The sequence below is a fragment of the Cinclus cinclus genome, chromosome 4 (assembly GCF_963662255.1).
Source record: "Cinclus cinclus chromosome 4, bCinCin1.1, whole genome shotgun sequence".
Classification (NCBI taxonomy): Eukaryota; Metazoa; Chordata; class Aves; order Passeriformes; family Cinclidae; genus Cinclus; species Cinclus cinclus.
Genome location: NC_085049.1, coordinates 19,750,380 through 19,894,558, shown reverse-complemented (window position 1 = coordinate 19,894,558; position 144,179 = coordinate 19,750,380). Strand labels below are relative to the sequence as shown.

General features: G+C 41.0%; 1 protein-coding gene across 1 annotated transcript; it reads right to left on the bottom strand.

Moving 5' to 3' along the window:
* Positions 1-38,544: 38,544 nt before the first annotated feature.
* On the bottom strand, positions 38,545-136,814 carry ST8SIA1 (ST8 alpha-N-acetyl-neuraminide alpha-2,8-sialyltransferase 1). Its single transcript, XM_062491568.1, has 5 exons — positions 136,570-136,814; positions 110,576-110,720; positions 79,653-79,762; positions 75,505-75,597; positions 38,545-39,031 (listed from the first exon to the last, which is right to left on the bottom strand). The coding sequence occupies exons 1-5, from the start codon at positions 136,812-136,814 to the stop codon at positions 38,545-38,547; spliced, it is 1,080 nt and encodes a 359-aa protein (XP_062347552.1).
* Between the last annotated feature and the right edge of the window lie 7,365 nt (positions 136,815-144,179).

Here is a 144,179-nt window from a genome sequence, read left to right as displayed (position 1 = left end):
AAAAGTGGTAATAAAGTAAATTAAAAATATTTTCCTTGTAAATTATATAACCCAATTATATTTTCCACCATGCAGGAAATATACAGAGGGACAACAAATGTTAAAAAAGAGTCATCATAACATTCATTTATCAAATAGATATAGAATTTAGCATCAGCTTGTTTAAGAAAATAACAGAATTTGGACAAAATAAACAAAGTTTATTGTGCCACAAGAAGGGAATTCATTGGGACAAGCTGCCATGCCAGCAAGTGGTAGGGATGTAAAACAGGTGCCCAATTCCCAGGAGAAATGAGCATCCCTAAATCAGCTGGCTTCCCATGGGAGAAAGATAGGGTGTCCATGCATGAGTGAACTGCACTGCTCCTTTCCTTTCCACGATTCTCCTTGCCTGAACTACATTAGCACCATCCGACTAATTGCCAAGCTAAATTAACTGCAAAATCCAGCAAGCATCAGCTCTGCTAACCAAGATGGAATATTTAATGTGTGGAAGAGCATCTTCTAATTCCCCTGCAGTGGACTTGGGTTTCTGGGCAGATGGGGAAAGCCTAATCCAGCAAAGTGCTGCTGGCTCATCCCCCAAGCCTTGTGCAGCCTCTCTTTGCAGGGACTCTGTGGAGAAAGCAGTGGCCTGGATCCATGGAAAGGTCAGGGAGAAGCCAAGTGGTGTTAGTTGGTAAAGAGCAGAGCTGACCTCTACCCAGGATAGCTCAAACAGGGCACAAAACCAATGTTTAGAGTACCAAAAGAATAATTTTGCTCTCCCATGCTTGCAGGACCCTGTTACTTCCTGGTTATCCCATTCTGCGCATCATTGCTGCAGTATTGGAGTTTGAAGTTCACGCCCCTGATTAATCTGAAACAGATATCAAATAATTTCTGAGGAGGCCCTTAGCCTCTAGCCTCAAGTGCAAGGATATCCTACATTCTTTCCTTTCATCTTTCTTTAATTTTTTATTTTAATTTTTAATTAATCTCTCTTTATTCTTCAAGCATTCTCCATTAAAATCCAAAAAGGGCAAATGCTGAGAGCTCAAGATTTTTTTTTTAGCAAAATTTATTCAGGATGCATTTAAATTCATGATCAGAATTCCTTGGAATTTCAGTGTTCCTAAGAGTATTCTATTTTTATTGATATTTAAATGTATACCATGTATCAGTTTTAATATAATGAGGGTCCTTAGGCTTTTATTAAAGCATATGGTTTATTAACCATAACATTTCATACTCATAAATGCATCATCAGGAAAGGAGTCCTGGCAAGTATTGATCTGAAGTAATCCACAAGATGTCTTGTGTTGCAGAAAGATCAGCTGTTCTGTCCAGCAGCAGCTGCCACAGGAGTCCAGACAATTATTCAGAAATAATGTGTTGTCTCAGAGAGAATGGCTAATCAGAAAAAGTTTCAAATCACAAATTAATGAGAAGACATAAACAGAAAACAATGACAGAAATTCATTCTCAGCAGCGATAGCTGACTGGTGAATCAGCTCTCAAATAAAATCTACAGAAACAGTTTGAGGGTCCTCCTCACAGACAGCTGATGACAAAATGACAATCAAGAATTTTCCACCTCTATTTGTATGCATCCCACATCCACGTATTTTTCTATTTTGTCTTCTTTCAGTGATGTTTGCAATACCCTTTTCACTTAGTCTGAGTAAATGGCTACAATAGAAAGATTAACTGCAGATGGTTTGAGTTTGGTGTCAACTCTGTAGCTTCACACATCATCAGTTGCAAATATCAGTATATTCATCATCTAAAAAGACTTTCTTGGGCTTCATGACACACTCCAGTTAGTTCTCTATGAATATAAAATCAGCACGTAAATGGCTTATCTCAAAAAGCAATAAAATCTACAGGTAGCGCCAGAAATTAAGATGATAAATAACTTTTTTATAAGTGATAATTTACTCAAACTACATAACAAACACACAATCTGTGTTGCCACAAATTTTAAAAACAACTGGGAACTAGAAAATTTTCTAAAGAGTATATTTTTCCAGGTCAGCATTAGCATTATTTATTAGAGTTACTGAAACCTCCTGTGGCATCTATAAAATATGCTTTCAGGATTTCAGAAATGTTATATAAAGCATCCATTAATATTATGCAACCTTTTCAGTGGTACAATGTGATGGAAAAAACCCTGGAAGCTCAATAATGAGGAGCTTACATCTCCAATAATTAAAAAAAAATCAGTAGCAGACAAACAAGGAGATATTTGTTTCCAATGCAAAACATCGAATAGTTTGGTGTTTTCATTAAAAGCAACAACAAGAAAACCCCCAAATTAAATAAAACCAACCAACCAACCAAAAAAAACCAACCGAACAAACAAAAAAAAAACCAACAACAACAAAAAAACACTCCACCAAACCAAACAAACTCCAAAAGAGAAAGAAAAACAAAAAAGCAGACCTGCACAGCTGCCACCTCAATGCTGTGGTAGGACCCAAATCCACATGTTTGCTCCCCTGCCTAACACATCAGGATTCCACGTGAGAGATGCTGTTGTCACACGGCACAGGGAAGACGAGGTTGGGCTGAGCCTGTTTTGGGGGAAGCAGAGCCCAGGGCCAGCTGCCATGGACCTGAAAATGGGGCCCACCCTCTCATTCTTCCCCACCAAAACCTGGCAGAGACCTTCTCTGACATGACATAAAAGCCATGATTCTCTTATTCCATTTCCCCCACTCTCAGGTTATACCTATATGAACCTCTTTAAATCAATCCTTTCCTGATATATTTTGTTGGTACGTTTGTCAATGCCACTTAAATCAAAAGAAAATAGAAACAGAAAGCAACAGAGATGTAGAATTCTTGGAGGTGAGAAGCCCTGCAACCTATGGAAAAGGAGGCACATTAAAATGTACAAGGAAGGAAGGGCATTGGGCACTTCTTTAAAACATCATGAATACTGGATGTTTTTTAATTCCCAGATCCCACTGGATGCTTTCTTTTTCAGGTCTGCGGTCTGAAGCAAAGCACTACAGATGGTAATAAAAAACCTTGCTAGTCTGTTAAAAGACTTACAGCTTACAGTTAAGAGGTTACTCACTGCTTTCTCATTGACTTCAAGGAAGAAAGATCAGACTCCCACTTTTGATTATAACACTGAATGCAAACAGCATTTCCCACCATCTTCTTTTAAAATCCTGTTTATCAGCCACTGCTAAATGTCAATGAACAGTTTCTGCAGTGTTTTCCCTCATCATGTAATGTCAGCATTAGTACAAAATGATCCATCATCAAAAGCCTGATGCTTTGAAAGATCCTAGGAAATAGTCACTTGGAACAAACAGCAAGACAGGATGTGCACAGGATGGATGTGTGTGTGGCTTGGTATTACAGATATTTCTTCTCTCCTTTCTCACAATTGTGTCTAAATGAAACTTGGGAAGCTGGATTTCCAGTTTTTTTCCTAACCCTGGTTTCCGGCATGTCAGGAAACCACAAGAACACAGATCTGGTTGTTCCCAGAGAAAATCTAGGAGACTTATGACAATTTAAGAAGGGGAGAAGGGCAGCCTGGGGGAAAGTGGGTTTTTTTTGGATGCAACATACTCGGAATCAGCTATACCTTGAACTTACCTGGAATGATCTCTCCAAAAGGTGTCAAAAGGCTTTGAAATTCAACAGATTGAAATGTTATCTAAAAAGACAGAAAAAATCAGAGCAAGCATGAAAGGCAGAGCAGCCCCAACCCACAGCCTTTTGGGGGCACACAGAGCACATAAATTAAGACAGTGTCACTGGTCAAAGGGATGTTTCAAAATCTGCTTCTGTTCAAAACATTTCCTGACTTCAGATTTTTAGCTGTGTCTCCACCCCATCCCTTTTCAATCTGGAACAGGGTTTGTTGCACTTTGTGCTCAAGTTATGGACATATTCCTATTTCTCAACCACTTAAGAAAGTCTCTTTTACTGTTGTTCCTGTTGATCCAGCCATAAAATGTAAAAAGTGTGGGATAAAAAATAAAACCACAGCGTTTTATTTTCTTCTTCCACATACACCAAGTTCCTACAGGTAACCTCAGTCCTTAAATAACTGCAAAACCAGCAAAAAATCTATGGTGAGGGAAACAAATAATCCTAAAGGCTGCTAAATTTTTACCAGCACTTGTTATCTACAGAACTCAGTGAGATTAATGTCACAATATTGATATTAGCTGTTCCTTCATCAGAAGCCCATTCCCAGATGGCAGTAGAAGGGGAATGTGGCTTCCCTGATGCCCTGTAGCAGGTTATTAGCAGAGCTGCAAATAGGAGCATATCTGAAGGGTCGTACTCCATGAAACCAGACACATTTGACTGCCCAGCAGAGCTAGGATTCATAATTCTGGTTTATCTGTTAAAAAACAGAAGCTTTGTCCCAGGATTGCCAAGCACTATGATAGTAATTAGGAGAGGAAGAATGTGAATTAGGCATCTGTTAGTTTGCAATAGATGCTAAACGCCTGATTGCTCTCTTTGCCCTTGCAAATCAACATTTAATATCACAAGATACTATAAATCTTAAACAGCATGATTAATGCATGTAATGTGAACCTAAAATGTGTAATGCACAAACAGGTACAGACATTGTCCAAAATCTTTGGTTTGTGTAAATATCTGAAGATAAAAGAAATGATGAGATGGAAACATGGCCCCCAGTGTGAATTTGCAAAACCTCTGTATTTTCATGCCACCTTACTCCCCAGAACAAAGCAAGGCTTTCCTAGTTGCAGCGTGTTCTAGTAATGGTATTGTGTGTCATGGCTCCTGTTTTTCCAGTTGGATGATGTTCACTGTACTAGCTGCTATAAATTTGCTCCAGATGCTCACCTCCTGTGTCTTTGTGATTTCTTCATGGAAAGGTTTGTCAAGCACTGGAAAGGGCTGCCCAGGGAAGTTTGCAGGTCATCATCCCTGGAGATGTTCAGGAATGAGTGGACAAGACAATCAATGCTCTTGTGTGGCTGGCAAGTTGGTGATTTACAGAAAGTTGGGTGAGATGATCTTGGAGGTCTTTTCCCGAGATTCTTCTTTTCTCTACCTTAATGGTTCCATGATTCTCCTGCCTGTTCTCCAAAGAGCCCCATGCCAGGTCCCCAGGACACTCCTGAGCCCAGTCAGACCATGCAGAGCAGCAGAGCTTGGGTTCTCACCCGCAGGTATTTCACCAGTGGAGACCATAGCTCCCTGTTTTTCATGTGATTAAAGACAATCTGATTCATGTCCTTGAGCATTGGACAAAATCTACAAATAATCAATACCCATGATTCAAAAAAATCATATATTAAGCATATTCTGGTCAGCAGGTGGCAAAATGTACCACAATAGGATTTCATTATCCCAGTGGATAACTATGGGCAGGTTAACAATGTCATACAAACACCCAAGGACTGTGTCCTGCAGAGTCCAAGGCAGGAGATATTTCTCCATGGCTCAGACTGGCTTCCATTCAGGAATACTGCCTTACAATCTGGGCACTTCGTTTAAAGAGAGACAAAGACTCCAGATAGAAAAACAAAGTACATGGAAAAGGCCCAGCAATGCCTATGATGGATGATTTTCAGCAGAGAAAGCATTAACAGTTTTCTAATGGACAAAAAGATGCTTTCAAGATAACCAGGATAAAAAAATGTTCTCATTAGCACTGAAGATAGAGGAAGCATTAATGCTTGCTTAATTAGCAGTCACAGAAATTTAGCTTAAACGAGGAGAATTTTTATAACCAGTAGAATAAGCAGCCAACTGAGGTTATGAAACCAGGAACCATGAAGGTGCTTAAAGCTAAATAAATATGCATAAATTAGAGAGCATTTACTGCCACTTTGCTCTGATTTTGCTGCTTTGCAATGCACTGGCAAAATAGAATTGATCTTCATTTACCAATGTGAGATCTTCTTCCATAAAAAGAAATGTGTTTATCTGTTATAGTGGTGATTCCTGGGATGGTTTTTACACAATTAATGGAGATTTTACTGGCATTGGCCTCACATGGCACATTTCAAAAAGAGGAGCCTGCTGGGGACATTGATGGCAGTTTCAGAATCCAGGCATCATTTGCCTTTGGAAGTCTCCAGAGCACTTATCCTCCCAAGGTGGGAAGAGGTCTGCAGCCTTGGAGAATTCTGCAGATGTTGGAAAAGTGCGGGGATCAAGAAACAAGTTCTCTGTGGGGTTTTACGCTTTTATTTTTTTTAAACTCTGATATACTCTATTAAATAGTTGCCCAATATTTTTGTTATTTTTGCTCTAACAAACTCTTTTGTTGCTGGATAATTGAAACTCACTGATAATAGAAGGGGAAGGTGCATCTCAGTAATTAAAATCTCCTGGGGATTGAACTCTGCCAATGAATATACCTTAAAATGCAGCATTATTCCAGGCAGGAATTTGCTTTTTTTGGACAAAGAAGAAATGACTGAAGGGAGCTGTAATGGCAGTGTTCAAACATACCGAAAAACCTTTTGGACTATGATTCTTCCTATCAGGCACAAAGAGGATTATTTACAGGCCTTGTGTTTCCATCACTGCACTCACAGAGAATCCATCGAAACAAGAACTAACCCAGGAACATAACATAGCATTTCTTCAAGGTGATAATTGAGTTATTACAGCTTTTCAAGGGGACAGGGAGCCAATGTTATTCCTGCCTTTGTCAGTCCCCAGCCATCACATTCCTACTCTTGTATCTTCCTGCCTGCCTCACTGCTGCTGGCATTGCCACCTTCCCTTATCCAGCTGTTACTGCTTGGGGACCCTCAACAGGCTCCATTCCCATCCTTGTCAATCACAGTTACAGAAGTACTGAAAAACCAGCAGGATAAGAGCTGGACTAAGTCATTAGGATGAAGTGTGATAACTGAAGAGGAAGCTTTGCTAGCCAGAGTGTGGGGTATCAGTTAGACAGGACCACAGGAACATATTCTGGAGTTTGATTTCTTAAATTGATACTGTATCAGAGGTGCCTCCTGGAAAAATGGTTGGAATGGGAGTGGATAAGGCTTGAAAGCAGCACCAAGTAGAGACTTACTGCTGATATGGCCCTTTGGGATGGTTGTTCTCATTGTACTCAGTGCTGTAGGTGTGTGTGTGTGGTAGTGCTTGCCCTGGAGCTGCTTCGGCTCTTGGGAAAGTGCAGTGCCTTTGCTGGAAGCACATTGGAGCTCCCTGAGAACTGGGAAAGAGCCAAAACACTATCTGATGACGTCTGTAATGACACCAAAACCTGACACACGCTTTTATTGCCCGGTAATGTGAACTAAAGCACTACAGGCATGTGTGAGTAGCACCAGGTGCTGTTGAGAACTGGGAGAGGGGCGATGTTGAAGACAGGACCAGAACAGGAAGAAGGATGAGAGGGGAAGGTACAGAAGAGTAGGCATTCAGGAGAGAGAATAAGTCCCATACAATGGGAAAGGAGCCATGAAAGAGCATAAAAATTTGCCATTTTGTTGGAGGGTGTGTTAGCCTCTGGGGACACACACTGGACTCAGGGGACTTGTTACAAATGAACAGTTTTCTTTTCCTTCGAAGGGAGGCTGTGTCTGGCCCATCCCTGGAAGTGTTCAAGGCCAGGCTGGATGGGGCTCTGAACAACCTGGTCCAGTGGAAGGTGTCCCTGCCTTCTGGGGTTGGAACAACATAATCTTTAAGGCTTCTTCAACTGTCAGGAAAATTAATCCACAAACACCAGAGGTTTATGTCCAAAAAAGGAGACAGAGGAGTCCTGCAACTTTATTCGAATAAGAGGAGAGGCTGTGGGGCATTTTCCATGGAGTCTCTCAGATTGTTAGAGGACTCAGCCTCCTTTTTATCCTAATTTCCTGGCCACATTTCCCTCTCTCTTTCCCCATTGGCTGAGCTACTTGAGAGGTACAGACTTCCAGAATCACCTAATACAGACCCCCTTTCCAATGTGTACCCCCCCCCCCCTTTTCATTTTCCTTGTGTCTCTGTTCTTTTTCTCTAAATCCAGGGATTTTACAAGGCCTTGGGTGAGTAACAGTCTGTGTCAATAAATGAAATTTCTATGGAACTTATGGTTCCACCCATTGCTTCTTTCACCCCTTGGTATCTAGCCTTATTTACCAAGGACCCACAGTCTGTTTATAAAGACACGTCCTTCTCATTCCTTTCATAACCAAGACCATTCTAGGATTTTATGATCAAATTTTAAAATTACCTGATGCAGTCATTATATTCCACCTGGTCTAAGTTTTAGGAACGTTTTTAAAAATAACAATAAATTTCTCACTGTGGCTCAAATCCCTATTGCTTAAGCTTGCATAATATAACATGGAATATTTTTTTTAGTTAAATCAAAATAATTAAAATTATGATAAAGCATAACTTTAATTTCACTGTAATATTAAATATGCTTTCCTTCAGTGAGAATGATTCATCTATTCTGTAATTTTTTGGCTTTTAATAGTTTGTTCTATCACTAAATTATACCTACAGCTTACTATAAGGCACTATAAGGCAAATCTGGGCTGTTGAAAGCAAGATTTAGATGCTTAATAATTAGGCATCTGTTCTTTAATTTGATTTAGGAGACAACTCATATTTTGGTGTCAGAGTAATTGAATCATTACTTCTATTTTAGAAAAAGCCAGTTCTTGCAAAGGAACACACTGATCATGAGGGTGGCACAGTATCTATCCAGGGGTTATTTTTACTTGCTAATTCCATATCCCAGTGCGGCTCTGCCTGTACACTAAGGACACATCAGCCACACGTGGATCCCACCTACTGCTATTTCATCTGTACTTCATCATGTATCACCTCACCTGTTCCTTCTCTTTTGGGCACCAAGAAGCCCCAGCCATACTGAAAATGGATCAGGTCTCCCAGTAAAAAATTAATTTGGCACACAGGTCCTACCACAGCTTGGTTTCAGCTGTGGCCAAATGAACAATGAAGTTGCCAAAAGAAAGTAGTGCGGGGATATGGGAGCAACGTGGAGATATTCTGCCAGAAAAACTTGCTGGGTCTCTAAATGTGGTTCATATGGACAGGAACAAATGAGGCAGGGAAAAAAACCCATCAGTCATATTTTTATAACAGTAAATTCCTTCCAGTTTCTAAAGAAAGAAGAAATTATCTCAGCTCTTGTGTTGCGGTTTAGGTTTTATCCCAACTGGCAACTATACCACACAGAGCTAGGTGTTCATTCCCCCATCAGCGGGGTCAGGGAAAAAGTGAGAAAATCTATGGGTTGAGATAAAGGCAGTTTAATGAGCAAAGCAAAAGCTGTGCACAGAAGCAAAGCAAAACAAGGAATTCATTCACTACTTCCCATGGGCAGGCAGGTGTGCAGTCATCCCCAGGAGAGCAGGGCTCCATACAAGCTGAATAACATTAGTAGGAAGAAGCACTATTGTGCTGAAATTATCTTTTAGGAGCACAGAAGCTCAGGAAAAGTGATACCAAAGACCATAAAACATATCTTCTAAGGGGAGGGTGTATGAGGGAACTCCTTAATGAGGTTTTCTTTGGATGGAAGTACTAAAGAGGTGGTGCAAGACCACACCATGCAGAGAAAAAGAGAAAAGGGAATGGGGAAGTAGTCATAGACAGGGTTTCTTCCTGATTTTTTTTAAACTGAAAACAATGTCACCAGATTATATTTCTATCCCCTGGCTTAGGTCCCCTGTTATTTGCCAATGAAGCATTCTGGATTTCTTATGATCCATGCCAGCCCATTCTTGCATACCTCTGTCTTGTTGCACTACAGCAGGTGTACATTTCATCTTCCCAAAATATTCAGCTACCAGAGATGCGAAAAGGACTTCTGGCAGTCAACTCTAATTTCCCCCCTAACTACCAGACCTTTGGTTTTGTTTATAATTGTGAAATCATGAGTGGTTAATTCTTGATGAATTTATGTTTGTCCATGAAAACAAAGAGTGGCTGGAGGTTGTCTACTGAATCAGCTGAGCTAAAATCACCTGAACCAACAGGTCTGTTTTCCTTCAGTCTTGTATGTTTTCCCCTGATATGTAAATTCATGAAATGCTGATGCTACACTCTCCCTAATGCAGAGCTTTCATAAGCATTTTTTTAATTTGGAAAATGAGATTGTAAAAGGCAATATTTTATTAGAATTAGAGTATATGCAGTGGGAATAACACCAAAATGAGGAATTGCAAGTTTGAGTGGTGTTAGTTAAATGTTTGATACGCTTCCCAAGAATGTCTTCCACTTGAAACGACAATTAATTTGTGGCTGTTGTTCACATGTGTTTGCTCGGCACAACAGCAAAGCATCTTCATTGCTCTAGGCCAAACTAATATGAATTACCAAAAGAATTGTAATTTACCCATTTGTGCCATTGCTTTATACAATTGCTGTCAATGGTTTGACAGCTGAAAAAGTTCCCTGGTTTTGATTATCCCAGTAGTCAATTTTGCCCAGCTGACTAATTGCTCCGTAAATTATGGGTTTTCCATGAAAGTTCACAGTGCATGGAAAAGAGGGCAACTGAATAGAGCTTGATTAGCCAAAAGGTAATAGCCAAGTGTTCCCCCATCAATTTAAGACAACCATTGAGACAATCAATTTAACTAAGTCAAAATGTCTTTTTGTTTCATCACTGATTATATGAATATACCTTGACTCTCTGTGTGTGAACATAGAAAATCTGGGTGCAGATTTCAGATACTGAAAGCATATAGAACTGCTTGTGCTGCTTTGAAAGGTGCAACTGCTGTGGCTTCACACACCAAATCTAAATTTAAATTGAAAGATAAACCTGCTCAGAGCAACAGTCTATCTTTTTGCTTAGTATCATGATGAAGTTTTAAGTCTAGGCTTAATCTGTGGAAAAATACTGTGCTCTAAGCATACCCATTACAGCTGATTTGACATATGAAATGTATAAGAATATTAGGCTATCAGCATATAAAAAAATAATTATAAACCATATGGAGAAGGAAATAAAAACTTCTTCCTGAATTCATGTAATTAAATTCTAGCCTTCTGTCAGGATAAAATGCAGACAGTGATTGTTCCTGCTCTATTAATTCTACATTAATACTGGTACAAATACTTTGGGAATATTACAAGCTGCTTTGCTGCCCACATTTCAAGAAAGTGAAAAAGTAGAAGACTGAGAAGAACAATCTGGGAGTTGTTAAAGTATTACAAACATTCTGCAGACAGTCTTGAGGAGCTTGCATTTAAATTTAGTGAGGCAGCAGGGGCACTATGACCGTAGGTTTACAGATACTTCTGTAAAGGAAAATTAGTGCAAATACAGCTTTCTTCAGCCTAGCAGGGAGGCACAAGAAGATCCAGGGACCTTTCTGAAGTCAGATGGTTTCAGAGTAGAAATGAGCTGCACACAGTAGTCTTTTTTGGAATCCTGTAGTTGCCAATATAAAAAATAAAACCATTTTACTCCATCTCTTCTTTCTGTGCATGGCTTTAGCCTATTTAGACAAACCTTTAGCCTACTCTTCATCACAGCTCAAACCCAGTATTCTCAGGAAGTGTGATCATGGCCACACAGCTCTGCTAACCCAGACTAGGGAAGGGTTTTGGTTCTGCTGGGAGAACATATTATTTTTGATGGTTCTGGGGGAGGTGGAGGAAAAGCTCCACATGATGAAGGATATTACAAACAACACAAAACAGGACTGTTCAGTGGCCATCACAAGAGTTTCTCTGATAGAGGTCCCGGATGCTTCAGCCCTGGAAAGACAGGGAACCATCTCATCAGAGGGTGCTAAGAACACTGAGGAGGCAACATGTAGGGGTTAAAAATCATTAAATTCATTTACCTCTCAGGCAGGCAGCAAATCAAGAACTCGAGGAGGGTGTGAACTGTGCTGCTGAGGGAAAGAGAGCACTGACCTGTTCTGTGAAGCCTCTACAAAGAGTCTGGCCTGCCAGTGAGAAAATTTAATTGATCTTTCTCCTCAAGCAGAGCCAAAATACTCACACATCCCCTCCACCTCAGGTGACACCACTAAAAACACTTGTACTCGTAGAATCACAGCTTCTCAAGATGAGGTGTGACACCATTTCTGTGACCCTGGAATAATTACTGAGTGAAATTACTTACAGGGGCTTTGCAGGGCAGCAGTCTTGCTGAGGAAGCAGCAGAGACCCCACAACCAGGTGATAATTTTGCTTTCAGCTGCTAAGGCAGCCAGTTCAACCCTGTTGAAGGTGTCTGTAAACCACTTGTTAATTTTTATCCCAGCACTGACCAAGGGCTTGGACAAAGCGAGAACATAATTTCCTCCACTGGGTAATTGTCTCTTTAGGAACACATTAGTAAGAATTGTTCTAATAAGGTTTGTGGGACTATTCCAAAGCATTCAGTCTTATCCTTGGGAAAACCCTCAAGCCCTCTTAAAATATTAAGAAAGAGTACACAGTATATAAAATATAGAGAGTAAGGCACCCTAGTTGTTAACTTGTCAGTTAATTGTGAAAATAAGTTATATTGATAGGCTGAGTTATATTGATACATATTGAGACAGAGCATACATAAGATTTTTTACAAGTAAACATCATTTCCAAGTCATCCTGTCACTGCAGTTATAAAAAAAGAAACATTTCTGCAAGCTTCCTTGTTGATCTACAACCCCATATTCTGCACACAGCCCTCTGCTTATTAGATTTCTGATTTAATTGAAATGTATTAGTTTAATATATTTTTCAGTATTACCTGATGACACTGGCAGGATTTACAACCTTAACTGTCATTCGTGCATTCAGAAATCCCCAGAGGAGAGAAATCCACTTCTGCTATTTACAGATATAGCAAAGAAACCCAAAAACTATAAAATGAACTATAACATTTTCTTTGCAGATTTCTGAGACTGGAAAATGTAATACTTTGCTAGATCCAAAATTCCCTCTGTTCAGGGAGTGCAGAAGGAGTCAGGAAGACTGGGACCACAAAGGGACCGGCTGGTGTAGCCACACAAGAATGTGGAGGCTGAGAGCAGCAGATTTTGGCACTGGCAGAGGGAAAATGGGAGACGTCACTTCCCTGTGGAACAAATTGAATGAGGCTGGAAAAATGTCACTTGGCATAACTATGGCAACTATTTATTAATTGCTATAAGGAGCAAAAAGGGAATCCAGACTTTATACATCTCAGCAAAACATTGACAGTAGAAATGGTGTAGGTCTGCTGGAGAAAATCCTCTATGCCAACACCTGAATTTCAGGATGAGAGTCAGGGGAGTGCCTTACGTTCCATCAGATTTCTTTGCAAACTGCACACAATGAACAAGAAGAAATTCAAGCACCTGCGTGGGAGATTGTCTTATCACACACGATCAAATGCATGTTTCAAATTAGCCTGGAAACTAAACCAACTCCTCTCCATCTTAGGTCTTGAGGCAGAAAAAGAAGTGAGGAATGGAGGGTGGGGGGGCATGGGTGGAGTGGGGGACCAGAGAGAAAAGAGATTAATGTCAAGGCTCTAGGGAGTTGTAAAAATTTACCCTCCTGAGAGTTGTCTCTTGGCTACAGAATACAGCATATGGAAGTAGGGCATGTAACCAGTAATATCTACCTGTTTGTTAGAAACTAAGAGCTAGGTGCTTCTCTCTGATCCTAGCAGTCCATGGCAGGGGTAGAGATGATCTTTAAGGTCCCTTTCCACCCAGGTCATTCCATGATTCTATGATTCTCTTTGTTTGTATGTTGTGCTTACCACACATGTACAACATGAGAAGGACACTGAATACCTTCCTGTTCATGGAAAGCCAACAAAACAACTCTCTTCAGAACGCTCCTCTACAGCCAGTGTCACATACTTAGAACCACTTTTAGGGGGGAGAGTAGAGAAAATGCTTCAGAAAGCTGTTGGTGTGTGGATTCTGTTCCACAGCTCCTGTGAGAGAGAGAAAATAGTCTCATCAGAGTAACCTTGCAACAGCCAACAATAACCAAAAGCAAGTTGTACCTGGGGGTAATTTTGTTTTCACTTCTCTATACTGAGGCTACACCAAAATAAAGCTGATGCCATTGTTTTCTCCCCTTCTGCCAGCCCAACATAACCAAGGAAGAAATCACAAAGGCTTAACTGCCCTTTTAAAGAACAAAACCCTGCCACTCACACACGTGCATGTTCCTTCAGAACAAAGGCAGATTGCTCCAATTCACCCTTTTCTGTGACTACCAAAGTCCCATGTGAGGTGTTTTTTTCTCCAGCAGAAGATGCTGATGCTAGCAAATACTCCCCTCAAAGCTCTGTTCACCCTGGCAAAGATCTCCAGTGCTCTGGTGTGGGAACAGGGTGGCTGACACATCCTGAGAGCTGTAACAGGGCTTGCCAGCTTGGAATAAAATCTGGACACTTTACACTCAATCTGTGCTTTAAACAGCTGAAAACAAATAAATAAATAAAAAGACCTGGCTGAGCACAACAACCCTGTTTGGCTTCAGATCAGCAAAACTCATCACATTTGCAACATGGGAGGGGCAGTATCTTCTTGGGAGCTGTTTCCCCATGGCAGCAGGGAAATCCAGCTGCAAATAACCTGGAGGTGAAGAGATAAGGAGATATTTTTATGCTAGGAACCATTTAACTTCATTTAAGGTGGCAATTGGTCACAAAATAAATCATCCAAGTACTATCCACAGCTGAACAGTCATGACATGGATGTTATGAGCAGGATAGCAGTGGCTGCCTTTGGACCATCACTCCAGGGCTGCTATCATGGCATTTTAACAGAAGAGAGAGGGGGGAAAATGTTACAAATATAAGCTGTGCCTGGAGTAGATAAAAAGAGGAAAAAAATTAAAGAAAAATATCTACATAAAAGGTAAGATGCAAAGTGTCAAACTAAATCAAAGATAGATAAAGACAGATCATCTTGGCTGCACAGCAGTGTGACTTTAGGAGAGGAAATGAGTGCAGAGAGTTTCCAGCTTTTCTTTCACTTTCTTAAAAGTTTGTTTAAATCAAGCAAAAAAATTTGCTTCCATTGATTTTCCCCTGATTTTCTCATGGGAATAGAACATTCTGCTACGTGTTCTACTCTGTTTTGCGAGAGGTATTTCAGAGGAACTCAAAGTTACGTGTTTTCAATGGTTTGACGTTTCCAAGCCACTGAGTAGGAAACAATTCCTGGTACAAGAGCTTTTCTGTCTTTGAGCCAGTCCCAAGCTGCAGCTCCTATCCTATCCTGTCTTGTCCTGGAGCTGGACTTTTAAAAGCTGCTAAAATCTCTTGTTTTCTCACATGGGTAAGAGGCAGGGGGATGTGGATAAACCCTGACTCTCCTCAAACTAAGTGAATCCAGGTGCTGTTCTTCATGCCCAGTCCTGGCTGCCCAAGGAAGAAGAGCAGGAAGCACTGAAGGATCTCTCCACCTTGTCTCTAATTTCCCTGGAACTACCAATGGGCTGATGTGCACAGAGGCAAGGGGGCTGAGCCTGCTGCAGTGCACCCAAGTCTCAGCAAAGCATCTTTATGCATTTTGTCAGCTCTAACTCTGCTATTGAGGGATCTGCCAAAAATGGGGTGACCTAATTGTGGCCTTCCAGCACCTGAAGGGAGCCTGCAAGAAAAATGGAGAGAGACTACTTCCAGGACTAGTGACAGGATAAGGGGAATGGCTTCAAAATGAAAGTAGGGTAAGACTGGATATAGAGAAGAAATTCTTCCTTGTGAGGGTGATGAGTCACTGGAATATGTTGCCCAGAGAAGTTGTGGATACCTCATCCCTGAAAATGTTCAAGGCCAGGTTGAATGGGGGTCTGAGCAACCCAGACTAGTGGAAGATATCCCTGCCTGTATCAGGGGGCTGGAACAAGATGATTTTTTATGTCACTTCCAACCCAACCTATTCTATGACTCTATGATTCTGTGATCCAATGACAGACCACATATCATAGTACCAATGGGTTTTTTGATTTGAGGTAGAAGATATAAAGAGATATTATTCATATTCTATAAAGAGAATGCCCATAAGCCATGAGAAGCCCATGCTTGTCAGTCTGAATTTTCACCTTTGCAAATCCTGAGTCAGGATTTATCACGTCTGGTAATTGAGGTGCTCTGCATTTTATGATGGAGATGTCAAAGGTCAATTTTAGAAACTAGAAATAAGAAAGTTCCAACCAATCTATTGCTTCTTCTTCCCACACAGACCCCAAATTCTTCACCTCATTTTATAAATGGCCCTGTTCCCACACCCAGATCCAGAAGACTATGAGAGTTCTGCAGATGACTTTGGTTCACTTTTGTCTGCCACAGATATTGACAACAAGTATCTTCACATTTGCAAACCTAAAGGTATTATCCATCTCCAAAACCTCCTTTCAACAGATGGACCCAGTGACTACACCTATACCAATAAATTATGCCCAGGATTCCCTTGAGCCAGTCTTGCCTACATGCATAATTAATAGAAACTTTTATCTAAAACAAGAGCCTGGCACACAAAGTGCTTTTGGGAATGGTCCCTGGATTATCACAACTTCTAAACTGTGCTTGGAAAACATTTGGGGACCCCCAGCTGACAAAGGCATGGGAACCATGCTGACAGCTTCCCTGTATAAATGGTTGTGTTTCTGTGCCTGGGAGCCAGGCTAGGCACTGAGGAGTTTACTGGAAGGGATGCAGCCATAAAGTCTCTGGCAGTGACAAATCGTGGATCATAACTCATCCTCACTTCTCCAGCATGGGAATCCACAGAGGACAACCCATAACACCAGGAGTATTACACTACACTTAGACTCATCTCCTCCTGCTGAAGTGCATGCTCTTACTGCTACAGTCAAATCATTATCAGACACAAAACAGCCTCACAGGTGATTAGACAAAAAGCTGTGTGCATGGCCCTCTGAGTGCTAGACAAACTCCCCCCTACCAGTACTGAGATGTCAGCCAGTGTCAATAGCTGTGAATGATGGTTCCATTAATCACTTCCATGGGATTTGCCCTCCTAGTGTTTGCTGGTTTACCCAACTCCTACAGAATAACTGGAGAGCTCTGCAAGGGATATTTGCTTTTTTCAGGAAATCAAAACAAAAAGTCATGTCCAGAGCCAGCTGTATCTTTAGTAAGTTTGCAAGAATTAATTTTTGCAAGTTTAAGAGTTTGTTCAAGACCAGCTCTGTTCTTAAACAGCATAAAGCAGATAACTGCTGAAAACCAGGATCCAGAAATGCCCCAGGCTGAATTCAGCTAAACTACCACTGGTTGCATTTGTAAATACAGACTGTAATCTTTGGTTGTCATAACAAAAAGTCAGGATTAGGTGTTTAGCATTCAGATTCCCACATCTGAAAAAGGAGATGTCTAGAGACTATCAGTAACTTCCAGCCCAAATCTCTCCTAAGGAATTATATTTCAGATGTGCTTCTCCAATGCTGCTCAGGTAGCACTTAAGCACAATTTAAGTTTTCTCTGGAAGTCTGTCTTTGAATGGGTGAATATATATTAACCCTTTATGAACAATAATCTGAGTATGACAGGAATTTTAAAGGCTTGGAGGGATGTTGATAATCCACAACAATTTTAACAAAAATGTGTATTACTAGCAAGAGATTTCAATATTTAATTCCAGGCAGTTTTAAGTTAAACTGAAATAGAGTTTCTTTCTCCTTGAGATTTTTAGTGAACTGAGCTTAAACTCACCTTACATATTTATTAATCCTGTGTAATTTTTCTGGAAATCCTGCTACTCTTGCCTTTAAATTCAGATCATCTACCCACAGGTTTCTTTAACATAGAATTGAACTTTTCCCCTTACAAATCTATCTGAAAACAGAAAAGTCTGGTTCATATTCTGTTTCATTAATTGCATGGCAAAAGGCTTATGAACTGTTGAAAATGGATTAAAACATGAACACATTCCTTGAAATCACATTATATCTTGAGACAGACTTCAACAATCATTTCTTAATGAGAAGCAGAGGGGAAGAGAAAATATTTCCTGGCAAGTTATGAAATAGTAAATGCCCTGCTCTGTAATCAAACTGGAAAAAGAGGAACCTATTCCTTCATTTGAGGAGCATTTCCACCAATGTAGCTGGTTGCATATTAGTCCATTTTAAAGGAAAAATATGTGTGTAAATCCACATATAGCAGGCAGGTTTGATATTTTTTAAAAGAGAGTAAAAAGAAAACAAAAAGAAGAAAAGAAACATGGATCTAAAGATCTTGCCTGAGTTGTTTTCATCCTGACAGAGCACAGCTGATGCTATGTCCACACAAGGCTCCTGCTCTGTGAAATGGACCAGTGATACCCAGCTTGCCCAAGCAAGCCCCATTACTGGTTAATCAGTTCTTCAACGACTGAAAAATAAATTATTACCTAGTTTGAACTTGAACCAAACACAGTATTCTAATCCCAAAAACCAGCCAGCTGACACACACACACAAAAAAAAGTCAACCAGCTTTAGTTAGTGGACTTGTAGAACACTTTCCTGTTTACATCCCCTCTGACTCAATTCTGTGTAGTGCAGATATCTTCCCAAACTTTACCTACTAATCATATATCTCCCACTATCAATTTCATGCTGGATCTTGGTGGAAAGCAAGCAAAAAAAGCCAGCAGGATGCTAAGCTGCATCAACAAGGACATGACCGCAGAGATATGAAAGTCATTGTCCCACCCAGTGTTTATCAGGTCGTGCCTGGAATACCATGTCCAGTTTTGGTTCCCACTCCACAGAAATTATATAGAGAGGGTCCAGAACAGGGCACAAAGATGATCAAAGGGCTGAGAAGCTGCTACATGAGGGAAAGCTGAGAAAAATGGATTTCTACACCCTTGAGAGAAGAATGTTAAGGGAGACCTTAGGACTGCATTCCAGTACTTAAAGGTCAGCTAAAAAGAAGGTGGAGGCTCCCTTTTCACAGGGAGTCACATGGAAAAGATGAGGGGCAATGAAGACAAGTTACATGTACAGAGATTCCTATTAGACACAAGAGAAAAGGTTTTCACAGTTAAATCAATCAGCCACTGAAGTTAGGTCTCCAGGGAAGTGGTGGATTCATCAACATTAAACATGTATAAGATTCACCAGTACAAGGGGTTGGACCATCTTGTCTAGGCCGTGCTTTTACCAAAAAAGACTGGACCAGATGATCTTTGACACATACCAGGTCAGAGACATCGCCTGTGATACCAAACAACAAAAAATTTAATTTTTACAAGGTTTCTTTTTCTGCACAGAGATTTTAGATCAGCAATCCCACCCTGTTCCACAGGTTTGTGTTGCTGTCAGTAAACCCTAGCATGGCCAGCCTGTGCCAGATATTTGTGGAAGAGCTTGCATAATATTTGTTTCCATTTTCTAGGTACATCTGTTCTGAGCCCTGCCTGGTGCCAGCAGAATTTACAGAATTAAACCACGGGGAACTATGAAGTCAGAATTGCACATGTTTTTGTAAAAAATTTCATAAAAGGTTTAGACAGTAGTAACACTCATCTGAATTATGGATGGATACCGTACTTGTCAAAAGGATGATGTTGACATCATCTTCAAAAGCACTTTTTCAACAGTATTGGTTTTCTGTACTCCTTTTCCTCTTTTGAACTTTTTTTTTTTTTTGCCAAACAGCAGGAATCTCTTTTTTTTTTTCCCACTGAATAAATAGTTATTTATACCTCTTTTTATATTCAGCATGATTGCCATGAGCTTTCTAGAGTTCAGACCATCAAAATACACACTGATGAAAAAGTGTATGCTTCCTCCAGGCTACTTTTGTGGAATTTTTCTCTACAACATCTGCCTCGAGTCTGTCAAATGTCTCAAATGTCTTTAATGTGGATCAACAGCTTTTGCAATGCCTTTAGGGATCTGAGTGGGAACTAGTTTGGGGCTTAGTGGACCCCCCAGTGTGGGGGGAGTGGTCAGGGAACATCCCAAACAGCAGGGCCCTAAAGGAAGTAGAAGTCTGGGGACTAGAAAAGGAGCAAAAGTTAGGAAATGAAATGGGAAAAAAGAAGAAATATGAAGTACTCAAAAAACTGGGAAAGGTGAAAGTGCTGAGAGGGCTTGGCGAGAGCAGGAAGAGATCTGGAAGGCAAAGGGAAACCAGCACTCACCCACCATAACCCAGTCCCACAGAAACAAGAAGGGACATGCTCCTGCTTCCCATTTTCAGCCACCCTCCCACCAGCTGAGGACATACACACCCTTAAGGCTGCCCGATTGTCCTCCTCAGTGTCAGTCAGAACATTTGGACTGCCAAGAGTGAAGTCCTTGGGCTCTTGAAAAGCCCCAGTGAAGAAACAGCAGCCAGTGACAAACAAGCTGTCAAGGCAATGGCATCAAAGGAAGTACTCATAGTTTGAAAAATCATTTCAGTTGGAAGGGACTTTTAGAGACCATCTGGCCCAACCCCAGCACCAGATATAGCATTCCAGATGCTGATCCAACTACTCGATCACACAGGAAAATTCCCTGTCTCAGCCTCCTGGCCACACCACGTGGTTACTGGCCATGACTAGTCCATATAATTGACTTGACACCTGCTTTGCTGCCCTCCCAAGCCCTCTTGCCACAAGCACCATGCCTCATGAAAAACATTGCACTTGCCATTTTCCTATTAGGCATGAGCTGTGAGGACACCTGATAACTCTAATAATTATCCATCCCAACAGTTGATAATCCCAAGAGCTAAACCACAACTGGCCATGTACAATCTGAGCCAAAACTGTCATGTCATTTAATGGACCTAAGGCCACTGTGCTGTCACATGTGACTTCCTTTCGATGTCATGTTCTTGTCACATTTTCCCAGACATGTCTGGTGTGCCACCGAAGCTGGTTTCTCTCATTTATCATTTGTTAACAGCCAGCTGGTCTCCCAATGGCAATGAATGGTGGATTTGGAGCTGGGGAGTGTGAGGAAAGTAAAGCACTTGACCTGCCATGGATGGATTATAGAGTTTGTGAAGTTGCTTTTCTGAACTGTTGAAACCTTCAAACGAAGTCTTTGTTTTAATAACTTGAGTGAAACAACTTCTGGCAGATTTTTCTAAAAGAGGGACTCTGGAAAACATATTAAGTCAAGATGAAAATGCTCCATTATGGCACAGGTTTGTTACAAGAGAATGCAACTGAACTATTTTGAACTTCGCCTTCTCTTACACGTGCATATTTTCAATTTCATCTCCTTACTGGAAAATCTCACACTCGCTTGATTTTCAAATTATTTTTTAAAAAATAATTTTAAGTTAAATATCTTTAAATTAAATATTTTCAAATTATTTTTAAGTTTAACTACAGAGTCTGATAGTAACTCGGTATACACAGTTGTATTTTATTTTTAGTATCATGGCAGATACTTTTTAAAACAGGGATTCCAAACAGCTTTTCCTTATAATCTATATTTTTTTTTTTAGTAAGTCTGCATAAAACAGTATAAAAAAACATTCCCTTTTTTGGAAAGTACTCTATGTCTTATGAAATGTTTTTGCATAATAACATGGATATGGATTAATTTCAAAAGGTAGATCTCCAAGCACCATCACTTGGAATTTTAAATAGTGAATACAAAGCTCCAAGAAATTGATGCATAAATCCTGCCTGAAAATTATATAGATTTTCTTTTTAATGGTATTGACTTTTTCTTTGGCAGTATATCCAGGCACTTTTTTTTTTAAAAAAACATTTTTTGAGATCTCTGCACTCCTGGTAGTGGTTAAGAAAAACCCTGTTTTTTTGCTGTTATGGGTACATAAGAGAAGCACTAAGTGGATGGGCTGACATCAAAATATCATTAATACTCCAGTGATCTTTTTGAGATCTGGATCAAAATTTTTGAGACAAGGACAGCATCTAAATTACATTCTTATTTCTGGTATATACCTACAAAATAAAAGGAGCCAGTAGCAGAGCGGACCAGAGCAAATGATTCCACCTCCCAGTCTTTCAAGATAATCAAATTAGTTCTTTTTGCTCTGTTCAAAAGGGACCCATAATAATGGTTTGAAAGTAAAACCAGTGAAAGACTCCAAGTCAGAAATACAATTTAATGAGAAAAAAAAGCAAAAACTAAAACACGTGCAATGGCACAAAAGAAAAACCACTGACAGAATCAGAATACAACCTGGCACCCCACTAGTTAGGGTGGTGGTATCAGTCCAGATGAATTGGCCTTGTTGATGTAGTGAACCTGTAGAAAGATCTGGTAGCTCTTGTCCTCCATAAACCAGTAGGTCAGGACTGCCTTGGTGTTCCAAATCTCAGGTTATATCTAGGTAGGAAATGCTTGGTTCCTCGCCCTGGGTGGAGCATCTCCCAATGGGATGATGTAATTTTATCAGTCATGCAGTGGGACTCAGTGGCTCATTAACAGCTGATATCTTCCTGGAGGAGGATGTGGAAAAGATAAAGAACACTGCCCCACCTGTTTTTTAACAGATGGCCCATTAGCAGAGGATATCTCCCACAGAGATAAGAATCACTGCCCCACCTGGTTTCAGCAGATGGTGATAGAATACATACTTTTGGGCACATCTTTACATTGTAACCTAGGACATCCATGCAGACCTTTTCATGGAAAGTAGTTGAGTCCTAACATTCTTTCTTAAAAACCTCCAGCTATCCAAAGGAGTTGCATTTAAGTTCCTCCTCAGTCAGAAGTCTACTTTAGATATCTGAAGCCTTCTTACCAAACCCCAGAATATATGTATGTGTACATATATATATATACACACACATATATATATACAGAAATTACATAGAAATATTAGATTAAAGAAAATGCAAAAATATTCTACTTTTAAATTTTAATTTCAGCTGCTTAGCCCACCAGACTTGCAGATCTTGAGATTCTCAGGGTAGAGTCTAAAAGCTGGAGATGAATAAGGCCTGATTTGACAACCACTGAAAACAGTGAAAAGAAACCTTGTAATTGAGATTCCATGGAATTCTAAGCCTTTTATCTCAGAAAGAAATAGGACCAGAAAAGACTGCAGGGAGGAGCAAAGAGTAACAGGGATAATAACCACAGCTGCTGGATGGTTTTCATCAAAAGCAGTGAGAGGGAGTCCTGTCTGCAGGAGAGAAGACTCCAGTGCTTTGTATTGATAGATGGAGGAAAAGCCACATTACATGACAGGAAGCTTAATTACCCATCTGACTAGACAATACAGGAGGATATTTTATGAAGTAGCAGTTTAATGGAGATGGACATAATGCAGTACCTCATGGCTGTGGCACACTTAAAATATTCTCTAAGCAGATATAGCAACACAAATGGGCAGTGCAGCTTGTTTCTTTTGAGTCTCCAATTCTCTTCACCAGAATTTTTGAAGTATGTTAAGAATATTTTACCTTAATATCTGAGGGACTGCAAAGAATTGGTCCTTGTCGACAAACAGCAGCAACTTGACACAAAGTGGTTGATCAATTTGAGGAGGTAAGGAGGAAATTGCAGCAGAAATCACAAATTAAGGTTTTTGTCTGAAGTCCCACATGTCTTCTCCTGAAAATCTTCTTGAAGTTGTTCCTCATGTTACATACTATTTCTGTGGTCATTAGGAAGACAACACGTGCTACCTAGAGGCTGAGATCTCACTGTTGCTGGACAGGCTCAAGCAAAATGTCCCAGCCAGCTAATAGATTCTGGTGTGCCTGATGCATCAACTCCACAAAACACAGAGTTTGGCAAAATTGCACCAGATGGGAATATCTCCATTAACTCATCCTCACCAACAGCACTGCAGCTGTGCCAGGTGATCTTTGCATTTAGGAGTGTATTTTCTACCAGACACCCAGGTCAAACCATAGAAGATGTGCAACATTTCTGCTAAAATGCCATGAAGGGATGAATGGAAAAGCACACTGGTGAAACAGATACTTAGAAGCCAAAAAAATAACAGCCACACCCGGCTGTCCCAGCAGGGTATGTCATTGTGGGCTGGAAATCTGGGTGGAAGAGGATTTGAAGTGAGATACCAAGAGAATTTTCTGCATTGGATGTGCTTCTCTTGTCCTTCCCTGGGATATTCAAGCATCTCCTGTCAAAGCTAGACAGAAGGAATTCTAAGGCCCTGATACTGACAATATTTTGCCTTTTCACAGTATATTTTCATACAAGGAATGAATATCAGTGTATCAGGGTTGAAGGGTTAGGAAGAAGAGGCACACGGCTAAACAAAAATCCCTGGGATCAGTGGTGTAACTAAAGAAGGATTCCTTTCCAGAAAGAAAAAATTGCAAGATATTACTTTCAAATAGCACTTCACCAGCTCAAAGTGTAATGTACCTACAAGGACTTGGATATTTGACCAGGTTTCCCACAATCCAAAGCAATTTTGCCTTCACAAGGAAGCACCCACAGAGAGATCCTGCTCAGAAGTTTCCACCCACAGAGCGCTCCCCTGGCAGAAGATGTCAGAGGCAGGGAGTTCTCATTTTCTGAGCCCTCACTGACATCTGATCCTCCTTGCAACAGTAAATAATCTAGACAGTGACCTTGATGGAGATGGTATTTTAAAAAAAAATAAAAGAAAAAGAAATATTAACTGAGAAGACTGAGGAACTCTCATTTAATCACTATGTAGGAACATGCATTTAGAGAAAGGAAATCAGTGTGTGAGGAAGCCAAGAAAAATTATGGCATAATCTGAGGATTTCAATCGTAATCATAATCACTGGGATATTATCCTTGCTGGCTTCAGCAATTTATATCTGCCCACACCTGAGTAAACTGGAAGGTAAATGGTCTCTAATTCATCTTGAAACATAGGGTTTTGATAAAGAGCCAACATGGCTAAAGGAAAGGGAACATCTGTCTTACCCTCTTACCTCACCAGAGACCATGTTTGCTATGGATAATCCTTCCAATAAAATTAAAACAGAGATGTTTCCTTTTTGGTACTTGCTGGGCTGAGGAACCCTGCTCCAGCTGTTCCTGGAGTGGCCAGGATATCTAGCCCTTTATCCTCACTGGTTTTAATGGGGGCTAAGGTGGGGAAGTTTAAAATGTAAAGAGGAACAGGAAATTGTCTTGATTGTTTGGACATACTGGGTTAGAGAGTGAAGAACAGAGAAGGAAAAGAAGCCCCAAAAATACTCTCTTCATTTCTTAAAATCGCGATATTTATTTTTAAGATAATTAATTTCAAATAACGAATAACATAATTGTTTACTTTGAAAAACTTCATCAAAATTAAATGAAACTATGAGCCTGTCCCTTCTGATCATGCTCATTAAGAGTCTGCAGCTATGAAAAAAGGCATGGGCTACTATAAAATCATTATTTGTTTCCATCCACTTGCACAAACATTATAAATATTACTTTCCTTATAAAAAACACATAAGATGCTTGTGGCACAGTTTGTAAAATGCAACTAGAAAAAGACAAGACACTGTTAATAAATAATACATTCAATAACAAAGCAATTTTTGCTATTGAGAGACATCTAGACATTTTGGGGTACAGTCACCATGAAACCACCTGAAAAAGGGACATTCTTCAAAGAAGCACTGCATACTACTTGAAAAATGAAAAATTCTACTGACATAATCATAGAAAATACATTATTGCAGGGCAAAGAAAGAGATTGATTCCCTTAGTCCTTGTAATAGTGTTGGCTGACAGCAAACATTTGCTACATTGGAGAGTGAATTAGATCAAAGCCTTAATCACAAGACTGAGAACAATACCAAGCTTTTGGATGCTCAACACACTCCACACAAGTACCTTTGCCCCCGAATGTGCCAAAAAACCATTGACTTGAGATGTTCACCCAAGTGCTCCTGTCATTTAGACATGACATCCAGCCTGTAAAACTCACACACATCAGAAATGAGACAATAAATATTACATGCAGGGCACTGGAGGTAAAACAAATTCATGGACTTACACAATCTCAGAGGCATAGTGGTTTGCTTATCTATGTTAAAATCACCTCATGACATCGAACTACCACATTACCATCACATTTTTTTCAATAAACAGGGCAAGAGAAGAAGGAATGCAAATAAATATACCCGAATTTAACAGCTAACACTGACATCCCACACCACATGGCTCCTTTGGGAATATTGTGTGAGAGCAAAAATGGCAACTGTGTTCAGTCCCTAAAGAGCCAGGAGAAACCTTGTGTCTGTCCTGCCAGGGCTCTGCATACCAGCATTCCTGTAAACCAGACTGATTCCGGATCAGCTTGTTTTATCCAAACACTGAGCTCCTTCCCAACACCCGTTTAAGTTTTGGTACCACCACTCACCCAAGCACCACTTCCTTGAGCACTGCCTTGCCCCTTCTCACAGCCAGAGTCAGCTACAAAGCAGGAGGTCTGAGATGTGCAGAAGGTAGGTCAGGGAAGGTGACAGCTAGGACCCTGTAACTACAGGGAGAAGCAAACAGAAGGTTTCAAGCAGTGATTCCTGGGCTGCTTGCCTTTGATAACGTAGTTTGTTCCCAAAGTAAAACACCAGGGAGTTGGGGTAACCCCAGTTATATTCCCTGGTCACCTGGCGGGGCAGATATTCAGGATGGCAGCAACTCCAACAATTATTGGTGCCCTGTGAAATCACTGATTTCTTGTAAATACTCAGTGAGGCAAATGCATAATTAACAATTTTGAAAACCTTTGCCTGGTCCATTTCTGCTCTGGCCAAGCACACGGCTTCCCCAAGTTGTAGCTGTACCCACAAGAAATGGGAGGGAATTCACAGAGTTTTAGTTTGCACTTCAGCTTCTAGCCATAAGCAGCAAAATGTAACAAACCACAGTCACTTGTCTCCTGGCACAGGCACAGATGATTGGACACAGGATGTGGGATGTGGGCAGGAAACACGTGGCGTGGCATGGCATCACCAGTGAGCCTTACTGATCTCCCAGCCAGTGCAGCCCCCTGTGAGCCCATGCCTGGGAATAAATCAAATATGCTGGAAATACAGATTGTCCCTTACAGTGCTGGAAAGAAGCAGATTTGACTTCAGGAACAGTTTGTTTATTACTAGCCTAATGGTAAGGGCCATGTTACCAAATCCAAGTCTGAGAAGGAGGAATAGTCAAAAGGGGATGTGGTTCACTGCAAAACCTGCTAGAAGTATCTTCTTTCCATTTCTCTTCCCTTTTCTTTGCAGTATTTTTACACTACAGAGCTCATACTAATAATCCATCTCAGGGACACAACATTCAAATAAAAACACGTGCATGTTTTTACATTCATCTTCATCCACATGCTACATTTCACAGTTCATTACCAGAGTAATGTACCACTCTAGAAAAACATCATAGCAAGGCACCTTTCATTTCCTTGGTGTCTTTGTTTGTTTGCTTTTCTCTGGAGCTTTCAGAAATAGCCAGATGGAAACAGCATTAGCACAGGTTAAAGCAAAGTGTCTGCTATGTATAAAAAACAAAAAAAGTTCAGGCATCCTTGTAACTTCTATGAGACATAAAATTAAAATAAAAAATACTTGTATTGATGCTGACTTTTTTTAATGATTTGGGGTTAGGGTTAGGGGTTAGGATTAGCTTTAAGTTCCGCTCTGCAGAAGGTCCAGAGGTTCACCATGTTACCCAGACCAAACAGGACTGGACACATCTGCCCATCTTTTCCAGTCTGGAGACTGGGTCTATGTTAAATGGTAGCACAGTCACTCTTGCAAACTATGTGGAGAGGACCGTTCAAAGTCCTGACTGTTCTCACTCAAGCCAGGGCTGCTGCCAGGGAACCCTGAATTCACTGCTCCCAGGTTAAGAGACCTTTCTCCTGAAACATCTGGAAAACAGAGACTGATAGAAATCAGGATTATGTGATTTAAATGGTTCTTTCATGTCTGTTATATGCACAGTTGGTAACTATGGTGCAGATTTGGTCCCAAAATTTGCACGTGGTTTTAGTCCAAAATGCATCCAAAAGCTCTTCATAAGAACAACTTGTCAGGGTGGTACTGAATATGTGAAAATGAGGTCTGGTAAGTTTTGACCTTAGATAAAGATTGGGCCTGTGCCCATGGGGCTGTAACTCCAAACTTAGTATTTGATCACAGTAAGGATTATTGAACACATTGAAAAGCAAATTTCAGATGCAATTTCAGCCTTACAGGAAGAAGCCTATGATTTCTCTGATATAGTTTTACAAAACAGAATGACTCTCAATTTCCTACTAGCTGCAAAATCATTAACTGTAGCTGTTGTTCTTATGTAGATGAAAGAATTATTAAGGATTTGGTTGGAACTTGAAAGCAAACTCAAATTCTACGTCAGGTAATTTTCAGAAGGCCCATTGATCTTTGAATATATCTTTGACAATCTCACCTCATGGTTATGGAACTGGGCCTGGACAAAAGGAACTGTTCATACTACTTACATCTGTAGTTGCTCTTTAAATAATAGGTGGCTGTATGATACAATGGTGTGGTTAAATATGGAGTAGAGATTAGACAAGGTAGAGTCTTGTTAGCCTCTAAAAATGGGGGGAAATGATGCCAAATTGATTTTTGCCTTTCCCCTTTCATATATATTCTCTGTATTCTCCACATATCTGTTTGTGGTTCTGCAGCCTATTACTGTATTCTAGCTAGTTTCCCCAGTACTTTTCCCTGCCCCGATAGGCAGAAAGACAAAACACACTCCAAGGCCCCTATCCTATCTTGGTTCTCTGTAGGAACCAAAGTTGAGACCACTTCTTTGAGATGCATTTTTATAAACAAAGTTTAGTTTCCATCTAAGGGAGGGGGAGCAGGATTCAAAGAAGGTTGAACTAGGGGAAATTGCCTCACCATTTATGTCTCTAATTGGTGATTCTTGTCTATTATGTTAATTTGCTAAACTTATAAAACTGTATTCACCCAATGTGGGGGTGAGCATTTTGTGGACATTTTCCATGCCTGCCCGTGGATGCCTCCAATAAAGACCAGCCTTTATATTACCTCCTATACTAACATTATCTCAAAAGTGTGCTGTTTTCTTTCTAGGTTCTTTAGCCCTCACTATCACCATGGCAGTTACAGACCCTTATTAAGGAGAAAACTCTTTGCTTTTAACTGAAGTTGAAAGCTATTTTGGAAATCAATTTTTATTTTATTGACATTTGATTGAGTATGAGTGTACTAAGCTATGCCAAAGATTCAAGATGTGACCATGTTCAATTTAGGATAAAACCCAAAGACAGTTTAATAAACTGGGGTTTATGAAAGCCTGTAAATCTTTCAGTTTTTAAAGAAGAAGATAATTTGTTGAAATTTCATCACTGAAAACATAAGCATTGTTATGAAAAGAAAATACTGTGCACAACACAGAAAAAAAGCATAAGACCACCTTCTTAAAGAAAACCAGCATTTGAGTTTAGAATAATGCCTTAGATATAATTTGTCATTTAAAAAACAAGAGAGAAGAAAGAAGGATTTCTTCCTTGCAAACACTATCAGAAAAGAAGAATTGCAGTCGAAAAGCAGGGGGAAAATACCATCCCAACCCATCAATAAAATCTAACAAAATTATTTGATGAATGGAAGCACTCGCAGACATCAGATCCATCAAGAATAATAAATTACTTGGGGATATCTAATTGCCAGTTACAGCCAGTGAATGGTGAAGCTTCCCAGTGTAGAAAAACCCTTTTTTCATTTTCACTTGGCTCATCCAATACACTTGACAAATCAAGCAGCACATGGATCACTTCCATGAAACAAGGACATGACATAGATCATGATTTGATTTCAATCTGTGATGCTTTCATGCAGCAGAAGTTTGAAATTCAGTGAGATATTTCCTTACAATAGCAACCAACAAAGAGCATAAATTGGTCAAGGTCTATACTTTTTAGGAAAAAGAATTGGTTGAATGAAGAATAGATTACAGAATTATGATACTTTGACAAAGTATCATAATCTGGCAGTGCTTTAAAATAATTTTAAATTTTCATAGGATGAATTCCCTCAGGTTTGAGAACAGCCATCTAGATAAAATCCAGGCAATTCTATTGATTTGATTGAGTCAGAACAGTGAAAGAGAGCATAAAATCTGGTTTATAAATGGAAGGGTGTGAGAGAGAGGAGAAAACCTTCTTTTCTCATTAAAAAATGCACAGCTTTTCCATTTCCTGCAATCCAGGTGTTCCCTGAATGTAATGTTCACGTTGTACTTCCTAACAAGAGGGGAAGATTTTAACACAAAAGCATAAATTCACTCAGATAAAAAGGGTAGTTCATCTGCTTGTTTTCACTGCTCAAAACAGATAACCTTAATAAAATTTCTGTTTGTTTTATTTTTTTTTCACTTTACTTCCCAAGCATGAGTTAATTAATTGTCACCACATCTGAAGTAAAAGTCATCTCCACTCACCTAACAGAGAAAACAGAGAAATCAACACAGGAAGAAAGACTTCAAAACTCTGGGATAAGTAGCAGTTTCCACTTCTTCATTTAACTATGAGTTAATAGAGTAATTAGTACTAGGAAGATGTAAAATGCTGCATACAAATATTGATAAAGCTAAAGTGTTTTTTGTCCCTCTGTTAATTTTTTAGGTTTAGAGCCAGAAGGAAGTTCAGTGTAGTACAGAGAAAATTTTAAGCAACTTGTGAACACAGCAAGTTTCACCCCAGTACAAGAACCAAGGGAAAGAAAAGCAAAAGAATAAAGACCTAACATCTATTAACTACTTTGGGTTCCAAGTGTTTAAATCTATGCTTCCATCTCTTTACCAGAAATGCTGTGTCCCTTTATCTCCTTTCTGATCTTTGTCTACTTCTTTGGCCACCACTACAACATGGTAGCACATAAACAGTCTCAGATTTCAGAAGAGCTGAACATTTCAGAAGAGCTGAACCTCTGTCCTGAGCTTTTCATTTTTTCTCTTTTTTTCTCTTACTACATTTGGAATACATATATGTATATATATATATATATATATATATATATATATATATATTTCTTTTTAGTCTATTGACACCACATTGGACAATATAGGATTGGAAGCTATGAAGAAGTATGGACTTGAATACAAAGCTAGAAATGCAGAATAAGTTGGAAACCAGGGAAAATTCACATATCTTTTAACATGTTAGTTTGGTTTTTTTTAACATGGTTTCTTTAGTTCTTAGTGCATTTTAGGAGGAAAAAATAGGAGATATTTTTCACATGTAAAATTTTTGCAATTTTTTCCTCTAAATGATTTGAAATTGATTCTTCAAGATATTAACCAGTATCTGACCTATAAACTTCAGGCTATTTTGTTTATATTTACATAACTGTGTGCCTATCTATTATTTAGGGAGTCTCCAGAGACCTCTGAAAAGGGTAAGAGCTCTGATTGACTTTTTGTTCCATTTTCAATGCAAAGTGACATGCATGAACAAGAAAAAAAACATCTCTTGATTCTGCCTTTACATGGAATGATTATTGGAAGTGCTTATGGAGTGGGAGTATCAAGAGCACTGAGAGCTGACCTAATCCAATATTACCTCAGTGGGGATTTCATTATTGACAGAAATAAAACCAGAGTGGTTTTTGCACTCTGCAGCATCAGGGGGTCACCTTCCAGTGACCTCCTCCTATATGCAAGTCTCATACTCAGATAAGATGGCTTTTGGATACTCAGATAAAATGATTTTTATGTATATGTTCTGTAACAGGCCAAACCATGCAGTGACCAAATTATAATACACTAAAGGACATAATTTCCAGGCATTTCCATGCTCCTTGTAGTTTTAAGTACAAAGTCCAGGCCTTTAAAACCAGTCAACACATGACTGATTTATGGGATCAGTCCTTGAAGGGCCCTCAGAAAATGAAGACACATAGTGGGAGGCATCAAGCAGGCAGAGCTGTGGCTAAAATATCTTTTTTTTTTTTTTTTTTTTTGTCAGCACACTCTGTATCATCTGCCCAAACTCTACAGCTCAAGAGGCAGCAGTCAACTCACATGCTCATCAAAGGAGTCCTCCCAGGCTACTCCAAACCAGCATTGTCCTGAAAACTGGACACCTTTTGGCAGTTTTACTCTGCATATGATGGGTACCCAAAAAGAAACTTGTGCTCCTGAAGAAGGAGTGTTTATTTTCAGCACATGAAGGGTTTATAAAAAAATTTCAAGCATTTCCTATAAAAACAGATGCACAGAAGAAAACAAAAGTTGTGATTATGGCAATTTTGCAGAACACCAAAAGCTTTGTTGAAGATATCTGAGTAGAAACTCAAATTGGTGTCTTAGTACTTCAGATTATGCATTTATTTTCAGTGAAGAATTTTCATTTACTACCAAGATAATCATGCAATACCAAAGCTTCCTGCAGAAGGAAGATTCCTTAAGCTGTTGATAAGAATTAATCTTGAAATGTAATACAATTCTGTGATTGTTTCCTTCCAATGAACAGAAAATGATGCAACTCATCTCTGCTATGGGTCCAATCTGACTGAAACAATTAATTGAATGTACAATTAGAAATCAGAAGGAACTGTCCAAATGTACTCCAGTGTTTGTTGAACACCATCTTATTCATAAACCCAGAGAATAATTACTAGTGGCACTGCTTTCTTAAACCCACTCTGGATTCACTCACAGGAGTTAAATCCAGGATAAAGGGGGGGGAAAGAAAGATTTAACTTGGAAGGTGAAGACATCAAGTAACACAGTAAATTCCATGTGGTCAGAGTGCTAAAGGTTCCCTTGCTTTAGAGGGTCCTAGACAGGATAAATATTCAGCTCAGCAGAAAACTGACCCCCTCCACAGCAGAGGGAGTACACAGTCAATAATTTAAGATGCAGTTTTAATAGGCTTTTCTGAGACTTGCCAGGGATCTCAAATGCTGCTAGAAGCAGGCTGGTCTCCAAAGGGATGAGCTACTACCATCACTTCCAGTAATCCCAGCACTCCTGACTGTGAAGCAGGACACGGCTTACCATGCCATGGGTAATTATCTGGGATCATAAGCTGGTCATGGAGCTGCATCCCCTGGTACTGAGCCCAGTCAGGGTGGCATTAGTGGGCACTGGGCAAAGCCACAGCACAACAATCAGCCTTTCCCAGCAGAGAAAAAGCTCTAGCTCCTGTTCTGTCCTGCACAGCTGGGTCTCACAGCCACAGCTGGAGTGTTTTCACAGTCCTGCAGGGAACTCAGAATGGCCAGAAGAAGCCTGGATCTGGCAGTGCCTCTCTCCTGGTTGTACCAAACCCAGCATTTTCAATTAGCTATACTTTTTGCCCCCAGCATAACAACTGAAAAGCAGAGTGAAATTCATTTTAAAGCATATGCATTAAGCTAAAGAGGCTGAATACACCAGGGCTCAGCCTCCTGCAATAAAAACTGATGAAAATGAATAATCAAGGAGGAATGAGTAGCTGTTTAGGTTCTCACTGCTGCCAAAAAAAATATCAGCCAGGGAAGAGAGGTTAAGCCTACTGCTGGCTCTTTGCAATCCACTTACAGAAACAAGTTTGCTAATATTTAACAAAAATAAATCTAAGTCTTTTACTCATTATTCTGTTCAGAAACTACAAAAACCTCAAACATATGACAGATTCCAAGAGGTAAAATATGGGAATTCAAGGAAACAGATATTATTTTACAACAATTGCCCTGAAAAACACATCCTTCTTCTTTCTTCTTTCTCTTCTCCAGTAGGGGAATTACCAACACCTGGCTGAAGTAATATTTTTTATTTGGAGATATTTTGAACTCTTGGTGGATATGTCAAAATTTTAAAAAAAAAAAGCTTGTTCAAACAACAAAACATATTAGCTGCCTTATGGCTGGATTTTTAAAAATCACACTTCTATTTGCAAAGGGAAAAGTCATCTCTAAGAACAGGGAAGAGAGATCCTTCAGGATGATGTTTTGGGGAAGAAATAGAAGTCCACATTAAGAGGAGGTCACTGCACATTAGGACAGCTACAGTACCCAGAATACCCCTCAAACAATCATGGAGATGGGGAACAGATATTTCTGGACAAAGCCTGATGAATTTTGCTTACTTGGAAGAATCAGCTAATGGAAACTCCACCATATGAGCTTTTGAAGGAGGCCACAATTCAAGATAGCAGCTCGTTAGTCCATTTTATATCTGTGTGTTTGATGGGAGTGGCAGGAAAGAACATCTTGTCCTTCCTATAACCTGGACTTCTTCCAGTACTTATTAATCTATTAAGCTGAAGAAGAGTCAGGCAGCAAATGGTGAGATTGCTGTCACCTTCATTTTCCTCACTTCTAGATCAAAAGTTCCCTTACGCCTTAATCACAGGCAAGGGTGAGCCCAATATTAAGCTAGCATTCATGAAGCTGTTTCCAGGAATTTTCTGTAACTACCACATTTCAGGACACTGAGTTTCAAAAAGCAGATGCTTTGCTTAGTTTCAGCTCTCACAGAAGTGCCAACTCAGCTGCTTAGATACCAACACGAATTTTGAGGAAAATTACAAAAATATGGAAGTAGTCAAGTTAAAAAAAACAGGCAATATTTCCATATTCTGTAAAACTTCAGCTGTAACAGAGGCTTAGACCTTTAACTTTAGTAGCTGCCTCACACCAAACTTGTTATCTTCATTCCAGCAAAAATATAAAAATACAGCATTCATGAGCAAGAGTTCTTAGCAGTGTAACAAAGTCTGTGCCAAAATTAGAGATGTTTTTATTCTCATGAGCACACCTCCCACTCCCTTCTCTAGGACTTTGCTTTGCTGGCTTCTGTTTTGCTTGTCTGATCTAGAAAGAGCTCAGAGAGGCTTCCTAATCAACACGGAGGAAAAGTTTTACATAGTTTCATCGCAAGTTCAAAAACTGGTCTTGATTTCCTTAAGAACATATACAGCCCCAAAAAGATTGTATAAAGAGGGACTTCAGTGCATATTTTTGTTGTAAAGGTATTTAATTTATTCTCCTTACAAACATGGGACAATGATTCCTACACAGGCAGAGCAACATTCCAGCACTTCTGTCCCTTGTTAGCTCTATCATAAAATTAATAACTATTAATATTAACAAATAATTTGGCCACCCTGAAACAGCTTTTATTGAAGATGAGCTGCAGTAGCTGTCAACCTGACAGATCTGTGCTGCTTTAGCTACACTATCAGGGAAATTCAGGGACTGGCAGTGGAAACAGAGGTGCTGCAGGAGGGAATTTCACTAACAAATATTGAGATTTCACAGAATCACAGAATCACTAGGTTGGAAGAAGAGACCTTCAAGATCATCGAGTCCAACCCACACCCTAACACCTCAACTAGACTATGGCACCAAGTTCCATATCCAGTCTTTTTTAAAACACATCCAGGAATGGTGACTCTACCATCTCCCCGGGCAGACCATTCCAGCACTTTATCACTCTTTCAGTGAAAAACTTTTTCCTAATATCCAACCTAATTTTCTGTTGACACAACTTGAGACTGTGTCCTCTTGTTCTGTTGGTTGTGCCTGGTGAAAGTCTTCCAAAAGACTTCACTAAAAATATAGCAACACAAGCAATGACCTCCCTCCTGAAGGTGGATAAATTCTTAGGCCCTTCCATGTAATGCTGTGTCTCATATCAGCGATCCTACACATGGACTGCCCTCCTCTGAGACATCCACAAGGCAAGCTCCACAAGAGAGCCTTCACTCCAACATTTCTGTCAGGTAACAGCCACTCTTGCAGCTGCTTGGTTTTGTCTTTTTGACTGCTCTTGACACGAAGGACTTGCAGGGCTCTCCTGCATCCCTTTTTACCTGCTGGGCAAAAGGTTGATTGCTGGCCAGTCTTTCCACAGACAAGTCAGCTAAATCAGATTTTGCCTCTCAAAAGCAGCATTTATTTTTGTTTCACTCCTTTTCTCAACTACCAGTTTTCTGGAAGTTATAGAAAATTGTTTATCCTTGAGGCCATTACTTCCTCATCAAATGTGGTTGCTTTTGTACTGTGTGTGCCAGTTATACTCACTGAATGTAAATGTGAACAGAGCCAGAATTATAGATTTCTCCAATATCAGCCACACATCACACACAGCCTGGGTCTCTCCTGCTCCCATAATTCCTTAGTAATTCCTTAGGAATAGGAAGCTATTTCCTAGCAAACATCAGCACTGCAGACACCACAAGGGACTCAGAAAGGCCTCAGGTTCAATCTCACAGAGGTGGGGAATACAGCACCTCCAGATATCCAGGGCACTGGTTGAACATGAACAAGCCAGACCTTAAGAAACACAGGACAGAGTTTTCCTACAAAAACACTTGGACTTCTAATCCAGTTATTTTCCCAACATATGGCACAAAAAATTACCAAGGGGTTGAAGAGCTGTAAGAGAAGCTCAGATGTGAATTCCTATGTACTGCTAAAAATACCAAAAGATGACCAGCAAAGAGGCAGTTCCTCCCTTCTCTCCCTGTAGCCTCCCAGTCTCAAGGAAATGCTGGCATCCTGCTGAAGTGCCATTTTTAGCACATCATGTTCCAACTGCTGTTTTCACAGATCTATAAAGCACTAAACAACACTTGATGCACCCCATAAAAACCATACAGGCACCTCTTTGTCTCTAAGAAAGGCAGCTCAGTCAAATTCTGCCATAACAAGCAGCAAGGTTTACTTTCAATTTACTTTCAAATCCTTCCTCACCGAGTCCCCACATCACAGATAATGCACTAATGAAACTGAATGAATTATCAAGTGGTGTTCCATCAGTGTGCTCTCTGTAGTTTTAATGAAAACAGGGACAAGATAACATGGTCTATGAGCTACATTCAGATTCTATCAGAACAATAACTAGAACACTCCAAAATCTCAACATTACTCTTTAGCATTGCCCTGTAATCCTGTGAAATACTGCCCACTTTATGTTTGGAATATCCATATTCCAAAAGAAATTTTTTATTATGAAACATAGGTTTAAGATGAAAAAAACTACTATTTTTCCCCCAGTTTCCTACACAGAGAGTTGAACTATTCATATTTAAAGAAGAGCCATGGATTTAGCTTTTTTAAAAAACTATTTTTATCTATAGAACTTGCAGCTGGTAGTCTACAAGGAGAGGCCTTATCAACACTTGAGAAGACACATCCCCTAAAATACTAGAAATTTGGAGCTAGAACAGTACAGTGAGTTGTTGCGGAAAGTTGATGACAGTTTTGTTGTTCCAACACCTTGACTAGATTTTCAGTAATAAGATAATAAGAAAGAGAACAGTGATCTGGATTTTTCAAGTTAATGGTGGTAACATCTCGGAGCTTAAATTGCACCGCAGACTGAGGTGGGATTCTCCTCTTGTGCTCCAGTGCTAAACCAAAAGAAAAAAACAAAACGATTTCTCATTTCCACGGTGAGAGGACCATCTGCTGCCCAAGTAATAACTCAAAATAAAACATTCCTTCAGGCACTGTGCACACTGACAGAATACACCACTGCAAGCAGGGCAGCCTTACATCAGGCATGCCCTTCTCTTTTTTCCTTTTTCTTGCTGCCTGTGCAGCTTTTTGGTGCTCCCAAAGGTTGTTTTATTTCCCAGACTCTCTTTAAGCAGAGACAATCTCGTGTGAGAAGTACAAGTCTTTAAGGCTAAAGTTACAATCCAAGCAGAAGAGCAAGTCACACACAGAAACGATTTTTGAAGCTTTGACTAATTTTAAATGACACTTACATTCATTTCTGCAATTTTCCTGCTATAAGCACATGAAGAACCTCATTCTGCATTCCACTGAACCCCTCAAATACCCTCAACAGTCCATGAACATCTGGAGTCCAAATGAAGACAGAATTAATCCCTAAGGCTGGACAGCTAAACAGGTCAGGAACCATCCCTGCTATGAAGGTCACTGTGGAAATCTTGCAGCGGGTCACTGAAATCAGGCTGCACTTCACTGCTGGTTTTGTAACGTGTTTTCTTTTCAGACCAACTTGCCTTAACCAGCTCTTGCCCACAATACAGCACTGGCATAGCTGTAAGTACAATGACCTGAACTTTCCTGATAAAACCTACAACACATAGGTCTGTCCATCCCCAGTAGCAAGGCATTCCTATCACATTCTAACCAGATTCTTAGCACCTTCACTCTCCCAAGAGTCTTCAGAGGAGCTGATGGTACTCAGTATCTTGGGCTTTTAAGCCCTTCCTTTACCTCCCGGGGAGGGGGGGCTGGGGGAGTCAAAATTAAAAGGAATGAAAGGAAAAGAAACAAAGAGTCAATGACACATGTATGCTGTCCTACACACACACACACACACACACACACACACACACACACACAAACAAACAGAGAAAAAAAGCAAGGAAAAAGGAAAGTTCTACGGGGTGCTGATCTGGAATGAAATGAAATTTGGAACAGATAGTCATGTTTGGCACTGTCAGCAAAAGCTTATGAGTGGCCCGGTGACTCTCTGAGCCTTAATGCCCTTTTTACACCTGTCACTTAAAAACGTCCCTGGAAAGTTCAGCTGTGCTGCTTCTGACATTGTTTTCCCACTGCTGCTGAATGGACTTGATGGAGAGATACATTTTATCCCCTCCCAGTTCCATAAAGCGCTAAACAATAAGGACATATTCCATTTGGCCTTCAAGCAGCATTTTTATGGTCCATGCAGATCCCTTTAAGAACAACCAACATAAAACAGAACTCTCTGTTAGAGAGCATGGAAATTAAAACCTATCGGATCGCCCAAACTGACTCCTATGATCCTCAGACTGAAGACTGGATTAGAGGGTCCTCACACGGTTCTAGCTGCATTCTCAGTACACCACTTTTATGAAGAAACCAAAGCTGTAGAAATTCCTCCGGCATGGCATGGAATCCGGAGTCAGGCAGGACATTGTCATAGTAGTGATGGCTGATAAACTTCCCGTGCAGGTCCACCGAGAAGGGCCAGAAGCCGTAAATTGTTACTTCCTCACACAGACCAAGGGCGGCGCTGACCAGGAACAGCCCCGTGGAAAGGCGTTTGGCGTGGATACCTTTGCTCTTCCAGAACTTGCCGATGTCCCGCAGGAAGTTTGGGTTGGCAAAAAGGACTGCCTGCTTGGCCCCAAAATCCTCCAGGGTGTAGTAGACACGGAGGGAGGGTCCTGTCCCAGTTTTCATGGAGAAGGCTGGCATGTAGATGTAGCTGTGGTTATAGACCTTCACGCTGTCCACAAAGGCTTTTCGGGACCACAGCAGATTCTGGAACCTGGAAAATGGCAAGAGAAAGTGAGTTGGTCATACATAGGTTTTCCCAGATATTTCATAGTCCACCTAAGGGCTGCTCTTCATACCCATATTTACAATTCCCTCTACACCTTTTCCAAGCCCAGAGAAAGTTCAGACAAACTTCTGTCTGGCACTTCCTCTCTTTAGAAAACAGACACCTGAATAGATAGTTGAAAATATCTGGTATCCTGCTAACTCTAAAATGTTTCTGATTTCATATTTTTAAAAAAACCCAAATGAACACTGACAACATTCTGTAAGACTCGGTCCTTTTTATCAATATTTCTCATCTGTGTGAAAACCAACTTAGATTTTTTAGTTACGGGAATCTATAAAATAAATTTTAAAATCTGTGTTGTTCTTGTTTCTTAAAGGCAGACTAAAATAAAAACTCAAGTTAGATTAGGAGGGCAAGGTATATGTACAGAATATTTCTTTGATATGAAAGCATCACATCACAATTTGTTTAACTGTCAACAGCTATTTGCTGATGACCATTCTATTCCTGATGTTTGACTGACAAACTACTTCACAACTAGTATCACAAACTATACATTTTCCTTGTAAGCAAACAGCTTGATGTTGTGGGGTCCCTGCACCCGGGCTGAGGAGAGGCTAGAGGCACATTCACTGTCACTCCTGAAGCACCATGTTCCTTCCCACTTAGAACTAGTCCACAAATTTTACTTCAGAGGGCAAATAGTTGTGGTTATTCTAAACCTGCATTTTCTAGCAAAGTAACCATTCTTAGAAAAGCCCCATGCAGCTCAGGATGAATACATTAAAATTCCTCAGCCTCAGAGGGCCAAAGACTGTGTCTGAATATTAATTTGCTATCAATGCCACAACATTTGCAATTCTTCTGAATAAATCTCCCCAAATGCCTTAAAGTAACAAGAAGTGAACAGCAGTGCCATGAGACCAGTGCATGGAAGAGACTCCGTGCAGAAGGGACAGCAGCATTTGTCACCCTGCTGCAAACTGTCCTTAAGGAACACCATCACCTCCTGAAAACCCATGCCTCATTCCAATAACCTGGGTGACAATACTGGTAGGTATCCAGCCCAGTTCAGCATGGACGTTATACAGGTAGCCAGGAGCCCATGGAGAAACATAAAACATGATGATTATGGCTGGGCTGATGGTCTAACAGCCAAAAAGCTACTGCCCACCTTGAGCACCTCATGAGGGGACACATTAGAAAAACAAATGAAAATTTCTGTTCTCTATTTCTAAAATTTCTGGCATTTTGACACTTCACAGGCTGGATAGAAGCTGAGAAACCTGGAGACAAATGCTGCACATAAGCAAGTTTCTAGAGATGGTGCTGGAAGCTCAAGTGTGTTTTTCTTTAATTCCCAATCCAGACAGGGCGTCCTGCAGGCTTTGAAGGTACCATACCACACCCATCTCAGTAGGCAGCAAGAAGGCTACTCCATGCTTGACAGAGAGATCAGGAAGGCTTTCCCTTGGAGCTTTGTAGTGCCCACAGGAGCACAACAGTGTTTGTCTCCTGCATGTCCTGGCATAGATACCACTAGCCTGGTGCAGCCCTTGCATCCACACAGGCACAAATGCCTTCCCTTGTGCCAATCCTCACCCAGAATAAAGAGCTGCTGGTTCCTGGTTAGTGCTGGCCTCTCTCTACTGAGCATTCAGTCCTCTGAGTGGCACAGCCCAGAAGCTGTGCAGCTCCACCACACCCACACAGCTTCCAAAGAAATGCATCAAATGATCCAGTGCTTTACACACATGTGCATCTTGGGCATTGTTATCTTCCCAGTGCAGCCTGGAGCAAGAAACAGCTGAATTGCTTTCAGGGTCCTCCCCTGACCTTCTGCAGCCAAGCTCACACAAACGTGTGGTGAGTTGCTAGCACATGAATAAAACTGGAGCTGGAACCTTCCAAGCCCTGAGCAGCACCTGGAGACTCCACAAACACTTGGGAATTTGCAATTATGTGTTCCAGCAGCTCCGCAGTCCAGAGAGGCACGAGTGACTGTGAATCCTGGTGAAAACAGATCCACACAGCAGGTCCAGTCCAGACACTCCTATTTCCACTGCACTCATCAGTGAACAGTGAACAACTCAAATCATCAGCACCACATTTTTGTCAGATTCCTATGAAAGATCAACTTAAAACCAGCAACTTTCAGCAGCACATGGAGGCAGAGCTGCACAGACACCAGAGAAATAATTTCCTTGCTACTAACTGGAGAATTCCCTCAAATTCTCTGCTCTACTTTTCCAAAGAGAAATATTCATGCAAGAGAAAACTGCCATGGCATATTGTCATAACAGAACAATCAAAGACTTAAGAGCACTAAGAGTTTTGGGTTCTGTTTTTAATCTGTTTTAATGTTCTTATTGATGCTCTTTAGCAGATATTCAGGGATAGGGCTGCTCTATGGTACTGAGAGACAGTTTTCAGTAACCACAAGGAATTTGCTGCAGTGACATTGATCTAACCCTCTTGCAGATAATTATGGCAGCATTCTCTTGCATCTTGGTTTCTTTTTGATCTCCCCAGAGAGTTGTTATCTCATGCCTGTGATGATATCCCAGGCACTGACTCTGTTGGCATCTGCAAAGTGACAAATTCAGCCTTCTGGATTAATTGGGACTTGACTTATCAAAGGGAAAAAATAAAATTATGCAATATGGGGAACAGCTCAGATGCCAAAGAAATAGTGTATTATTTTAAAATTACAGCATAGAGCTCAAGGGACTAGAGCAGAAGGCATAAAGACTTATGTTTATCATGTCCCCATGGAAAACAATAACCTCACAAAAATAATGTAGATAATTTGATGTGAGCATTAGCCAGGAATGATTTAGCAATTTGCAGCTGTTGGACTCTGCTTACAGCTGGGGTCACAAGAAGTCAGCTTGCAAACACACATCTGAGTCTCCTCTGCTGTGACAGAGGGGTTCTACTACACTCATTTCTCAGAGTGCTTTTCAAACATCAATGCCCTCCTTTATGCCCTGTGCTCTCACTCATGTCTGGCTCTTCTTGATGATGTGCCCCTCTGGGGCTTGTGCAGAAAATCTTACTGACACACAGACTGTGTCTTAATTAACAAATTGTTTCCATGCGCTCATTCCACATGTGGGGACTTCCAGCAAGCTTTAGGTACAGGGTAGACTTTCTACTTGCCCATACATGGAGTAAGAATTGAGCACTTAAAGCACTATAATTGGACCCCCTTTCTTATTTTATTTCAGCTTTCCCAACTACACAAGCTGTTTGCTCACCTTAAGGACAGCTACCTGACTTAAGAAACAATTATAATCCCATTAAAGTCAATGGCAAAGCCAATTCTGATCCCCAGTGTCCTAACCTCATTTCAAACACCTGCAGCAGGAGGTGTTCTCTCCTGTTCTCACTGTGGGTCCCTCCACAGGCACCATGGTCACCCAGCTGAGAGCTCGTGGCATGAGTGGGGCGATGCTATTCCATTATTTTCCTTCCCTTTTTCCCTTCTTCCCTGCTGGCTCTTTATGGATCAGATTTTCGCTCCTCTCAGGGGATGACTGACTCCCAAACTCACCCCAGCTCATCTTTTCTGTGCATCCTGCAGCCTGCTGAGATCCCACACTGCTTCTTCTTTCTGATGGACAGGGGCTTCCAGCGTTGAAGAGCCTGTTCATCTCTGTCCCCTCTGATACCAATAATCAAAGACAAATTTTGCCTCATTCTCCTTTTCATAAACCTTTTGAATGGTGTTTTCCAATGCAGGAATTCTGGGTATTTCCACCATCCTCTTTAATACCCAAAAGCAGGGAAAAAACACTCCTTGCAGTGACTTTCTGGGCCAATTTATTTCTTACTGATGCACTCACTGTCCTTCACACATGACCTTCAGAGTAATTTGATGCATTTAGAAAGTCCAGTGAGACATTGCAGAGGTATGTTTTAACCCATATGAAGAAGTAGGCTCTTTTTCTGCCTGAATTAAGCATTCATTTCAGCCTTTTTAAAACCTCCACCCATTACTGCTCTGTGACCCTGCAAATACTATATATAGTGCCAAGGCAAAGCTGACTTTTTCAATGGAACACAGAGCTATCCTGTACAGCAAAACAGTGAAACATTAAAATCAGTGCTCACTGATATTTTGGGACTGTGTGTGATCCTTATTCCGCCAACTCAAAATAAAATGAGCTACTAATAGTAATAGCTACTCTTTCCAAAACCAGCAGAGGTAAACATCAATCCTTTCTGTTATCTGAGAGCTTGGACATCAGCTTTCAGAAGAAGAGCTGCTCATCTTAGTCTGACTCCTTGAAAATTGTGGCTGCTGTAGTCACACACAAGTGGAAATAATAAAGAAGGACAGGCAGAACAGCATGGATGGAAATTACTTGTATTGTTAAAATTGCTGCCTGGAATTTCTGTGTCTTCTGAATACTTCAAAACTCTTATAGCTGGAACTCAGGAAGATGGACAAGTAGGAGAAGCAATGGAATCAGCTAGGAAAAACCCCAAACAACACAGAACTAAGTCTGGTATCTTTGGCATTGAATTTCACTGGACTGCATGCCAGAGAGAGCTGAGAAGAAACATAACCAGATACCATATTTCTTCAGGTTTTAATGGAAAAAGAATCACAACAAAGCCCAGACAGAGATTTTAGGAGATAAACTTTGGATTAAGACAGTGTCCCTAAGACTGTCTGCCGTGCCTTTGGGACAGCAATGAAACAGGAACAGAACAGAGAACTATCTCCTGGATCTTTCCCTCAAATACATTCCAGACACAGGTCCCTATGGATCACTGCCCACAAGAGCACTGCAGAAACACAAGGCTAATAACATTGCACCCTCCTGATTGTGCTGGCCTCCTGTGCTTTGTCACCCAAACAAAATCTACCAAATGAAATAAAATCTACCAAATTATAGCAGTTATGAAAGACCTATTCATAGCTGAGAACACTTTAGCTGAGTCTCTGAGTTCTCTCTTTAATGTCATTACATCCTTCACACATTAATAATTTGCAAATATCAGTGAAGGTGACATTCAACTATATCCTCTCTTCAGACTCTTGGAGCTCTCTCAAAAAAAACTGGAAAGAAAGAGGAAAACAGTGATGTTTGAATGTGTATTCTTTTTAAATGTGCTCTCTGCTACAGAAATTACAGACTGAAGGAAATTATTTAAAATAGTAAATGCTTTTTTGTGCATTATTGTTAGGGTTTATGACAAGAACTGTAACTAGGATGGGCTCTCCTTTGGGTATATAAGCACCCTTTTTAAACTTCAGTACATGAATCACTGGTGTTCTCTCAGATCGTGCCACAATTTCAGGACAAATCCCTCTTAAACCCTGTCAGCTAGAAGCTTGGTAAGAAAATCAGAAGTTCAGAGCCCACAGGAATATGTGGTGAATCTAAAATACTTTAAATGGGGTAAAATAAATCCACACAACTCTAGAATACATAAAAGAAGAATTCTGTATTTTTTCTGTTAGCTGCTCCCACTGGCCAACCTCACCTGCACTCCTAAGGGGACAAGCATTGCAATTAAGCAATGAACCAGTGGCCACCTGAGTATAAGAGAAGAGGTGACAAATTGCTTTGGAGCCAAGCATGAGACCAAAATTATAGAATAAAGAGAGAAACAAACAGCCACTCCACAGACAAGGAAGTCCCCTCCAGTCCTTGGCACACAAAAGCTCAGGTCATTAGCAAAATTCCTGGAAATAAAACAGGAGGGTTCAAACCAGCCCAAGGACCTTCCTTCCATTTAATATCAATTTACAGCAATATTGGTGCTGTTCAGTCATGTCTGGAAGCATGAGATGCTCCTCAAGGCTTCCAGCAGTGTCCAAGGTGCGTTGACTGCTGCACATTGGGTCTTAGAAAAAGCCTTCCTCCCCTTCTGCAACTCACACGCAGACCCTTAAGGAAGACTAAAACCAAAACCAGTATATTTTCAACTGTACATCCTAGTATTTTCAGCTCAGATTTCCTGATAATGGTGTACTTTGTAAATGCAGTAACCCCAGTGAATCTTACTTCCAAATATTTGCCTAATCTGTTATCCTCTGCATCCTCCTAACCAATTATTTCACCAATATTTTCCCTCTTACTTCATGATTGCCTCAATCCCTTTATCCAAAGCCTTTTAAAAATTCAAATATACTCTATCTACTGGATATCCACATGAACCTATTCAAAGAACCCCCAAAGTTTTACAAGAGCGCATATATTTATCCAGGTGTTCACTAATATTATCTTCTACTATAGTCTCCACCAAATCAGCTGGAAGAGACGTCAGCCTTACAGATACACTTGAACTATTTTTAATTTGGACTGTTTTTAAACACTGATCCCATTTCTAACACCTTCCAGTCTTCAAGTACCAAGGCAATTTTCAGTGAGGAAGTACACACACTACTCTTTTTTTCATGGGTGAGCCCAATTCTGCCTATAAATTCGCATCCATCCTGTATCTATACCATACATTCACTTAAAATTATCTCAGTCTCAGAGAGACTGATGAGCCTCCCCATGGGCACAGGGGATTATCTCAGTGTCTTCCACATTGAACAAAGATGCAAATCATTCATACAGCTTCCTTTTTATACCTGATTTTTATAGCTGGCCATCAGCTAACCATAACACACACAGCAGGTAGAGGTGGGTGTTTTCTGCTTGTTTCTGGCTTATGTGGTTGCTGGAAAGAGGCTGTAGCACTAGGCTTTCATCCCTCTGATTAGTAGCTCTTGGAAACATTTTCTACCTGCCACATAGATAAAATATTTTATCAGCCCGAGTTTATTATAGATTTAATTTCCTTTGGAAATGGCTTTATCTTTTGGTAGGATTTTTCTCTGTTTCCATTAATCTCCTTTTTCTCTGTCCTTTAGTGATGCCAACTTCCTATTACCTTTTCTTGACAGATATTACTGGAACTTTGTCCAGTAAGATACCCTTAGGAGAGTCCATTATTTTGGGTAGATCATCCAGACGAATTTTCTAAGATGCTTCTTGGTGTTTAAGGCTGAGAATACCACTTAAACTTCCAAGGTTTGCCCTCAACTCTTAGTACAGCCTGTACTCAATTTAAATTGCTATAGCTACAACAGTCTTCACCAAAATAACAGAACAGAATCAAAGTACACATAGCTGAAATATGCTGGAGGTTTTTCTAATATCTTCAACTATTTTGATATCTGTGCAAGTTCTAGTTCCTGCACCTTTTTACCCTTCCCTAACTTCATTTAAAGGAGACACAGTGCAAAAGAAATAAAAAGCAAACTTTTTTCCTAAGGTAGAAGAAAAGAAGTGCTATTTGCTAGGATAGAATGACACTTTTGAAAGCCACTGAGTACTTTAGAGTCCTCTATGCATGGCCTGAAGAAAGTGGAGCAGAACATTCAATTCCCTATCCCTCTTAGTTTCCAAATGCCAGTGAAGGTTCAGTGGCAGAGATATTTACATTATTTGGGAGCAACTTGATAATTGTGGTTGTTTGTTTCCCCCATCATACATCTAAAGATGCTATGGCTCTTTTTTTATATAATATGCCATAACTCAGATATGGCCCCACCTTCTCACAATCTGAAATACCATGCAAAAATACCTTTTTCCCTTTTGCTCTCTACCTCAGGGAATGGTCAATTCCAATGGATTGTTAGAACTGGATGGAGCTTGACTCTAGAAGACAGCATTGGCACTTCTTTCAGATTCAGCAGCACAAAAATAAGCTCATTTTCTTTAATTCTCAGGGCATTTAATCCTGAATTATAGTGGAAATACTATCAAAGGACTTCTGACAATCACATATTAATGCTAAGTAAGTTCCACATGCTTTATGTGATTACAATAAACACCAAAGATACAAACACAGATTAAGCCATTATTTTAAAGTATCACTTACTAATCAAACAGGAACAAAAGCTACCATTAGTGCCTTAGGTCCCTGAAGCAGCAGCAACATACTATCTCCCCCCCCCCCCCCCCCCCAAAAAAAGTAGATGTGGACCTAAAAACCAAGCTAAGGGTGTTTTTCAGGGAGGAGGGAGGTCTGAACTACATTCAGATCTACAGCACAACTCAGACACAGGAAAAGAGAATACCTTTAAGGGCACCAGTTAGAGAAGTATTTTTCAAACAAGTCCAAATTGTAGGTTTGAAAGTAGTTATAAATATCAGCAGCTGCCTGTCAGCAGCTCCAAAGAACCTGAGGTTGGCCATGAATCACTGGAACAGCCACAGCCATAAACTCCACCTTGAGGAATCAGTCACACTCCCAGAAGACTTACAGATACTGGAATGATCATTTGGGGATGATGCTTGACCGACCTTTACATCCCCAGCAGCTCAGCACACATATTCCTGAAGCAGCAACTCAAGCAGCACAAGTGGTTGAAATCCAGCTCCATGTTTTCACAGACTTGGGCCAGAATAAATTGTCTGGTGATATACAACAATGGGAAGCCCTTGCTGGGGTTTTTGTCCACAGGCTTTATCCAGATAATGATTTGGAAAACAAATATAGTTTTTAACAAGCGACATATCTTTATCTGAATTTATCTCAGGGCCAGAATTTCCCTTCCTTAATCTGTTACTCCAGCAAGCCACAGTGTCCAGTGCTGCTCTGCTTCACCAAGCTAGGCAGTAACCTTATACACTCCAGTAAATCCAGCACTTTGCTTGGAACAAGTCCTCTTTAGACTAGTCTTACTTGTTCTAAAAATCAGACCATTTTTTCTACTTTCCCCCCACATCTGCATTTTTATGCTGAAAATGACCAACCTAAGGAGTGCTGTCAAATGTGATAAATCCTCGAATATTCTTGACACAGAGTAAAAATACAATCATGAAGATCCTGTCTGGAGTCTTTAAATTGATACAATTGCCCCGGTATCAGTGGATTTACATCAACTTTCATCAAATTAGGGTACCGCTCAGTCTTGATGATATTATATGCCAGATGCTTCAAGTTTCAGGGACCACCAGCACACTGTGAACATACAAGTAAAGACAATGACATCATCTGGCTGCACAAGGCTGTGGAGATGATTCATTCAGCATAATCATTTGCATTCCTGAACCAAGTTTAATGTAGCAGGAAAAATGAGGGATGGCAGCAACTATGCTGGAGTATGAAGTGAGAAAAATAAACACAGCACCAGTTCTCTGGCAAAAGCAGTCCTGTGTGTTGTGTTCCAGAAACCATTCCCAGCTCCATTTCCAGCTTAATGGGCCTAGAAGCATGTAGTGAAAAGCAAAACAATTTGCACAAGAGCATGCTAGTGTGCCTAAGGAATTTCCTTTCCCAAAGCCAGTCTGCAAAAGCTCTTCAGCCAATACACACCATCTCCTTCCTGCCTTGTTTTTCCCAGTGCCACCTCTGCATTCCCAAGAGCCAGAGCACCAGGTTGCATGGGGCAGATGATAACCTAGTTCAGCTGCATAAATCAGCCTCACCCAGGTCCCCTGGGCAAGCCCAGCAGTTGGATCTTTTTCAGCACAATTTAACTCCAGTTGTTTGGGAATAGCTCGTTTGCATGTAGCAACACTTCCAGATTTCCCCAACAGTCAGGGAACAAAGGATCACCTGGGTTTAGGGTTTTTGGCTAGGGCTGGGTCAGGGACAGATATTCTGGCAGAGCTGAGATGCCACAGGGGAACCCAAGGAGGAACAGAGAAGATGCAAAAAGCTCTGGAAATCCTGCAGTGTCAGCACTGTAAGAGGTGCTGACTTCAGAAGGCTCTTTATGAGCTTCCAGCAGCCCTGAAATGCTTCATAATGTCCTGTAACTGCCACAAAATCTGGGATAAAAAAATCAAATGCTAGCCTGTCAGATGCTGGAAAAAATAAAAATAAAATGAGCGGAAGAAATCAGGGATATCACCAGTGTCCTCTTGCCTCTAAACTCTGATGATATTCGCTATATAAAAAGTTCACAGATGATCTTAAGCAGCTATTTGTGGCTATACTGCAAAATCTATGAGTAGATTTGCAATTCACACTCTCGACATGGAGAACTTCTTGCTCAGCCCAGATGCAGAGAGCATTTTTCTTTCAAAGTCAGATGTACAGACACACTGAGTGCATCCACACCATCTTCACTCCAAACTTTGTTCTAAAAATTCTTCCTAAGAGAACAGTGAGAACCTGTGCAAGTCCCCATTTTCAGGGCAGAGGTTTTGTACAGCCTTGCTGTGTAACAGGACACAGTGCTGTGATACTGCTGAGAAACTGATTGTCCCCTTTCCATTCAAAGTGACCTTGAAGTCAACAGAAGAGCTGGATTCCCAATTGCTCCAGACACTGCCTGCAGGAAAAAAAGCCAGGGCGAGGTCATCCCAGGGCTGGGGACAGGGCAGAGCAGGGCTGTACCTAGCTGTCAGCTCAGGGAGGAAGGACCCAAGGAAGGACAGCAACTCAGTGCCTCCCTTTGAAGGATCACAGCAATGTTATTCCTGACGCTCACAGGAGGGGATGGAGTATTGTATAATACTCTTTACAGCACAATATGTGCACTGTCCACAGTTTTTTACTTATTTTTACATTTATGCTGACTACAGTGCTATGGGCTTTCACATGCTTTCAACTTCCATATGTGTACAAGTTCCCACTGAAAATATCCTGCTTGTCATCCTCCTGAATTTTATTTCCTTTGGGAAAGCTCCCACAAGATTCAAGATGCCACCTTCTGATCTACTGTCCTGAACTGGGGAAAAAAGCCCTCAACTTTCTTCTGCAACATTCTGACACTTGAGAGCATGTTATATTTTTTGGATATAATTAGCAGCCCATTCCCTCCACATAAAAACCTCATTAAAAAACTTTCCTGCCATGTTTGAAAACCAATGATGATAAAGAATAAAATTCTATGATCACAATATTCAAATCTACATTTTAAAAAGTTATATTACCAGTTCAACATTTGTAAATATATGGCAATATTTTAAAAAGTTCCAAATTAGCTTAAGAACCAATGTGTAATAAAGAGCTCCCTATTTACATTTCTTCAACATTATCCCTTAGCATTCAAAGCTAAGCTGTAACTTTACAAGGAATCCAGTATCTAAGAATAGTTTATTACAACAGTAATGAAAGAAGTTACTTCCTCATTTTCCTTCCGCAAATCCTCATGTTTCAATGCCATAAAACTTTTAAGCATCTGCACTGCTCTTTGCATGTTTGATGAAAGATTAGTGACTGTCCTTAGTGAAGTACACATTAGCTAAAAAATACACAAAATTCTAAGAGAAAATTTTGCTAAGGGTTTTCCAACTAGGAGAATTCTCTGTGTGACCCGCATGTCAGGAATTTACGATGGAAGTAAATAAAATTCTCTCCAATCAATTTTTCCATCTTCTTCTATTCTCACATTTCCTTAAAACGGTTATAATTTTTTAATTGCTACTAAAACAAGATGCAGAGATTCAGGTCCTATTTTTATTCATTCTGGGGCAGATTTCCTGCCATGAGAGCTATGTTGTTCTCTGCCCTGTTGAATTGTAGATCCTGACAGCTTGGTTTGCCCCATCCTGCTTTATCTTTCAGCAGTACCATTTAGTTCTCTTTCAGCATGACAGCTTTTGGCAGGTTTCTGTTTCCTCTTCCAACAAACCAGCTATTGTGGAAAAAGAATGAAACCAAGATGAAGAATTCCAGTGGACCAGCTTTAACCTACCAAATTGCTCCTTGTATCATGAAAACTTTTTCAAGATACGCCCTTTCACCATTTACTCTTTCAAATCAGGAAATGAAAAAGCATCATTGCCATAGGCAAACCACCCCCCACCAAAAAAAAAAAAAAAAAAAAAAAAAAAAGGAGATAGTGAGTAGAAATTAAGTATTAAGGTGGCATATTTATCATTTAATTAACTAATTCTGTAGAAGTTCTTGCCTTTAGTATATTCCAGACCTGATGGCAGAAAAACACCATGAAAAACTGATTTAAACCAACTTCCTCAAAAAGAGAGTGGCTGGACTTAACAGGAAAGCAGTCTGTGCCATTTACTACAATACCCAAATAAATCAGCCAGAACTAATTTCAGTAATTCAACTTTTCACCAAAAACTACATCCCAGAGAGGGCTCTTACCATATTCTGCAATAAAAAAATCACTTGCTGACCTGGGATCTGACTGACACACTTATGTTTGTGTTTATACTAGGGCCTATTTTATATTTGCTTCTGGAGTTTCACTTATCACCATTGCAGACCATTTAGAAAAAGTAAAAATCAACTAATTTTTTCAATTAAAAAAATACTATCCTGAGAAGAACTTGTAAACTGCTTTTTTTCAATTAATAAATTAGTCTTCTGAAAAACATACCCCAGGATTCAAAACACATTTAAAAGTGGATTTTTCTGTATTAATAATGTGGCTGGGGCAAATAACACCCACATCTGTGATGATCAGTGAATAAACAGGGAATGCTAATGAGCAAACAGTCCTGGTAACCCCTGAACTGCTGAACACAGACAGAAGCCCACCTGTGCTGACTGTGACAGAGCACACACAGCCAGATACATCCTCCCAAGTATGTTGTATCTTCAATGAGACTGGGTGAAAAAGCATTGCATAAACTCCCTATCTCATCAGTTCAACTGGAGATCAAAAAAATCTCTACTGAGAGTAAGGGAAAACAGCCAGAAGCAGTCATAAAAATGCAATTAGAAATAAACAGCTCAGAGATGGCTAAACATGGAAAATGCCAATGTAGTCTAGAAAGAGATGCCATCAATGAAAAGACACTTCTTTCAAACAAGAAGGTCTGATCCCACTCTGACAGAACCCCAAAAGAAACTCCTGTTGACTTCAGCATACAGGAACACATAGCACAAATAAAATAGGATAAGAATTTTATGGAAAGGAAGCTGTTATGTGATGACAGAGGACCTACAATCAAGCTGCATCATTATCATAGCAAGAAACTCACTGGAATGAAGTTATCTAAATCTAACAAAGATTAATTCAGTATCACCCTGATATAGATTCTGGATGCACTTTTGAGATTATATATATCACTTTAGCCTGAGGCATTGCATTTATCCTTGTAAATTCAAGGGATGACAGATGGGTCTATTAGGCACCAGCAGTGCACCCTGAATGTGTTATGACAAGTAATCTCCTTTCAAGCAAGGAATAATCCCTTTTCTAATGCCAGGATCTTACACTGACTGTGCTGCTTAAACAAAAGCATTGATAACAAAGAAGTCTGCTTTGTTTCTGCAAGTGCAAACACTGACCACATCCAAATCCCTGTGCTGTGCCTGAAGTGCTAAGGCTGCACCCCTGTTGGAAGATGGTGACCATTGGATGTGGTTACACACCCGATTTGGGACTAGGGAAATGTGTGTGGCACAGGAACAATGCATGGAACTTGCTGCCCCGGCAACGCTGCTGATGTCATGTCTGAGCCACTCCAGGACTTTCCTCAATTAGGGCACAATTATCCCAGCAGCAGCATTTTGAAACATGAAGTCTCAGGGGAAGAAATAAAGGAAAGAAGAGGGAATTTTTTCAAGCCTTTTGGAGTGAACCAGAGTCCAGCAGCCTCAGCTAAATCCTGTGCAAGAAACGAGCCACAGTTCCTTAAGGATGACCACTCAGAAAACTTCCTTGGCCTTTAAATGCTGAGGCCTGTAAATAAATAATGAAAGGACATGTGTGGAGATGTCTATCATGCAGGAAGAAACTGGAATGCTGAAAACAATTTCCCCACAGTTCAGGGAAAAGACTGCAGCTGCATTTGTGGATAAAAACAAAACCCCATCAGCACAATCTGAAAGTCTGCTTGTACAGCACAAGTGCAGGTAGCCAAAGACCAGGTATGAGTGTCTGACCATTTTTTAACTCCCCAAGGCAATGTCTTGCCTAGAGATGACCCCACCTTTTGCCTTTTCAGAGTTAACACATTTCTTGAGCTGTTCAACTTCCCTCACCCTGAAACAAAAAAAGAAAATTGCACTGTGCAAAAATCATCTTTACCTTGGAGTACTTTGAGAAAGTTATGAAATGAGGTGGCTGCATGGACTTACATCAGCCAGCAGATGTCAACTATTCACACTGTTCATCATGCCCTCATTGCACAGCTGGGGTTGCAAGATAATAAGACAAACAAAAAGCAGAGATGAAAACAATGCAAAGGGTACACAGATCATCCAGGAACAGGCCGAGGTTAAAGCCATGCTTTGAGAGGTGCAGCCTAAATACAGAGGGAAAAAATTCCCAATAAAACATTTCAAGACAATTATGTGGAAAGAAATGTTTAAAGCTAGCAATGTGCAAACCACAAGGGAGCCACAGATTGAGTTCAGTTTATGAGAGGGTGAGAAAGACAAAGGTGACTTAAAGTGACACAGGTTTATATAGAAATATACAAACCTTTAACAATACAAGAAATAATAGATATTATAATATCCATTATTATAAATATGTTATTATGATTATATAAATATAGTAGAACCTTATTATTGTATTATGTAATTTTATAATTATGTAAACATAATATCAAAATAATTATTATGAATAATATAACCCTTCAATAAATATAACCTTTCAAAGATCTCTCCAATGCCTTCTCCAGGCTATGATTCCTGCCCAATGGAACAGTATTTTCATGCTTTCCTAACATCTGTTAGCAAAATCTTTTCTCTCTCTTCTTAGTGAACATTAATGTAGACCCCAGAGGTCACCAGTGTCCCTACCAGCCACCTGCTGACCCAGCATGGCACAGTCAGCTCCATCATCCACCTGCCTCCTATTTTCAGGATCCCAGGGCCACTCAGCTGAGAGCTTCATTAAGAAAAAGATGTGCTGGTGCCTATATTTTTATAAAATTTTTCATGGTGAGTTTTGATATTCCTTGTTTTCCAGTTTTATCTCTATTATCACACTCAGTAAAGGCGTTTGAAATGGTTGGTGTGGTATGGCCTCAGTACAGGTTCTGCAAAGAGGTTACAGCTCAGGAAGGAAAGCAAAGCAAACTGATAAACACTGTTGAGACATCAAATAATATCAAAGAAATATACCTCACACACTGTAACTAAAGCCCCACAGAATATGTGGCAGCTCAGGCATGTTTATGCTCTTTCATGATCCAGCAAAAACAAAAGCTAAGGGAGTGGCTACACTCTAAACCCTCTAAAATACTGCAACTACAGAGACATGTGAAAAAGCACATTTTAGGAGACTTTGCAAGCAGCTTTTCATACCAGATCTTCTCCAACAGGTGAGGTGTGTAGCAGAATAGCTTTAGCCCAGGTGTGAATCTGCTGTATTTGTGTATGTGCTGTAATAATGTTATTTAATGATTACAGATGGGGACCTGACCCAACCTGTGTTTTTACACATTCTCTACTCCCATTAATCTCTTGGAAATTGCTGTATGGATGGCCAGAAGAAAAAAGACAGATGAGGAGGAAGGAAATGTATGGCTTGTTACAGGATGTGCTCAGCTCCACAGAGGAGGGTTCCATATAGTTACAAGGAAGAGATGCCAAAGGAAATGCACACAGGGAATGAAGCCTCTGGAAGAAGAGCACTGTGCTTAAACACTGCATGTGGAAAAACAGAAGATTAACCAGGAAGAGGTTGTGAGTGACTGACAGGTCATCACCAAAGACAAGGCGGTTGGAAGAGCGAACAAAAGGAGCAGCACAGCTCGCAGGCTCATTAAATTGTTAAATTATTTAAAGAGCAGAAACAAGGAGGGGGGGAATCATTATTATAGGCAGTGAGTGGGACTCATTGCCATTTAAACACACTTTGTCATCCAACATCCATGCTGTTCTCCACGGAACCAGGTGGTTCCTACTAAGAGCAGAGTCTAGCAAGGAGTAAAAACGTCCTTTGGAGGACCCTGAAGTCCCTTTGCCACGTCGTGAGAGCAGCTACAGCTGCAAGTGCAGAGAGTATCTGCCTGACCTGCCTCCCTGACACTGGTGGGAAACTAAACAAACCAAAACTTGAGAGAGAATCTCCCATCTGGTCAGTCCTGCAGAACTTTCCTGAACAGTTTTAATGGCATAGTAACAATTAATCACCCCTTAGATCCAGCCACTATCTCTTCACACCACAAAACCTCTCAATACCTTCCCTGTGACTGACTACAAGGGCTTCCTCTCATCAAAGGCCAGGCAGGCTCAGGACATCTTCTATCATTAGGCTGAGGAGGACAACATCTTTGTAGCTAGGTTAATGAGGACATACTAATTTTTGGTGGTTTGCTAGAAGCTTCAGGTTTTCATGAGTGAACAACAATGAATCCACACTGGCAGCTCCCGTTTATTATTTCAAATCTTTTGGATTAATCTGCAGAGTGCTGAAACTCACACCTGCATCCATGTTCAAACAGAGGATGGCTTGTGGTTCAAAATTCTGAAACATCCATCGCAGAGGAAAGCTCTGTGGAAGAAAAAGCAAGCCCAGCCATTACCTCAGACACCTAATTCTGCAAGACTTGGATTTATAAATACATAAATGAATGCTCTGATTTGATTTCTCACATTTCATTCATTTACCACTGTAAATGGAAGTTACAACCATGACAGCAAGAGCATTTATTTTGTTTATGGGAACACCAGCAAAGTAGTAATTAAACTGAGGCAGCTCAGTAACATCCCCACAGACCTTCCTTCCCCACAAACATCTTCAAAGGACCCTTGTAAATTGACTTATAGCATAAAGTAAAAATCTCATAATGGTTCATGATAAATTGTTTTGTAGCAAGTTGTGTTGGCTTTGATTGACCTGGTTTTTGGTAGCAGGGGGGCCACAGAGGTGTCTTCTGTGAGAAGCTGCTGGGAGCTTCCACCGTGTCTGGCAGAGCCAATCCCTGATGGCTCTGAAGATGGACATGGTGCTGGTCAGAGCTGGGCCAATGAGAGATGATGGTAATGCCTCTGTGCTAACAGATTTTAGAAGAAAATCAGAACAAAGGGGACATGGTTTTTCTTGTTGGAGAAGAGGAGGAGGTGAAACTTGTGAGGGAAGCAACATGGGGACACCAAGGTCAGTGCAGAAGGAGGGCAGGAGGTGCTCCAGGGGCCAGAGCTGAGATTCCTCTGCAGGCTGTGGTGAGACCATGGTGAAGCAGCTGTGTCCCTGCTGCCCATGGGGATCCACAGGGGATGTAGAGATCCACCCACAGCCCATGGGGATCCATGGGGGATGCAGAGATCCACCCACAGCCCGTGGGGATCCATGGGGCATGCAGAGATCCACCCACAGCCCATGGGGATCCACAGGGGATGTGAGATCCACCCACAGCCTGTAGGGATCCCTGGGGGATGGGAGATCCACCCACAGCCCGTGGGGATCCATGGGGGATGCAGAGATCCACCCACAACCTCTGGGGATCCCTGGGGGATGTGAGATCCACCCACAGCCCATGGGGATCCACAGGGGATGCAGAGATCCACTCACAGCCCGTGGGGATCCATGGGGGATGAGAGATCCACCCACAGCCCGTGGGGATCCATGGGGGATGTGAGATCCACCCACAGCCCATGGGGATCCATGGGGGATGTGAGATCCACCCACAGCCCATGGGGATCCATGGGGGATGTGAGATCCACCCACAGCCCGTGGGGATCCATGGGGCATGCAGAGATCCACCCACAGCCCGTGGGGATCCACGGGGGATGTGAGATCCACCCACAGCCCGTGGGGATCCACGGGGGATGTGAGATCCACCCACAGCCCGTGGGGATCCATGGGGGATGAGAGATCCACCCACAGCCCATGGGGATCCACGGGGGATGTGAGATCCACCCACAGCCCGTGGGGATCCATGGGGGATGTGAGATCCACCCACAGCCCGTGGCAGAGGTGCCCACACCAGAGCAGGTGGATGCCTGGAGGAGGCTGTGATCCAGTGGGAGATCCAGTGGAGAGAGGGCCCTGCTTCCAGCTGGAGCAGCCTGTCCATGGGGGACTGCACCCCGTGGGAAGAGAGACCCACACTGCAGCAGTTTTGGGACGATTGTTTGCCCGTGGGAGGGACTCACGTTGCAGCAGTTTTGGGAGGGCTCATGAGAGTGGAACCATGCTGGAGCAGTTCACAGAGAACTGTCTCCAGTGGGAAGGGACCCCACGGTCTCCCAGGGAAGGACTCCTCTCCCTGAGCAGTGCAAGAAAATCTCAGTGATGAACGGACCAAAAACCCCCACGCTCTGTCCCTGTGCTGTCAGTGGGAAGGAGGGAGGGGCTGGGGGTAGAAAAGGTGTTTTAAGGGCTTACTTTATTTCTCATTATCCTCCTCTGATTTTGTTAGTAATAAACTCACTTTGTATCTCTAAGCCGAGCCTGTTTTTCCCTTGGAGTGTTTTTCTCCCAGTCCTTATCTCAACTCATGAACTCTTCATAAATTTATTTTCTCTCCTCTGCCCAGCTGTGGCAGGGGAGGGTGTATGAGTGGCTTTTGTGAGTGCCTGGTGTTTGGGCAGTGTCAAACCACAACACAAGTACTGCACAGAATTTCTCCATATATCCCTCCCTCTTAATCTCCTATTGCCTTTCCTCCTCACTTTGCAGCAGACACGTGAATTCTCAGAACTCATCACAAGACCATTTTCCAAGACTTCCTTTTTTTATTTTTTGATATCCTCCACAGTAGAGTAATGCACAACTGGCTTTTACCACTAAAATAATGCACAGCAATATGCACAGTGTTTGCATCAAGTGATTTTGCTGCCTGGCTGGAAGCAAGACCTCAATGAAGGACAAGAAGCTGCCTTATTCCACATGAAGCCAAAAGCATTTCTACCTTTGCTTCCCAGGAAGTGAGGCCTGACAGGAACTAAAATCTATTGTTGTAGCTGAGTCCAAACCCAGTGAGGAAATAAGCTTTAATCATCTTTGGGATTTCAAACCACAGCTTACACTCTCAGATCTCTTGAGCACTCATTTATTGAACTTCTTTCCTTGAATTTGTAGTGAGAACAAGGAGAAGTGAGTGCAGAACAGCATGTAAAGGCCAAGCAGTTCTAAGGCTTTTCACCTTCATCATTGAAATGTCACATAAAATATTTCTTTCCTGGAGGTAGATCTACATCAGAAGCAAGGCAGACATACCATCTCTTTCTTTGTGACTCTGCTAAATGTACCAGACTTCTTACTCTGACCTAGGGCTGGGGAAGAAAGGGCTGCTTCTAACAGAGAAGAAAATAAACAAGGACCTTGAGCCCTGTTTCAGTCCTGGAGCACACTGAATCATATGTTTGTCCCAGCTTATCAGGGAAATTAAAAAAAAAAAAAAAAAAAAAAAGGATTTTCTATTTTTTGTGGATGAGAGAACATTTTTTGTTATCTGGAGAGAAAGCTCTTTATATTGAAAACAGCTTTTTCTGATCCATTTTTAGCTGGCATGGCTGTTGTGTAATTCAGGGATCAACTTCCCTCTTTTGCTGATTTTAAAAAAGCTTTACTGTAAGCTCTCCCCCTCATTCCATGCCAGGGAACTCTTAGAATGATCATCTAAGCTTTTGCAGTGCTGAGGCAAACAGGCTGATGCCACTTCACTACAAAACTTATCCTCTCTGTGGAGCATTCAAAACAGTGGACTGTAACATTCTGTCCAGATACCACAGTGTGGCCTAATCCCTCTTCCTTCACTCACTGAACAACTTCCATCACTCTATCATCCTTCTATCACTCTCTGAACAACTTGAAATTCCCTGCATGCACCCTGTGGGGTTCTTTCCCACAAATCACAGCTGATTTCTCACTTTTAAATGCACTTCAGGTGTGACTCTTTTTAAAATCCAGGGGTTAGGACATTAAGAGACACTGATGCTGGCAGATGTGACAGACTCACAGCTCCACAAGAACAACCCTCCCAGGTCTGATGGGTGACTGCAAGGACATGAAGAAAGGATGTCTCTCTAAAAGGGGTTACAATTCACAGTGGGAAGATAACAGAAACAGTTGGAGGGATTTTCAGAACTGCTAGAGGCTCTGACTCACATTCATTGTAAGATGATTTAAAATGTAATGACCTGTTCTCACAAGTGTTTGTTCTCACCTCCTGCTAGGGGTTACTATCTCTAAGGAAAATCTGGAAAATTAAACTTGTGAAGGCTGGTTCCACTCAAACCTCTGCAACTTTGCTAAAACCACACTTGGAGATGAATTGAGCTATGGAACATGCACCAAACTCCACAAATTCCATCTCAAATCAGTAGCAAGCAGCTAGGAATGAGGGACTTAAATACATGCACAGCACTGGGTAAATAAACACACGCATAAGGCATAAGGCCCTAGTGTGTCTATAGAAAGGGGCCAGAAATTCAAAATTTACCTAAAGAATAATCATTTTAAGAGATTTCACCAACTAGTGTAAAAGTATTTTTTCTGAGAAAATGATTAATCACCCCTAAATTGATTATCTTTTAATCAGAACTTTTTTAAACATCAAAAGTTAAAGATGTAAAACTTTACTCATTAGCTCAATTTTAAATTGTTAAAATGGTAAATAAAAAGGAAAAAGTATTTTCTTATTTCAGAGCAGAACTAAAATAACCAGCTGGTGGAGATTAGGGTCTCCTAATGTCCTGCAGGGAGGATATAAATTCTTGTTTCACTTCTGCTAGAACAGGGTGAAAGAGTAGGTAGGCACTGCTGCCACACATGAACTGTCTGTCCAGGTCAGCTACCAGCTCTTGGGCTTCACATGTTTGCTCTGTCCAAGCCTACAATTGCCAGGTGCTACTTTCAGTTCTCAGCGCTCAGCTAAAAGATTTATATTTTTCCCCTCACACTGTGACCAGGTAAAGCTGTTCTCACTAACAGTGAAGCTGTGGAACTGCACACATGCTGGACATTTACACCCAAGGAAAGGTAAAGGAGCTTTTCCTCATACTCAAACTGCTCCATGTGTCCCCTGGCAAAAGCAAAATGAAGCAGCAGGAAATTAAAAACGGGATAATAGAGTCCACTTTTTTAATAATATGCTGCTGCTGCACATGTTACTGACTGGCTGATTCCTAGAGAAAGGAATGTTAGTGTTTTGGTGGCCAAAAGCACACTGCTGATTTATAGGTAGTCATCATAAAGTCAGGTTGCAAAATACTAGGCAGCCTTCCTTGCTATCCACCATAAAAATATCCAACTACACTCTCTAAAGAAACCACGTGAATTTAAAGGCATAGGCACTGGAAAATATATAGCAATTGAGAGTGAGAGGCTTTTGGAAACACTAAGGATTCTATCAATGTTAATCGTTGCCAGAAGGGCTGTCTTAGTCATTCTGTACTTCATCATTGAATAAAAACAAAAAATTGCAATTTCAGCTAATAACCAGTAGCTTCTGGTTCCTAATAAGCTGAGTAAGCTGAGTTTTCTTATAAAACAAACCCAAATTCTGCTTTTAATTACATAATTGCAAATCCAGAGTAACTGATTTGGGAGATAGAACATTGCAATGAGAATAAATGGCTATTAAGAATTTGATTCAGAGTTTTCTGCTTGCTGACCTTAAGTGATGGGAATTAGGCAATATCTTTCATGGGCCCTTCCATTCCAAATGTTGAGATGCATATATAGTTAGCAAAGATGCTTTCTGAAGTGCAATACAGTAGCTGCAAACATTGTTCACCAGGTAAAGTGGCTTCTGTCTTTGAGAGTGTGGAGAAGATTGGTTTTGGAGGAGGGCTAATACAGTTCAAACTACTCCTTTTAATACATTTGGCCAAAATCACAAATAATGCTGAAGTATAGGTTTTTTGCAATAAAAATCTTCCCAAGGACTAGGAAAAGACATTTATTTCTCTGAAAAATACTCAGAAATTATTCACCTGCGCTTTTAAGAAGTGCAGGCTTTTTTATGTAATAGATTTCTGTAATAATTTGCATTTGGCTGTGTTTGACTGTGGACAGCTGGAAAGCAGACACAAGAACAAATAATTTAAATGTTAAAGGAAATCAGGAATCTGTCTCTAATTAAGGACTATGCTATGAAATGGGCTTATGAATTGCTGATGTAAATAACCAGCCTTAGTTCAGTGCTACCTCCATCACAAATGAAGGGTATAATAAAAAAATACAAGTACCTCACGTGTGACCTAAGTCTGGTCCTCCAGAAGTGCTGCACACACCTCAGTCTTGAACAAAGGCAAAAGCAGTGCCCAAAACTAACACTCACTGATTCCAAACAAAGCCTATTGTTGATAGGGTACTCTGCCCCATTCAGATATCATTAAGTTCTGCTGGAGAAGCACAAAGGCACAAACATGAGCTTTGGCAGCTGAGAGAAAGAGAGCAATTGCAGGAACTGTAGCTGTTCAGATGTTGAGAATTAGTGTTGCTCCCATGGCTTCGCTAGAATTATATGGATATAATGCACTAGCTGAGAATGTTATCCATTATCTGTAACTCCAGCTGCGCCTGCATGGCTAATCCAGACAGATCTTTGAGTCAAGGCTTATATGGCATGAAGCATGCTGCTTAATATAATATAATTTATCAAGAAAAGACTCATAGATAATTTCTGCATCAACTCACAACTCAGAGCTAAGTGAATACAGAAGAGCAAATAAGCCAAGATCAGTTATTAGGAGGGTTACTAAGTGATCCAAAGCCCACTGAGTGGTCCATGTGCACATCAAAAAGTCATTGAAATTATTTAAGTGTTGAAATGACCCGTGCTGTGCAATTTGAAAGCAGTTTGTTATAAGCACTGAACACTCCATATTCAAGCTGCTCTCATTCAAAGTCCACAGCTGCTGCAAGATGGGAGATAGTTGATGAATTCAAATCCTACCTTATAAACAGTTTATTCTTAAAATTCTTTATTCAGCCACTCTTTTTCCCCCCTCTCCTTAACTTGCCCTAGAATTCAGGGCAAATTTACAGCAAATATTTTAAATAGAAATCTTCTCACCTCTTGGAAGCTTACAAGAGGGGGGGAAGTCTAGGTTTGAACCAATTTTTCTCACCAAGTGAAGAGATATGCACAGAAAACCAGTGACAACATGTGTCTGGCTCTATTAGTGAGCCACCCTTCTGAAAGCTGTCCCTTTTATCATGTCCTAGGATGTCCTCTTTCTTGAGGCTGCTGCTGTCAGAGCTGCCTGAACACTCACTGATCACAGTCTATGCATACAACCCCTGTGTCACTTTGCATGGCTCGAAACTCCTGGCAAACTGCACTAAAAGAAATGGCAAAGTACCTTATGAGCAATTCACAGATGAGTCCTACAGCCAAGAGCCTGCAGAAGAATGTTCATGGCTGGTCTGTCTGCAATAGAGGGAACGTGTGCCTTCTTAAGGGCACACATTACCCCCACACCAGTCCCATACATTATCCTGGCCAACTATCCAGCAGCACTGACATAGTTTGTCTTCCCCTCCATGCATATCTGGTGTTACATCTTTAGTGAGGAAAGGGGAAAACACAGTGTAAGTAAGAGGAGAAGCAGATCTAGGGTTTAAAACTCTGTTATCTGCCAATACTCTCACTCTCCACCCCCAAGTTCTTCCAGCACCTTGTCTGTGCCTGCCAGCCACCCCATTCCTTCCTGATTTCAGCAGCAGCAATTTTCACTCTGTTGGGCTGAGAAGGAGTCACTTGGCTACTCAGACTTTGCTGATGGACCAGCTATCCATCTCCCCCATCTCCTCCTCTGAAAGTGAGACTGGACAGAAGGTTTCCAAAGCTGGATTTCAGCCTCCATGCACACCCTTAGTTAGACAACATTACTTTACATCGAAAGCCATAATAAATGGTTGAATAAAGCACAAACCAGAAAATGGGAATTAGAATACCTAATATTCCAGCTCACCTTAGGAATTTCACCCTGTTTGCAAAGGCAAAACCAGTCTCACTTCAGTTCTAAGCAGAAGATGTTATTTGAGTTCTAACCAAGGTCATCAGAAACTCCACACCTACTCTAAAAACCAACTCCCTTCTTCGCCAGTAACATTACGGCCAATTTCTCAAAAAAAAATATCTAAAGCAAAAGATCTTTCCTGACATCTGAAAGTTAGCACACAACATAGACCTTGCTTCTCAGTTTCTACCCTGACCACTGGAATGTTGCTGATGGGAACATAAGGGAAGGAGAAGCCTTTATGAATAGCGCAAGACAAATTAATATGAAAAATTCTGGTTCAGGGCTTCAGCTCTCATATCTCTGTTATCTAAACATTTCCAGCAGAGCCTCAGTAGAGTCACCTGAAGAAAACAAAACACAATTTGGAAGCTGTTAAGCATGAATTCCCTGCATTTGAAGAAGGAATCAATCCCTTAAAAGGCAGTTCACTCTATAGGACAAAATTTTCCTTTGCAACTGCTAAGCACATACAGGGGAAAAATTCATTGATATCTAACACCCACTTTATTCCAAGTAAATAATTTTAAATAATTAATCAACACTATTAATTTATGATTTTTTCACTTGGGATTCCAGGACTGTTGCTAATGGTAGTTATTTAAGGCTTCATGTCACAGAGGCGTATTTTCATGCAAGTCCACAAAGGGCAAAATGAGAAGGGCAAACAGTACTGTGGAACTCAGCTGACCCAGCAACATCTAGGAACACTGACAAAAATAAGGAGGATGTTAAAGGTCCTTCTCTGCTGTGGCTCCTCAGTGATTGTGGAAAACCAACAGAAAGAGACACATCCCTGATGGGCATCACTGGCTCCAAGCAAAGTAGGATGCTCAGGGTCCTGCCACTCCATGCCAGAGGAAAATTTCTTGGACAGTAAGTTTGTCACCTGATGTGCATTTCTGCATCTGAGGAAGAAGCATCAGAGATGAGAGCCAAGCACTGCAATAACCTGACAGTGTGTGAACAGCAACTAGCAACTCTGTGGACAGAAACAGATTTTCTGGCAGGTCTCATTAATCTTTTTATGCAGTTTTAATACTCATGAAATAAACTGCATGAATGGCCAAGAACATTAAGTCTTCTTCACAGGAGTTACCTCAGCAAACACCTGTGATCAAAGACTGGGCAAAGAACAGGGATATGCTGCTCTGGGCTTCACTGATTCACTGCTGGACTGTGATGGTTCCCTTGTGTTTCTGTTGAAAATGAGTGACAGGTTTTCGTCCACCTTCCTATATAGCATATCTGCACCAGTCTGTAAACAGCAACTTGACTTAAAACTTACCAAAAAATGCACCTTCTAAAGCAGAAGAGAGATCAAATCTTTTAAATCACACCCCACAAACCTTTTTGTCCCTGCTCTCCACTACAGAACCAGCAGACAGGAGCCCTTCCCAAAGGCCAATTCAAACCTCACCGCTTGCTGTTAAACACGCCTTCATCCCAAAAGCTCCACAGCTTTTCTGAAGATTCCTTCCTGCCCGATACAGAAGGATGAGATTCAGTCATCATTCCCTGGGAGGCTGACTGGGACAAGATGGGAATGGACTCCAGCCAGGAGACAACTTATGAAGGAGCTGTATTTCTGAACTGCTTCTACTTTTCCTTAGTGGTACCCAGGCCCCTTCATGCCAATATGAGCACCTGGATTCAGTGTTGTTCTACCTCCATGCACTCATTGATCCATGCCATGCATTGCATCCCACAGGTGGATGACCTGAGAACAGAACACAGCTAGGACTCCTGGGATATCCATCTGTTTGGCACGGGCCACCCCAGAGTAAACTGATTTACCTAATCCTTTTAGGGTTGATGGGAAGAGCCTGAGCAGATGAGAAGCTGCCCATCTCCTAGAAAGAGCCATTTAGAGAACAATGAGCTTTGCTGGCTAACACAGCTGTGAAAGCACTTGGATCTATACATCCATGAAACCACTTGGATCTATACATGCAGCATGATCATATTCTGGTCAACACAGAAGCTCTACCTTTGACTCAGATTTACCATGCTTTCCCCTGGATATTCATCCTTCTGATCTTCCACAAATAGCAGGAGCCTACAACAAACCCGGCACTAATGCCAGGTCTTCACTGTATTTAACTGGCAACCTCTGATATCTATCTGAGTAAATTTGTATCTTGTGCTACAAAGCCCAGGCCTCACAAAATTGACCACTGCAACTGCTATAAAAGAATGGTGTGTTTGGTTGCAGGGCTTTTTAAAGATTTGTTTTATAAGCCAATTGCTGTCTTAAAAAATGAAGCTTAACTCTTACAGTTTTCTTCCCGTTGTTACTGCTCAACAAGCCCACTGTAAGGATACACATCTGACTACATCTTATTCCCCAAACATTAGCCTGGAATAACCATAATGGATGGTAGGATAGATTGATCAGAAATATCTGAAAAGCAACTCTTTACCAGACCAAGAGCAAGCTTAATTAGTCTAATGAATCTAAGAATCACACCCTTTTACCTCGTAGGGTGTCGGTAGATCTTTTCAGTTACTGAGCTGATCTTCATAAAAAGAAAATATAGCTAAGTCATGTTTCATCATTTTATCCAATTACTCTATTCTGGTTTTTATTCTTTCTAGAAGTCTTTACTATTGTCATTGGGAGTGAGTAGAAAAGTGCTATGAGTATGTCTACAGACCAGATTTCAAGATTTTTCTAAAAATCTCTGAAGGAATACATAGGCTGTTAGGACTAGCTGGCCTTGCTTGAGCAGAGGTTGATCTCCAGGGGTCCCTAATAATTTATGCCATTCCATGATTTTGTGAATTCTCCTCAAGCTTAGCTTTAAAAAAAAAATTCAACCCAAACCTGACAAGGTGGCAGCTGCTTTCATTGTGTATTTGCAGCACTGCCAAGACTTGGGTAAGTCATCTCAGCATTGCAAATCTCCAGAGAGTAAGAAGAATTTTACCAATTACATGCTTAGATGTGGGGATTTAAAAGTCTACCTACAGAGTTTAGCTGTCTCTGCCTGGAAGGGGGTTGGAAAAGGTAACATTAGATGACTCCCTCTTAGCTGGATAGTAAATACAGCCATCTGGTGTGAGTCTGCATTACTGATTCACAGTACATTATGACTGGATAGCACAAGAGAGCAGAGACTAAAACTGATAAGGGATCAGAAAGAGGAAAGAAATCTTGACTGAAGTTTTAAATGAGGCACAATTTTTAAACCACAGAATGAACTTTTGCCATGGAAACAGTGACAGGCTCAGCTCTTTATCCTACACTGAGCCTCATATCAGTGTTAATCAATGCCAACCTGCTGCATGAAACAGGCAGGGCACTGAAAAATTCAGCTAAGGGTATTCTTACTACAAATTCACCACTGCTACTAATTAGAAATGCTGCTCTGGGCATAAACCCAGGCAGAAACACTCTCTTGTTTGTAAGTAAGGCCTGCCAATAGTAGCAGAAGTAATAATTATCACGCAAGAATCAACACCCTTCTACAATATAACAGAATAAATTAATTAGAAATGTAGTAATGTATGTATTTTTAGAGAATCATAGAGTGGTTTGGGTTGGAAGGGACCTTAAAGGTCACCTGTTTCCAGCCCCACTGCAATGGGCAGGGACACTTTCCACTAGACCAGACTGTCATTTTGCACATTTGATATACTTGTAGAAAAAGCAAAAAAGGTAGGAAAGTCACAGTGGAACATTCTAGTCTGAAAAATTAAATTCTTTTTCCTTCTAAATACAAATAATCCATACCTACGCTAGTCAAGCCAGTTATAGGGGCTGGCACAAATGAAGTTAAAAACAATAGTAAGATTTCCCGTACAAAAATTTCATGAAGTAGCTAAAATTTCTTATTTTAAGACACTTGAGAAATCTCCTGTATATTGTTTCAAAACTCATGTAATCTAGACCCTTAATTTTGGTGTGCAATTTGAATTAAATAGTCAGAACCTTAAGGGTCTGATTTTAGCACCCGTCCTGCCTCAGTGAGAAGTGCACAAATGATCCAAATGCACAGACAGCTGCCAAAATCAGCAATGCCAAATCTAACAGCTGTTTGGTCACATACTCAAGGAAGAGTGTTAAAATTACTCTCTTGGAGATATTTTATAGTCCCACTTTACAGCTCCATCTTTTATTAACTGTTAATAACACAGTTCAACATTACAAGCTGCTTATACACTCTGATCTAGCTTTGTATTTTCATATTTCTAAATTTAAACTTATGGAAATGTGAGCTTATTTTAAGATTATTGACCAGATAGCCAAGTTTTAATTAATGCAAGTAAATGCATTGAAAACTTTCAGTTTCACAGGGATGACAAAACTGACAGGAGGCGTAAAGCTCAAATCAACACACCACCCCTTGACATGTCCTGTGTGCTGGTGGAGTTCATGAGAAATCTTTGTGGTTCTTAGTCAGAAAACAGAACCATAAGTCTAAATAACTGTCTTCCTTGTTTACAAATAATGAAAACAGTCTTTCACATCCCATCCTAAAATTCAGACATCTCTGCTGTGTGTTTTCTCCATTTACATTTGGGAGAATTGGAACACACCAGGAGCACCACAGATAGTAGGACTTCTTTCTTCACTAAACTGTCTCCACTAACACCACCATCCACCTTTTGACATCCTCTTGCCCTCCTGCAGAGGAATTCCTGTTATTAAGCTTCCTGGTGGAAGATGCAGATGAACTCATGCCACTTTAGGCCACACATTACACGTTTATTTGAATCCCTCTACACTACAAAATCCCATCTGAGGCCCAGGGAAACCATTAGAGGAGCACCCTGCAATCATGACTCACTGTCTTGGGTGCTCACAGACCACCTTCAGAAATACAACTAAGTCAGAAGAGAAAAACAAAGATTTTGGGAAAAAACCTCCAAAAATTGTTTTTTTTCTCCTGCTTGTGTCATTTTGAAATGTTGGCTTCTATAAATATTCTACCCATTTTGCATTCAAACAGCTACCTAATTGTTCATTCTGTCATCCTGCATACAAGTGAAAAAGAGACATCTATACAATAAAATCAGAATATTTCCTCCAGAGACCACTTAATGAACAGTAATGAGCATGTGGGTACAGCTGCTCAACACTTCCTTCTCCCACTTGCTGCCCCTAAGTTTAAAAACACATTCTAGAATGGTCAGAACTAAGCTGTTCACAAGGTTTCTTATGGAACATAAATCAATCAGGATAAGCAACTCACAACTTTCTGAGACAGACTTGGAAGTCTGTCTTTCATATCTTGCATACCTTGGCTTTGAAAATAGGTTTTAATCCCTGACAATACTTCTCCCTCAATGATGATGCCATTTAACTTCTTTGTTACCTCCTCGGAAGGACCTTCTGAGTATGGAGATATTTCCTCAATGTTTAACCATTTCCACTCTCTTTCTGTAGACTAAACTAAGTCAGAATAACTGATTTCTTCTGCCCTTGATTTCTTCCACCCCCTCCCCTGTCAGAATCGTAGAATCATTAAGGTTTGAAAAGACCTCTCAGATAATCAAGTCCAGCCATCAATAACCACCATTTTCACCATTAAACAATGTCCTCAAGTTTCATATCCACACATTTTTTAACACTCTGAGTGAAGGTGACTCCCCATGGCTATCTGTTCCAATGTTTTAAAACACTTTCAATGAAAAAAAATCTTTCCTAGTATCTAACCTAAGCTTCTCCTAAGGAACTGCTTTGCTTTTTCTGCCATCTCCTAAGAACATGTGGAAAAAAGTCCCAAAAAGTCTTCCTTAGTGGTTCTGATATTGTACTGGATATTTATTTATAAACTCCTGAAAAAAACATTTCTCAAGATCCATCTACCTTCTGGTTTACCTAAAAATCTCTTAATTTTCTGAAGCACTACATTGTTCTACACAGGAGGATTATTCCCCTAAAGGGATTATTTCCCTAAAGGACTCTACATGATCATTTCTCCCTCAATTTATCCTTTCCTTCAGTATCTATTCCAAGTGCTTTTGATTCAGCCTTCTCAGGTGGCTATCTCATTCTCAGCAATCCACAGCTGTTTAATGAGAAAACAGACCCTAATTAATCCCTCTGCCTCAGACATGTATGCTTTAACCTAAAGCTTTTGGCCTGCTATCCATAAAGATAATTTCTACAGTCTGCCCATCTCCTGAATTTGCAGGCTTTCTTTTAAGTTTATGGGATCACATGGCTGCAGATCCTGCAAACTGTGAAAGTTACTTAGGGACAGGAACAAAAGAAAAAGTGGAAATGTCACAATCTGGCAGACTAGGGAGAAGTAGCTGTTTTCTGTGTTCTCATTATCTGCAGTCATTCAGATGGCAGGATGCCTTGCATCTTCATTTGACAGAAATATATATATATATATATGTACATACACACACACACACACACACACATTTGTCTTCCAATCAATATCTGAAAATATCCAAGAGATGCAATACTGGTAAAAAAATCTAGGTTAACATTAAAGACTGTAAAGAAAGACTAGTTACCTAAACATGGATTAGGCACTTAAAAATCTTTGGAGATGTTACTCTGAAAAACCCTGGGCTGTTCATACAAGACACTGAAGTATTCCAATTGACTTTGAAGATATTAGTCACATACTTAAATATAAGGCAATTGATTAACTACTCCACATATTGGTAATAGTATTTAGAAGTTCTCATATCAAGTCCTAATGCAGGAATATAAGGATTAAAAAAAATCTCACCTGAGTTAAAAACATTATTTGCTCAAGGACATATACAACCTTCCCATTTCACAGACCTAATAATGGAAAATCAGACAGCTGGCTGTCTCTCTCTTTGGTAGTTCTGGCAGAGTCTTGGATACAGTGATCTGAAGAAGACACCAGGAGGTGGGAGAGGGGGGAGGAATGGAAAGGAACAGTCTTCCTGCCATAGCTTGCCAAGAAAGTGAAAACGTGTGAGACAATGTGTTAATGAATATCCCCACAGATGAGCAAGCACTGGTGATTTCAGTAAGGCAAAGATTTTGCAATTAAAATGTCATTCACAATGGAGATGATGATGACTATCATCAAAATCCCAAACAAGAAACTTACAAATGTGTGTGTAAAGTAATGCATCCCATTCCTCTCCAATCCTACAATAAACACACAGTTGAATTGAAATTTGAGGATATTTTAATCACAGCTCCAAATGGGTTATTTTAATCCTGGTATCTTCTATCTCTACTTTATGACAAGTACTAATAAAACATTTATTTTTAAGGAAAAGTATTAAACCATGATTTCATGAGATCTCATTTATAATTTTCCCATTTCATCCCCACATCAATCTGCCCTTTAAATTATTGTAAGATGGAGACTTCTGCAGGTTGTCTGGGAAGTTCTTCCTGACATTTAATAATTGCTTTTTCTGATGAGGTATCATCCCTGTATCCTCAGAAAATGCTCCTGTTCTCAGTCTTTCCTTCTCCCTTCTTTTCTCCTACCAGATTAAATAACTTTTCCTCCAAGTTCCCATTTCCCTAATCCAAAATTTCACCCCATTGTTTTTCATCTCAGCAACAGCACCTGGCCTTTCTCTTTGGAGCCAATGGTGCATTTTGAGACACCTCTAAACCCAACAGTCCTTTCCTTGAGGCTAAGAGCTCCTAGATCTCCTTCTTCCTGTTCACTGTTGTATCTTGTGCTTAAGAAGAGGTGGATAAGAGAGTAAAAGCCACTTATTTAAATGGGGTCAAAGCATGGCTATAATAACAACAAACTGTTCCAATCACAGCAGGACTTTTTTTCCAACTCCGTATATTTCTATTCATCAGCTAGGAAAACACAACAGCAAACCAGAAATTCTAGAATTTTTCTTTCCTGGCTCTGTCTTTGGCCTGGTGGTTGCACTGGGCCAGTCCCCTCCATCCCCACAGTTTTGCTTACTTTTCTGTTCAAACAAAACAGAATGTTTTGGGCAAAAGCAGATGTTCCACACAAAGAGAAAGTAAAGCATCCCTTATAAATGTAAAGTTTTTAAAATAAACTTTGTATTTGAGGACGTGAAAAAAAATTATTACTAACAAATGGGGGTTCAAGCAACTTCCATATACAGAAGAGTTTATCAGAGTCTTGCCTCTTAAGGAGTACTTCCCAGAAATGTTATCCCTTTGCTGTTGACACAGATGTTCAGAGACTCTTGTAGAAGAACATAAAATGTGAATTAAAATTATTCTTCCTATCACTTTGGACTTCTTATCAACGAAATAATCTGAGATATATTTAGATACTCAGAATGAAAATAGAACACCTACATGAAGTATTTAAAATTTGGTGACTAATTGACTTTACAGGGAAGGATCTTCCCATCACTTGACTTGTACAGAAAGGACAAGATAAGCCTGAAGGGTTTTCCTTCAAGAACATAATTTATCAGTGGTTTCTACCTTTTTTTTCTGATCTTTTCCAATTACCAAATAATAATGTAACTACCTAGGAACAGAATATGTATTTTTTACATGGAGACACATTGAAGATAAATTCTTATGAAACATCTTCAGGAGTGTAAGCAACAGGCATAATACTGTACATTTGTTTAATCAAAGATGAAGGAAGCTTTCATCCAACTAAATTATTACTTCAATTCCATCTTTTTATTCCTAATATTCCAAGTCAGTTGAATCCAGAAATGTCTTCAGGACTGAATCCAGAAAAGATTATTAGTTGCCTCTAAAATGTAGGGGACACTGGAAAGCAAATTTAAGCACACTCAAAATCCATGGGAACCTAATAAACAGCAGTGATATTCAACTGGCATTTCCAAGCTGACAGGCAGAATCATTGCATTTATTAGTCTTTAGTCTCATTCTTTCATCATGATTTATCACAAGACACTGAATGCAGCAAAAACTTGTCAAATATCACAGAGATGAAAAAGGTGAATTAATTTACTGAAAGGAAAATGTTTCCATGCAGTGACAGAAGTTCATACTTCCACACAGGCCATTAACACACAGCTCATGGATAAAATACTCACCAAAAAACAGCAGTTGGACTAAAACTCCCTGAATGCTGGGAAACATCTATTTGGAGTTTTACATTTATTGAGGATAAAATTGTGCATAGGTTAGACAGATAAGCAGCCATAGCACTAGAAAGGAATACTGCTGCAAACAGCATTTGTTTGTAGATTTAATTAGAAGTTTAGACAAATTATTATTGTATGCCATTTGCAAGAGTTGTTGAGGATGATAAGAAATTCAAAAAATTTGCTTTTTGTAAACAGCCCAGAAGCAGTGACTTTAGAAACAGATAATATGCCATATCCACAAACTCTCTGTATTTCTTAGTTTAAAATCTTCTGCTATTGGTCAAAAATCATCACTGCCTCTTAAGCATTTATATGTTCACTGACTCATCCCTCTCCATAGCTGTAGACAAGAGTTCAGAATATGGATACAACCTCTCTAAGTGACATAACCTTATTGCTTTTTCCCAGAGTCTTAAGAATGGGTGTAGGCACATCACAGGTGTTGCTATGCACTGCCTCTTTCCTGTGAGGGACTTACAGCAGCTACTCTTGGAAAGAAAATAAAACCCAGAACAAATATAAAATAATCTTCTGCCTACAAAGTGTTTTCCTGCAGATGAAGCCAAGCTGAGAAGGATGGAAAGGGAATGACCTGGAAACATCAAAGATGTGGGACTGCAGTCCCACAACAATACTCAGGGGAAGAGGTTGAGAAAGGTCACCTCGGCCTCAGGAGCAGCTTTATGCAACATTTCAATCCCAACTGCAACCTTAACACATGCTTTGACAGAAAAGTTAGGTTTTGAATGCAAAGTGGAAAAATCAGTTTCACACAGGAGTGAAGGACTGTGAGTTCCAATAATAACTGAAGAGAGATGTCTGTGAAAAATTTTAGACAAGAAAAGAAACTAGGACAGTCAACACACATCCTCTTAGACTGGAAAATTTCTGCCACAGTACATCTATTGTCAGTTCTCCTGAATTATATTAATTGAAGTTAGGGCAGGACATTCCCAAAATCCAAATGAGTAGGACATTCAAAGGATAGGACATTCAAACCCTAGTGAGAACGGAACAAAATATTTCACAGGTGAAAACTGTACTACCTGCACAGTCAAACCTCCTGCTGGAAACAGACTAGGAACTCGATCTCTAAGTTTTGCAAAAAAGCAATGTTTAGAAGCTATTTCTAAAGTCAAGGTACTCCTAGATTAAAATTGTGACTCTTCCATCCTAAGGTGCTAAATCGATAGGGAAATGGTCGTATCTCTGCAATAATTACTGCCAAAGATTTGATTTTCTAAAAGCACTAATTCTAGTTTTAGAATCACACAGGAAATTGCTTTCACATCCCTGGTATGAAAACTTTGCCCTACTCAACATGTGTCACCACAAATTATCTGGTAAGGGTAAGTCTTTTAGAAACCATGAATGGTCTTGCAGGACCGATTCACTAAACCTGCCATAAGACACTTGAGAGATAATTGAGATGTCAAGCCTCATCAATATCCACATACTTCAAGTAAGGACAACAAGAGGGGAAGAATGACAATGAATAATCCCGTTATGTGATGCTAGCTAACTCACAGCTAAGAAACAGATACATCAGTCACAAATCTGAATGTCTTTGAATTTCATAAAAGTTTGAAAGTGGATGTATAAGCAGCCTTAATTCCTACAAAAGTTCCTTTCCATATAAATGATGACAGAGTTGTAGTCCTTTTTTTCTATTTTAACTTACAAGATATAACCTTTTTTTCCCCCACTCTAACTTATCACACAGGAGATAAAATAATGACTTTGGGCAGCACACAGGAAACATCAGTCAATTATTTTTTAAAATTTAAAAATTAAAACATTTCTTCCTGACCAGGCAGAGGAAGCAAAGCCTCAAAGGAGGCTTCTTCTGATTTTTCAGTGCTATGAATTTTTTCCCTGTGTCATTTTCAGTTACTGGTTGTGTATCTCCCCCTAATCAATACATTTGCACATATTTTTCACTATACTCTCTCATCCAAGGTCTTGCATCACAGTTACTGTTCACTCACTTTGAAAGCTGACATTAATCACAGTCCTGTTTTCTTCCTCTCTTTTGTCCCATTTCCCACCCCCTCCACTCCTCCTTGTGATATCCACCCCTCACAAAGTATCACATCGCTCTCTCCATCTGCTTCTTCAACCATCTCCTCAATTCATCCTTCCCCTCTTGCTGGAGAAGTCCATGGTCTCTCCAGTGTGGCTCCACAGTCTCCTTGAAGCATCACTAAAACTCTTTTCTTTTTCTGTTCAAAAATAGTAACTACAGTCAGTTTCTACTCCAGACCTTGATGGAGGGGAGGATGCAAAACAAATATGTCTGATTAAATAACCCTGTCTTAAAAACCATAAAATCCTCTGTAAGGTTGTGTTTCACACTGCTCCTCTTCATTTCAACCCAAATGCCATGGCCAAACTGATCTTCCCCTGATGGGATGTTCTGGCCATTTCATTCCATTTCATAAATCAATTAGCTATCTACATACCACAGGATTTTGAGATTCCTGCCTTCAGATCCACTGCCCTGAGTAACTCCCTGGTTTTGCCTGGCACCTGGTGCCATCCCCTGCCAATTCTGCTTGGTTTGCTTTGATTTCATCCCACAAGTATTTCTATGCCTTCTCCTACTCAGCACTCTCTGCCAGCAATCAGCTCTTGAAGCTCATTATTACTCCATTTCCCTCTTGCTCACCCTCTCTGTTCTACTCTGTCAAAGACCGTCATCTATTCCGCACACAGAACTAGGAAACCCTTCTGTTTCTGAAAGAGAGGAAAAATATTACATTTAAATGCCATCAAACATCTTTTTCCAAGCCAGTGCCTTTCTTTTTAAAACACCTGGCTTTCTACTATGCATTTAATTTCCCTGCTTTGCTTCCTTTCACAATCTGTCACCTCACAGTACCCACATTACACATTTCTTTATGCCTAATCATTTCCTGGCCATCCCCTTGGTTCACATCTTCTCTCTTGTGTTTTTCAGTGAACATGGCAGGTTACTACCAGATTTTGTTCTGCCTGAGAACAACGTAGCTCAGTCCAGATGATAAAATGTCAGTGCTATCTCTGATTTTGTCTTCCTGAATTTTAATTGCTATGTTTTTGGCTATTTTTTCCCCCACTCCCTCTTCCCCACTCTCATCAGTGATTGACATTTGGAAAATTCCAACCAACTCTAATAAACAACACAAATTTGTCCCAGTTTCCTAAGAAAGCAAAGATTGCATGATCACTCCCTGCCAAGCAGTTCCATCCCCTTTTATAGTCTGTAAGTCAGTATCAAACAAATAATGCAAAGGCAGTGAGGACTCAGAGGTTATCTCTGCTGAAGCAAAGAGAAACCCAGATTAGCATCCTCATTAACTGTGGATTGCAGCAGCCATCTGGCCTGACCACCAGTTTGAGGCACCCATCCATATGCACCTCTCTTAGCTTCCCTGCTTATACTGAAAGGATCAGAGGTTTAGCCTTTAATTATTTCACCTAACACCAAACCATTTCCTATTTCACCTTTTCCAGATCCCCTTCCAGGATAAGATTATTAAGAAGACAACTCTGATGTACCAATTTCTGTAACACAGATGAAGAATTTTTATTTTGTCTACCCCCAAACAGAAAATGAAAAATCTGCTCTCTACCTTTTCTGAATTATACTGGGATTTGCAGTCACCAGTTGGGTTTTGGATCCAACATCCTTGCTGTATTCACTGGATAGAGGAGGAAGGTTGCACCTGCACACAAAGACAGTCAAGATTTTAAATTACATTTAAAGGACTGATAGACTTCAGAAAACATAAAAATCCTGTATTATTGGACCAGACTACCATTGTTCCCTACTGTACCACACCTATAAGCATTTTTGTACCAGATTGTGGGGAAATAGAGAAATAAAACCTTTTGCAGAGATGACATCTGTAGAGCTGCTAAGCAAAACCAAAGGCTGACTTGACATTTCTGACAGGCTGAAAGGCTGTGGAAGAGGCTGTTACTATCTATAGGACATTTTTTTTAAATCCAAATTGTTTAAAAGTTCTGGTTTTCACTCTTTTTTGTTTTGTTTACCAGTATCAGGCTCCAGATTGATAATATCACTCTGTGACATTATAGGCATTATAACTGGTATTTTAAATATTACACTGTGGGGTACCATCATCACCTTTTAGAATTTACTGAGAAAACACAGGGAAAAAAAAGTTAGGTGGCTTTTACAGTATGTGTCTCTCAGTTCTGCTCACAACCTTGTTCTGGTGGGCAGGGTGATAATAGAATAAAGCCAAAGCAATTGAGCAAATTTACTTTGGGAAGCAGAGAATCAAGTCTCAAGCCTCAGAATTAGAGGGAAACATTCAAACTGTGAACAGTCTTAAAAGCTCCCTTGTAAACACCTAGGAGAAGGAGGAAGGTGCAGGAGATAAAGATTAAGATACATTCAAACAGTATCCAAACCTATGCACTGCAAAATTTAGTTGGGAGAAATCTACACAATAAATTAAAATTACACTAAAAACTGTTTTCCAAACACTTTGCATTTCAAATTTCTCCTTTAAAACCAAGACACAAAGGGTATTTGGAATGTTTAAAAGGCAAAAATGAAACCATGATTCTCAAAGACAAGCAGAATTTGGAATTTTTTTCAGAGAAAGGCTTTTAGGTGTTTATGTTGTTGGGGTTTGGGTTTTTCTCTTGGCAGGTTTTGTTAACTCATTAAAAAAAAAAGAAAACAACCAAACAAACCAAAACCAATGAAAACCAACAAAACAACAAAAAAAAAACCCAACTCAACCAAACCCACAGTGGTGCTGTATCAGCCTCTATCTGCATATAAATGCCAGCTCTCAAAATCTTAAATTCTCATTATCAAGATATGCCAAGGAAAAGGACAGCAATGTCCTACCTAAATGGAACATAGATTAATTAACTTACATTCACCAAGAAATACAAAATTTCCAGGAACATTTTCTCCTTTTCATGACAGTATCTGTTGTGTACAATGTATTGAGATTTCAGTCAGGAAACAGCTTCTAGTTTACCGTAAATTAAGAGAAGCTAGGCAATTTCAAAAGAAGACAGAAAAAATAATAAAAATACAGGGTTTTAGAAACTGTGGTCATTGATGGAAAAGGAAAAGGAAAAGGAAAAGGAAAAGGAAAAGGAAAAGGAAAAGGAAAAGGAAAAGGAACAGGAAAAGGAAAAGGAAAAGGAAAAGGAAAAGGAAAAGGAAAAGGAAAAGGAAAAGGAAAAGGAAAAGGAAAAGGAAAAGGAAAAGGAAAAGGAAAAGGAAAAGGAAAAGGAGCAAGGTTTGAACCATAGGGAAATTTTAATTCTCAGACATAACAAATGATATAATCTTAACAAGAAAGAGTTCTTTAAAAATAAAATAAAATAAAATAAAAGTCAAACAAATATTTGTGAAGGAAGATTTATAGCTGATTTGCCTTAGGGTAGAGAGGTGGCATAAATACCTCTGACAGATCACAGTTTAATGCTCCCTGCTTTGAATAAACAAAAGCTCATAAGGCATGCTTTTAAGAAAACATTTTTGGTTAAAGTTGATTTAAAAGCACTATGAAAGACTAAGACCACACTCTAGTTTTTATTATCTCAGCATCTAAATAATGACAATTCTTTCATATGCCAGTCACAGATGCATTATTTAAATACATCTAATTCCTTTCGACAGTAAGTCTGATTCCCACCTTACTGTGCAGGAAATATTAAGAAATGGCCAGAGTATCCACAGGAAACTGCAGGAAATCTGTTGCTTGACCTTCACAATTATTTTCTTGGATAGGTCAGCAGAGTGCTGAGTGTTCTGAAGGTGAGGAACACACCAAAGCAAAAGAATCATACTAAGAAACTTTATTATTAATTCACTAACTCTTATATCTGTACTGAGAAGTAAGTACATGAAAAATAGAGTTAAAAGCATGGCTTAGGGCTACTACCCAACACTTCCCTTTTAAAATAAGCATTAGCAGGTAGGGAGAGGGCAAATAATTTTTTCCCTTAGAAATAAGAATTACAAACTTGAATATCAGAAGAAGAGTCCATTATAACCACAATACCTAAACATGTAGACCATCTGCATCTTTCTCATTGTATATGCAGCTTGCTATGCCTTAGGGGCTGAAAACTGCTGGTCTTTTCATCTCTGTGTTGGAACAACAGGGTTTGTAGAAGATGCTCAGCAACCAAATGAGTTTAAACTCATTAAATAACCTTAGCAATTACAACATATGACTGCAGCCATCTTCTCTCACATGACAAAGCTCATGGAAATATAGATAAGCAAAATCAAAACTCATGTGAAGGGAATTAACAAACCAGGGCAAAACCTTGCAGGACACTTCACACTGCAGAAATACTTTGAAGATGTTACACAATTTTCTTTTTTAAAAATCACCATTATGCTCTTTCTCTCTCAGCTCTCAGATTAAAGAAATGAGATTTAGAAAACATCAATCAAATTTTCCATTAATATTATTTCAAATCACTAACACAACAGAGCCTGCAGACAATGACTGGGATTTTTGCAGGATTCTCCCTATCACTTATTTCTAAATCAAAACAAGCTCTGTACATATAAAGGTTGGTTTATTATGATCAAGATAAAATTGCTGCTGTTTTGTTGGGGGGTTTTTTGTTGTTTTTGTTTGTTTGTTTTTTTTTTTTTTTTTTGCTTTTAAACTTCTGTTGGTTTTGTAACAGATTTGGTTCTTCAGCATTCTAATTTTCTAGAAAATATAACCATGGCATATACGCTGCAGTTTCTTGTATTTAGTCCATGGAACACCTAAGGAGTTTTGCAGTAATGGCAGAGTGCCGCTCTCTCCCCCTGTGCTTTACATCTTCTCTTTTGTAAATGTTCTAAGTGTATGTCTGCCTTTAGTTTGTTCTATTTCTTTGCATTAACAGGCATTTAACAATGAAGGTATTTTTGGTCTTTGAGATGCAAAATACAAATTACAGTAATTGTTTAGAACAAGTTTGTGTGGTTTTATAATAAGCCATCGGGATCTAATAAGGAGACTTGTTATAACCCAAAGAAACTCCAATTCTCATCTGTTTTGGAACATTCCTCCAGTTTCTCCCTGACAATGTTTCTTTTGTTCATGTTCATCAGGAAGGAACTAATTTCTGTCTTTCTTCCTTAAGGATCACAGTCCTAGAAAGTGCCAATTTTAATTAAAAAAGCAGTAGCTGGTTCAACATCCCTCCTGACAGGTTCTTATAAATTAAGGAGGACTGGAGGGAGAGGAAATGTGAAGAATCACAAAAAACCTCACATCAAGGGAAGAGGTTTGGCCTTTCCTCAGACAGCCACAGTTCAGTATTGAGGGAAGAAAAGCAAAGAAAGATTTTTGCTTTTACCAGCTCAAGTCTTGCCCCATAAATCAGCCCCTACTCATTCTGAGTTCCACAGGTTGCATGCATGGCATTTAGTTTCAGAGGACAGAGCACAGAGCAGGATGAAGCACCCTGGCTGTCCCTGCATATATGATGAGAAAAGCAGCTCCTCAGTACCTCTCTGAGACACTGCACAAGCTGTCACAACTTTACTGACCAGGAGATTGTCCCCACACCCCATATCACTTTGCAGAACCAAGCCAAAACTCCTTTTTGTCCTCTCCTCACACTTTGACCCAAATTGCTTCTGTAAAGCATCCTGCAAAGGCAGGGCGACAAAGCAAATTATCATTGATTAATCTCAACTGAACAGCTTTGAAAAGTCTGAGGCTTAGAAGGTGGAAGGGGGGACAATGTGTCATTAAGGTTTCTGTCTTACCGCATGACAAAATCTGCTTGATCTATTTGTTTGCCACAGCCACTCTTTTTCAGGATCCCACCATTTCCCACCACGGAACATTTCTTCAGTGGCAGCTGGAAGGGAGTAGCCTAGCAACACAAAACAAGACCAGTTTTACAGAGGAGAACACAAACATCTTTGTAGCAGCCACTCCTGGAGAACCCAGGGAACTGTTAGGGCTCAAAGTGACAGAAAGAAAAAGGAGAATTAGGAGTGAAGTAAAAAAAAGTTCAGAAATTAGCTAGTAAGTACGTGTAGAACCAGTCTGATCCCACTCCCCAAACCAGGATGCAACAAACATGATACAGACGATGATTTTCTGCAAAACCAAAATTGCCTGAAGTCTTGATGCAGACACTGACCAAAGTCAGGCCTTTCACATCCTTTCAGGCAAACTGCAAGGACACAGGGGAAAAAAGACAACCAGAAAAGCGGGGGAAAAAACAAACCCATGAGAGTGAACTTCCTGAGCTGATATACAAAAGATACCTCTGAGGAAGAAAGAAAGGAAGGAACAGGGAATGCTGTAATGACAGAAGTGTACTGGCAATCTGGAGTCACCCTGGCTCTCTCCATGGTTGTGTTGCCCGGACAGGTCAGTCCAGAGCCTTAGGCAAAGATATTTGGAGCTTAACAGCAGCTCCTTAACAGCCAGCTGCCCAGCAGCATTACAAATTAGTATTAGCATGAATTAAAATTAGAATGGGATCATTTTAGCTGAGGAGCTCTTGCAGCTGCTTAACAAGGCATGAAAGTGCAAAGTCAAATGGCCATAGGATCCCGTGCACCAAACACAGCAATGTATTAGATCTGTATAGTCCTCCTTCCAGAGGATCTCAAAACTATGGATTGGACACATTCCTGCCAGCCCCAAGCCTGTTTTGATCTTGGGGCAGCCATGTAAGCAGCACAAACACTTCAGAGCAGCCCAGCATATGAAAAAAAAAGGTGGTGAAGAGACATGTGAATTTAAAGCAGTGATTTAGTTACAGAATGTGATTTGTCTACAATACAAGAGTTTATATTCCAGCAAAAAAAAATGTGCAGGGATTTTTATTTATCAAACTTGCAAAAGCCTGACTTTGCAGCAGAGACAGGAGTTACTGCACAGGTCTCAGGGAATAGAGATGCCAAGGAGAGAGGATGCACCATCACAGAACAATTCTCTCTGGGTGGCCTCACTTGCACATACAGAGCAACATCTGACATTGTATCATATATTCACTGGGCATTGCACTACAGAACCTGGTCCAGAAAACAGACCCAGCATTACAGCACAGACTGCATTTTTTAGAACTTATTCCTGCTGTCTTTTATTTTCTCTTCTTCCTAGATTTACTTGTTTTGTCTACCTTTCTCTGCAAACTGGACTCCGTTCAGCTTCTATAAAGTCACAACTTGTTTTTTAATGAAAAAACTAACTCTGGATTAAGATATGCTTAAGCAGAAAAGTAAATTTTAGTTTCCTGAGACCCAGCAATGTTAGGAATGTACTGGTAGCACAGCAGAGCAGTACGGAACATGCAGCTGAATTCTTGTCCTGCATCTGCCTTCTCAAGAACATTTTTTAACTTACAGCTTTTAACAAGGAGAATATCTTGAGATTCAAAGGGAATCTCATCTCTGTGGTGACCCTGATCAGATGAGAATTCACATTCTCTGTAAAGGGGTGGGGTGGGAAGCAGAGGAAATGTAAACTAGACCTGTTCTATACATAACAGTATCTTTCTTGAAGATTCATCAAAGCTCCTTTCAAGACAGCTGGTTATACAAAGTCTGTGCCAAACCACAATGGCAGCAGACATTAACTCTTGCTTTTAAGAGTAGTGGGCACTGTTACATAAATTCTGCACCTTTAGACCCCCCCAAATAGACATTTAGCAGTTACTAAATGCTTCCAAATTCTGTGAGTTGCAAACAGTCTTTAATGTTGCTTGAGATTGCTTCAAGAGAGGTTTATTCCCTGTTCTGCTCAGAGATGATAATATCAGTTCTCGTACTTTGGTTTCCAAAAGTTGATGAAGTTTTGAAACTCTTGTCCTTCTGTTATCCCAAACACAGGCTTGCTACCTGGTGTGTACAGAAAATTCCCATACCAAGGTGAGGTGGCTCTATATTTTATTTTAGTTTGTGCAAAGTAGGGAGCATCACGGGAACCCACAATTTGTGTAAATAGACACAATTTCTACATTTTAACAAACAATGTCATCAACATATATTGGTTCCAAATTACACCCATTTTTCATTACCCAAACCCTTATTTGCTACCTATATCTCTTGCTTATCATTCTGATTCTTCTTCCCCCCATTTACTGCGTAGTCCTGTTGACTGAGCTAGTGGCTTAGTCCTGTTCACTCCTTTTGGTTCTTGTCCAAACAGCCTATCCTTTTCAGAATGGCATGTCCTTTCTCTTAAAACAAAGGATTAGCCAAGCCTATAAATTTCCACAGGTTTCACAATGCAACTACTTAATCACACCAGACAAGCTATAGCTGCTGATTAACAACAAAATAATTCCCAAGTTTGGATCACACAAGTTTGGACTAGGTATCACTTTGGGGAGTCTAAGAAGCAAAAGAACACGATCAGGGCTGACAAAGTGATGTGAAGAATCCAAAGGAAAGTAGAAGGGGCAGATTATATCATCATGGTGGTTGCCCCTCTGCCTAATCTGTGAAGATCCACTTCTATGGACACAGGAGGAAAACCAGGCTGAACACAGCTATTTGTGGAAAGCCACCATGCCCACAGACACTTTTGCCTCCCCCAGAGAAGTCCTGAATCTTGAAGTACTGAAGATTCAGGACGTGGCACAGACATCAGAGTCTATACACCATCCTTTATCTTAAAATGTTCAATGGCTTATTTTCCAGAAGAGCACACTTTTAAACTTTCTACATACATTAAGCAAAAGACATCATTCCAGGGCCATTTCCAGCGTGCAGAGGATTGCAAAATCCAAAGGATTAACTGTCTCTGCTGCTTGGTGGTATTAAGCTTAATGAAGAGCAATTACTTAGGATGACCTGGGAGAAATCTGCATTTGTTATCTTGCACGTGACATTTTTTTCAGACGTTCAAATCACAGATCTCTGTTATTGCTGAGATTGCAGGGACATTTCAGGAAATCTTTGTCCAAACAAACACAAAACTGTCAGGTCAGCTAAAATTACACAAGTCCTAGACTCAAGTGTTGCCCATAAGCAACTATGAAATGCATGGCTTTATTCTCTCTCTCTGCAAAGCCTTCTAATGCTCTCCTCCTTTAGTTTTCACATCACAACACTTTGCTAGGCAAATTATCAGTTCATAGTTGACAGTGTAAAGGGACCCAGCTGTCATTTATGCTAAATGGTCACAAAAAGCTCAGCTGCTTTTCTCCTTCTAATTCTAAGCTAGCCTAAGAAATGCTGGGTTTAGGCAACATAGCTGTAACAAAAGCACTTCCACTAGTATTAGCTTCCTGAAACTCTGTTATTTTCATCGTTAACACGTATATTAATTCCTTCATTCATGAAATTTTTATGAATGGCCAGTCTTGTGAGTGGACTGGGAAAAAACAGCCCCAGTTTATTTAGTCTGATAGAGAAAATTTATCAGGAAACCACCAACTTATCCACATTATTAAGCAATAATTACCATAGAATTAACAGATACTTCTAAATAGTAATACCTTGCATATTGGAAAAAAGCAGGATGAATTCCCTTGTAAACATAAATCAAGTAATTTATTAAATTAATTCTGTAAGGCATTTTTTAAAAAGTATCTCCCGACAAAATCAAAGATAGGCCCCATTGTCTCATTTTCCCCTTTTTAAACAGTGAAGCTCTACTGACACTCAGTGAAGGTGTTCTAGTTCATATTCACGTAAACAAAAGAAGAACCTGCACATCCCCCAGCAAATTCAATGACAAATAAGCACACAGAGCAATAGATTAAAGACTCCCAATTGAATATTAGACTAATTTAACAAAGCATCTCTCAAGCAGTTCACTGATTAGTTTCATTACTCATCTATGTGGAAATAAATCATTGTCATCAGTTAAAAGAACATTACACATACTAACAAAAAATAATTTTAGATAATGCTATTCTAAATCACTTTGATTTCATTGTTAGGTTGTTAATGCACTAACTTTTTGCCCACTCACTGCCGAAGACTTTAATCAGAAACCAAGTTCTTTCTGGAAAGAATGGAAAAACTATGGTATTCAGCCTCTGATTTAATGCTGAAGATACAGAAATCATTGAAAAAACTGAGAACATAAATTAGAATAATTTGTCTTTTAAATAAGCATTTTGAATCTGAAAGAGATGCTGTGATTTTGCTGTTCCTTTTTAGAAGGCAGCATCCTGATGAGAAGGATTAAATTCTACTGAATTTCTCTGAGGAGCCAGCAAAACACAGAGAGTTCACAGTGGTTTTTCACACTCTCAGATGCTACAGGGTTCGACAAGCTCCTTCTTCATTGTTTACAAATCATGTTCAGTCTGATGAGCTCCTTTGTTCTGCCTACAGAGCTGTCAAGATGTGACAGCTTGAGGACAAAAACCCATCAGTGTCAAGGAAGGCATATTCCCAACAGAGTAATGGGAGGGGGCTGTGGTTATTCCCATTTCATTCCCTCCTCTCCAGCCAGTTACCAGTTACATCCTAACCAGGTGCACAAGCCCAGAGCAAGGAGTGACCCAGTGACAGCAAGGTAACAGACACAGAATCACAGAATGGGTTGGGTTGGGAGGGACCTTAGAGGTTATCTTGTTCCAACACCTCTGGGCAGGGACACTTTCCACTGACCAGGTTGTTCAGAGCCCCATCCAAACCTATCTGGCCTTGAACATTTCCAGGGATGGGGCACCCACAACTCCTCTGGGCAATCTGTTCTACTGCCTCACCACCCTCACAGAAATAAACCTTAAATTCCACATATCTAGTCTAAACCTACTCTCTCTCACTGGAACAGGTGGGACTGTGATTAAAATGTGATTATTACAAGAAGAAATGGTGGCAGTGATTATGAAAGTAGATTAGGAAGAGATCCCACACTGGACCTCCAGCTACCTTCTTCAGTTTATTCTGGCACTGCCAGCTAGCACATGCTGAAACCTGAAGCTCACTGTCTGTTCCAGATGGGACAAGCTCCTCTGCAGGCCCACATGTCTCAGCCATGACAGTGGTGTCTTTTTTCAGCCCTGAAGTGGAATTCAACATTCAAGCTTGTGCAAACTTTGTGCTATTCACAAATATGTACTTGAGGCACTATTGTTTTTCATGAGGTTAGAACCTCAGGAGATGTTTATGCAGGGACACAGGGCTACAAAAGACCATTTGGAAGACTGAATGCATTGCTGTGCTGCTGCAGGAAAAGCTCTGCTATCCAAAAGGATCCATGAACTGCAGAGCAGGCACATACTAATGAGAGGACACTTTGCAATATTACTCACATAAACCACAGTGTAGCAGTGACTACGATGGCAGTCACTTATAGCTCCAGCTGTACTTTAAGTAGGAACTTAACTGCTTTTAACAGCTTTCTACCCAGCATGATGTCACTGCAAGGTAGCACTTGCTCAGAATTAAAAGAAAATTTCAAATTGCTGATGTGGTATTTAATTCAATAGAGTCAGCCTCCATACAGGCAAAGACAGCACAGTGTGGGGATTATGGAGAAAATAAACAAAAAACCCCACATTTGGAGTTTGGAACAGACTATTGACTGTATCTCATAGACAGTATTTTAAACAAAAAATGCTCTGGGTATTCTCCCTGACAAGACAAAAAGAAAAAATAGGTATGAAATTCCAAAGATCTGCAAGATTTCTGGGTCCAAACTTCATGACCTGCAATGCATTAGGACCCCAAATTTTGAATTAAAACCTATAAAACAAAAATATCATTTGGTGATATTGAGGGGGTGGAGAGGGTATCTCATTCTGGGAGATGTTACTGTTTCCAACATTTCCACAGCTGGGAAGCCTCAAGAAAAACTTATGTTGTCTCCTAAGTAGCTGCATTTAAATGTTCTGGAGTCATCCAGTCCCATGTAAATGGTAGAAAATGGAAAAAGAGTGTACAAATTCCTTGAGGACCAGCATGACCAAAATCCATAAACAACTGCCTCTGTTGGCTTCCCTTATCACTTTCTCTTGAGTGACTCCTTTGATTTCTTCTTTTTAAATCCTGTGTGATAAGGCTATAGGACAAAGCACTAAACTCTTCCAACATGTAGAGGAACACTCAGCAAATCCTTCTTTCTCCCAGATCTCCTGGCTACACCAGATGTCATGAGGCCCAGAGGACACCACCATCCTCTCTGTGTGGGATTGTCAGCCCTGCTCTGCTTCACCAGCATCTTTGGAGGCAGGAACATGACAGCTTCCCTCGCACATTTCAGATGACTCAGATTAAATGGGGGCACTGTCCACTATTCACACAACCTCCAGATCACGGGCACTAGGTGGCAGAAAGACACGTAGGAACAGCAGGTATTCCAGCACTTATTTCCCTGTTTCTTAATCTGCTCTAAATCTGAGCAGAAGAGAAAAAAGAGAAAAGCTGTTTTCTCAAAAGAAAAAAACACCGGGGTTGCCTTAATAAAATGGTCTAAGCAAGAAAAATGCACCAAAACCCTTTCAAGTGTTTCATGAAAACAAGAATGAACATGAATCATCACTTTTGGGAAGAAAACTATTTTTTTTAATGTCATGGAAATCTATTAAACAACACAAGCAGTTATATTATGACAGTTTAACGAGTTTTTCTGCAGGTATGGGAAAATGCAGTATAAACTTCAAGGCAGTTAATCTCCTGCCCTGCAGTGCACAATGTCCTTGCTGGGGAAGTTACTCTCCGTAGGCACACACTAACTCTCATGCACAAAAGCCTTTGTTAAAGTAAATACCTATTACATTCCAGGTAGACAAAGGAAGACAAAAACAAATAATATGACTGCCAAGTGACAAAGTCCTCCAACTCCACCTGTGTTTTCTCCCTTCAAGATTTCAAGATGCACAGTTTGAGTAGCAAGCAGAAACCAAAAGATAAATTTGGGATAATAAGGGAAAATTGCAGGGTACCTGCTTACTTATGTCTGGTGTAGGAACAAGTAAAGAATGTTGAATTGTTCTGTTGTGGCAGTGTGGGACAACGCATAGTCAGCAAGGAAGATATCTGGAAATTTTGCAAGACCAACTATTGCTCAGTAAGTGGTACTGTTTACCTTTCCCCATTTACAAAGGGTTTATCAACAGTTTCATGTTCTTCAAAGTCTTATTAGCAAGGCACAGTATATGCAATAAATAAGGCTAGTTTCAGCTCATAAAAAATAAAAAGGGTTTCCAATCCTACTTCAAGAAAGGACAATAACACTTACAGAGTGGAATGGATCTCTGAATTCCTGATCCCATTGATATGAATAAGCAGGTACAGCAAAAAAAAATATCAACTTATATAGGCATCAAAATATGGATTTAGTTACCATGGGAGGCATCAAAGTAGCTACACACTTCCATTTTGACAGTTCTATAGGAAAGGAACCTCTACAAGGAAAAGTTCCTCTCATCAACAAGTGATCCTTGCCTTTCTGTTACCTCTGAATAGTTCAGATGAATCACTGACATCTTTTGAGATTCACTGGCTAAAAAGACATCAAAGCCAAGTAGCAAGGTTTGAGCTGTCCAGGAAATTTGTAATTAGAGTTTGAGCAGAGTTTAAACACTGAGACTGGTTCCTCAGCAGCATGGAAAGACTGCTTATGTTAATACTTACACACTTCCATATTTTTTCCTCTATTAGTGAGAAAAATTAAGCCTCGTAATAAAGTTTCTCCTTATAGATAAGGTGGCAAACCATAACTTCTAAGAAAAATTTCAGACTTCAAAACCTCCAAACTTTAGTCTATCTTTCATGCAGAAAACTATACGGCACATCTGGCTCATGTAACTAACAAGTCATGAAAAGCTAACCCACGAGGCTTGAAAAGCAAATAACAGCACACAATGAAAATAACACAAAGAATTTCAAGGACTGCGCATTAAGCAATTGTACAGGTCTACATTTAGAACATTTTCTTCAGGGACAGTCTTTCTGCAAAGAAGTAGAGCCAAGGTTAAAAGCCCTTGCTGGAAAGTCAGAAAGGAGGTCAGCATCATCAAAGGATTTACATATAATGAGTGACTACCAATGTGTTTGAAAAGCCATGTTTACCAAATAAGGAAGCAATTAGAGAGAAGTGCAGTGCCATGTAATGTCATGTCTAAAGGTTATGAAAACAGAAGTTTAGAAGGCCAAGGAGGTAAAGGAGAATAAATACTGCAATGACAGAACCAATGAAGTTTCCATTAGCTATTTATTTTTTCTGGTAACGAAAACAAAATGCCTTAAAGCCTATTTTAACATAGAGGCATGAGAATAATTAATTAATAACTTATCATGACTGATCTGAATACACAACATTCAATTCTACATCAATAATAAAACACCTAGCAACACAAGACTAAAATGGGAAGAAGGGTAATTTCATTATATAAGGGTAGAGCTTCCCTAAAAAGTAATCAGAAAATGTAATTTGTTGCAAGCTTACATGAAGCCTTGTCCAGAGAAGAGCAACAGAATTGGGAAAGGGTCTGGAGCAAGTCCTGCAAGGAACAGCTGAGGGAGTTGGGGATGTTTAGCCTGGAGAAAAGGAGGCTCAGAGGTGACCTTACCATTCTCTACAAGTACCTGAAAACAGGATGCAGTCAGGTGGGGTTGGGCTCTTCTACCAGGTAATAAGCAACAGGACAAGAGGAAGCGGCCTCAAGCTGTGCCAGGGAAGGTGAAATTTGGACATCAGGATGAATTTCTTTACTGAAGGGCTTGTCAGGCACTAGAATGGGCTGCCCAGGCAGGTGGTGGAATCACCTGTTCAAGAAACACCTGGATGTGGCACTCAGTACTCTGGTCTAGTTGACAAGGTAGAAATCATTGAAATCGATGCTCCTGGAGGTCTTTTCCAACCTAAATGATTCTGTGAAACTACTTTTGGGGCTCACTCCTCTACTGAGAGTGCAGCCAAACAGGGGGGTCAGGCCTCAGGGACCCAACCCAACCTAAGACCAAGATAGCACAATTATGCATTAGAGTCTGAAAACTAATTTCACACAAAGGCCTTTCCTTACTGACTCGGTGCTTCCCTTGTTTTTAGCATCATAAAATTCACATAATCCAGTTCACTTCCTGCTCCAGCCAGGGCGGCTTGGCCCCTCACTAGATGCTGTTTCTTACGTGTCAGGACCCTGGACAGCTCTGGAATCCACTAGGGCCCCCGGCTCTCCCCACCGTCCTTTTCCAGGTGTAATTACATTCCCTGAGGAAAGAGGCTGAAACAAATGATGTGGCACTCTCTGTTCGAGGTTGCAATTTGGAGAAAACAATGACAAATTTCAATAAACTGCTACTGTATTCTGGCAGCTGAACAAACCATGAAGTGTCAGAAAGGATTTCTCCACGAAGAGGTGGTTAAGCATTGGAATGGACTGCCCAGGGAGGTGGTGGAGTTACCATACCTGGAGGTGTTCAAGAAATGACTGGACGCTGCACTCAGTGCTATGCTTTAATTGACAATGTGGTGATTGGCCAAAGATTGGGCTCGATGACCTTGGAAGGCTTTTCCAACCTTAATGATTCTGTGAAATCACAGTAACTACTAGGACATCATACTATTTTGTTATTTTTAAGATATTGTCAGACTCAGCAAGTAGATTTTGAGCTTCCTATCAAGCTAAAATCAATTTTATTTTTCACTTAAAGCAATTCCCAAACCTAACACAAATCCAGGGCAAACTAATGAATGTCCAGAGCAACAGGAAGCTGTTAACACAACGGGAATGCACTGAATTGAATACTCCCTTAGTAATAAGCAGTACACAATGGCAAGCTACTTGAGTCTAGAGCCTTTCCCTCCACTTTGTTTTTGGGGCCTATTTCAGCCCCAGTTTAATGGCTAGGCTGAGGAGGGACAGTTTTCTATCAGCAAGCATTTGAGCCTTGTGACCTGGAAGAGGATGGGGCAAAAGAGCAAACAACTTGGAGTGTACCAGCAGGGAATATCCGAGTCCCCAGTAGGGATGAGAGGTCATTAATTAGGCTCATGTTGAACCCACTCTCAGTACTTGTTAACATGTAACAATAACACTCAAACATGATGACTGCAGTTTCCATTCAGCATTTCCAAAGATATATCCTTGGGCCGGACTTGTTTCTCTGTCTGAGAAAATTACTCCATTCTGCCTCTAATACTCACTCTGCTGCTTTAGTTTTCATCCTTTTACCAAGACATGTCACAGAAAAATTGTCATGATTTTTCACCTTTTGAAAACTGAGTTGTCTGATTTTGATAGTCCCCAAAATCAAGCTTCTAAATTTTCCTTTAGCTTTCTTTATTCACATGACGAATCTCATGGAAGACAGCACAGGTTGGCTGTTGGCTTTTGATAAGAGATATATAAAATCATGGAATGGCCTAAGCTGGAAGAGACCTTAAAGGTCATCTTGTTTCAACACCCTTCATTAGACCAGGCTGCTCCAAGCCCCAGTCAACCTGGCTTTGAACACTTCCAGGGATGGGGGATCCACAGCATCTCTGGGCAACCTGTGCCAGTGCCTTTCCACCCTCAGTGAAGACTTTCTTCCTAATGTCCAATGTAAACCTACTCTCTGTTAGTTCAAAGCCATTCCCTCCTGCCCTGCCATTACATATAACTGTGCCTTCTGGTTTCATCTTCCCACAGTATCTCTAATATATTTTTACCGCTCTCTAAGTCAATTAAAGAGAGATATTCAAGTGTTGTTGTTCTCCACACATGTCTAGATAGCCTTTAAAGGGGTGGACAAAAATTATCGCAAAATTACTTTTTGAATGTTGTATATTGAACAACATTTTTCCTCAGTTGTGTCTAGCCAAAAAAGTCACACTTAGAGAAAATGTTTTTTCCCCCACACATGTAATCTGTTGCAATATGACCTGTAATTAGAAAGTCAGATTAGATTCTTTTCTCTTTTTTGTATCACTAGTAAAAATTCTACACAAGTGGACCACCTAGACCTTCAATTTTCGTCTTGGTCCTCTGACAATGCCATTCATGACACCTGGAAACAGTAGATATTAGACCATCCCACTGCTAACAACCAAGTTAGCAACAATATTGTGCCCTTTTTCCCCCCAGTAAATAAGATTTTAGTGACTCTAGTATATGCAGAGAACAAGTAGATTAATCAGATTCCTTTTAACAGCATCCCTCTTGTAGTCTTACTTATATTTTCATACTTTTCAACATAGACCTGTACTCTTTTCACCACAAACAAATATGACTCTATCTTGGACTCTCAGAGCCTACATACCCTCCTCTTTTTTATTTAGCTTCTCTTTTTTTCAGCAAACAGTGGTGCACTTGGACATTTCATTTCAGAGCTAAATCCCAAAGAGAAACCTTACCAGAACTACTGAGTTTCACTGAGCTTTTGTATGAAAATCTCGGAGACCTGTGAAATTTGTAATCTTTCATAAATCAAATCAAGATTCAACTGAAAAGTTTATGGATATTAATAAATTAATGGCCTGCATTTTTCATTCATTAAATAGTTTGGTGGGAAAGCTTCCACTTAAGCAGTGAGAATTTTCACCAAGGTTTCATTAAGCCTGAAGAGGACACTTTTAGATACAACTGACTGGCAGACTCTGCACTCCAAATATTCCAGTGAAGAGGAGGTTGTTTTACAACACTTTGCTAAAGATAAATTAGCAATGATTCTACATCAGAATTCAAAATGGGCAAGTCTTTCACAGTGAGTTTGGCAAGTGGTGGGTCACAGGCTACACTATTTTGTTTAAATCACTTCTCCCACTCCTACTTAAAATTCAGACATCCAAATTCAATACATCAAAGAAATGCAAGAGCTCCACTGAACTTGCAGTAATGCATATGTAACAGGACTCCACACAGAGCTCATTCCACTACAACACAAGCCCAAACCCCACATGTTTCAGAGAAGGAGTTCTGCTGTCAGGTCAGCCAGGGGTAGAGATTCAACATTCCCTCAGGTCTCTCAAGCCTCAGATACCATGAATACCACTCATCCCAGGGAGTGGTCCAGGAAATAGCTCCACACAGTTTCATATATTGGATGAGTAAAAGGTGAAAAAATAGAGGATGTAAGATTTCAGGCAGCCAGCACTCAGCACTTCTCCCTTTCTCCCAGCTGCCACACACCACCACATATTCCAAAAATGAAGGCACACAGACTAACAAAAAAGGGGCTCTTTTGTCTGTCTGCCTGTGACAGAACAGGTTGCAATGAAGGACAGACCACCAAGGCAAAAGCTCACACCATAATCAGATAAAACACCCCTGTAATTGCTAACATGAAGCATGTGTTCACAGGAAGAAATGCCAAGCCTGAACATGGAGAGTTTTCAACAGAGATTTCTTTGGTAGATAGAATATTTTCAGTTAATTACAAAGTGCTGAATGATGTAATTGTATATTGTAATGCATCACACACATACATCTCCAAAGAGAGACTACAGCAACAAAAATGCAATTAGAGACCATTACATCTGGGAATAAGCCACAAACAGAGAAAATAAACTCCATACATGAATGAAAAAAATACCGCCATGATTTTGTAATGAATATGTAAGAAGAGCAAGTGCTTAGTGCTGACCCAGCAGATGAGGTAATACCCTACACAGCTGATTGGAAAACCCTGAACTCATTTTCTCTAAACATTGTTGCAATTTATACCATTTTCATAGACACAGTGGTGCCTTAAAGAACCTAAAGCACAAGACTGAAGCTCAGTCATTCAATTAACAGCCTAAGCAGCTGTAAGGATAGAAATTAAAGTTATTTTCTCCAAAAAAATCGGTAATTTCTAGAGTGAATTTTAAATTTGAGATATTCTATGTATGAATTTCAGAGGATAATTTAGGCTAGCATTTCTCAGCATTCTGATTGCAACCTGGATGTGTGGTATGTTTAATTTCTCTTTTGACTGTTCATGGGTTTCCAGGATTTGGCTTGGGATCTGATCTCCCAGCAGTCTTTCCATGGCACTCTAAGCACAGAATTTCAAACCCCAGAGAACCTACAGGCTGTAACACAGCCTGTACCAAACCTGTTTTATTTTCTGTTCCTTCCCTTAAATGAAAGTTTCTCTCCTTCATCCAAATGAAACTACTGCAAGATCCAAAACAGTGGGAAGAATATCAAAGTACAGCGTAAATTGCTCTTAACACACCAGCAAAGTAAAAAATAATTTTCACTCAGCTCATCATTTTTGCAGAGACAGCTTTTTTATCCCTCAAATAAGTAGCTAGACATCCACTGAAGGCAAAACATAAAGACATAGCAATCAAAAGACAAATATTAAAGTGAAATCTGTGGTTTTTAAATTTACTCTTTCTGACAGGAATTTGGAGTGCTCTGCCAGTAAGTGGCAGTAAGGCGTATGTTAATGAAAGAAAAAAGACTCTGAAAGCGTAATTTCAGAGAAAATGCTTTTTGAAAGACCATGAATTCTGATGGAAAGGCCATTCATCAAAGCCAAATGCATACCTTTCACATTTTTGCAAGTTGTACTGTATTTAGCTTCTTTGAAAGTACAACAGGATGCTAACGTACTTACCGTAAGATGGAATAAACTTCTTAAATTTACAGGGAAAAGGTCTATGAAGTGACTGACTTGGATTGCTGCCAAATGAAGAATCCTGCACAACTTACGTTATCTGTATTTACTCAGATTTTAAGGAGATTTCAAAAATGAATCACACCTGACCCACTAATGAGATATTTAACAAAGTAATTTTATATGGCTTCCAAAACCCTGATCTGTAGAGCATGAAAACAACATCAAAATAAATTGAAAATTCCACAAACAAATGTCACCACAACATGCTAATTGAGAATGGAACCAGGGTATTTTTGTGATCTGAAAAGATTAAAACAGCACACAGAAACAAAAGGAAAGGGCAGAGGAAAAACATAATCACAGAATAATTTAGAATGGAAAAGACCTTCAAGGTCATCCAGTGCAACCTCTGAGTCATCACCAACTTGCCAACTAACCCAGGGCAGTGAGTGCCACATCCAGTTGTTTCTTGAACACCTCCAAGGGTAGTGACTCCACCACGCTCTTTACCATCTGAGGTCCTCTTTCACCACTAAATTTTACTGGATAAGATTAGAAGCAACTGTGGCTTAGATCAGGTAAATCCAGAATATACAAAAATCTCATACAGGTATTTAAAACCTCAAAGAATTGTGCACTTTTTCCTTCAGATTTGGCAAACCAAACTTACAATGTGTATCATATAACTTAATTCCACTGGGGTTCTGCTGTAGTTTACAGATTCACAGCCTGGCTGAATTAAAAAGGGCCCACAGTGGGGTCATCTGGTCCCACCTCCCAGCTCAAGCAGGACCATCCCAGAGCACATGGCACAGGACTGTGTCCCAATGGTTCTGGGATATCACCACTGAGGGACATTCCACACCCTCTCTGGACAATCTTGGTCACTGCATAGGGAAGAAGTTCTTCCTTATATTCAGGTAGAACTTCCTGGGCATCAGTTCCTGCCCATTCCTTTTCCCATTGCTGGGCCCTGCTCTGAGCCCTCCCTGCAGACAGGGAGAGACAGGGATGAGGGTCCCTTATAGGGTCTCCTCTCAAGGCTGAACAGTCCCAGCTCCCTCAGCCTATCCTCATCAGAGAGATGCTCCAGGCCCTAAATCATCTTTGTTGCACTCCAGCAGCTCCATGTCTCTTCTGTCTAGAGGAGCCCAGAACTGGACACAGCACTCCAGGTGATCCTCACCAGGGCTGAGCAGAGGGGCAGCATCACCTCCCTGATCTGCTGGCACAGCTGTTCCCAATGCACCCCAGCACAGCACTGGTTTTCTGTCCTCCAAGGCACTGTTGGCTCATGCACAGCCTGTTTCCCACCAGGATCCCTTGGTCCTTCTCTGCAGAGATGCTTCCCAGCAGGTCAACCTTCAGCCTGTGCTGGGGCTGTTCCTCCTCAGGTGCATGACCCTGCATTTGCCTTTGTTGAATTTCAGACAGCTGTTCTCTGCCCATGCCTCCAGCCTGTCAAGTTCCTTCTGAAGAGCTCGGGATCAGCCACTCCTCCCAGTTTTGTGTCACCAGTGAACTTGCCGAGTAAGCAAACTCAGATTCTGCTAATCCCTCGGGTAACTGCTTGCTACCCCAACCACAGAAGAGAAGTGAAACCTGTCTTGTGGGATCTGCAGAGGAGTGCCCTGCAAGAGCCAAGCACACTTTGCTTTTATAAAAAAATACTTCCTCTCCTGACAAGGTTTGTTTTATCTGTGCTCTTATACCTTCAAAGCTACAACAAAGCTATCAGAATAACATGAGAACACTATTACACAGCATTACTACAGGAAGAAAAAAGCCATCTAGACAACAAAAGAATAGGCAGCAGCAAAACAACTACAGCTCCTACCTGACACCAATGATGAACAAATAATTTTACAGTCCATGAAAATATGTTCTTTTCTAGAACACTTTGAATTTCACTCCAGGTGTGCAGATTATTCTGGTATTGGACTAATGGAGTAGTATTTCCATGGAAATGGGGCTGTCTCATCTTTATGCAGGATTCATATGCCCATAGCAGGATAAAGCAGAGATGCCAGAAGCATTACACTGTAGGAAACAGGTGCAAAATGGATTCGTCCTTCTAGCCTTCATCCCTGCAATGACTCTCTGCCTCTGAGGTCTGTGCTAAGCTGCATGGACCCCACACAGCATGACAGCAGCACAGAAAGCATTAGTGGGTAGTCAATTGATCCCCTAACTGTGATTAAAAAGCTGGCTAGAAAGAGATACTAATAAAGACTGAGGAATAGCAGCAGTAGCTGAGGAGACCTGGGGGCTACCTAGGAGCGAACACAGAGACAGAAAGGTAGAGAGAAAAGAATTGAAGCAGCAGATCAGGGAGCTGTCATCATTCTCCATCACAGAAGGGGACACTGACCCAAAGGGACACTGTGGGTAGCAGATGTCTTTGACAAAAGTCAGCACAAAAGCATACTGGAATGAGAGAGTTTTGAAAACTCTCGCCCTCTTGCCTGTAACAGAGTTAAGCACAAATACACCTTTAGTAGAATGTACATGCTAGTCCACCTTACTTCTATATTACCAAAACACCTGTTGCTATCAACAAAAGGTATAATTACTGTTGTTTTACAATTTTTCCCCCTCTCAGTCAGACACCAGCTCAAAGTTCAGCTCAGGCATGGAAAGATCCTGTCCCAGCTGACAGGCCTGACTTTTGCTCCTACAGATTTAAAGACAAAGTGTCTGTTATGAGAACTTCTGAAATCACAACTTCTGTGAGGTCTCTTGGCAAATCAGACTTGATTTTGATCTGTCTTGTACATTGTCATCTCCATACAGAAGTAAGGGTAGCAGAGTCAGGGAGAACATTAGCCCTCAACAAATGTATGTCAAAAAATCAATTAAGCTGGTGGCACTATTTAGGAGCAACTTACAGCCCAACCTGCTTTTCTGTAGCTGGAGATGGTCAGAAGGAATGAAAATGTAGTTCATCAGTGGGAAGATAAAACTAAGTGGGATATGAAAGAAGCAGCTCTGCTGAATATAAAAAAAAAAAAAAAAAAAAGGTAACATTTTTGCAAGTTCACATATCTGTAAATATCTGCGTGTTGCATGACTTGACAGAGCTGTTACACCAGATCCCCTTCACTGCATCCCCTCAGAACCACCAGTCCAGAGTGGGTACCAGCCATCACACTATGGTCCCTGGCAGGTCAAGCTGGACTTTCAGGTCACCTCACCCTGAGCAAATATTACCCTCAGCTAGAGCTGGCAGAGAGGATCAAGTGCAGTGTTCCATAAAGCAGAGAGCCAGCAGTACTCACAGGAAGGGAAAGAAAAGAGAAAACATAGCAGGGACATAGTCATTAGCGTGCATTTTACAAACCAAATTAGTGTGAAAATCAAGGTTACATGGTTAGCAATTGTAATGTTGCATGGAGGTAACCAGTCAAAAGCTTATATTTAAAAGAATAAAACCAGGTATTGTGTCTTGCATAGCTAATTACTGTGAATGAGGTGTTCCTTGCAGGATCAAAATGCTAATAATGAAGCAAGCAGGAAGGATCTAATTTACATTGGAGTAGAACCATGCTGAACACTTTCTAACTTTGCCTCTACATTTTTTAATCTCTGATGAACAAAGACCCTTTGAAAACACAGAAAGCAAGTTCCTGGTCTACTTGGAAACATTGTTTATTTTGTAGGCTTCACATAATAACAATTTTCAGAAACCTACTCATCCTTACAGGTGCTCAGTGGGAGCAGATATCACGCTAGAGAGAAACCAACATTGCTAATTATCGCTATATAGGTTTTCTCTACAACTTCCTCATCTCTCAGATGGTCTCTTCTCAAACAAACAAGATATTCAATATGAAATTCACAAAACATAGGGACTACCTTGGCACCATGACAACAGTCTGGAGCAAGTGCATACCTGAACAGGGTATCTGATCGTATCTCAAGAAAATGTTGCAGAAAATAACATAGAATCAGATAATAGTTTGGGTTGGAAAGGATCTTAAAGATTATTGAGTTCCAACCTCAATGCCATGTGCAGGGACACCATCCACTTGACCAGGTTGCTCAGAGCCCCATCCTTAAGTAGTTCCAGGAATGGGATATGGCTCCAGGTCCTTGTAAATAGTCTCTCTCCATCCTTCCTGTGGGTTCCCTTTGGGCACTGGAAGGCCACAGTGAGGTCACCCCAAAGCCTTCTCTTCTCCAAGCTGAGCAATCCCAATTCTCCCAGCCTTTCCTCACAGCAGAGCTGCTCCAGCCCTGCAATCAACTTTGATGTTTCTCCTCTGGACTCACTCCAAGAGGTCCATGTCCTTGCCATGAAGGAATCTCCTTCAGTCAGACTAAACAACAGAACTGGTTCACTACATAAAAACAATGGCTAGTAAAGGCTAAGAAACTGGGGAAAAGGAAAAAAAAATTGTTATCCAAGAAGCCACAATACCAAAATTATGAGTCCTAAGCAGAACTGCACTAGGCAAAAGGGTACTGTTAGCTTAATCCTGGCCATGCTGAAGTCAGCTGGAACACTTCTGTTACTTAGAAGTAAACAGGCTTCTTCGCTTCCCTTATTTTACCACATACTTTGTTACTCATTTCACCACCACGGTTTTTTCTGTATTCATATACTGGCCTGAGTATCACAGGGCTCTCTAGATCTCTTTCTTTTTTTTTTCCCCTTTGTTTTTTTTTCCCACCTTTGTGTGATAGAAAAGGAATAGTGGTCCAGCATCTCTATCTGCTTACTGTGTGGTAAAATGGAATTTTGCAATACTGCTTCACCACAAACTCTACCTGAAGAAACCCCCATTTTAATTTTCTCCAGAGGTCTCCAGGCATAGATTTACCTGTGCAATAACAGCATACACTGAATTTGAATGACCGTGAAGTGCCTGAGGAAATTGTTATAAAGAGCATCATACTCATACAAAAATTATTTCTCTTTAGCTTTCTCATTTTGACTGGCACAATACTGGATCACAAAACAGATCTGTGTAGCCTTCACATTAATTGACTTCTTTCACCTAAACTGTCTCCTATTGAGCCCAGTCTCAACACCTATATTTGCAGAATTGCTCCACAGTACCAAGCTACACAGTGCACAGAATAATCAGCAACACTATATACAAGCTTGTTCAAGCAGAAAGGTAACATTCAACTCTGCTCTGGAGTATTTGGTATTGATGTGATGCACCATTCCAAAGGATAAATCCAAGAATATATTTCTGAGGGCACCACACAGTTATTTGGAATGTATTTTCCTTATAGACCATTAGAAAATATTCAGAAGTTTTTAAACAAAACAGCTATTTGAGTAAAAGACTTGTGGTTGTTCAGCCTAGAGAAAAAGACTGTGGAGAGATTTGATAGCAGTCATATGTGGAAAAGACAAGAAAAAATTCATCTCAACTTATAGCCGGGGGAATTTCAAGTCAGATGTCAAGAAATATATTTTGTGCAGAAGGGCAGCAACTTACTACACTGGACAGCCTAATAGGTTGTGGAATTTCCATTACGAAGATGCAAAAATTATTAGATAAATATTTTTGAAAAACTTGAAAGATGGTAGACTTAGATTAATTTTAAAAAAGCAGTTCTTTACTATGAGCACGGTGAGATACTGGAACAGGATTCTCAGAGAAGCTGTGGATACCCCACCCTTGGAAGTCTTCAAGGCCAGGCTGGATGGGGTTCTGAACAACCAGGTGTGGTGGAAGGTGTCCCTGCCCATGGGGCATGAGATGATCATTAAGGTCACTTCCAAACCAAACTGTTCTATGACCCTGGTAGAGCTGCCAGCCATAGGGCAGAGGCAAGAGAGCAGTGACCTCTGAGAATCCCCTCCAGACAATAACCTGGCATGGATTTCACAGATCCCACCATGAACTGATGGTGCCTTGTGTTTTGGGGTAGCACAGACTTTTTTTTGTAGTTTGACACTCACAAAAGCCACTCATACACCCTCCCCTGCCACAGCTGGGCAGAGGAGAGAAAATAAATTTATGAAGAGTTCATGAGTTGAGATAAGGACTGGGAGAAAAACACTCCAAGGGAAAAACAGGCTCGGCTTAGAGATACAAAGTGAGTTTATTACTAACAAAATCAGAGGAGGATAATGAGAAATAAAGTAAGCCCTTAAAACACCTTTTCTACCCCCAGCCCCTCCCTCCTTCCCACTGACAGCACAGGGACAGAGCGTGGGGGTTTTTGGTCTGTTCATCACTGAGATTTTCTTGCACTGCTCAGGGAGAGGAGTCCTTCCCTGGGAGACCGTGGGGTCCCTTCCCACTGGAGACAGTTCTCTGTGAACTGCTCCAGCATGGTTCCACTCTCATGAGCCCTCCCAAAACTGCTGCAACGTGAGTCCCTCCCACGGGCAAACAATCCTCCCAAAACTGCTGCAGTGTGGGTCTCTCTTCCCACGGGGTGCAGTCCCCCATGGACAGGCTGCTCCAGCTGGAAGCAGGGCCCTCTCTCCACTGGATCTCCCACTGGATCACAGCCTCCTCCAGGCATCCACCTGCTCTGGTGTGGGCACCTCTGCCACGGGCTGTGGGTGGATCTCACATCCCCCATGGATCCCCAGAGGTTGTGGGTGGATCTCACATCCCCCATGGATCCCCATGGGCTGTGGGTGGATCTCTCATCCCCCATGGATCCCCACGGGCTGTGGGTGGATCTCACATCCCCCGTGGATCCCCATGGGCTGTGGGTGGATCTCTCATCCCCCATGGATCCCCACAGGCTGTGGGTGGATCTCTGCATCCCCTGTGGATCCCCATGGGCTGTGGGTGGATCTCACATCCCCCATGGATCCCCATGGGCTGTGGGTGGATCTCTCATCCCCCATGGATCCCCACGGGCTGTGGGTGGATCTCTCATCCCCCATGGATCCCCACGGGCTGTGGGTGGATCTCTGCATCCCCTGTGGATCCCCACGGGCTGTGGGTGGATCTCACATCCCCCATGGATCCCCATGGGCTGTGGGTGGATCTCTCATCCCCCATGGATCCCCACGGGCTGTGGGTGGATCTCTGCATCCCCCATGGATCCCCATGGGCTGTGGGTGGATCTCTGCATCCCCTGTGGATCCCCATGGGCAGCAGGGACACAGCTGCTTCACCATGGTCTCACCACAGCCTGCAGAGGAATCTCAGCTCTGGCCCCTGGAGCACCTCCTGCCCTCCTTCTGCACTGACCTTGGTGTCCCCATGTTGCTTCCCTCACAAGTTTCACCTCCTCCTCTTCTCCAACAAGAAAAACCATGTCTCCTTTGTTCTGATTTTCTTCTAAAATCTGTTAGCACAGAGGCATTACCATCATCTCTCATTGGCCCAGCTCTGACCAGCACCATGTCCATCTTCAGAGCCATCAGGGATTGGCTCTGCCAGACACGGTGGAAGCTCCCAGCAGCTTCTCACAGAAGACACCTCTGTGGCCCCCCTGCTACCAAAAATGCGACCATGCAGAACCAACACACTCATGAAGGTGCGAGCCTGACTTTGTAGAACTGAATCATAAATAGTACTGTACCTCTGGATTATGTGGTGGTGACTGAATGTATTTCTTCATGCACCCTTATGAGTGCAAAGGAAACAGTGTGAAAACGTGTGCTGATTTGGCTTTGGTACAACAGAAGCCCTTTTGTTCTTGTAGCTGGTGCTTCTTGTGCAAGTCCAGCAAGTATGAGGATGAAGCTCACAAAAATACCTGACAGGAGGCTGTAGCCAGGTGAGGGTTGGCCTCTTCTCCCAGGAGGCAACATCAACAGGACAAGAGGAAATGGCCTCACCTTCACCACACTGACTTCTTCCCTTTGGCCACTCAGGAATTTCTCATTACCATGGGTCTTAATAGGCTGCAAACACTTTGGTCATATCACATAAAACCATAAGCAAGGAGGTGTTATATACATGAAAAATTGGTCTATCAGCCTTCCGTAGTACATTTATCCCTGTCTTAACTGGCTCACTAAATGTCCCTATCAGCACAAGGCAGCAGCACCCTTCTATTACAGCAATTTACCTGTGCTTAAACTGTTCTGTGAATCTAGATCTCGCCCTAAAAAAAACCTCCTGCCATGTCAGAGAATGAAGGCACCCAAAATCTGCATGACTTGGGAGCTCCAAAAAACTTTCAGGTTTCAGAGCCAATGTTAGGGATAGAATTTGGGTAATTTCCTCCAGAAAAAAGTGATCACACAGATCTAGTGTTTTTCATCCAAACCATCTGAAACTAGACATTAGTCCAGTATGTTTTACACTGAGGAAAATGCAGCCATTGGAGACTGCTTCCATGAAGCAATATTAAAATTGTTCTATTGCGGCCACCAAACTGGCAGGCAGAATCACAAAGCTCTGCCCTAACCCCACTCACAGGATTTTATAATTAATTTTCAGCTTATAGATCAAGGGCTCACCTAGGAAAGTGCCAGAATTGTGCAAGCAATAATGTACCTGACAGGAAAATATCCTGTGAATGCCTCCAGCAGTCTCCCTGGGACTGATGGACTGGCCTAAAGTCAGTGAGCTTAAGTCATGGTCTTGCACTCAAGTATTCTTCCTTCAAACCATCTACAAAGCCAGGTATGTTTTAATGAAAATTACTCTTCACAATGTAGTCAGACTGGCACTGCCAGCTGCCCCCAGCTCCAAATGCCCATGGCCGGCAGAAATCTCTTGGCCAGTCTTTGAAAAAGAAATTACAGAAGAAGAAGAATAAAAAAGAAGACACCATTTCTGCACTGAAAAGAACTGTTTCTTTCAGCACCTGTGATTCACAGTTATATTACACTAGTCAAAATTCACTAGGCCATTAAATGTCATATGTTGGCTCAGTTGACACCAGTACTTTCATTTTCCTTGCCTTTGCCTGCACTATAGACTAACCCTTTGGCCACCACATTCCAAGTCACCTCAGGTCAGTAGTTACTGGTCAGTAGACAATCTGCAGCACCGATTTAATTGCCAAATTTCTCCTAAAAGACTCCAAAAGAGTGTAAGCTTTTTAGGTAAAGAAGGAGAAAGCAGCCTGAATACTTGGTCTGAGCAAGCTGCACATCCAGGATTCATCCAGGGCATCCAGATGGAAGAAAACCACTACTGTACTATTTTCCCACTGTGTTATTTTCCCACTGTGCTATTTTCCCTATGTCCAAGATGTCAGTGCCTGCCACATGGGAATCATTCAGGTGGTAAAAGTAGTTCCAGGAGAGAAACTCAGCCCTTCCTTCCCATGTCACGTCAGGTTATAAGGACTCTAAATCAATAATGCCTGGCTACATTAAGTCTATTTCTGAACTGTAATGCAGCAGAGCTCTCATTTCATGTACAGCTGGGCTTACACTCCCCACCTAAGCAAGAAGACATAAAGGATCTCTTGAAAGTCACTATATAATCTTCCTACAAGATTTGTAACTTTGCTACCCCTTCTTAATAGCTTCAGCAGTGGCATAACCTTCCCTGACTTTGTCCAAGCCTGCAGACTCTACTCCATCTGTGTTTAGGAATATGTGGGAGAAAAGGAGGGGCTGCATCTCTACTACACAATAAATACCTTCTGAACATAATTTGGTATCCAGCTATATTCCAGCAAAATTTACATGAGCTATATCAAGAAACCCAATAATAACAACACAGAAAAATAGAATTCCAGCGTTCCAGAAATTCCTACTCACTCTTCTGCCAAGTTGTAAGAGCCGGGTACAAAATGGACCCAAACCTAAGCCTCGAATAAGCCAGTAGAGGTATTAAGCCTATTTTAAGAATTATCTTACCAAAAAAGCCAACTACTGCAGAGAGAAAATTAATGTAATGTGCTGATCACTGAATAATTCAAATATATAGTCACATAAACAGTGAAACATATTTCAACTGAACAAGATGAATTTTAATAACAAAATTAATAAATAAAATGAAAGGCCAACAGGTGGACAGCCTATAAAGGATAAACCTTTCTCAAGAACCAAAGGTTTCACGGCACCTGTAGGTGGGAATCTTTGTATATAAACAAGTTCACTGCCAGAAAAACCTCTGCGTGGAGGAACAATCTCCTTTTAGTATTTTATCAGTTATATAAAACTACAATAAAACAAACAAAGCAAACCTAACTGTGCTGCCTTTAGGCAGACTAGAACCCACCCTTATTTCTATTTTGACATCTCCAGCCAGGCAGCTCATATGCCCTGAAGTCACTTATAGCCATCACAAGTTTGGTGTCCCTGTAGCTTTTCATCTGTGCCCACTTCCTTTGATTATTCTTTTGCTGGCAACAATCCCTGCTTCTAAAGCAGCAAGTTTATATCACCATAAAACATATGAACATTGACAAAAAAGCCCATAAAATTCCCAGGGCCTCTCTGTCCCTCTTTGCTTGCACTTCCACTTCCTCTTCAAGTTCAGCCTTTCAGCTCTGTACTTTGCAGTCCCACAGCAGAACATTTGTAGTTGTGACCTGTAGGTAACTTAAAGATGATACTTCAGGGAGAACATTTCAGTTGTGCAGCCAATGCATAGAAACATGAGTGACTGAGCATCCAACCTCTCTCTTTTTTAGGTAATTAATACATTACCTAGGAAAGAGAGTGATGGATGCTCAGTCACTTTGCATTTGAAACACAAAGGCTGAGTAAGGGCAGCCGATCCTCTCTCTGCCTGCCGGCCAAACAGACACTTTGCAGGCAGATCCAGTCCTTCCCTTTCTCTCTGTTATATTTGGAAAGGTCAGCATCTCTTCATGTGTTTGCACCCTCTGAGACAAAGCCCATATGGCATGTGCATTATTGCAGATAAAATCCACAAAAATCAAGCTCACCCAAGACAGCCTGGCTGAGCTGCTTGGCTGGACATACTCAGCAAGCCCAGGTTGACCAAAGCTGACATCAACAGGGAACAGAAAGCAACTCCTTGATCTCACTGAACTCACTTCAACAAGAGCATGTTGCCCATCCTTAACAAGCTAAACATGTTCCAGCTCAGATTGTTTAGCATGAATTCAATTTTCACCATCAGGTATATTTGCATCTTGTCTCTACGGAGTAGTTTTAGAAACACTGTGGTTCTTGCTTAACTAACCAGCCAGAGCAGAGGATGCTCTATTATAACTTTCCTAACATGCCTCACAAACTGTCCAATTATGCAGCTCTTAATTAGTCAGGACAGAATCATAGTGAAGGTGGGGGTTTCTCTTAACTAAATAATAAGCCACATTTTTGTTTTGATCACCCTGATGCCGATGGCTAGAGATTATCCGTGAATGAAGGTGATGCCTTAAGTTTTAGCTTTCATATTTTCCAGATTCTGTTCAGCATTAGTGTGTAACTCTGAACTTCAGATAAAGCATTAGCAAGTTCTCCTCACAATTTAGTCAGACAAAACAAAATCCTTTACCAGCCCAAAAACTAAGGACACTGTTGCAGCTTCAGGCCCAAAAAAAGTGCAAACAAGCAAATTGAGGAGAGCAAACTGAGAGGATGGCACTTCATAACCTGAAGCTGTAATTGGACAATTAACCCCAATACATAAACGGCCCAAAACTTAAACTCCCAAAGGAGCCAAAACTTATAGAAGTGTGAAAACTGGTGAGCCATCATCTATCTTGGGTGCAGCCTCAGCCAGGCTCTTGTACTGCCCAAGGTGTATCTTGTGAAGGCCTTTTAATAAATACCTACTTTATTCCTTTAACACTGTCCAGCCTCAGTTCTAGGTAGCCTCTCAAGGCATCAAAGGGAAGATTCATGCTCTGAAAGAGCACAGTTTGTCAGGTCTCTACAGACAGTATTTCATCTTCCAATTTATGAAAAGCACTGTATAACACAATTGCTTGAATAATAAAAAATATATTACTTGCTTTCCACAACTTTTATTTCATAATATTTAAATACCTCTTCACCTTTTAGTGTACAATATTTTTCACATTTCCAAAAACTAATGTTTATCACACTTTCATTTTTAATCAATATATGTAGCCCCAATCAAGAATAGAATTTGCATATTGAAGTAGGCAGAGGGAGCAGGAAAAAAATGAAGGAAGGAAAAAAAGGAACCAAAATGGAAAGCATCAAGAAATCTCCCCAAATCCTAACTATATACAGCTCAAAGGCAGAAAAGGAGGTACTATTTAGACAGCAGAATTAATGGAAATAAAAATAAAAGCTGCTTAATAGAATGTCTATAGATCTAAAATTTACATCCATATCCAAGACATCTAGAAAAAAATACCATAAATGACAGCCAATATTCCACTGTATTTCTCCAAGCAGTTGTTCATTACAGAGCATTACTGAGAACAGAGTACTCTGCTAGCAAAAAATTACCAAAGCACATCCAAAATCAACAGTAAGGGCAGTAATTCCTGCCTCCTGGCAACACTGCAGCCCATCCATCAGATCCTAGCCCACATTGCTTCAGGCACTTTCCCATTTTACACATATTTTTTTTGATCACCTGGGTCTAAAATCAGTCCAACACAACAGAGCATTTGCCCTAAGGAAGGTAAACATTGTCCTCTTAAAGGGGTTGACTTTCTTTACACAGCTGCTCCTACACCTCACCTTTTGCTAGAACCAAAGTGCCATTTATTTCCTCAGGATGTTTTCCCTGTTATTCTCAGCATGCAATTAGGGAAAGACTCTACACCAAATTCGCGACCTGATTTTTTTTTTTCCTGAAATAATTACAAATTATTCTACTTGCTGCAGGATATAACTGTAAGACTGTAAGAGCAGGGAATTTGCTTTGAAACAGCACCAGCAGGATGACACAAAATGTCTGGATAAATGAAAGCTGTTGTGACATCCAAGAAATACCAAATAAGCTCCCAAAATTTAATAGGTACCCTGAACGTGAAGCATAAAGCATAAAACATAAAGCACAAATCACACAGCACAATTATCAAATAATTCACTGTTACCCAATACACCACTCAGAAAATCCAGAAAATGTCAGAGAATGTCTCCATTTTACATTTACAATTAGAGCAACTTTTTCCCTGCCTTTATATTAATGGTGGGAATTTAAATTTTAAACAAATATTTATATTATATGTGTGATTTGGAAAATATCATATTTCTCCTGATCACAAAGTATCCAGAAACAGATGCCAAACTTTCTAATTTCTTTTTTGTGGCTGGCAGTGATTTTCTTTGGATTCCTCCAACACTATTTGTGATGACTATTCATGAGAAGCTCAGTGCAAGTAGCCACTCTTGTAACTGGTAGCTTCTGCAAGTGAAACTTTACACAAGGGATTTGAGCAGCTGAGGAATTGTATTTTAGTAATTTAAAATCATTTACTGGTACTAAAAGTGTTTAACTGCTTCAAGTTAAATACAATTAAACCAGAATTTTTTTTCCAATTAATAATTATATTTTGCCAGATTGAAGAGTTAAACTTTAGCATTTTAAATGTCTTTTGAAACACATTCACTCCTCTACCCTCCAAAACAATACATGGCAGAGTGAAATGCAATATTTTATTTAAATGGGGTTTTTAACCTCTTTGGGGATGGAGAATGGTGACCTCAGAAATTTACCTCAGTTCTTCCTCACTATAGACTTTTGCCAACAAGCACCAAAACCCAGATATTTGCATAAAAAAAACTAACTACTGGGGTAAACAGTTTTTTTCCTCTCTAATGCTAAAGATAATCTGAAATTTGTTTGAAACTCTAAGGAGGAAAAAGATAGCAAGGAGTGAAAAATTAATTTAAAAAAATCTTTTGAAACTGGGGCTGGATGCATTCTCTATGTCCCAAGCAGACGAGCGTCAGCTCACATTCCTCTCACGCGGTTTTGAGTTACATCCTAGCCACTCATGTGGTTACATCCTGCTTACTCAGAGCAGCTAAAAATGACTGCAGGAATATATGGAAGCCCGGTTTCTCCAGTCCCAGTCAGGTGGTGCAGGGTGGGGAATGCCAGCCATGCCTTATGTCGTGTCTCAGGAGCAGAGCTGATGGCTGAACTTCCAGACTGTGGGAAGTGTGTGTGCCTGTCTCATCAGGGGCAGCAGTCCTGGGCACTCACCACCACACAGCTCTGTGCTCTGTTTAACACAGCTCCACAGTGGGGACAACACACATTTACAAGCTGCCCGTGACCTTTAGTGGCCAGTCTGGCTCCTCCTGACTGCTGAGTATTGACCAGGCTCTCCACAGGAGGGCAAAGATGGTGCAGTCGGTGCAATATGTCATTTCTGCTTCCAAAAATTTTAATTCTCAAAATCGAGGGGTGAAATGACACAGAGGGATACACTAAGAGGGGCTGCTTCAGGCATCTGGAATTATTGGTTCATGCAAAACTCTGCAAACGTCGAATTTTGTTCTTATAAACTGAAATGGAGCACTGAATGACTATTTCCACATGAAAGCTTCTCTCTTTTGCAGATTTCTCCCTTGATGGGTCAAAAACTTGAAAAAATAAAAGGAGTAATACAATTATTCAAAGTCTGAAGTAAAAAGAGGCAGCAACAGAGCTGATAAAAAACACCCAACAGCAGAAGTATTACATTTTTTAAAAAGTTAAAATGAAATGTCATAACACCACCAAAACCTTTTAACCTTTTCACTTCAAAGAAAATTTGAAAAACTAATGAACTGATACTAAATTTGCATTTTCATGCAATGGCATTTTTAGTGGAAAAGCATTCTGTCAGAAAATGTTGACCCAGCTGTAAAAATTTTATCTACAGACAGCTCAGAAGAAACGTTATTCTATTTTGTATTGCTCACATTCAGAAATAAGTAACTTACTACATGTTAATTTTGGACATAGTTATTTTTGTATAACATGAAATACAGCAAGTTCCCTATTTAGTTTTGAGTTACATTATCCTATAAGTTAATCACTGGTTCAGGACTGAGAAACCTTCTCCAATCACCGGATTGCTCAAGCCCAGTAATGTGGATGGAGCCATTTTTATTTATTCCAGAGGAAATATTTTTTTTTTAATTATATCAACACAGCTGTGGTCCTTTACATTTCTGTTACATCCCCTTGGCATTTCAGAGTATTAACCATATTTTGTGAATTGCTTTAAGCTTCATGATATTTTTGAAAGGAATATTCATCTTCAGGAAAATTACTTGCTAGCAAGCTAATAACAGACACCATTCTTCAAAGCAGGAGCCTGAAAAACTTAGGCAAGTACTTCTCTTGAAACAAAGAGAGAAGTAGAAAAATCTATTTAAAAAATTACTGTAAATAAATTCTCCTTAGCTTTTAAGCCTTACAGGATTTTGTTTGATAAAGGCCTACAAAATTCCTCTGGGCAAAATGCATAGGAATAACACATCAAATCAGAGGCAGCAGTACTTGCCAGGAAAGAAGGAACAGTAGTGAGTAGCACTCGGAAACAAACTGCCCATCACCTCATTAGAGGGATAGCAGTCCTGGGTTGGAACATTCCAGGGCTGGAACATGATAAAAATTCCCCTTTTCCAGCACCAACCCTCCAGCAGCATTTACCCACCCCCTTTGCAGCCAGTCTGACAAGCCTAAGGACACTGAAGTCCCAGCTGCTTAGCTCATGTTGTCCCCCAGGAGCTTCTCTCTTCTGGACTACCCAGATCATTACTCTTGATCTGGCCAGCTGATAAACTTTAAGGACAGGCGTTGGGATCCTGGGAACCAGCAGAGTTGCAAAGACTATTATTTCTCTCTAACCTCTACAAAGGAGCCCATCCAGCAAGCTGCTCTGTGCTGTGAAAGGGAGTAGGACACCACTGTGGCACAGCAGAGTGCTAGGTTTTAATCCAAAATCCCCCCAGATCTGAAATCCCAAATCCATCACAAAACTGTGACTTTCCTTTGCCAGCCCCGGTGGGGCATTCCTGAAACCTTGGAAAGGACACATACACTTTGAGCCCCTGCTGCCAGTATCTTTGTGGTACAAAGCTCACAGCTCTGTCACAGATGCTGGTTTTCTCCAGTATAGTAGCAACAAATCACACTAATCATCATAAAGAAAATTTACAGCCACCTCTCTGCAACACATCATAAACTTTCTGTCAGTCTCCAGAAGTTCAGTGCAGTTGGGAAACCTCTTTTCAGCTGTACTGCAGGAAAAAATCGACTTGCCAGGCAGGTTTCAGCATCTATTTGTTTGCTGAGCTTGCTGGGGCACAAAAGCTAGGAGCAGGCTGAGGGAGGCAGAGGTCCATCATCCAGTTCATGGCAATAAGGACAAGTGACAAGGTAGAGGATCTGGCATCCTGAACACGACACAGCTATAACAGAGCTCCTCTGGATTATGTACACACAGACAGCAGCTGTTCCATCTCCTCTGCCCCACAGTGCAGCTTCCCCTCACTCCTTCTCCATTGAAAGGAACTCATTCAAAGTAATAACTCTGGGGTTTTTAGATCTAAAAACTACTTTAAAAAAACCCTAGGACTTCTTTGATTTGCAGGATGAAGTTAATGAGTAAGAACTCTGCTATGCATTTAACTGAAACAGCAGCAAATGAGAAGCCCTGTGTGAATGACTCAGCACTGGGAGGCTGAATAAATCCCTATACCTTGAATTTGACAGATTAAAGTAGCAGGTAAATCAATTAATACAGCCAGAAATTTGGCTTTCTTTAAGTGATTAGCCACATAAAATATTTGTATTAAATGTAACAAACTCACTATTTAGTATCAGTTCCTGTATTAATTAAAAATACAAGAAGCAGCATAGATCAGTATTACAAATTGCCAGCTCTCAAAACCCCTGCACTTAACCAAGCACTTTTGATAGATATTAACAACCAACCCCTGCCAACACTCAAAAACACAGCAAGAATCTATGAAGTCAAGCTGCTGGCTTCTCTTGTTGGGCTTACGTTTTTTGCCATCAATGAACTTCCTTAATTTGGAAGTAACTTGGGACACCTTCACACAAAGTGCTGTCCCATCTCAGCTACACAGATCTGAACTGAAGCAATTGTAGGTGAGGGATCAGGCTCACAGAGACTGTGATCCCTGACTGAAATGCAGAAATCACCCTCTTAAAATAGCCAGAACCAAACATTTTAAAAATCAAGACAGGTGACCCAATTTTGTCCCTTGTGTACATTCCAAAAAGCAGCCAGGGAAATATTAACATTCATACAACCAAAATTTTCAGAATGCAGAAGGAAAAAGCAGTTTTGTTATTTGGTATTGAGAAATGAAGATACAATTTCTTGATGACTGTTCAACCTATTTATACTTATCTGTATCATGTTATCATTTATTATTTTAATAGTCAAAATTAAAATAAAACATTGTTACTTACCTGTGGGAAGAGCGAGTAAGTTGCATTGTCAATTGTGACAGAATATAGAAATTCCCCATCAAACCAGAGGTTCTTTCCCATAGGGGAATTCATCTTTGTCATAGCAAAGAGCTGTCCAGGGTCACAGCATTCTTCCAGCAGCTTCCTAGGGAAGGGAACAACAGAGTAGGTGGTATTAATTGGAGCCTTGTCACAGGTTTTTTAATCATCATCCCTCACATCTGTGCTCCTGCTACTCTCAGGTGCTCCAAAGCCACACTTCCCAGACAGCAGATGAATCATAGGAGTCTTTTTTATTCAAAGAAGACCCAGAAAACCTGCTTTTATTTCAGAAAATCTTAAAAATAGACAAGAAAAAATATAGATCTAAATTTTCATTCAGACTGACACAAAAACAAAGCCAAGATTCAGCAAAACATGCATCCTATACAGCGCATTTTAATGGATAAAAACTGGTCTCCAACACATACAGAAATCAGATAACTTCCTTCAAAAATTTGATCTAAGGTACATAAATATTCAGTAGGAAACAGTATTTATGAAGAGCAGGCCTCCTAAAACCCCACAGTTACACATGGAAATTTTGGCACCTCTCTCCAGTTACTGAATGTCCTTGTGCTACACTCCTAGCAGTATTAGAGCCTGCTTCCTAATTGAAGGGCAGCTTGAGTCATCCCAGTATGATGGATATATATAGAGAGAGTGACTATACTTGTTACTGTCCCTGCTGAAATTCCATATCCTCTTACTCCTTCATTTCCTAAAAATACTACTCAGCCTGAGTAGAAACTGGAGAGTTGGTGAGGTGGTTGAAGGTTATCCTGAAAATTCTGTACCACAGCAAACTCAGTAATTAATATCCTAAAGTACAGAATTATATATTTCAGCTCTAAAGGTCCAGAATATCCTACCTCTCCAAAGTTGACACGGCTCTAGGAAGGGTGACACTCACAGATGTATGTAAAACACACACTACAGAATTCCACCATTACAGTATCATATTATGTTATCATATACATTCCTCATATATTTGAAAGTTAATCCCAAAGAGACTGGAACCATTTCCAGTGGCTGCACATGACCTGTAAGCAGAAAAACATCAATTATTCAGACTACTAAAATGCCTGATATAGCTGTTCTCCATTGCAAAAGAGGAGATTGTATTCAAAACCATAAGGCTATTCACAGAAATTTGTATTTCAGCATTTTTTTTCAAGTTTTACTGCTACTTTTCATCTCTAAAAATTGGCATTTGAAAAAACACATTATCTTTTCCTATCAAAAACTGATTTTGCCATAAGTTCATAATTCTCTGCTAATATGTTAATATTATTTTTCAGACACATCTCAATTGAAGTAACAATAAGTTCCCAGCAACAACTTCCCTAAGAATGTGGTAAAGTCCACAAGGCTGGAGATCTTCAAGACACAACAGGACAAGCTGCTGCATATTCTCATCTCTCCCCAAAAGATTGGAATAGGTGATCATCTGAGGCCCCTTCCCACCTTGGTAGGTCAGTAATTCTGGAACTGGCTGTTGCAGAGCTGGTTTATCTCCCCCTGAGCAGGACACAGCAATGTGTCAGCCAGAGCAGCCATTCCCATTCCAAGAACACCAATGGCTTTATCTACAGCCATCAAGGAAAGGCTTCACATCACCCTCCCACTGATGCCCAAATAAAGCCTTCATCACAGAACTGTGGAAAACAGATTACAGGAAATTTGAAATCTCTCATTGAATAACCTTTGTGAAACAGTGTAAAACAGGCATGGAATGCTGTTCCAAATACAATATTTGACAGTGGAGATTTTTCTGGCAGTCCACAAACCAGTTTGCAGATTTTGGAAAATTATTTCTCTCTCTCAAGTGGAAAGAAAATAATATTTTTCTATCCCCACAGCAACTCTTTCAAAAAACATTAAAGTAATCCAAGATCAGCTGGAGCCATTTGTTACAAAACTGTAGAACCAAATTAACATTTTCCTGAGAAATTTTGCAACTCACACCTCCTCTGGAAGTCTGGTCTGAGCAAAAAACACAAAGAAATCCCAAATAACAGAGTGGACAATTATCTAGGGAGCATCTTATATAAATGAATCTTTTCTTAGCCTGGGTAGACTGAAGAGCTAAGGAACAGCTCTTCATACAACTCCTTCCCTATTTATTAGATGAGCTCTATATCCCTACTCTTTCCTATCCCCTAAAACTTTTTTCAGTTCCCACTGAATCCTTCATTAATAAACCTGTTATGAAAAGCAGCAGGGGTCTCCTGGTAGGGCCACAAATAGGCAGGCCACTTGTCCAAGTATGAAGCTGTGTGTACGAACACAAAAACTTTGTGCACTTGTGGGTGCTCTCTGTCAGAAAAGGATAATTATTGAAAGTCTCTTTCTGATCCCAAATCCCGAATTTACCAAGCAAGAAAAGCTTCATAGGAAAATGTTCATTTAAAAGCAGAATGTATTCTAATACAAACCTACGGCAGGATATTTTGCAGGATCAGGGAGACTGAACTGTTTGCTGAGCTTGATTAAAATGTACAGCATGGAAGTTCTGACAGAATTTGCAGAGCTGCAGCAGCTTTTAGCCAGGAATCTCAGTTCACTGCAAGCATTCCTTCACTCGCGGCACATAAACAATACGCTTTTGATTCAAAGTTCTCTCCAATTCAGAGAAGATCTGTATGTGAAAGGAGTTAATATTGGGATTGAAAAGGCATTGGGGGCCCTAAAATGCAAGAGTGTTTAGGAGACAAATCTCTACTTGTTAGAGAAGCAGGAGAAATGTTCCTTGGAGAATCTCACTTAAAACCCCTCAGATTTCAGCTGTAATCAGGCATCAGACACGTCATGAAGCAAAAGGCAGCCTCAGCACTGAGGCCTTAACCTGAATTCATCCACAAAACTTTCATAAAACTCAAAAATTAATTATTCTTCACCTTAAGTTAACAAACTTTGCAGTCTGATTTCAGTTTCTAGACAATTAATGCTTTATAGCACCCTGTTTTGACTCAAGTCCCAGTCAATAATGACACAGGAGCTATTTTGAACATCCCAAATGCAGCCAACATAAGATCTAAAAAAAAAAAAAAAAAAAAAAAAAAAAAATTGGACAATTCCACAGCATGGGCTTTCAGCCAGGAGGTCACAGCTCTTTAGCTGTCTTTTCTCTGTAGGTGGTGGGCAGGGTCCTGCCTCCTCAGCACAGCACCATTTCTCCAGCTGCCTTGGGATGCTGTCCTACATGGACCATGTAAGCACCACCAGCACTGTGCAAGGCAGGGGTAGCAAAATTCTTCCTGGCAGCTTTTTCCTTTTAAATCTATGCATGTGAGATGTACTGCACTAATATGAAAAAGATCAGATTGATGGAGAGCCACAAGGACAGGCAGCAGCAGCAGGAGGAAGGCAGCTTCACAAAGTTTCTATCAGGAAAGTGATGCCTGGAAGTGATCAGACAAGGATGATCCAGAGCACATGGATGGGGAAAGGACAGAAGAGACTACAGCTTGATGCTGCTCCTGCAGGTCCCAACAAATGCCAGCAGTCCCCCCACTGATCAAGGGCATTTATTCAATCATTGGACAAAAATGTTAACATGAGTCTTATCATTTCATTGCAATATGACTTTAATGGATCATTAAAATAACGACCGAGGCTCACATCCAAGTTTGAGATAAAATAATTTGTGAAATGAATTGCTTTAGTCAGACTCTTCTCAGCTGCCTGGATTTAGGTGGCATCACACTAACCTTGATCTAATGACTGCAAAACAGAGCCAGGATGTGACAGCACAGGCTGACACAAACCTTCCCTTTACATGGCAGCTCCCATTTGCCTCAACTTCCCTTATTTTGCTTTGGGATCAAATGAATCTGAAGGCCCACAAAAAAAAAAAAAAATAAAATGTATCTGGCTTTGGAGTTTCAGTTGGTGTCAAGACAAAACCATCAAACCTCACAATCAGGGTTTTGTGGAGCTGCTGGAATCCAGAGCACAGGTGGTCACTTGGGAAGATTTGTACAGATCCATTTCACTGCAATTTGTTAATTGCTTCCATCTAAATTCCCCCAGCAAAGTCAGGAAGACATACCAAGAGCCTCATGGAATCCTCAACTAAATCAACACCTATTTCCCAGCATGTGCATGTCCTACTGAAAATACTTCAGGGATTAATATCAATAGCGGCTCTGAAACACATCTGGCTTGACCACCTCTTACAGTCTCAAAATCTAATAATGAAATTCTCCTCGTTATGTCTTTGGTGTCATGTTTCCATAAAAATAACACACCCCTTTTTTTGCAAGAAGTTTTGGTGGCAGGGGAGAAACCAAAATCACTGCTTAATAATATATTGTCTTTAGTAACCCTCTTCAGAGTCTGATTTTTTGGCACTTCAGGTTGTTGGCTAATTTTGAAATTATTTTTCCTCCCTCCTTTGAGAGCTCCTTAAAGGAGGCTGCTGAAAGTTCAACTTCCCCCCCTCCCTCCCTCTGATGAGCAAAAAAGCTGGAGTTTCCTGGATTTTTTTGCTATGGATCAAACTTTTTACTCTCTCCGTAATTCTTGTGGCTATTCTCTCTTTTTCATGATCCAACCCTAAATATTCCCTTCTAAATAAAGCCTGGAAACATTATTTCTAGGGTAGCTACCCCCTGCCAACTACAAGGACAAAACAGACAAAAAATCTAGGCTCATATCCTATCTCCCATAGTAGGCAGCAGCCAATGCCTACAGCTCTAAGAGAGCCCTCTCAAATTCCACATAATAGCTCTAGCTGTGGCCATTTTTTGCTCCAAGCTGACAGTCTGGGAATTTTATGGGCCTACAGAATTCTACAAAGCCATTCAATAACAGTAAAATCACTGGTTCTACTACTATTGGTGAGCTTGGAGCTGCAGTTGGAATTTGGCTTCTGAATATTCTGTGAAAACATTGTTGGGTTTGGTCACACACATTGAATTTCTCTTTCCTAAAATTCTCTTTTCCTAAAAAGCTCAATCTAATACTTGTAACTGGGGATTACCTTGAATAATTCACTGACACTTTGAGGTGTTCATGGTGTTTAAAGCACCTTACTACTCAAGGCATACCACCACACTCAAGATTAAATTGAAAATTATGTTCAGCACAACTGTTTGGGACTATGATCTTAAAACCTTCCTCATAAGAAAGAGCACCCGGACAAGTAACAAATGAATAAGAGAATGCCCAGTGCAAATGCTCTTGGTATCCACAAAAGCATACCAAGTTGGGATTTTAGGACAACAGCCATAGCTGAAGTTCTAGCTAAAATTAAGACCTTTGTAAAATACAACATCTAAATCCAGAATACATTGCTGTGCATAGGTTCACTTCTGAAAATACCCAGTTACCCAAACTAGAAGAATAGGTCTAAATGCAAGGAAAAAGAAGTATGAAAAGAGTGGATACCACAGAGCAGGACAGAGATAATCTTATTTACTCCCCAGTCGAGGTCTCTGCAATATGTTAAGATTTTATGAAGACTAAAGTCATGACTGTTTTCCTCCTCACATTTATTATTATATTGTTTCTTGATGTGAAACTTTCAGCCTATTTCAGTGCCACATGCAGCAATTTCTGGTGTCTGGACTTTACAAGGATCATGTAATATTTCCCCAACTTCCTCAAGAGAGGAAAGTTTTCAGGACAATAAAAAGGTCGCAGACAGTAAATCATGCCTGGCACAGCATCCTGCATGGAAGGAAAGAGGTTGCATTGCAGAGACCACAGAATAAGAGCAATTAATGAAAACCATCTCCATTAGCTCAGCAACAGAGCTGCTGTGAATTTTTAAAGTAAAAAATTAAATTATAAATTAATGATAATTTGCTACAAATTGCCAAATTAATAGGTGGGGAAGAAACTACGAAATCAAGAACTTTCACTTTTTCTGCTTTGTCACTATCTTTTTAGAATTTTCTTCCAGGCTTTTTTTGGGTGCCCAGAAGGGAAACAAAGTATTTTATTTAACCTGAGCATCCAGTTTTCACTACCTACTTTGATTTATCCAGAGAATATTTGGGTTTTCATTACCTATTTTAAAATCACTCATCTGGTGCCACCCACACAGTAGAGTTCCCAGTTCCATTTCCCAGATTGCAAAAGAAATATCAAACTGTTTTTTCATCTGGTGCTATGATATGGTTACTCTATCCATTCAGCCTTGGCCTTGAACAAACAAATCCTGCTGCACGCTAAAAGGTAAAATCTGAGCTGTCAGTCATCAAAGCATCTCATCCTAATCTCCAACTGATTTTAGCTTTTTTTTCATATACAAGTATAAATTTTTCTTCCAGACATATTCAAAGTGTCAGAGAAAATGGGGGGTTTGATTTTGATTGTACATTTAGTCACATTTAGATTGGAAAAAATATAGATGAGGTTAATATTTGCCAGGTATTACTCTTTTGATTGAACAATGTTTGTGAACTAGAAGTAACCAGGATATAAAGCTGAGAGAATTAGGATTTTTCAGCCTGGAAAAGAGAAGCTATGGGGTGACCCAATTATGGCCTTCCGGTACCTGAAGAGAGGTGGGAATGATGAAGATATACTATTTCCAAGGGCCTGGAGTGACAGGACAAGGGGGAATGGATTCAAATTCACAGGGTTAGATTGAATATTGGGAAGAAATTCTTCCCTGTGAGGGTGCTGAGGCCATGGCACAGGTTGCCCAGAGAAGCTGTGGCTGCCCCATCCCTGGAAGCGACCAAGGACAGGTTGGACAGGGCTCTGAGCAGCCTGGGATAGCAGAAGGTGTTCCTGCCCATGGCAGGGGAGTAGAACACAGTGATCTTTAAGGTTTGTTCCAACCCAGGCCATTCCATGATTCTGAAACTGAGTGAATAAAAGTTAACCAGATCACCTGACAAGCTTTTAGTCCATCTTTCCTCCTGCCAATTTTTTTTTACTTAAATATGGAGCAGCTTTGATCTGAAAAGCTACTGCAACACAGAATTGTTCACTTCCTTTCAGAGAAACACATTTTGATTCATGCAAACTTGTCTCAAATTCCTATGCTCAAACCCTGCTTGCAAGCTTTGAAATACAAATTATAAGGTATGAATTATAGAGTATGAGTTCTAGGACTTGGTCAGATGAAATTTTTCTAAGACTCTCCTATCAGATGTATAAAAGAGCTGTATTATAAGGAAACCACCACAAACTGTGACTAGCAGTAGCAAAGATATCCAAATTATTCATGCAGTAAAATCTACTGGAATGCAGGATGTCTCTGAGCCATCTGTATTTTCCCAAACACATTCCCAACTACATCCAGGAGAGACAGCAGCAGTGACTTGAAATCCCACCTGAGAACTGCAATGAACAGCCACATTGCCCAGAGAAGTGAGGAACCTGAGCACGAGCTCAAATGATGGTTTCTGGGGGCAGACAGAAACCTCACACAATGCTGAAATCCAGCCCTTGCTTTGATAATGCCACCACCACCACCACCACCATTCCCCAAATACAACTGTGTCAGAGAAGACAGGGTTCATCTCATTTACAGTATTTGAAATCAAATGCAAGCTGAGCCGTCCTCATGGAGATCACACCTTTTAGGGTGGGCTTCATCTCAGACTACTCCTCTCTAGTGACCATAAAGGAACATCTACATTTGATAGCTTTATTCCAATCCATGAAGCCAGGCCTGCTGCTCCAGATCCTAGGAAGTCAATGGAGGCTTCTGCAGCAAAGGTGAGCTGTGAGAAAGGGACTGTAGCTCTCCTGCTTGTCCACAGCATCCCATGAAAAGATCCCGTTTGCCAGCAGCCCCATCTGATGGATTTTCATCTCTGCTCACACATCCCTCACAGTGTCAGGAAGATGAACTGGAACAGCTGTACTGAGGGGTGACACTGGCACAGAGAATTCAGAGGCAAAGAGGAGTAGGGATTAATTGCTACATGTGCTATCCATTCTTTTTTTCTTTTTTTTTTTTTTAAATCTTATGAACCTGGCAGGAGGAGAGCAGTTTTCACAGATATGAGATGAAATTAATGAACAGCTGTCTTGCAAAACAGCAGAACCCTCAACTGAGACACAAAGTTATACTACACCAGCTGCTGCTGCAGGAGGGAATAGTTATTCTCACCACTTCCCTCCTACCTTCAGTGATACTGCTGCTTGCTTTGTGCCACCACATGCAGAGAAGGATTTGGCCTCAACAAGGGCACTGGGTGGCTGTTTTCTTTCAGAAGGAGATTCACTAAGAATTAATTGAGCAGCTCCAATCTTACATTTGAGCTTGCAACTCTAAAGCGTTGATAGGTCCCACCTGGATCTAAGCAGTCAATTATCACACCTCGGTGTAAAGTATCACACCCCAGATAAAACCCCTGTAAGTAATGCTCCTTGCAAATGTGCCCCTATACAAAAAAGTCCATAGAGTGCTTTTTACTAATTTGATCAATTCACTCATGCCCTTTGATAGAAGGTGAACTAGACACAAAGAAAAAAAAATTCCTTCAGTACACAAATTTCCTAAAAGCTGAGACAACAGAAATAAAGAGGAAATGAATACTCTTGCACTTGTCACTCCAAGTGGTTTTTGATGCAAAACCTGCAAGTTACCTGGCAGCCATGGCCTATACATGTGACAGACAAGAATATGTAAAAGTATCACAGGAAAAGTCATGAAAAAATACCTTTTCAAAGGCATATGAAGGTGCACATCTGGATAAAAGTTTTAACCCATCAAATGTGGATTAATAAATCTGAATGAATGGACTGAAGGAGGCCCAGTTTTGAAGAGAAACTTCCTCCTCATTTCTCAGAAACTGCTTCCCACATCTCATAACTATCAATTGTTTAGGAGGTGGAATGAGTTTTGCCTGGTTGGGAAGCATCCATCTGATGCCTACCAGCCAGCAGGATGAGCTGATCAGCCAAATAAGAGGCCAAACAAAATAGGAAACCTTGGTCTTGACCTCTCTCTTTTCTCCAGTTTTTCATTAAACTGGTAGGAACTCACTACTTGTAAGCCTTTTATTATTCTGTTTAATTTGGATGAAATCTGGCAGTGAGAGAGATTTCTTAAGCGAGTGGATTATGTTTTAAGATTCCAGTTACATCACATTTCCTACAGACTGAAAAAGGGAAAATAATCCATAAATGCCAAATAATGCCTTGTTTAACTTCCTTGAAATGGACAATGACAAAACAGTGTGCTCTTTGTTGCATCTGTACACCCAGAATTATACACCAGTTAAGCTGTAATAGTCTGATTTTGGATGAAAGCCAGGATTTAATGCATCACCAAGCACTGACACTGGACTTCACTTACAACCCTAGCTGCTGCAACCACCAGCATCACTTCTGTAAACAGCTGACCATCAGTTGGCTGAGGATCCAGAAATACTTCTGAACTGAGTTCAGTGGTCCTTCTGTGTGCTGACAGATGGCTTCTAACAGATAAACAAGAATGGCAAAATTATCACAGATTAAAACAGAGCTTTTTATCTGAAACACACCTTGAACTTGCAATTCCTCTGTTTGCAGGTAAAAGCTTTGAAATGTTGCTAGTGTGTTTTAAACTTTGTCCAAATGCTAGGTGCTATAAAATCAGCTTTACTGATGCAAACACTTTACCAAAGGCACTAAGTAGATTAAAATAAAGACATATCCAAATTGGAACCTCTTTTTATTAAAAATTCTAATTCCTAGTCTTTTTAAGTCTCTTTTGGTGAAGCTACAGGAAAAAAAAGTTAAATAGTAGTCACCTTGCACTCATATTGAACTCCATCATAGTGTAATTCTTTTGCCTCTTTACAGACTTACTGAAAAAAGATCTCACCAACTCTGGGTTTGAAATGAGTCTGCTCTTACAAGGAAGATCAGCGGAGATGCTCTCACAAATCACCTTCAGACACTGGTTCTAAGAACAAGAGGCCATATACTCTGTGTGTCTTCACACCTCTCTCTCCTGTATGCCCAGTGAAACCCAAAAATCAAGTTTATTGATTATCATCAAGGACTGTTATGATAAAACAAAACCAGAAGCAAATGCTGGATCACAGAATTTCTTTTTGCTACTCTCCTACTTCTATTCCCAGTGTCTGAGTGACAGCTATAGTGATCAATTGTATCAATTGATTTGAGAAGGTCAAAGCTCCATTTTGCAGGAGCAACATCACTCAGGAAAGTGATTTTCTTTTTTTGGTCTTTCTGAACATATCCCAGTAACAAACACTGCTACCACCACATTAGAAAGGACAAAATGCTGATGCAGAAGTAATCTTCTGCCATTTGGTCTCAACAAGGCTGCCAACTTACTAACAACTCTGTAAAATGCCTCTTGTGATTACTTAAAGTACCTCAAACCACCTCTCTGTCTAATGCTCACTGTGGCAAAGAAACCTCAGGAGTCTCCAAGAGGAGGTGGGGAACAGCCCAGGAGATATTTCCCAAGTTTCCTCCCACATCATTTCATTTCTGAGTCACTCCACTCCTTCACTGGCAACCTAACCCGAGGCAAGTCTCTCTCTGGACAGAGTGACAGCACCAATCCACTGCCCACCACAAACATCCACTTGGATTTCAGGGTGTACAGAGCACTGGGAATTCCCTGGGCCAGACTTAAACAATGGGGGTCTAAGCACTCCTTGTTTCATCTGAACATGTCATCTGCATTTCTATTATTTAACAGCTGTTTCCAAAGGACATGCAGAGGCTCATAATCTGAGCTATTCCAGAACCTAAAAAGAGCTGGCAGAACTTCCCCCAACCCACAAGAAAGAATTTTCCAGTGTAATCAAGGAAGATAAACCTGGCTTTCACTACAAATATTCACATGGTGCTGAAAACAGAATTTCCAAAACTCACTTCCAAAGCTTCCAGAAGTTCACAGGCACCACTACAGCTTGTCAGAGCTCTGAAACAGTCCTTATAGATTATATAACCCAAACAGCTCCAGTCATCAAGGTCCTCACATACTTACAACTTTCATCCTATTGCCCACTGTTTTGCCATTATCATTTAGGAAAAAATATTTGGCAGCATTCATTACAAGCAGGGAGTTTCGCAACACACCACAATGTTTCCTGGTTCTGGGGTGGGGAGGTTTCCTGCGCAGGCACAGAAGAAGAATCAGATGTAGAAAACAGAGAGCTGGCGGTGAAAAAAGAAGTGAGCACAAGGCAGAAAGCATCTTCGAGTCTATCCTAATCTAAGGAGTTTGCTATGCTATGCTCTGTGCTGCTGGGAATAAATCAGGAATGCACAAACCTCCTTACCCAGAGCAATCAAACAGCTTCCTAGGGGGATAAACACTAAGCTCTTATAGGCCTGAAGACCTGGCAGAAAATGTAATTTATCCAGCTTCTCCCTCTGCCCAATCTGGTGGCCATTAACAAGCTAACACTCCATGTGAGATTAGAATTCCTAAAAGCCTGTCAAACACAAACCACTGAGATTATTACATGCTATGACTCCTACCCATCTTGCCAAGATGTTTTCTTTTCCGTCTACCTCTCCTGCCTCTGCCATCTGTCAGACCTGCCCCCAGCTATGCAATTGCATCACCCCTGCACAGCCATGAGTGTGTGGGAAACCCTGAAAATGCTCCTGGCAGAAATCAAGTCTGGAGTTCTACTTTCCCCTCCTCTTTCTGACTGGGTTTCCCATCCTTTATAGACTTCTTTATTCTTAGAGAACCCAGTTACAAAATCCATTAGAGTAAGGTAGTAAACAGGAGATCTCTTGCTGTTTTGGGAGCTGCCTAGTATACTACAACAAAGTAAAACACGCCACCTTGAAACCCTGCAAGAGTTATATATACTGCAACACTATGAAATTCTAAATAAAAGCCAAGCCTGAAGAGTTTGACATATACATATCACAGGAAACTATTTTGGGTTGAAGTATTGTCGAATTCCTAAGTTTAATTAGCTGCCATGCTCCAGTTTTCACAGACTACCCATAATCCAAAGAAATCTAAATATTAAAAATACTTGAGCTGGGTTCTGAAAAGATCTGGGGGAGGAATTTATAAACCAGCTCTTTCAAACAAGACAAGACTCACAGACATGCAGTCTCTCAGGCTTGTGTATCCAGCTTGAGTTTACTTTTACCCAGGAATCCACATCCTCAATTCCCAACGATTGAGGCATAGGGCTGGGAACAGAAACCTCCTTTGAAAGAGTCAAGGAAATACCTGGATCACAAACTCTGGGACCATTAGGAGACTTGTATCTATCCCCCTGACACCCATAGGAAGGGCAATACAGAGTGATGCAAGCAACCTGGGATATTTCTGGAGTGTGTCTGGGATAATTTTTGGTACAGGTATTGATGGGTCAGCTTACAGCTGGATCTACTATTCACTAACAAGAAAGCCCTGATTGGGCATATATAATCAATAAAACCACTGGCCCATGAAACAATGCATTCAGGATCCTGAGGGGAGTGAGGAAGGAAGGTGGCAGATTCTCTAATTTATTGATTGATCCTGAACTCCTCAGTTTGGACTGGAAGTAGCTCATAATCCTTTGGGAACATTGTGGAAACAAGAACCCCACAGTTCCTGGCCCCAGGCACCCAGGTCTTTCTCTTTCTGACCCCATTGTCCCCTGCTTCTTGGGGCAGCACTGCACTTACTCTGCAACAAACTGTGGTTTTCCTTCCTGCTACGGCGTAAAAATAAAAAAATGTGCCCTATCAGGAAAATAAATGTCAGCATCTTGACCTGCATGACAGGACTCCTACATTCATACCTACAGGATGTGCACTTGACAAAAGTTAACCCAACTTACTTTTTTCTTTGACTGAGCCTCAGCTCCAAGGCCTGATACAGCTGATTTGAGAGCATCCTTCAACTGAGCAGTCCAAGCACCACCTTTTCAGGTCTCAAATTCATCTTGAAAATTCACCTTGCAGCTCAAGAATACATGACAAGTTACAGAGCTCTACTGAATCATGGCCAGTTGGTCTATGCTACTCAATTCAAGAAACTTAAGCAGTGAATTATTTAGGAAAAAAAATTATCAGTTCAGAAGCAATTACTGAAAAATTTTAGACAGGAGTAATTCAGTTTCCACAAAAATTAAACTGTTTACTACAGGGCTGAAGATGAGCTCTTTAGTTTTCAACAGCATGGTGACACATTGTCTTCTAGTACAATTCACAATCTAAAAATCAACTAGATAAAAAAACAAATTAGTACAAAAAGGGTGTATGAGCCTAAGAGGAAACACTTTTTTTTAATTGATTAAGCAGCAATCTAAGAATTATACAAATATATTTAAGAACTAACCATTCCAATAACACCTGCACTTCCTTAATTAAGCATAATGAAGGTTAAAATGGAATTGACTGTTTATGTAAGCACCAAGAACATGAAAGGTTGTTGTAAGTAACAACGGTAATTTGGAATGAGGTATTAAACTAAGTGAAGGCTAAACAAAGTCTCAAAATGCTAAGAACCTGAGACATTGATTTATTTAGGATATCATACTACTACTGCATTTATTGCATGACTTTCTCTGCAGCATTTGGTGCCAGGCCTTGACAGAGATATGAAACTAAACTAATAGGATATGATACAGTAATTACTCCTGCTAAAGACTTTTCTGTGGTTTTATGCACTACAATAAAAGTCCATTATCAGTTGATTTATGCTGCACACTTCTCACAAATCTCCTGCAGATCCCCACAGGATCCCTACAACCATTTGGGAAGTAGTCACATTCGGGGCAGAAGCTACATGATGGAAATGCTGCAAAAGAGAGAGAAAGACAACACCCAAGACCCAGAATTTCACTGCTTTGCACCCTGCCTCCCACACAGAAAGATCACTCTGGAGAAGATGCTGACATTTGACACCCAGAAGTGTAAAAGCTCCAGGTCTGCCCCCACAAATCCCTCACTTTCCTAAAGCTTCTCCAGAGCCTAGAGCCAAGACTGGCCACGTGCATGTGGAGTTTTGAAGTAGCTGAATATCCCCAAAACAGTGAAGCTTGAAGTACTTTCTAAATACACATTATATATGCATCCATTTAATGCCAACAATGTATACGATCCTACTAAACATACAGTGAGAAGTCATCTCATCAGAAATGCTATGGATGGCATCCAGACAGAACAAAGCATGCCTTTGTTTTAAAATCTCACCCCAAAACCATAGTAACAAACCCCAGTTTGATATATGAGAAGTCAAAGAATTGCCTGCTGTAATTCATGATCCCTCAGCCTGAGCTGCTGGTGCCCCAGAGGGCAATCTAACCCTCAGCAAACATAAAGTTCGCTAGATGTCAAGCCTGTGGATTGTCTATTTGGCAAAATGCAATCAGAAAATGAAAAAATAGAGCAACAAATGTTGTTTTCCTGTCTTTTTGCTAACCATATGGACATTTTCCTTACCACAGCTCTTAAGTAGGACAGGTACCAGAGATAGCAGCAGTGAGTAGGCTGTACTCCACATATTTCATCACTCCACTTCCAAATCTCACCACTTCAACAGTCATCTCTAGAGCAAAATTATTCTCCTATTTTGCAGCATGAAAATGCCCTCTCCTATTATGGTTTCATAGCTTCTCTTATACCTCTGGCCATTGAAACTAGACCCTCAATTTACTCATGTGATCTGCTCCCATCTGGTACTTGAGGTTCTTCACTGAAACTATAATTTACCTCACATGTTTTTAATTAATTGTCACTTCCTTGGGTTATCTTGCTTAACCAACTGAGTGGCCCTTAAACTGTCCACTTCACTGAATGTTTTACCCTTAATTGATTGCTTTTCTGATTTAGCCACGTACTTGTTCTCAAATTTTCCAACTATGGTCTTTCTCTGCTATTCTACTTCATGTGTTTCTTTATTTTATTCTCTGCTTTTTATGTTTCTTCTTCTTCTTCTTCTTCAGTGCCCCTGTTGATACAAAGGCCTTGTCTCTATTGTGTTAAGCCCTAGCAATCTTCCACCTCCCTCCCAATCTCCCAAAGCTTCTTCATCTCACCACCATCCCTCCTGCCCTCCAAGAGCATGTTCTTTCCTTCTGGAGCACTCCATTCCACAATCCTTTCCTTTCAGCTAGCAAGAGAGTTCTGATGCTTTTCCCAAGAGTGTTTTCCAACTCAGCTTTTATGTAAGAATATGAATATATGAAGGAAGGCACCCTGCTCCTGAGAGCAGCCAGGAACCAAGACAAGACCAATGCTGGCAGAGCTGTGCCCCCTGCCCTGCCCAAGCTGGACACTGAGGCAGCACCTACTGCCTCTCACTCCACAGTCCTGTCACCAGGGACAAAAGAAGCTGAGGGATCTGGGACACAACCAGAGCCTAATTGGCACCACTATTTATAGAACATATTACTCCAAAGTGGGAAGAGCTGCTGGTGACAGCTGAGGTAGTTCTGGAAATCATCCAAAGCATTAAGGCAATCCTTTTCCAAAACACCAGGGCACAAGTTATTCTGGAGCTGGCATGCCTATGATGTCACCTGTAAATTACCAAGGGACAGCAGGCATGGCCACCACCTCCAGGCAGGGAAGGATGCAAGGGCAGGACCAGAGAAAGGAGGGAAGAAATCCCGAGGGTGCCTCCCCACTCCTCTTTTCAGAGGAGGTGTATCAGCTTGCTCAGGGAAAGCATTAGCCCAGAGGACTCAGAGTTCTTTTCACTGTGAATTAACTTTGTGAAGGTTTATGGTCTTTTACAGGATCAACGTTTAAAAGCAGCACCTAAAAAGAGCAAGCAAAAATCCTAAACATCCTTCAAGAAATTCATCCAAGGTATCTACTCAGTATGAGGATAAAGTAAAAATTCACTAAATAAATTATTCAACCTACTTAATCCTGCAACGAGGCATCTTAAGAAGGGAATACTGCCTGAAAGTTGGTTTAAAATACTTTTTAAATCATGTTTATATGCTTAATCACTCATCCAGTGTGTTTTGGGAGATATTCCTCTTCAATACATTCAGCCCATTCACTTTAGACCCAAAAAGGTAACAATGAAATGACAATGCCTGGCTATTTCTTGCCTAAACTTGTTTAAAGCTAATCTGTTCTTAGCAGTTACCCAGGGTTTTGAGAAATACCTGTACACTGGCAGCAGTTCATAAGTGGAAATAGCTTACTTCTCAGGACTTCGGGATCTCCTTTTAATTTCTCTAAGGCAAAACAAGTTATTGATCTTAAATGGAAAGGAGTAAGAGTATCACCAGTCAGACTGCAGAGCCACATGAGACATCACGTGAAACCAAATGATTAAGCTACAAGTTCTCTGGGAAAGAACTGATTAAGCTCTAAAGCGCTGAGCAAGCTCATATTCATCTATGTTGACCCCTGCTTTCAAGTGACAGCACACTGGACATATTCTCCTGCTTATGCCACAGAGAAGAGAGCCCGCACTGCACTGGAACACCAGCAGCCCATTTCCCTCCACACCCACAGAGGGAACTTTGCTTTTCTTTGTGATGCAGATCTGCTGTTCTGCAGCAGATGAGAAAACAGAACTTGTACTAAATTTGTAAAACCAACTCAACATTTTCCCACAGATTAGGTGAGGAAAAACAACAAACACAACCCTCTTAGATTTTCAGTAGCAATCGCCTATTAGACAACTGAAGCACAAAACTGTTCATTTTTTTTGAATGAGAGAAAGCATCAAAGACCCAAGGCAAAAATAAACATGTTCTCAGATGCTGGACCCATTAGCATTCACTGAACTACACTAAATAAGTGTTTTCTACTTGTTCTGTTGTCTAAACAGATCTATCAAAACACATGGTTTCTCTATTGATAGGCTAACTTCTTTGTTTTTGTTACAATTTGTGGATCAGAAAGCTCAAACAGCACACTGCCATTCCCTTCTGGATACACTTAAAGGCAATGGCTTAAACAGGATAGAAAGAATAAATATCTCATGTGCATTTTTACTGCTTCATCCAGCTGGGCATACATCAACCTGGAGATGTTCAGCATTTGTCCATAAGGCTCACAAGTGTGTTTGTGCTAGATGCTTGCTGGCTGCCAAGACAAAAATGTTCAACAATGTGACCTATGAGGGAATGCCTGGATTGGTTTTGTTTCTCCTATTCCTTTCAGTGTTGCAGTTTCCTTAATTAAAAAAATGCATCTAATTATAGGCTGATATGTAATCCTCACTGTAGCAATCCCTAGCACTTAAAAACTGTGAGTCAGGCCCCCAAAATGATGATTAAGCGCAGAAATTAGGCATCTGAATTACAACAACCCACACTGGATTTTTACTTGCCTTTCGGGGGCCAATTCACTATTCACATTTACAAGCACTTCCCTGTAGTTATGAGGACTGAAACATTCTGTCTCATTCCTATCCCATGAAAGCAAGGCTGTCACAAATTTACTTGATTGCAGGAACTGACACAGCTTTTACAAGAGTGGGCATTCTCCAAATCTTATTAAGTGCCTCTAGCCTCAAAATATGTAGTTCAGCATCCTTTCCTTCTTTCCTCTGAGAGAGGAGTAAGCATCACCAAGCCAGGTGGAATTTTGCAGGGGGACATCCCCTGGCCTGCTGAGCCTCAGAGCTCCAGAGCCTGAAAACAGCTGGACTCCTGGTCCTTGATAAGAGGTGTCCTCCTCATATTCCTAAGTTAAGACCATCACAGTGATAAATCTTTAACTCCTCTCCACATAACTGAGGAATAGTGGTAGCTATATAAACTTTCTGAGAACTCACAGGTGAGCTATCTGCTTTGCAGATTTATGTAGACAGACCGAAGTTTCTCAACCCATTTCTTAATTATATCATAAAAATTACAAATGTCTAAAACTACATAAAAATTAAATACAGCATGCATTTATCTCGAATGTATTTTTCAAATCAACCTTTAAGCAAGCTGTAGACAGATTGCTCACTTCATCAGTCCCATTCTCATCTGATCCAACAGCATTGCTCTGCTCCTGCCTCACGAAATTTGCATCTCCTTTCTATCCCATGTTACAGCAACACCCTATATGGATTTATTCAATGTTTTCTACATTGTCATTAAGTACTAAATGGCACAACACAGGAGACTGCGAAGAGTCTGAACCTTGCTCAGACAAATAAGAAGGCAATGTTGCCTGAGTGGATGGCAGTAAATCACCCACAATGAGCAAGGATAATCTAAAGACTACATTCCATTTAGGAATGTCTGCTGCAGTTCTCACTACTGTTGTGTAGTGACAGAACTCACAGATGAAGCAGAAGGAGAGAATCTGAATTTCACCAGTAGCTGACAATTCATTCTTTATGCTGTAACGAACTGTGAGTTACTACCCTGGAACATGGATTCATATCCCTAGTGAATGCTACATATGAAATAAAGAGCTCTTCTATTCTCTTTGAAATAGATAAATGCTTCAATGGAAGTCACATAAAGAAGAAAACAACTATAACAAATGCACTGCACACTTCACAAGGAGTAAGCTGGTACCCTGGGTTCTAGCAGGAGGAAGAGCCAGTACCCACCAAACCTTCAGCAAAAGTATTGGATCACTCCTCCAGGGAGCATTCCCACAGCCTGTCACTTGCCCAGGTATTCCTTCACATTAAAAACTGCACTAACAGATTGAAAACCCATCCCATTAATCAAAATTCCTAATCTGCATAGCTGGGATCTCACTACACAATTCTTGAAAGGAAAATCCTCCAGAGCACAGAATGCCTCCCTGCAAGCTTATGGTACTGCAAAAATAATAATTTCTGGACAGTGGCAATTACTCACAGAATTCCCAACCAATTCCAGAGGTGACCTAGACCTGAAGTTAAGTTACAAGAGATAACCATGTAATGTACACAGTTTCCATAATTCCCTTTATAACTCTGCTTCCTTTGCTTTAAGTACACGGGAAACCAAAATCCAGTGTACCCTGGCAGTTAAAAGTAGGAGGACTGAAGCCCAGATGAGTAACCTCATAGTCTTCACCCCATTTGCCATTAGGCCTTACTGACCCACTGAGAAAGGCAGGCATCAATCAGAGAGCTTTGGGTTCAGCATCAGCTGCTCACTGCACATTTCCAGCTTTTTGGACTGGTTTCCTCAACTCTTTTGGCATTTCTGAGTACTACCTACAGCAGTAGGTCCCTCATCAACCTGCCCTGGGGTACCACCACACCACAGGACCAACAGCATCAGCAGAACAAGGGAACCTCCAAACACTGAGGCAGATGACACAGAATCACAGAACTGACATTTGGCCAAGATGGACCACATAGGAAAATATGAAAACCGTTTCCCTGGGGAAAAAAAAAAAATGTTTTGTTTGTTTTTCTTCCATCTCTGACAGGAAATACAAAGCTGTTATTACTCCATTACAGCAACGGCCACTCCTGGCATTCCAGAAGTATGCAGAGCAAGTTTTTCCCACAAGAAACCAAGGAAAATAGCTGGTGATCTTTTTTCCCCAGCACCCCTTAAAATACAGGATAGCCTTAGCAACTTTTAAATTAAAGCTGGTGGTGTTTCCTCAGAGTAAAGGCAACCTGGTAAGTAGAGCCTTTATCTTGCTAATACATGAAGGCAAAGTCTGCAATTTACCTGGAAAGCCTGCTAGCCAACAACTGGAACATCAAGGATGCAAAACAACAGATGCCCTGATCATCAGTGGGAGTTGCAAGACTCTGGAGAAGGGTATTGTTAGTTCAGATGAGGAAGGAGATAAAGGAGCAAATAATTTCACACAAGTTCTTTGTATCACTGCTGTGAATGTTAAATGGATAATTATAAAAGGAGCCACTCCTATAATCTGGGGCTCTCCTTAAAACAGAGGAGGTCCTCAAGCATCTTAAGATGGGAATAGGCTTGAGAAGAGGTGGAGGGGAAAAAAGAAGGAAGAAATATAAACACAATGGTTGTTCAGGAAATGTTCAGGATACTCTCAGCAATCATGAAAGACACAAATCCCAGCAGCTTTAAAAGCCTCACTGTAGCCACATCTCCATTTGAAAAGAGCATCTCTAAACCAAGAAATTAAGGAGGGCATTTTCCAGCAAATAGAGCAGAAATCAAAATAAAAGTCTGTTGATTTAATGCAATAACAACAAAACCCCCACACTATACTGCTAGCCATAAAATATTTTATAACAATCTAATTTCACAACCTTCACCTTTATCCTAAAAGGAGCAGTGGGAAAGTGACCTCCAGAATCCTGGTAAAAGCCAGGATTTAGTTCTCCACAGTATAATTCACCTTGTAAAAATTTTCAAATACCACTAAGGTCAAGTCAACAGGCGCAGCTTCTTCATGAAGCTCAAGAGCTTCTGTAGCAAATACTTTGCAGAAAAAAGTGCTTTGCCAGGGTCCAGGAACTCATCAGTGCCTTGTCCCACCCCATCTGCTATTTATCTAACCAAGTTAAATTCCAAGACCTAGGAGAAGAATCTCTGATCCTATGTATGTAAAAATTGTGACGTGATAAAACCTGAATCTACACTGAGGTTTACAAACACTACTTAGATTGTATTAATGGGCTTCAGTCTGAATTTAACTGTATGCAGCTACATTAAAATGATTTAGCATTTAGGAGCAATTTCCTTGCATTTTGAGAACCCCCATGCAGCATACAGGAAAAGATTAATATATAACCAGGGATTTAAAATATAAGTATTTTTTGGTGCTCAGAAAACTGGAACAACAGAAGACAGCAGTCCAAACAGCTTCCTCATTTCACTGAGGTTCATCCACACTGGGGAAAGACAAATTCTAAAGGGTGAAAGACAACTCATTTTCCATGCATTTAGCTACTAGGAACTAACCTCAAAAATAGGAATTTCCATATATGTCATTGAACATACGCCAAATGGGAACAACACTCTTGGCTGCTCTGAAGATGAAAACTACAACTAGAGGAATAAATCACTCATTGCTAAATTGTATGGATGATTCAGTGCCCATTCCATCCACTATACAGCAAAGAAAGGGAAAACATAAATGGGAAAACACATACATCCAGCAGTGTCTGGGTATGTAATAAAAGACTTTTGGGGCCCCAGCTGGGTAACCTAAATTCCAGCAAAGTCTCTGTTCCTCCTGTTCCCCAGTGCCTGTGGGTGTGGGACTTTGGCTGCTCCCACCTAACAGGAAAAGAATCTCAGGGAGCTGGCTACATCCTCTCATATATACTGGGGTTTTTACAAGTCCAGAGGAAAGCAGAAATCCAGCACTTTGCAAGATACCAGAGATCTCAACAGTCTGTTTCATTAGGATTACGAATCAAAGTCTGTAAAAAAATATTACTTAAGGTCAAGGAAGGAAGAGAGCAGGAGCTAGAACTCAGGAATTTAAATCAATTCCTATCTTGCCAGTGCAGCTCTCATCTACAATGACACTGTGAACTAACTCAGGTAACTATTTCTCTTTGTTTTCATGTCATTCAGGTATCCAACTTGAAAATACGGAACCAAGCCTCTCTACAGCTTGCTTTCTTCATCACAGCCTCCAAATAATGACATGCAATAACAACATTTCTTTCCTCTCACCTTTAACCTGCTTTGCAAAATTGTACCTCTTCACCAAAATTTCTCATCTCAGCTGGAAACCACAAATTACAAATACTCCATTTATCACCAATGAAGCAAATACCACAGCAACAACAACAAAATCAAGTAAAATGCTGATGAAAACACAGCCAGGCAGTAGCAACACCTACTCAGTACAGAAAAATTAACTGGATTTGGCTCAACATGTAGGCATATCCATTAGTTTCAGGGCAGGGCTTCTCAGGCCATAGAGGCAGAACTAACCTAATGCAGCATCTCTCAGGTCTACTCCTAACTCCATCCTTCATATGCATCTAGCGAAAGCAGGAATAGTTCTGTATCTGATGAAGGGCCAAACTCTTATCTAAAGTCAACCTGAGAAATGCAAAGTTTAGTCTAAGATTTGACTTGAAATAGCCCAATGAGGATCCTAACACTCATGTAATTTGCAGTGCTGACATAAAGAGAAGGGAAAAAAAGCCATCTGAACTAAGGAAAACCTTGCTGACTCAGCAATAGCATCTGTCATACCCAGCTGGAGAAATGACCTGGAATTCTAGGCCTGTGCTAACACAGTCCAGAATTAATAGTGGTGTGCACAGGAGGCTACTCCTCATGTGATTGCACTCCAGGTACAGACAGGAACAGCCAGCAGAGAGTAGCTGACAAGATGAAGTTACAGTGGGGAAAACCCCTCTGGCACACTGTGAACAGAGCAGGATTTTTGCAAGGCACACAAAGCCAACAGCAGGAGAAGCTCCACAGTCTATTCACATTCACACTGCAAACACCAGAGCATAGATATTTTGTCCAATTCAGCCACTGACTGTGCTGTGTGATTTCTGGGCAGTAGCTTCTCTGCTCTGTCCATGAAAATGGACAAGAGGACAAATCTGGTGGAAAGGAGTGGAGAAGCCGCCAGCCAAGGTAAGCACAAGTTTGGCCATGTCAAAGGAGACCTCACTGGAGAGCAGAGACGATGCTCTGGGCTGGAGTCAGGTCATGAACAGTGAGTTCATGGGGGACATCTGCCACCAAGTCACCCCCAGAATAATCCCTGGTGACCTTACAGCATCACACAAAACTGAAGCAGCAGAAGCAAGAAGCTAAATCTCAAAGGAAGCCTTTCTGCTGTCTTGCAGGGACTGTCTGATCTCTTCCTGAAAAACCCTTAAGATGCTAGCCATCATCCAACCTGCTCAGTGGGACTCCTGACAGCCCAAAACCCACTGTCCCCCCATTCATTCCCTAGAGGAGGTCCACCCTCTACAAACAAATGAAAGAAGTGTTATAAAAACAGTGCTTGAGATTTGTGGTTGTATGGAGCTTGTAAGGCAGATTAAAAGATCCAGTTCTGCCTTTAATGAATTGCAGTATTTTAAATAACATCATCCTAAAGGTATTACTGTGTGTAATTTACCTTAGAAAATTACAGACAAGTAAAAACATTTTTGCCTAAATAATGTCAGCAGCACTAGCCCCTAAAAAATACCCTAAGCAATCTGTAAAAACATTTAGGGCTCAATATCATTAACCAACTCAGAGGATAACAAGTCATTATATTGTAGGCAGATTAGACACATTAGCTCTTAGTGGCTCTGATTATGGTCTCGCTCCTATATTAACCACTTTGCAGTTCAAACTTGAGCGGTTTTACCATCTGACTGACAGAATATTCAGCATTTGTCAGACAGGAGATATTTTCACAGTATGACTACCCTGAACCTCTAGTGTCTTGAAATTCAAAGGCATCCATGGCTAATTATACAGGTATTCATATTTGAAAGCCAGTTCTGGAAATTCATTCAAACACAAAACCGCCATTGAATCATTCCACAAGAACCAGGCCAGTCTGGGTCCTTGCATAAGCAAGGGTTTACAGGGATCAGATCTTTCCGTAAGGTTTCTGGCAGTACAGAGGAGAAGGAAGCAGCAATAGAGATTGAAGAGCTACCAGCACTTGGTTGCCAGGGTTCAACTCAAACTACCCCAAATTATCCAGATGGTTTTGTTGAACTTGCTAAGTCACTTAGTGAAGTTGTTCCTGATCCAGGTACAGAAGGCAAAGGGGGTATAGTCTTTCTGATCTTTGAAAAGTATGATTTCATCAAGTTAATTACCCAACGTCTACTTCAGCAATAGGAGTCCAGTAAGTTTATATGAGGAGAAAGTTCCAAACCTATCAGGCATTTGCTCTGTGTAGCAAGAACCTGGCTATACAATACCACAAATGCCACTGTATTACACAAAGCAGTACTATGAATATTTGTGTATGGATTTTTAGCCCAGATTAACTCCAATTTATGCTTCAAACTGAGTAAAACCAAAAATTGTTTGTTAACCAGAACATGGCAGGAGGGCTAAGGAGGACAGCAATTAATACAGTTCTTAAAAAATATTTTATTAATAATACATTAAAGCACATTTAATATTAGATTATTAGGGAAAGCCATATTACTTGAAAGTTCACATGCAGGTTTTCTTTGAAGCTCTAGCCCTCCTTTCCCATTCAAACAGAGACTGACATTCTCTGGAATTTTCCAACAGAAAGTTAAATTTGGAGTTTTTACTATTGGCTTGCTTAGGGACAGTAGGAACAGAGCAAGGAGTTTCTGTTAACCTCAGATATAGAGCAGCTTGCCTGACATGGGCTTCCACTTCAAAATCTTCTGTCATGAAGAGAAGCAAATTTAAGCAGCAAAAATAGAGTTCTACTTCACAACTGCTGGACTAATACTATACTATAGTTTACTATACTCACTGCATATCTCCAGCATACAACTTCTCTGAAAAACTACTTTTAAAGCAGAATGAAGTTCATTGTATTTAGTGCTGCACCAACTCATCAAGAGACTCGGACAAGAAACAACAGCTCCTGCATGAGACTCTCTTCAATAGCATCTCTGAGATAATCACTATGCTTAGAGAGTAGAAAAACATATGGACAAGTAGAACAGCTGATAAGCCACACGGAGTTTTTGTTGCTAAACCATGTGGTTGAAATGGTCTAAAACTATTTTGTAAAATGAAACTGCAGCATTACCAATCTTGAAACAACATTTGGTTTACTAACATGACAACTAATAGACCAAACTCTTTCCTACATAACCAATAGGGTAATTTTTTAAAAAAAACCTGGATTCACCTACCTCCAAGAATAGGGGTCTTTGATACACAGGATCAAGACTAATTAATATTCAAGAAGATCAACGTAGCTTCTACTGTTAGTTAAGTGCTTTAGGAGAGGGATCCTGCATATATACCTTATTGCTAATTCGGTATTAAAGGGAGGACTTCTTCCAGGCCTGCCTAATGAGATAGTATTAACACATACCTGCTTATCACCTATCATTGCTCAGATTTCCTGCAGGCTTTGGGGGCTAATGACAAACGTGCCTTCCAAGAACTGTAAAGTTTGTTATCCCGGCAGACAACATATTAAGCAACCACATCAGCTCCAGTTCATGACAAAGGTGAATATATTCAGAAAATACTGAAGAACTTAAAATAAATCTGTATGACACTTAAACAAACAAATATATTTTCAGAAGTCCCTCGAATTTTGGATCCGATTCATTTCACTAAAGAGGATTTTTCTGGAGGCAATTTGATTACCACACACTCTGATCTTTAATTTGCTACTTGGAGGACAGGGAGAAAAAAAAACAGCTTCCCTCCGGGAAAGGGAGGGAAATCTGTCTCTCTTCCAATTGCCTGTATTTTACTCAAACATGTAAGAAATTTTTGAGGGGATGCAAATCTCCACTGCACACGCTTTTAAAGCGGAGTGATTCAAAAAATCCTCCCCACCGCAGGGACACGCTCGGTTTTCCACCGCTCTCAGCTGCGGTAGCTTGGTTTCAACATTCGTCCTCTCCCGTGCAGCTGGGCAAGGTGAAATGGGCCCCAAGGATTATCGCCATTTCCCAGCCACGTCAAAAGCAAAGGGGAGAAAAAAGGTGCATTTTCACGTGGCTCCCATAATAAACCACACAGAGTCAAGGAGCAGCGCGGAGCTTCCCAAGCGCTGCTCAGAGCGGGCATGCAGACACGAACGCTCATCCACGCGAACCTTGCCTTGCGCATCCCGGGCTGCTCCACAAGCCGGGCTTTCTCCCGGCAGCAAGCTGGCAGTCCCCGGCACCGAGGGAAGCCGAGCTGGCAGCCCTGGGCTTTGTTAGCAGCCACGGGGGCTGCCAGCGCCGCTGCTATCCGGGAAGCGAGGAGTATCCCATTGTGCGGGCAACCACCGCAATGTCCGGGAACCTCGCTCCCCTTGCGAAGGGATCCCTGCCAGGATAAGCCTCCATCCCCCGCGCCAAGCCCCTTCTCCTCCCCGCAGCGAACGGAGCCACCCCAAAAAAAGTTTTGCTGGGCAGAAAGGGCCCTGCCTGCCTGTCGCCCTCTGTGAAAAAACAAAGGCTCGGGGAAGAAAGAATAAAAGTTTGGGGTTCGGCAGGGTAGGGGGCCGCAGATTCACGCGGCTGCCCGTCCCCGCTGCCCTTGGGCCGCGCACGGCAGTACCTGAACAGGGCGACCGCAGTCTGGTTCCTCCTCCACGCCTTGCCCTGCTGCAGCAGCACGCCCTGTACGATTTCCTTCTCGTCGGGCAGCCGGTACACGGGGAACACGTAGAGCCAGCAGAGCACGAAGACGCCCAAGGCGCTGGCGCCCACTGGCAGGCGGGTACGCGGCCACTTCCACGCCAGCCCCGCCATCCTCCTCCTGCTCCCGCAGCGCCGCCGCGGCACCGGGCCGCGCTCCGACATCAGGCCCGCGCCATGCGGCTCGGCTCGGCTCGGCTCGGCTCAGCTCAGCTCAGCTCAGCTCAGCTCAGCCCAGCCCCGCCGCCGCCATCGCCGCCGGGGGGAGCGGGGCTGCTGCTGCCGCTGCGCCGCGGCTCGCTCCTCTCTCGGCGGCGGCTACCGCCCTTCCTCACAGTCATTTGGTCCCTCGCGTTCCCCGCCAGATGATGCTCCGCCGCTCCCCGCCCTCCCTCCGCCTCCTGCCGAGCCCCTCGCTCGCAGCCTCGCTGAAGACCGACCCGGTAAATTTCCACCCCGCCCCGGCCGCGGGGTGCTCCGGCCCCGCCGCCGCCGGGGGAGGGAGGGAGCGGAGACCCAGCTGCTGCGGGATCCGCTCCGGCGCCGCGCCCGCTCCCGCCTCACCGCGGGTACCGAGCGGAGCGCGGCGCAGGGAGGGAGGGAGGGAGGTCCCGCTCCGGATGTCGCCGCCGGCACCCACCGACCCACCCTCCCTCTCTTTCTCCTTCCCTCCCGGCGCCTGGCTCTCTTCCGCGGCAGAGGCCGCAGCGGTCTCCAACGCGCCCTGGTGGGCACCGACCCCTGCCCGACGGTGTCGGCGGTGCCGACCCGCTCCGTCCCGTCCTCCCTCCCCGCGGGCCGCCCCAAACGCTCCGGATCTGCCCCGGGCTCAAGCCATGAGCCCCGGAGCCGGGATCACCGCGCCAGCCCAGTTAAAGTGTATCCTGCACGAAGTACATCCTACGAAAAGTACACAGAAAAATCCGTGGGTCAAGATATTTTTGGGAGAATGTAGCAAATCGGGGGCACGAAAAACCCAAAAGCAGAGCGTGCCCCTGCCAGCAGCACAGATTCCAAAGCAGCAGCTCTTACAAGGAGTGGCTGAGGGCACTTGCTGTCTTCAGCCTGGAGGAGATGGAAGGGGACACCTCGCAGCTGTTCTGCAGCTTCCTTGTGAGGCGAAGCAGAGGGGAAAACAGGGATCTCATCTCCGCGGTGACCCCTGAAAGGACCTGAGGGAACGACATGAAGCTGTGTCAGGAGGGGCTTGGGTTGGATATCAGAAAAAGGCTCTTCACCCAGATGGTGGTGGGCGCTCCGACAGGATTCCCAGGGAAGTGCTTATGGTATCAACCCTGACAAAGTTCAAGAAGCATTTGGACGACACTCAGACACGCGGTGGATTCCTGGGAGTGTCCTGAGCAGGAGTTGTATTTTGATGATCCTTTTGGGTTTCTTCCAGTTCAGGTTATTCTACGATTTTCTGTGCCCAGTATCCTGGTTGGGTCTCTGAAGAGAATGCAGTGAGGGTTATACCCCCGGTTGGAGTGTGGGTGGTAAGTGGGTGTTCCAGCCCTCTGGGGTTGTTTTTGCAATGCTCTGGGTGAAGGAGAGTTGGTAGAGAAGCCACCCACAAACCAAGGAGCAGCAGCATGAACCTTGCACACCTACGGCAGTGCTCAGCTCAGGCTTCCCAGTGGGAATTCATCTGTGCACCAGGATGAGGGTGCCACATGCACAGCCCTCAGCCCTCCTAAATCACCAGTGTCATCATTTCATGCCAACAGAGTGACTCCAGCAGTAGAAAGCATGTCTCTGTGATAATCAGGTAGGCTGAAATGTGGGACACACGTTCAACTCCTCTCAGTATCTCAGTGGCAGATCCTAGTTTCAGAGCCCAGTCCCTAGCCCCTGGTGGATTCAGCCAGGCTGGTACCACCTATTTGTGTTTACCATCTCCAGACATACCTTTCAGACCCACTGAGAAACACTGCAGACTACCACATAACCTTACAAAGAGTTTTGTATGAGTTAGTAGCCAGCTGCTTTCCAGACTTTCGGCACATGGAGACCTGGCTATTTTGGGGCAGGTTTCAGGGTTGAGTAGTAACTAAGGGTATTACGGGGTAATTGGGTGAAGGAAGAATACCAAGAAGAAAGTTTGATACAGTTAGTTTGTAACTTCTGGCCCTAAGGCAGCAATAAAATAACCGTAAATACTAGCTGGGTGTTTCAACAGTGTTTTCAGCTAGAGATCCAAACATACTTAGTTCTCAGTGAAAAAAATAAACCTGGAAACCTCAATGCACTTTCATTGCTTGAGAGAAGGGATAACATTCTCATTCACAGCATGTTGTTGTGTAGAAATATACACTGACTAACAAAACATTTACTTCATGATGTGTAATGAACATAAACATGTAATTGCATAAGAAATATATTGTTTTCATTCATATTTGATATGCTAGAGCTCTGTAGAGTGTTGTAGCTGTTTCCTCTGGACAAAAATGGGAAAAGAAACTGAGCAAGGTGTTTTGGTTAACCTCTAGAAAAAAAATATTTAGAGACAGTTAAATAGTTTTGGTGAGGAAACAACAACAGCAGAATAAACCAGAATCTGTTCAGTCACATCTATTAAAAACAAACAGAACCATTCACTGTCTGGATACTAATTAAAAACATAGTTAGCTAGAGCCATTAGAAGTAAAACATATAAAGTGATTAAAAATAAAATATGAACAGAACTGTATCTCAAATTAGATCCTGACCCTTTGCTCACCTTTGGTTGAGGAGAGAGACAAACTAGAGGCTCTGTATTGCTTTGGAAACAAGCAAATGGAAAAGAACAAGAGAAAGTAGGAATGACTTATTCTTTCAATATGCAAACTTCTTGCAATGAAGTAAGTTAAAGTACACCAAATATACACAAGATTTTGGAATATCTTTTATTTGTGATCCTGTGAGATATTACTAAGCATTTCCTCCTTTGTTTTCTAAATCTATTTCAGCAGGAAGCCCCCAGGCTGTTCACTGATTTCATAGCAGTCCATGGTCTGTCTGGCACCAGGGCACTAACTCCATCACCGTATCCTGCCTGCTGCCCTCAAGGAACCACAGGGATCAAGTCAGACACGAGGCAGAGCTTGTTATGTTGCCACTGACTTGCCACAGGGAACTGAAAATGCCTGGCCTTGCTCTGCTCTTGCACAGGTGGGAATTACAGAAACACCAGGACAATATCAAAGCCAGGTCTGTTACTCTGGAGCCAAATCTGTTTCTATACAGTGTTATCAGTTGTTCTCCTTTTCCTCTGTCAGTGAGCCCTGAAGAACAGCACACCACTCCTTTCTGCTGGGAATAACAGCTGCAGGTGGAGAACAAACAGGTAAGAATACACTGCCAAAAATTAATCTTGCTTACAAGCAAATAGCCTGATGTACTTCAGTGACACTTTGCAATTATTGAGAAGATGTAGAGATGTCATGATCAACAATCCATATCTTTAAATTGAAGCAGAAATTTGATATTCAAGCATGATTCTACTCTATTGAACTCTATTTTAGTGAGAACTGATGGTGAGTTTAACCTTACCTCCATTACTTGGTTCCAAGTAAGATCCCAGCCAGAAGGGCCAGGTATCCTGGGCAGGGTCTGTCCACTACAGAAAAAAAAAAATAGTTCCCGAGAGATGCTTTTAAAAAGCAGCACAGATAAAAGCAAGGAGTGACAGCATGGAATAAAATGCCTTTTAAACTTTCAGGTGAAATAGCGTGAATATTCACAAAACAGAAGGAAAATGCCGTGCTGTGATTTTCCCAACTTCCTCCAAAATGCACCATAAGGATCCCCTATGTTCCCTGTTGCCTTCCTCCGCTGCCCCTGCAGATGGAACTGACACTCTGCTCAGCCAACACCTTTCACCAGCAACAGAATCCAGGTTTTCTTCTTTCCCTTGCTCCCAGCTCAAAACACTCGTGAAGATTAGAACTACATCCTTTAAAATATCCAACTTTTGCCTGCTTTCATTTGAAGTATCGTGTGCTCCTACAGGCATCCCCTTGTACCTCCTCTTTGCACTCTTTCAGCTCTCTCACTTCCAAAATAACTGGGAATTTCCCTCTACTTCAGCATCCCACACACTTTCTGTTCTGCAGAATTTAGCAGAGGAGTTGCACTAGAATCAGTTTTCAGGGTATGTCAACCTTTTAGTTGATGAAAATGTTACCATGCCATATCCCTGGCAAATCCATTATCTTCCCAATGCACTCAGTTACCATCTGACTAAAATTCCTTGCTCTACTCTGTGCCCTCTGTTCTGGAAGTATTTCATGTTGCATTAGTAGGGTCTATATGAAAATTGGATTTTATTTTCCAAGGGAAAATGAAGCTGAAAGAAAAGTAAACATTCTGTGTGGAACCCCAGCCCTAATTCCTCAATTCCCCACTGCCATAAGTAACTGGTGTTCCTTTGGTATCTTTTTTTTTTTTTTACCCAATGTACAACACAGAAATATTCAGAAATCACTACCTGTCTGATAATTGTAGGGCAGTTTTTGCGAGGTGTCACCTGTGAACAGGCTGATTTCTTTAATTCCTTCTGTTCACGAAGATCTAAAAACCGTCATCTGAATCTCCCTCTGTAAGAACAGCACTGTTGGGGGTTGGTTCTCTCCCTTTTCCCTCTGTGGAATTTTCCCCATTGTCATGCTAAGATACCTGTTGACTGGGCCCTGGTGGTAAGGGGGAGGGGAGAGAAGAGGGAAACCCTTTGGTATCCAAATATCCAGAAGAGCAGACGGAAGGCTCTGGCTCTCCCCATTTCCCCATGGAGTTCGGACGAGAAGGACGATCGCCGTCTCAGCCCCATCCCAGCGTCAGAAGCCATCCTCACTGCTGTCAGACCCTGCCCTGCTGCCTTCTCGCTGTAACCTGCCACCATCCAGCACTCTGCTGAGCACTGGGACCCACACCGTGAGCGGAGAGCTCTCTCTCCATCTCTCTCTCCCCCTGGGACAGCGCTGCCATCACCCCCAGCCCTCCTGCGGCTCTGCGGGACCCGCCCGCCCCCAGCACCGGGAACTGCAGCTCAGGGAAAAGGTGCCTGCAGCCAAAAAACACTGGGACTGAGTTACTGTTCTGTTTGTGGGTAATTTCATAGCTGTTGTTGTTCTTGTTTGTCTTGTTAGATATACTAGTAAAGAACTGTTATTCCTACCCCCATATCTTTGCTGGAGAGCTCCCTTAATTCCAAAATCATAATAATCTGTAGGAAGGAAGGATCATATTTTTCAGTTCAAAGGGAGTCTTCTGCTTTCCTTAGCAAACAACTGTCTTTCAAACCAGGACCAGCACAAACACTGTAAACTGTATGAATGGATGCACAGTTGCTCTGTTGGCAAATTCCCATCATATTATATTTCTCCCTATCAGAATTTACTCTGCAGCTCTGTTGAAACTACCCACAAATGTATATTCTCACTGATAAAGCATTTTAAGCCCTTACTTTGACAGTCAGTTTTATATAATCTTATTAAAGGGGAGAATTGTAACTACAATATCGAATCAATTCTTGTGAAGTCATGGTGTCCAAAAACTAATCAGTTTTTACCTGGCTTGTACCAGTTATCCTCTGAAAAAATATTACCAGTTTTGCCACATCTTTTTCCCCTCAGCTGCCATGTTGTAATCGTATCATTACTGTGACAACATCTACAGTCATCCTCCCAGCTGCAGAGGGGAGTTAGAATGCACAAGATTGAGCATAAAATGGGGGGAAATTATTTTCTGATGAAAGACAGAGCTCATTCTCTAAAACAGAGAACCTCTTTTATGAGCAGTGTTCAAAGGACTTTCAAAATATCTTTTTATGCAAACAGTGATGTTGGCTGGTAAAAAGATGGAACAAGAATGAGTGAGAACATGCAGGAGTAATTGACAAGGAATGTATCAAGGCATTAGCCACAGAAACTTCACTTTTTGGTTTTTCATGGAAAGGTTTTCTCATAAAGTGGAGAAACAGGCAATTTTTGACAACCTTAACACCACTGCTGTACATTATAACAGTATCTCTAGGGAAGCCATAAAAACCAAACTTCTTTTCTACAGCACTGGTTTCAAGATGGCTCTTTAGCATGTTTTAATGCATGTAAAGATGCCCATGTAAGACATGGATGGGCAGGAGCACCAGTAAGGTGAAGATAAGTAAGTACAGTGAAATTATAGGTGAAATTCCTACCTGTGCAGGTCTATGAATTTGTCCTCACTGTTTACAGGAGCAAGCTGTGCTGAAGATAATGGGTTTACTCACAAAAACAGCTACTCAGAAGGGTAAGGGACTTGCTGGATTAGTATCAGTTAAGTTTTATTCAGCCTAGAGAAGAGAAGGTTGCATGAAGACCTCATGGGAGCTTTCCTGTATCTGAAAAGGTATAAAAGGAAGCTGAAGAAGGACTCTTCATCAGGAAGTGGTGGGAAAAGGGGAAATGGGTTCAGACTGAAAGAGAAGGGAAATTAGGTTAGATTTACAGAAGAAATTATTTACTAAGAGGGTGGTGAGGCCCTAGCACAGGTTGCCCAGAGAAGTTGTGGCTGTCCCATTCCTGGAAGTTCAAGGCCAGGTTGGATGGGATCCTCTCTGGTATAGAGGAAAGTGATCCTGTCCATGGCAGGGGGTTGGTACTGGATGATCTTTTAAGCTCTTCCAACCCAAACCATTCTATGACTTTATGTGTTAGAACTGACATGCCAAAGATATTGGGGTGGTAAGGTCCTATTGTATAATGCCCAATTTATGAAGGAAATAAAATGCACACCCACATGCACAGAGACTACAAGCACATCTCTGAAGCAAACAGGCTCTTCCCTTGTAAGTTCAGTTCCTTTTCCTTGGGGACTCAAACAGATTCTGACCTCATGTCTGACATTTGCTGAAGTTTCAATTTGAGCAGTTGCTGTCAGGAAGCCATCATTCATAATTTAGTTTTGGTTAAGAATCCTGTTCATGAGAAGGTTGTGTCTGATATGGAGGGGGACATAATAAATTTGGTCTCACAATAAGAAATCCCTCTAGATGAGGATGATGTGGATAGAAGAAAAGCAGAGGAGAGGAAAAATCTTGTTAATGTTGTTGCCTGTATCTTTTTCTTCTTTTCACATATGATCTTTACTTCTAGGGAGAAATTTGAATTTGTGTGAGGTGTCAGGAGACATCTCCACTACTGAGAATTAACAACAGATCTAGATTATGTGCTTTGTTCAGCTGTCCACCCTGGAAAAGATGAAAGAGAAAAGGATGAACCAAAAAAAGAGGATGCAGGAATGTGTTTAAAGACAACTTTCACCAAGGGTGGCTGAAACCCTCAAAGCCTAGACAGACAAGTGTCTAAGAAGAAGCCTCACAAACACTCTGGCTGTCAATGGCCTCCTCTGGAAAACACTCAGTCCCTGAGCATAAGCTACTGCTCTGAAGGGTGCAGGATCATGGGCAAAAAACAGATCCAGTGTCCACAGTGAAAATAGAAATCTGACTTGAAATTGAGTAAAAAGCCAAGGCTTCAGTGATGGGAAATGAAACAGCCTGGCCAGATGGAG

Bases quoted from the DNA above. Each gene is read 5' to 3' on its own strand.
- ST8SIA1 (XM_062491568.1), bottom strand. From the start codon at position 136,814: ATGTCGGAGCGCGGCCCGGTGCCGCGGCGGCGCTGCGGGAGCAGGAGG. The intron at 110,721-136,569 runs GTACTGCCGTGC...TCCCTTCCCTAG, and splicing joins ACTGCGGTCGCCCTGTTCAG to GAAGCTGCTGGAAGAATGCT. The intron at 79,763-110,575 runs GTAAGTAACAAT...TTGTGTTGCTAG, and splicing joins CTTACTCGCTCTTCCCACAG to GCTACTCCCTTCCAGCTGCC.